The sequence below is a fragment of the Panulirus ornatus genome, chromosome 18 (genome assembly GCF_036320965.1).
Source record: "Panulirus ornatus isolate Po-2019 chromosome 18, ASM3632096v1, whole genome shotgun sequence".
Taxonomy (NCBI): Eukaryota; Metazoa; Arthropoda; class Malacostraca; order Decapoda; family Palinuridae; genus Panulirus; species Panulirus ornatus.
In genome coordinates this window covers 58,108,802-58,252,980 of record NC_092241.1, presented here as the reverse complement: position 1 = coordinate 58,252,980, position 144,179 = coordinate 58,108,802, and the positions used below count along the sequence as shown (strand labels likewise).

The window sequence follows — 144,179 nt, the reverse complement described above, 5'->3', positions numbered from 1 at the left end:
CCTCTTGCTTTGCTTTTAATGTGTGTCATGTAATATTTCTAAATATACTTATGTTATTTCTTTTACAGAGTGACCAACATGGCATAGGCAAAACGTCCCAATTAAGGCCATCTCAGTTGGAAAAAAAAAATGAAAGTAGAAACTGCAGGTGTCTGTAAACCTGACTCTTAAAGAAATAAAGATTACATGAAGAGGGAAAAACAAGACTTCCACTGCTTATACGCTTGAGGGAAGAACGAGGTATAATAACAGCCCCTCAAGTGCCTAAACTACACAGAAACTGGGAGGTAGCAGTCAAACCTTGGGAATGGGGAGCAGCCAAACCCTGGGAGTGAGGATACATGCACACAACTCACAAGAACAGTGGCCAAAACATTATCTACAGAATAGTGGGAGAGAAAGCAGCCATACAGCTGCAACTGGAGGGATGTCTGATCATTATCTTGTGGAGGCGAAGGTGAAGATTTGTAGAGGATTTCAGAAAACAAGAGAGAATGTTGGGGTGAAGAGAGTGGTGAGAGTAAGTGAGCTTGGGAAGGAGACTTGTGTGAGGAAGTACCATGTATTTAGGGAAGCAGTGATGGCTTGCGCAAAAGATGCTTGTGGCATGAGAAGCGTGGGAGGTGGGCAGATTAGAAGGGGTAGTGAGTGATGGGATGAAGAAGTAAGATTATTAATGAAAGAGAAGAGAGAGGCATTTGGACAATTCTTGCAGGGAAATAATGCAAATGAAAGGGAGATGTATAATAGAAAAAAAAGAGGCAGAAGGTCAAGAGAAAGGTGCAAGAGGTGAAAAAGAGGGCAAATGAGAGTTGGGGTGAAAGAGTATCATTAAATTTTGGGGAGAATGAAAAGATGTTTTGGAAGGAGGTAAATAAAGTGTGTAAGACAAGTGAGCAAATGGGAATATCAGTGAAGGGGGCTAATGGGGAGGTGATAACGAGTAGTGGTGTTGTGAGAAGGAGATGGAGTGAGTATTTTGAAGGTTTGTTGAATGTGTCTGACGATAGAGTGGCAGATATAGGGTGTTTTGGTCGAGGTGGTGTGCAAAGTGAGAGGGTTAGGGAGAATGATTTGGTAAACAGAGAAGAGGTAGTAAAAGCTTTGCGGAAGATGAAAGCCGGCAAGGCAGTGGGTTTGGATGATGTTGCAGTGGAATTTATTAAAAAAGGGGGTGACTGTATTGTTGACTGGTTGGTAAGGTTATTTAATGTATGTATGACTCATGGTGAGGTGCCTGAGGATTGGCGGAATGATTGCATAGTGCCATTGTACAAAGGCAAAGGGGATAAAAGTGAGTGCTCAAATTACAGAGGTATAAGTTTGTTGAGTATTCCTGGGAAATTATATGGGAGGGTATTGATTGAGAGGATGAAGGCATGTACAGAGCATCAGATTGGGGAAGAGCAGTGTAGTTTCAGAAGTGGTAGAGGATGTGTGTTTGCTTTGAAGAATGTATGTGAGAAATAATTAGAAAAGCAAATGGATTTGTATGTAGCATTTATGGATCTGGAGAAGGCACATGACTGAGTTGATAGAGATGCTCTGTGGAAGGTATTAAGAATATATGATGTGGGAGGCAAGTTGTTAGAAGCAGTGAAAAGTTTTTATCGAGGATGTAAGCATGTGTACGTGTAGGAAGAGAGGAAAGTGATTGGTTCTCAGTGAATGTCGGTTTGCAGCAGGGGTGTGTGATGTCTCCATGGTTGTTTAATTTGTTTATGGATGGGGTGGTTAGTGGGGTGAATGCAAGAGTTTTGGAAAGAGGGGCGAGTATGCAATCTGTTGTGGATGAGAGAACTTGGGAAGTGAGTCAGTTGTTGTTCGCTGATGATACAGCATTGGTGGCTGATTCGGGTGAGAAACTGCAGAAGTTGGTGACTGAGTTTGGTAAAGTGTGTGAAAGAAGAAAGCTGAGAGTAAATGTGAATAAGAGCAAGATTATTAGGTACAGTAGGGTTGAGGGACAAGTCAAATGGGAGTTAGGTTTTAATGGAGAAAAACTGGAGGAAGTAAAGTGTTTTAGATATCTGGGAGTGGATTTGGCAGCGGATGGAACCATGGAAGCAGAAGTGAATCATAGGGTGGGGGAGTGGGCGAAAGTTCTGGGAGTGCTGAAGAATGTGTGGAAGTCGAGAACATTATCTTGGAAAGCAAAAATGGGTATGTTTGAAGGAATAGTGGTTCCAACAATGTTACATGGTTGCGAGAGTTGTGCGGAGGAGGGTGGATGTGCTGGAAATGAGAAGTCTGAGGGCAATATGCGGTGTCAGGTGGTTTGATCGCATAAGTAATGAAAGGGTAAGAGAGATGTGTGGTAATAAAAAGAATGTGGTTGAGAGAGCAGAAGAGGGTATTTTGAAATGGTTTGGTCACATGGAGTGAATGAGTGAGGAAAGATTGACAAACAGGATATATATGTCAGAGGTGGAGGGAACGAGGAGAAGTGGGAGACCTAATTGGAGGTGGAAAGATGGAGTTAAAAAGATTTTCAGTGATCGGGGCCTGAACATGCTGGAGGGTGAAAGGCGTGCAAGGAATAGAGTGAAGTGGAACGATGTGGTATACCGGGGTCGACGTTCTGTCAATGGATTGAACCAGGGCATGTGAAGCGCCTGGGGTAAACCATGGAAAGTTCTGTGGGGCCTGGCTGTGGAAAGGGAGCTGTGCTTTCGGTGCAATTGAGGGGGGAGGGGGTTGTTATTCCATGTGTGGCAGGGTGGCGATGGGAACGAATAAAGGCAGACAGTATGAATTATGTACATGTGTATATATGTATATGCCTGTGTGTGTATATATATGTATACATTGAGATGTATAGGTATGTATATTTGCGTGTGTGGACGTGTATGTATATACATGTGTATGTGGGTGGGTTGGGCCATTCTTTCGTGTGTTTCCTTGCGCTACCTTGCTAACGTGGGAGACAGCGACAAAGCAAAATAAAATAAATACAAAAAAAGAGTTATGCTGAAAAGAGGTGATCCCAGGAGAATAAATGAGATGGGAGGTTTTTGATTTTACTCTAATTAACAAAGAGGTGGGGGATGAACCAACCCAGATGTGTGAGTAGTATCTACCCCCAATGCTGTGCCTGTAAATTAAGAGTAAAGTGTGACATACATGTATGTATGCAAGGAGGGTATGTAGGACAGGAATTTGTGGAGAGACTTTTGCCATGGCCATCCCCTTGATGGCAGAAACGGGCATCAGAAATATAGATAGAAATAATACAGGGTAACACTAAGCACAAAATAAAGTAAAAACTCTTTATATCCTTCCCATACATGCAAAAAAATAAAAACTATATATCCTTCCTATATGTGCCAGCAACTCTCATTACTTCATTTAGAGTATGTGCAATGTAATATATCTATGTGTTCATATTATCTAGAAACTAATGCTGCGCCTGTGTATGAAATAAAAATAGAGCGTGAAATCAAAGAACCAACATCACATCCTTCTCCATCCCTCACTCGATGATGAATCAGAGCAACACAAAGGGAGCAATATTCCTTTTTAAATACAGTATTCTTTTTCTTACTTTTGAATGCTAATCCATTATTTCATTAAACATTTTTTTTCTAGTAACTGCAGTTAAACAAGGAAAGGAATAAAGAAGATCCCTTACTTACAAATTGGTTACATTCCTAGTAACAGTGCAAAAGTAGAAATTTCATCGTCAAAAACCATACAATTTTACCTAAAATCCAATCACCGGAATAGTAGAACCTCCCTTCCCCAGTTAAAAATTGGTTTCCTTTGATATTGCACTGCACAGGCTTCTGTTTTCTATTGCTATTGTATGCCACATGCTGTACTACACTTGACCATAATCACAACACCCCAAACTCCAGAATGCAACATCAGCACACTTAAACATCACACTGAAATATGGGAAAGAAATCATTGCCTTTAATATACTAAACCATTCATGACTGGCCACAAATTCATACTCTCTTTTAATGCTTTCACTTGTATCACCATGAGACTTCGCAGCACATGACGTTGAATTTTATCTCCAAACCACAAAGTTAGTAATTTCTCTAACTTATAGATAGCACCAGCTTACTTCTTGACTATGACAGCTGATTTTAAACATGCCAAAACTTTAACGAGTCCTTCACAAATGAGTTCACTGTTGAGGTAGCCAGCCCAGACACATGTGAGATGGAAGAGGGTGTTTGCATGCCTTTGTGATTTTTTATATCTTCCATTTTCATCTCTAAATCAGGCATTTTACTTTTCATCTCTAAATCAATCATTTTACATTTGTGAGGAGATTCTCCACTTTCATTATACCTTGGTCATTTTTCCAGTCATCATGAGTTAGAAATAAGGGTGATATTTACAGTAAATATCACTGACATTTCCATAGAAATGTGGCAGAAATGCTCAGAGAACCACTGCAGTAGCGTCACTATTTACGTAAAATAATCACTTTGGGGAAGAAGCTGTCAGCCTAATGCATTCCCTCCACCATATTCCTCCATGCATTCTCCTTGATATTTCTGTTACTAATGTAAGTATTTGCCTCAAATAAATATTGAATTTGAGTAATGGGAGAATTTGCGTACAGTTGGATTTCTACAAGTCGAATCTCCTGTAAATCAGGGAGCATCTGTACTGCTGTTTAAGGGCTTCCCTTATATGATGGTGTTGGCTGTAGTGCCATCTTCATTTGCACACATAGACAAAAAAATCCTTCATCAAATGAAAGACTGGAATACAAAACAAAGCATACTCAGAAATTATAACAAATACATTTGTGTTGGTCTAGTCCACTGTTGAGTGAAGTGCAGAAGTAGTATGGTTGACACATCTGATAACTTCCGATAAAAACTCAACATGTTTCTGTTTTACTTTTCATTATGAATAAATGCCAAGTGAAGGTGGTGACGACACTTCCCATGCTGGCTTGCTTCTTTCTGTAACATCACTATAATTATTCTCAAAATCATGTACTTTTTCACAAGACTCATGCTATTTTTCTTCACATTCTTCAGTGAATGAGCATATGAAAAGTGTTCCTCCTCATCATTTAGGCCATCTAACAATCTTTCTACATTCTACAAGGTTATGGTGTATATACAACCTGCAGGCTGATAAGTGAGCACCTACAATGGTTGTTAGCAGTTGTGAGAGCAAAATATTTTCCTTGAGCCTTCCTCTTGCATGTTGGATTATTTCAATGTGTGTGTTTCGTCAATGTCATTATGAGGGAGAGAGATGCGAAAGCATAGGCTGCAACTGCATATGACTACATATGCTTCTGGTAACCTCAACTAAAATACCTCTGTTCCTACACAATTCTCTCCCTGAATATGTCTAACTGTTTCACAGCCTACTTCTTCCTGTATTTTCAACCACAGTACCAAATATTTTCTCAACCAAACTTTCATCCTCTGCCAAATATTTTCCTAAAACCAATCATCTGCCTCATCTTATGATATCAACAGACATTGTGGTACCATTTACTCTTTCCTATCTTTTCGTTATCTCTTACATTTAACTTGGGTATCTGTATCCCTGGGGATAGGGGATTAAGAATACTTCCCACGTATTCCCTGCGTGTCGTAGAAGGCGACTAAAAGGGGAGGGAGCGGGGGGCTGGAAATCCTCCCCTCTCGTTTTTTTTTTTAATTTTCCAAAAGAAGGAACAGAGGGGGCCAGGTGAGGATATTCCAAAAAAGGCCCAGTCCTCTGTTCTTAACGCTACCTCGCTAACGCGGGAAATGGCGAATAGTTTAAAAGAAAGAAAAGATATGTACAGCAATTAGTAGTCAAGCTCACCTTGATTCTTTTCTAATAAAACAAACCTCCTCATAATACAAACAGATGAATTCTATCCATACGCAATGCACAATGCTTAGTTTAATGTCAATAAAACAACTAAGTTGTTTTTACTGAGTTGATGATAAACTTTCAGGATCCTTAACAGATGAAAAGATCTTCAGGATGGTACAAGTAAGCAATCCTGTTGTACAAGCAAGATATGGTTGCTACAGACACTAAGTGAGACAATATGTACCCATCCAATGCAATATATTGTATCATTTTTCTTGTTTATGCCATCTTATCTTAAACACACTACTATGAAAAACTAGCTTTAAGGTAACATGAGGTTTGTTTCAATATGATCTGAAAAGAAATATCCACAGCAGTGAAAATTCAATCCTATGCTGAGAGGCCTTAAACAAGATTTTCTTGAAACCAACAAATGTCATACACTAGTAGTTATATAGGAAGTCTGGTATTTGTCTCTACAAAATTCTAAATATCTGACATACCAACACCTCAAGCATACAGCATAAAAAACTAATAAAACAGAGCATTTGGTTTCCAGCTTAAAAATCACCATAGTACCTCCAAAAACCAAGAAACACTGAATTTGGAAAGACTAATTTATCATCAAACGTTTGAGGAATGATTGTGTTGAACAGCAAAAATTCTTCCATGTTCTCCAAAGAGAAAACCTAAAGGAAATACCACAACCAGAATATTGCACAGAGTTACCACATAAACCTACATCATTCAACCTATATGAAAGTAAATATGAAAAAGGTTTATGTTAATTTCAAAACTTTAACTATATATGACTGAATACTAACTGCATAAATACAGGAATAATCAGTACACTGACTTTAGTATACCACACACTAATCAAAAAGCAACAAACACCACTTGCCCATGAGATGAAACATAACGTTTGAAGAACAAACAGCACTTGCCTATGAGTTGAAACCAAATCTTTGAAAACAATATCTTTCAAAAAAAAAAAAAAAAAAAAAAAAAATACATATATTATTTATGTTTATCTATTATACTTTATCGCTGTTTCCCGCATAAGCGAGGTAGCGCCAGGAAACAGACGAAGAATGGCCCATCCACTTATATACACACATATATACACAAATGCTCATACATGCACATATACATACATATACATAACATACATATATATATACATACACATACACAGACATAGACATAAATACACATGTACATATTCATACTTGCTTGCCTTCATCCATTCCTGGCGCTACCCTGCCTCACAGGAAACACCATCACTACCCCGCTTCAGTGAGGCAGCGCCAGGAAGACAGACTTGAAGGTCAAGTACTTGAGTTAGTGAAATCTAATCCTTTTCCTTCAATTTCAATTCAAGGAACAATGTACAGTGTCAGCAAATGCCTTGTCCGCCCTTTCCATACATTTTCAAATGCGCTACATGGCTGAGATTTATTGTGGTTACAAGCATATGATGCTCTCAGTGTGCCTCGTGCTATCTTTTGAGAACTTTTTTCCCAGGCTGCCACTTTTGGGAATTTTGCCTCTGGGTGCTGTCTTTCTTCAACTTGTTCTTACCTTTCAAAGAAGGAGAAAGCCCAAGTCTTGACTGAAAGCAAGAAAATATGGGTACACATGATTTCTAAGTGCATTGGGCACTTAAAATGCACAGCCATGAGACTACTTCCTGTAACACCTCACCTCATTCAGGAGATTAAGACCCTTATAGAACCAAAACGGATCTAAAATACTTCAGGAATCTTGCCAGTTCCATGCCCATATGTCTGTAGACGGTAATCAAAGCCAAAGGAGAGATGACGATGAATAACACGTAACAATGCCTTTAAAAATGTATGAAGACGCGGAAAAGATTTTTTGCGGACACTGCGATTTAATTTTTTCTATAACTTTAACACCTAAAGTTTCTATCAACCAACTATTTCAAACTAGTCATAAACAACCTGTTTACATCTCCTCACCCATGTGTTCTATTCTACTATGGCAATGTTGACAGATAAAAGAATGCACATGATGAAAAACTGCTTAAACATAACAAATGTCTAAAAATACTTTAGTTTCACACATTCTACAACAATAACCTGCACATAATAATGGCACAATGTTCTGCCTGGAGGAATTCCAACTCTTAAGCAGAATATCCTCCTGCTAAGGACCCTTGTGACTTATGGCTTATGCCTTTTATAATAAAATCAAAATATGTGCTATATACATCTTCAACCACTGTAAGTGTAAACAATCCCAATACTGTAACTTAAACATAAACATAAGAATAACAATAAGTTTATTCAAGTATAATACTACAACTAATATCTATTTTGATTATTGTTTTGCACAAAGACATTCTTTATTTCACTCTTTTGAAATATATGTGAACTTTACAACTCCAATTCAAACTCTGAACTCAGAAGACCAGATTAAGCAAAGTCAATAAAAAGATCCACAATTTCAGTAATCTGACTTCCTGCTCTTGTCTGGGCTTTCTAAAAAACACTGATTTATAGCATCCATGTACATTTTCTGTTCTAAAGATCGATCTATACATCATATGCTCAAACCATTAAACACTGAGCCATAATGTGCTGTGCATTTCATAAGGCTATCAATGCATTTACCAAACTATTCATGTCTTTTTTTTCATGATATCTACATAAGTATATCTGAATGACAACACTGTTCTAATACTAAGTACTGTATATGAAGGACAAACACTAGGTGCTTTCCTTACAGGATTCCTCCAAAAACTTTGGTAACTATTGAAATAAACTGTACATAGTGATTATAAGGCATGCACAATTATCATTACCATCATCACTTTTTATTATTTTTGTTTTTTAATACTTGATTGCTGTTTCTTGCATTACTGAGGCAGCACAAAGAACAGACAAAGAAAGGCCACATTCTTTCTCATCCATTCTCTAGTTGTCATGTTCATGCACTGACACTACTACTCTCATTCCACAACCAGGCCCCAATGACCTTTCCATGGTTTCCCCCAGCCACATGCCCTGGTTCAGTTCACTGAGAGCACACCAATCCCTGTGAACATCATTCCAATTCAGTCTGTCCCCTGCACACCTTTCACCTTCCTGCATGTTCAAGCCCCAGTCACTCATATCTTGTTCACAACATCCTTCCATCTCCAATTTGGTCTCCTGTTCACCTTGTTCCCTTCATTCTAACACATATACCCTCTTTTTCAACCACAAGTCCAAACAATTTCAGTAAATCCTCTTCAGCTCTCTCAACAACACTCTTTATTACCACACCTCTCTCTATCTCTCACCCTTTTATAACTAATTCTATTAAACCACCTCACATCACATATGTTCTTAAACATTTCATTTCCAACACCTCCACCCATCCTCATCCAATGCTTCACATCCATGCAACATTTTTGGGACTACTATAGCTTCAAACAAACCATTTTTGCCCTCCCAGATAATGACCTCTCCACACATTCTTCAATTATCATTTATCATTATTACCTCGCTAATGCGGGAAATGGTGAATATGTATGAAAATAATAACCATTATTACTACTATCATTATTACTATTTATGTATTCATTATACTTAATTGCCGTTTCCCGCATCAGCGAGGTAGCAGCAGGAAACAGATAAAGAATGGCCCATCTACCCATATACACACATACATACATAAACACATATATACATACATATATATATATCAACATATACATACATATCAACATACACACACATATATACATATTCATACTTGTTTTCCTTCATCCCTTCCTGTTGCTACCCCATCCCTCAAGAAACAGCATCGCTACCCCCTGCTTCAGTGAGGCAGTGCCAGGAAAACAGACAAAACAGGCCACATTCAGTCATACTCAGTCTCTAGCTGTCATGTGTAATGCACCGAAACCACAGCTCCCTATCCACATCCAGGCCCTGCAGACCTTACCATGGTTTACCCCAGATGTTTATTATTATCATCATTATTATCCCCCACAACAGGGGACAAAGAATACTTCCTACATATTCCCTGTATAGCGTAAAAGGTGACTAAAAGGGAAGGGAGCAGGGGGGTTGGCAATCCTCCCCTCCAGTTTTTACTTCTACAAAAGGAAAAGAAGAGGGCCAAATGAGGATTTTCCCTCTTAGGCTCAGTCCTGTTATCAATACTACCTCACTAATGCAGGAAATGGCGAATATGTATGAGAGAGAGATTATTATATTATTACTATCATTATTCAAAATGTTTTGCAACTTTATTGGGGGGGTACTAGTTATGATGGTCTCAAATTTATTTTCATCAATTTCCTTTTTTCACTGCAATTCTGGTAATAAATCAATTGATTTCTTTTCTCATCTTAAAGGGTGCATTTGTCCTCCATTTTCATTCTCTAATACTAGAACAGAAACTCAAACAACATACTAATACTGACCTCTGCAACACCAAACACAGTACAATGGACTTGACAGTATGGGAAGCATCAGTTAGTTTAAACATAATCTTTTCAACTGCAGCCAATACAATACCATACAGCTTACAGTAGTCATCCCTTTTTGAACGAAAAGACGACAAAGTTATAATTCCTTCTCACTCTTATGAATATCCAGCTGAGAATTCACTCAGTATACATTGATATATGAGCTTTCCTATTCACAATATATCATTTTTGCATTCTGTGTACTACTGAAAAAGGTATCTTAAGTACCTATTACACTGGCTGTGATACACTGAAGACTGCGATGTGTTATTATGTTCATCAGGACAAGCTAAATGTAAGTATATTCTACTGGTGTTATATGGATCTGAAAGCTGTACAAATACATCTGATAATTTTGTACCATTGGTTAGAGCCATCTTTAACACACCTAAAAAGTTTGGTGGGAGATATGTCCATCTTGTATCAATAATTATATTTCCATGGGATGACTTATATAACATGCTAGAAATCATATAAAATTTGAAGGAAAACCAGCCAACAGTCCTGTTGTGTACATACTGTTTCATTTAAAGAATGCCTCAAGGAATGAAATATAAAACAAGGAGTCTCGTAATGGCTAATACCCAATAACACAAAAATGAATTTAAGAAAATTCTGCATCAACTTGCATGTCCATGATTCCAACTTAATCTTTACAATTACCCAAAATAATTTCTAAATCTTTGTAAAATATATAATTAAAATATCAAGAGAATAAGTGGAATCAACCACCGGCTAATATGATTACTACTTAATATTCTTATAAATTTCACTGATAAAATTCCTAGGAGAGGTTCAGGTTGAACGTAAATAATGAAGGCACATTCAAAAGAAAGCTACAACTTTAAAAGTTATGGGAACTGTTTTATGTAAATGAGATAAGTCATAATGAAGAAACATACAAAGGAGTTATATGTTCCAGTGAAAATATCACTTGGTGAAGATGTCTAAGAAGATGTGTCCATGAAACTGATAATGAGTGGCTTATCAAAATACAACATTAAAAAATAAATATTATGTTGTTTAGTCTACTAACACAAGGCAATAGCCCACTTCAAGCCCTACTTGCCCAGACAACACAAGAATGCATCTATTTGGTTGTAGAAAAAACTAGCAAGGTGGGATAGCAAGCATATCCCTTTTGCAAGACTCAAAATCAACCTTCTATGCCTGAGAGTGAGCCAAGTATACTGGTACCTTAATGACACAGTAAACACTCTGTCAGCAGTAGAGGTGTTTCATCTGTCTGCAAGTAAGCTCACTGTTTCTGTAATCAACCAAACATGAGCTGGACCAATGCCCCTTATGAACAAGAGCTATAGCATAAACATGATTTTCATGGTCCTAATGGTAACACTCACTTGAGAAGAGAAAAACCATGAGCTCTATGTATCACATTTGGTCTTGAAACCCATAAATTGCACTGTCTAGTCCAACAAACTGCCCTGAGCTGGTAGTACATGATGCTTCTGACGAGAACTGGTATGATGACATCTTACATTTCAGATTAGGATATAGTGGCAATGATGACCTATATTAAAGCTGTGATCGTCTAAGGCTACTGGATTCCAAATTATGGATGGGATTTAGTTAAAAGCCTGCAAACAGACCATTATCAATACCTTACAAAAATCTTAGGATGAATGTATGGCCCACATGATTTTGCTGGGAAAAAAATATCTACTCTTTACAATAAAAATTGCAATATACAATATACAAATATGATGGCATGTCAAGTCTCAAACTTCTCCAAATATGGTGCACTGTCATCATCATTATTATACAGTTCAACACAATGACCCCTTTCAGAAAGAGGCCTTGGGGATATAACCTCAGGACCCCTCATCCAGGGGCTTTTGCAGCTTCAACGCTGCACTATAATTAACAGGGTCAAAACGGACTCCCTTGAAGTGAAAAGTTCATTGATGAAATCATACTCTCATCAACTGACGATGCTAGAGCCTTCCAAGGGTAACACTTCACTTTTGGTGTAAGCTTAAATAGGCAGAATCTAATAACACCAAAATGTACATCATAACTGTATCAGCTTAGCAACAGGCACAATAGCTCTTGGGTCTATGCTGTCTTTGTATTCAATATTCTGTCCTGAGGGGAACTTTTACTTAACCTATGGCAGAATTTTTTTTTGCTTCATTTATAATTACTTTAGATGCATATCTGTAATAAAGTCCTGATTTACATAAGACCTTTCTAAAAGCTCCTGCAGTCCATGGCTGCACTATTTCTAGTACTATGGATATGCAGACTCCTCTGGAGTAAGAAACTGTACTCCAATGACATAGCCCCACCAAACATATCAGTTTAGATACATGCCCAGAGCTGCCTTACAATTTGATAGTAACCTCTATGCTTTTTTTACTTACAAGTTCAAAACAGGAATGCAGGAAACTTACACACAATAATGACTGGAATGTAAGTTCCTTGACTCTGTGATCTCAATAAAATACCAGAATCTAATCTTTAGTATCTCAAAACTTTGAATTAGTGCAAACAAATCAATTGACATTCATAAATATGATCATAATAGCACTAACTGAAAATTCAATGAACATAACTTCTGGAAATAAAAAAAAAGTATATCAAAATGAAAAATTTACTTGAAGGTGACAAAAAGACAAAAAACTAGAAATGATCTAATGAAAACCATCTAGATAGTCATTTCATGCGACAAAAAGCTGAAGAATGGATTCAGCAACACACAGTTATCAAAACTCTTTGTTTAATCAATGGAATAACATGCAACAGAAACTGATGACATCATTAAGAGCCCTGCTATGACTTCTACAAAAATTTTAGGGTTGCACAAAATATTTTTTCTACATGTGATGCTTCTACTGATACATCTAATACCTGGACCTCATGTAAATTAATGGTACATGAACACATCCAATATTCAATTTTGGAAAATATGCTATGAGTAAGCTGCAACAATTGAAGATGCCAAGAATGTAAGTTTCAAAAAAGTAAATGTTATTTAAAAATGGACATGTTTATTTGGTTTAACAAAGAATGTGGTACACTGTCTACTGGCAGTCATGTTTAAGTATTTCCTCAACTGTGTGGCTGAAAATAGAGGCTAGCAGCAGCATACAGACTGATGGATGGCTCATTTTTTTGCAAAATAAACTTTGAGCCGCCAAAGGGGTAGGTCATGACATGCTCCAGTGGATGGCTTCATGACACAATGTCAAGTGCTGAGGAACAGATGAACACAGTATCACTGCAATCCCTTAGCTGGATCAAAAGTTATGAAGTGGAAATGAAGAAACAACTTGACTCTGCTGCAACATTCACCCTAAAGGAACAAATATTCCCTTTCCCACCCCTGGCATAATGTCTGATGGTGGGTAATACTACTTGTACAGAGCATCATCCCACTCTGCACTGGTTCAAAAGTTATAATGACATGAAAAATAACGACTTTTGCTGTGGCCTTTACTATGAATGTAAAGATCTGACATATTGTCTGATAATGGGTAACATTTGCAGACACTATCATTCCAATAACTGCAATGGTTCGGAAGTTATGAGAAAGACAAAAAATAAAATGATCTGCTGTGACCTTGACCTTGATGACATAGCCCTGGGGATGGGTCATGGCATTCCATCTAATTACTGGTATTTAAGTATTATAAAATGTATGAACACAGCTTCTCCCCTGGTGCCAAAGTCATGCAGCAGAAATGAGAAATACCATGACCCCAACAATGAACATTATGATCCCAATCATGATCTTGACCTTAAAGATAAGGGTCAAGACACATTCAGTAAAGAATACCCAAGCTATATTCCAGGGAATGATAAATGAGGTGACAACTGGCCTGGACTGGGTGTGAGCCTCCATGGATAACATGACTGTCTTCAAAGTCATATGACAGAACCCTCTTTTGCTGCCTGGATGATGTTGGGTTTACTATCAATCAGGTGAAAGTCAGTTTAGGCATCTGTTGGTCACATTCCCTGGACATGTGGTTGGACAAGGCCATGCCATGTCCATTGCCACCAAGGTGGAGGCCATCTGGAACTACCTCGTGCCCACCCATCAGAAAGAGCTAATGAGGTTTCCAGGCATGGAGGCTACTATAAGAGGTTCTACCCTAATTTTGTTCAGGCAACCACAGTCCTTACTGATCAAGTCAGCCCTAAAATGCCATTCGAGTGGACTAAGAACCACCAGAAGGAACTGACAAGATTTTCTACCCATCTATTGCAGGCCATAGGCTTTGGGTGCCTCTTCTGACCGCATGCAGACACTTGCAATGTGGGAGAAAGGGCTATCCTGCTGCAGTCCAGGCTAGAAGACTTTTTACATCCAGTATGTTATATGCTCATCAAGTTCACTTCCTACAAGAAGGACTATGCTACTACAGCAAAACTTCACACCCTCCTGATAGCCATAGGTAAATTTGAAGTGTACATCTCTTGGTGCCCATATCCAGGGAATCTGATTTAAAGCACAATCCCCCAATATGTGCAACACGTGAGGGATCACAATGGAGAAGTGAAGATTCTATCTCAAATCATCTTTAACAAACTGAGGGCTTATTTTCTGAGTATATCTCTCTCTTAACTCTTCAACTGGGCCACCAACATGAACTGGAGGTGAAGCTCTAGTGCCCTTTATGGATAGCAAGTCACTGAGATAGTTATGTCACAACACAAACTGCTGGGGAGGCCACTTGATAGGCTGACTATGTCTGGGTTTCAGCTTGCCACCACAGACATATCTTGATATGAATATCAGAGGTTAACCATATCTTTCTATATCTCTGATGCCTGTTCCCTTTGGGAACTCCCTCAAGGTAGTGGCCATGCCAAAAGTCTCCATAACTATTGAACTCCAGTGCTGCTTCTTAGCCTCTACTGCCTCATCCTTAACATGCCACTAGCAAAAGGCAACTATAATGCAGTGTTTTCTGATACTAGAATGAAAGGAATCATATGTATATTACTGATGACATCAAATTCCTTATTTATTTGCCATTTCAGTTATATTATTACTGTCATCATAATATTAATAATGTTGTGCTAGTTGAAATAAGTAAATAACATGGTACATACATAAAAATGTAATAATATCTAAAATGGTCTCTAAAACCAGAGATAATCACAATATCATCATGTGATGATTACTTTGGTGGTGTTTGTAATGAGTCTTATACTGGTATTACCCTTTGGAATGTTATATACACCATTGAATCTATTCAAGTAGCTTTCAAAGGTTTACTTTGTGAGCCATTACATAATACCACCCTATAATGCTCTTTGTGAACATACACCAATAGCAGACCATGTCTGTTGCACAACTGATGATAATATCCAGATGATGCAGCATTATAACAAACTAAAGTTATTCATTATTATGACTATATGTCATTAACCATATAATCCTGCCCTCCCTGTGTCTGCCAGCTACAAAACTGTCTCTGTGAGCGTGTATCACAACATATTCTGTTTCAGTTACAGTACACACACACACACACACACACACACAAAATTAGTAACAGCAAAGTCTGGTATAATTTAGGGACCAGTGAACAGCTCTGGCAAATTTGTATAGTAGAGGGTGACTTGGGTGAAGGCGGGCAGAGGGTTGGCATTAGTGGAACCGAGAGAGATTGGCAAGACTGAAAGGATGTGATAGATTGGAAGAATAGGGGTAGGGAATAGAAAGGAAGGAGAGATTAGGTAAGTGGTAGGAAAGAATACACTATTGTAGGAAGGGAAAACTTGCACAGTGATCTGGGCTGCAGGTAAGGGAAATCATTATGGGCATCTGTTTTATATTACACCAACAATCATATTCATTCAGTGCCTGAAAGACTAAGGGTTAGTTTCCATGCAATTTTATTATTTGATGTTGATGTCCATTGGTTTGCATAGAGTAACTGAACAGATCAGTCAGTGTAACAGTATTACACATTAGTATAAGGCAGTTTTTGCGACAAACTGGCAGCCCTTACTGACCTCAAGGTTTAAGGAATAGTAAGTGGCATTTACTGTGTGCATGTGTGTGCATACATACATTGGAGCAAACACATGGTACGTATATACAAGGTTAAGGGACGGGGTAATGTGAGTGTAGAACTCTCTCCATGTAACATACAAATAGCAATCTAACATCATCTACTGTAGTATTTCAACTATAATAATCTAACATCATCTACTGTAGTATTTCAACTATTCATCACTTAACAACATTCAATCTTCTTTATCTCTGATATCCATTCCCTCTGGAAACTCCATAAAGAGGGGTGGCCAAGGCAAAAGAATCTCTATAACTGGTGTCTCACCCTGAACAGGTCAGTGGCAAAGGGCAACTCTAGTGCTGTGTTTTCCGAGGCTCCTACCTGATGTTTCTACTTAATGATCAACCAAGTGCATAGTGAATAAACCACACTATTTCCTCTGTGCAAATCCTTGTACATCTGCTCCCCTATCTACCTATTTGTATCTCACCTATGTGCTTCCAAAGGGTGAAAATAACCAACTAATCCTCATCTTAAGCTCTTACTTGGTTAGTTAAGCAGTAACCACCATGACCTACCAGTTTTGTAACGGCTGCCTATATCCCATAAAACATTATTTATCTATTTACATAAACACACTATCTATCTATATCTCTGATGCCTGTTCCATAAACACGCTGTCTATCTATATCTCTGATGCCTGTTCCAACTGAAACTCCCTCAAGGGGGTGGCCATGGCAAGAGTCTCCATAACTTGTGAACTCTACTGCTGCTTCTTAGCCTTTGGTGCCTCACCTTTAAAAGGCCACTGGCTGAGGGTAACAAACACAAAAAAAGTCAATACAGCCTTTTTAGTGCAGCCTATCCATATATCTGCCCCTGATAATTAAATTTTTTCATATAAAGTTTCCAAAAAGGCAAACACAAGATGTCCAAAACCTGGGGATCTTCTGTACTAACCTTCACACTAATCAGAATAACTTTAAAACCTAAGTTCCCATTCATACTCTGCCTTTCTGTTATTGGTCTGGGGGACACAAATGGTTCAGCAATAATATAACCTGAATTAACAAATGGTTCTGTCTACCAACACTGACAGGGAGAGATGAAGAATGGCCTCATTCACTTGCATCCACTCTCTAGCTATTACTATAATGCACCAAAATCATCCATCTGGTAATCCCTCATACACTTGCTTATTACTTTCTTCATTCCATCTAGTCATACCAAATGCTCCTCTCAAAAAACTCACTTTCTCAGGTAACTCACCATAAGCCATACATAAGCTGAAAATCCTAACTACCCAGGCAACGACAGTCACAACCTTTCTTATGAAATTCAATTGCAGATGCACTCACTCCAGCTGCTCTGCCACAATTTAGCTTACACAAGGCTTTCATCACCTCTCTTCTTTTCATCAAAAACTTGCCATAACTCTTTCACTTCACATACCACTATCATCCAAACACTTCATATCTGCCATCATATTACCAAACATGTTAAACAGTCCCTCAAATATTTACTCCATCTCCTCGACCCCTTCCTTCTCTTACCATTCTCTGTCTGCTCCTTTCACTGATGCTCTAATTTGTTCTCTTGTTCTACTTACATTATTCACCCCTTTCAGAAACATTTTCTTATCCTCCCTGAAGTTTGCCAATATCCTCTCTCCTCAACTCTCACCTGCCCTCTTTTTCAGTCTCTGCAACTCCCTCTCTACCTTCTGCTCCATCTTCTTATACATATCCCAATAACTCATTTGAAACTAAAATCTCAAATTTGTATCTCCATCTTCACAAAAAACTGATAATCTCTGATATGGTGAATTTTTTTTATACTTTGTCGCTGTCTCCCGCGTTTGCGAGGTAGCGCAAGGAAACAGACGAAAGAAATGGCCCAACCCCCCCCCCATACCCATGTATATACATACGTCCACACATGCAAATATACATACCTACACAGCTTTCCATGGTTTACCCCAGACGCTTCACATGCCTTGATTCAATCCACTGACAGCACGTCAACCCCGGTATACCACATCGCTCCAATTCACTCTATTCCTTGCCCTCCTTTCACCCTCCTGCATGTTCAGGCCCCGATCACACAAAATCTTTTTCACTCCATCTTTCCACCTCCAATTTGGTCTCCCTCTTCTCCTCGTTCCCTCCACCTCCGACACATATATCCTCTTGGTCAATCTTTCCTCACTCATTCTCTCCATGTGCCCAAACCACTTCAAAACACCCTCTTCTGCTCTCTCAACCACGCTCTTTTTATTTCCACACATCTCTCTTACCCTTACGTTACTCACTCGATCAAACCACCTCACACCACACATTGTCCTCAAACATCTCATTTCCAGCACATCCATCTTCCTGCGCACAACTCTATCCATAGCCCACGCCTCGCAACCATACAACATTGTTGGAACCACTATTCCTTCAAACATACCCATTTTTGCTTTCCGAGATAATGTTCTCGACTTCCACACATTCTTCAAGGCCCCCAGAATTTTCGCCCCCTCCCCCACCCTATGATCCACTTCCGCTTCCATGGTTCCATCCGCTGCCAGATCCACTCCCAGATATCTAAAACACTTCACTTCCTCCAGTTTTTCTCCATTCAAACTCACCTCCCAATTGACTTGACCCTCAACCCTACTGTACCTAATAACCTTGCTCTTATTCACATTTACTCTTAACTTTCTTCTTCCACACACTTTACCAAACTCAGTCACCAGCTTCTGCAGTTTCTCACATGAATCAGCCACCAGCGCTGTATCATCAGCGAACAACAACTGACTCACTTCCCAAGCTCTCACATCCCCAACAGACTTCATACTTGCCCCTCTTTCCAAAACTCTTGCATTTACCTCCCTAACAACCCCATCCATAAACAAATTAAACAACCATGGAGACATCACACACCCCTGCCGCAAACCTACATTCACTGAGAACCAATAAATTTTGTAATTTCTAAGAAAAACTGAACATCTATAGCACAACTGCATCCCTAAGGGAGCTGATATACACAGCTAATCAAATTGTCCATTGGTTGTTGTGCCACAGTGGCTACAAGCAGGCAATAAAGACAATACCTTGGCTAATATGGCTCTATAATTTTGATAATTTTGAGAAATACAAAAGGCAAAACCTAAAAATGGCACATCTTGACCTTACAGGAGATTGAATACAAAACTACTGACATCTTTTCAGTTTATAAGGGGGAGGAAATTGTAATATAATGAAGATAATGAAGATAAACAAAAGACAGCATTAAAGGAATATCTAATCTAAGTGTTTATTGTACTTATGACCCAAAAATGGCTAATAACACTACATCATGCTTCTGGCATGAGAAGCATGGGAGGTGGGTTGATTAGAAAGGGTAGTGAGTGATGGGATGAAGAAGTAAGATTATTAGTGAAAGAGAAGAGAGAGGCATTTGGACGATTTTTGCAGGGAAAAAAGGCAAATGACAGGGAGATGTATAAAAAAAAGAGACAGGAGGTCAAGAGAAAGGTGCAAGAGGTGAAAAAGGGGGCAAATGAGAGTTGGGGTGAGAGAGTATCATTGAATTTTAGGGAGAATAAAAAGATGTTCTGGAAAGAGGTAAATAAAGAGCGTAAGACAAGGAAGCAAATGGGAACTTCAGTGAAGGGCGCAAATGGGGAGGTGATAACAAGTAGTTGTGATGTGAGAAGGAGATGGAGTGAGTATTTTGAAGGTTTGTTGAATGCGTTTGATGATAGAGTGGCAGATATAAGGTGTTTTGGTCAAGGTGGTGTGCAAAGTGAGAGGGTTACGGAAAATGATTTGGTAAACAGAGAAGAGGTAGTAAAAGCTTTGCGGAAGATGAAAGCCAGCAAGGCAGCAGGTTTGGATGGTATTGCAGTGGAATTTATATAAAAAAAAAAGGGGGTGACTGTATTGTTGACTGGTTGGTAAGGTTATTTAATGTATGCAGAAGCTGGTGACTGAGTTTGGTGAAGTGTGTGAAAGAAGAAAGTTAAGAGTAAATGTGAATAAGAGCAAGGTTATTAGGTACAGTAGGGTTGAGGGTCAATTCAATTGGGAGGTGAGTTTGAATGGAGAAAAACTGGAGGAAGTGAAGTGTTTTAGATATCTGGGAGTGGATCTGGCAGCGGATGGAACCATGGAAGCGGAAGTGGATCATAGGGTGGGGGAGGGGGCGAAAATTCTGGGAGCCTTGAAGAATGTGTGGAAGTCGAGAACATTATCTCGGAAAGCAAAAATGGGTATGTTTGAAGGAATAGTGGTTCCAACAATGTTGTATGGTTGCGAGGCGTGGACTATGGATAGAGTTGTGCGCAGGAGGATGGATGTGCTGGAAATGAGATGTTTGAGGACAATGTGTGGTGTGAGGTGGTTTGATCGAGTAAGTAACGTAAGGGTAAGAGAGATGTGTGGAAATAAAAAGAGCGTGGTTGAGAGAGCAGAAGAGGGTGTTTTGAAATGGTTTGGTCACATGGAGAGAATGAGTGAGGAAAGATTGACCAAGAGGATATATGTGTCGGAGGTGGAGGGAACGAGGAGAAGAGGGAGACCAAATTGGAGGTGGAAAGATGGAGTGAAAAAGATTTTGTGTGATTGGGGCCTGAACATGCAGGAGGGTGAAAGGAGGGCAAAGAATAGAGTGAATTGGAGCGATGTGGTATACCAGGGTTGACGTGCTGTCAGTGGATTGAATCAAGGCATGTGTATGGGGGTGGGTTGGGCCATTTCTTTCGTCTGTTTCCTTGCGCTACCTCGCAAACGCGGGAGAAAAAAAAAAAAAAAAAAAAGAAAAAAAAGATTCATGGTGAGGTGCCAGAGGATTGGCGGAATGCGTACATAGTGCCATTGTATAAAGGCAAAGGGGATAAGAGTGAGTGCTCAAATTACAGAGGTATAAGTTTGTTGAGTATTCTTGGTAAATTATATGGGAGGGTATTGATTGAGAGGGTGAAAGCATGTACAGAGCATCAGATTGGGGAAGAGCAGTATGGTTTCATTAGTGGTAGAGGATGTGTGGATCAGGTGTTTGCTTTGAAGAATGTATGTGAGAAATACTTAGAAAAGCAAATGGATTTGTATGTAGCATTTATGGATCTGGAGAAGGCATATGATAGAGTTGATAGAGATGCTCTGTGGAAGGTACTAAGAATATATGGTGTGGGAGGCAAGTTGTTAGAAGCAGTGAAAAGTTTTTATCGAGGATGTAAGGCATGTGTACGTGTAGGAAGAGAGGAAAGTGATTGGTTCTCAGTGAATGTGAATGTAGGTTTGCGGCAGGGATGTGTGATGTCTCCATGGTTGTTTAATATGTTTATGGATGGGGTTGTTAGGGAGGTGAATGAGTGTGAAAGAAGAAGTTAAGAGTAAATGTGAATAAGAGCAAGGTTATTAGGTACAGTAGGGTTGAGGGTCCAATTCAATTGGGAGGTGAGTTTGAATGGAGAAAAACTGGAGGAAGTGAAGTGTTTTAGATATCTGGGAGTGGATCTGGCAGCGGATGGAACCATGGAAGCGGAAGTGGATCATAGGGTGGGGGAGGGGGCGAAAATTCTGGGAGCCTTGAAGAATGTGTGGAAGTCGAGAACATTATCTCGGAAAGCAAAAAATGGGTATGTTTGAAGGAATAGTGGTTCCAACAATGTTGTATGGTTGCGAGGCGTGGACTATGGATAGAGTTGTGCGCAGGAGGATGGATGTGCTGGAAATGAGATGTTTGAGGACAATGTGTGGTGTGAGGTGGTTTGATCGAGTAAGTAACGTAAGGGTAAGAGAGATGTGTGGAAATAAAAAGAGCGTGGTTGAGAGAGCAGAAGAGGGTGTTTTGAAATGGTTTGGTCACATGGAGAGAATGAGTGAGGAAAGATTGACCAAGAGGATATATGTGTCGGAGGTGGAGGGAACGAGGAGAAGAGGGAGACCAAATTGGAGGTGGAAAGATGGAGTGAAAAAGATTTTGTGTGATTGGGGCCTGAACATGCAGGAGGGTGAAAGGAGGGCAAAGAATAGAGTGAATTGGAGCGATGTGGTATACCAGGGTTGACGTGCTGTCAGTGGATTGAATCAAGGCATGTGTATGGGGGTGGGTTGGGCCATTTCTTTCGTCTGTTTCCTTGCGCTACCTCGCAAACGCGGGAGAAAAAAAAAAAAAAAAAAAAGAAAAAAAAGATTCATGGTGAGGTGCCAGAGGATTGGCGGAATGCGTACATAGTGCCATTGTATAAAGGCAAAGGGGATAAGAGTGAGTGCTCAAATTACAGAGGTATAAGTTTGTTGAGTATTCTTGGTAAATTATATGGGAGGGTATTGATTGAGAGGGTGAAAGCATGTACAGAGCATCAGATTGGGGAAGAGCAGTATGGTTTCATTAGTGGTAGAGGATGTGTGGATCAGGTGTTTGCTTTGAAGAATGTATGTGAGAAATACTTAGAAAAGCAAATGGATTTGTATGTAGCATTTATGGATCTGGAGAAGGCATATGATAGAGTTGATAGAGATGCTCTGTGGAAGGTACTAAGAATATATGGTGTGGGAGGCAAGTTGTTAGAAGCAGTGAAAAGTTTTTATCGAGGATGTAAGGCATGTGTACGTGTAGGAAGAGAGGAAAGTGATTGGTTCTCAGTGAATGTGAATGTAGGTTTGCGGCAGGGATGTGTGATGTCTCCATGGTTGTTTAATATGTTTATGGATGGGGTTGTTAGGGAGGTGAATGCAAGAGTTTTGGAAAGAGGGGCAAGTATGCAGTCTGTTGGGGATGAGAGAGCTTGGGAAGTGAGTCAGTTGTTGTTCGCTGATGATACAGCGCTGGTGGCTGATTCATGTGAGAAACTGCAGAAGCTGGTGACTGAGTTTGGTAAAGTGTGTGAAAGAAGAAAGTTAAGAGTAAATGTGAATAAGAGCAAGGTTATTAGTTACAGTAGGGTTGAGGGTCAAGTCAATTGGGAGGTAAGTTTGAATGGAGAAAAATTGGAGGAAGTAAAGTGTTTTAGATATCTGGGAGTGGATCTGGCAGCGGATGGAACCATGGAAGCGGAAGTGAATCATAGGGTGGGGGAGGGGGCGAAAATCCTGGGAGCCTTGAAGAATGTGTGGAAGTCGAGAACATTATCTCGGAAAGCAAAAATGGGTATGTTTGAAGGAATAGTGGTTCCAACAATGTTGTATGGTTGCGAGGCGTGGGCTATGGATAGAGTAGTGTGCAGGAGGGTGGATGTGCTGGAAATGAGATGTTTGAGGACAATATGTGGTGTGAGGTGGTTTGATCGAGTAAGTAATGTAAGGGTAAGAGAGATGTGTGGAAATAAGAAGAGCATGGTTGAGAGAGCAGAAGAGGGTGTTTTGAAATGGTTTGGGCACATGGAGAGAATGAGTGAGGAAAGATTGACCAAGAGGATATATGTGTCGGAGGTGGAGGGAACGAGGAGAAGTGGGAGACCAAATTGGAGGTGGAAAGATGGAGTGAAAAAGATTTTGAGTGATCGGGGCCTGAACATGCAGGAGTGTGAAATGCGGGCAAGGAATAGAGTGAATTGGATCGATGTGGTATACCGGGGTCGACGTGCTGTCAGTGGATTGAATCAGGGCATGTGAAGTGTCTGGGGTAAACCATGGGAAGTTCTGTGGGGCCTGGATGTGGAAAGGGAGCTGTGGTTTCGGGCATTATTGCATGACAGCTAGAGACTGTCTGAATGAATGGGGCCTTTGTTGTCTTTTCCTAGCGCTACCTTGCACACATGAGGGGGGAGGGGGATGTTATTCCATGTGTGGTGAGGTGGCAATGGGAATGAATAAAGGCAGACAGTGTGAATTGTGTGCATGTGTATATATGTATATGTCTGTGTGTGTATATATATGTGTACATTGAGATGTATGGGTATGTATATTTGCGTGTGGGGACATGTATGTATATACGTGTGTATGGGGGTGGGTTGGGCCATTTCTTTCGTCTGTTTCCTTGCGCTACCTCGCAAACGCGGGAGACAGCGACAAAGCAAAATAATAATAATAAAATCATTTAAAAGAACACAGGCACAGATATACAGATGGATGGGTTGACAAGCAATGTGATGTTAAAATTGCCCTAAACTGTTAAAAAGGTTTTCAAAACCAGAACAGTTTCATGAATCATATCTAAATAGGGTAAACTGTCTTAAATGATGGCACAATATGAACAAAACTGCCACTTGCAACAAGAAAAATAGGAGTAAAAATGGAAAACACAGACACTGAATAATGGATAGGTTGAATACGAAGAAGCAAATTTATTCAACATTAATTATGGATCTGACACTGTCCTCTAATTTCGGTAAAAAATCACTGGTTCGTGTAACCTACACAGCAGCAGATTTACTAAAAGTGAAATTAAAATGAATGAAGATACAGCTACGAAAATATCAAAATCATTTGTAGTACCAAACCTCAACAGCCAAATGTGGAATTTTCTTCAAGCTGTGAGCCAGCTGAGGTTCCTGATTAAACCTTTTTATAAGGAGTATAACTCATGCTGTATCTAAGTTAGAGTTATGAGATTTATGCTATTCAAATCTACAGATGCTGGGAAACAACTGCGAAAAAATAATACAGTTAGATATAAAGTTATGAGCTAGGTTAAGTTCCACATTAATCCTTATTATTAGGAGCATATTTCATCCACAATCCAAACAAGTGCTGTGGGTCTTATGCCCTTCAATCCTATAAATGCCAAGGAAACAATTGCATTTAATATACAGTTTGGATACATGTAACCAGACCTAATTCTGAAGATGCTGAGAAACAACTGTACAAAGTATGCAAGTTGATGTGTATGACATGACCCATACGAGTCACATCAAATGCATCTCCACTAAACACATCTACACCAAGCCATTGTGTCACTCCCTGCAACATCCAAATGGATGACATACAGATGGATGAATGATAACGACAAACAAAGCAATCCCTGACCGTCCATTGTGCAACACAGATGATACAAAAATGAATCTAAACTTCACATTATCAAAATCACTATCAACATGGTGCTAAAACAGCCAATTATACCTATCCTGATAAGTTTCTGTGACTCATCACAAAAATATTCAGTTATACAGAGTACTATAATATGCTAAGTTTGGATCAGTATAAAAATAGAATTTTGGAAAAGTACAAGCCATAAAAGGGTAACATTTACTATAATCTTAAAGGCTTGAAAATATCACTGGAAAACAAAAATATCTACAATCATCCTAAGCTTACTATTATGATCAAACAATATGCCTAAAGATCAGATACTTGAAAGCCCTTTATTACAATTTATCTATATCATTATCAAACACTATCGCTGTTTCCTGCGTCAGTGAGGTAGCACCAGGATACAGACAAAGAATGGCCCATCCACTCATACACACATATATATACATAAATGCCCATATACATATCAACATATCCATACATATACATACACAAACATATACATGTATACACATGTACATATTCATACTTGCTTGCCTTCATCCATTCCTCTTGCTACGCTGCCCCACAGGAAACAGCATCGCTGCCCCAAGCTTCAACGAGGTAGTGTCAAGAAAATGGACAAAAATGGCCACATTCGTTCACACTCAGTCTCTAGCTCTCACGTGTAATGCACCAAAACCACAGCTCCCTTTATATACTTACTAAAATGGCAAGCTCAGGATAATCCAAAAGGTTAATAAAAAATCTCTGAGGATCCAACAGGTTCAAAATAAGCTTGGCATTTATGAAATAAATGCCCCTTCATGGTAAATGTTCATGTTCTAATGATCACAAACGATGTGTGAAGGCCACAGGCAGGTTGGGTCAAGGCCCTACATGTACAACAGAGTTACGAACAATGTTCGACAGAGAACCTCTTAACCTCTTACTGTAACCAACAAGACACAAATCATGTGTTTAAAGAGGCATGTTATGCATGGAGACGCTTCTAAGTGTTATAATTCAAACCAGTTTAAGCATACGGGTAATAATGATGTAAATACCTGGTAACAGCAGAAATGCAAATAAAGACAATGTAATGGAGACTACAGATTAAATGTTATAAAAAGAATAATGAAAACTGTTATAAAAAAAAGACTAACTGCATTGATGAGATGTAAACGAACATTAATTGCACCATGTCCATCAAAGCTGGTTGACAGTAAGTGTCTGTAAACAGAAGTAAGTGAGGGTATGTCAGGGTACGATGCATATCATTACACGTACTAACCCCTATTAAAACCAAAAGGACTGCAAGATGTTATTATGGATACATCCAAGACTAAATGTTATAGGGGATATATCTGAGATGACCAAATTTCAAAAGTTATCTTTTAAAAGAAGAATATTTGGTTTAAGGTTCAATTTACCCTCCAGATTTCAGAGTTGGGCTTGAGGGTAATTAAGCTCTGCATCTACGTGATGATAAAAGATATGGAAATATGACGTTCAGATATCAATAACCTGATTTTCAGTGAACTATACGGCATTGTGAACTGAAGCTGCAAACTGATTTACTTGGTTCAGTCCTCCTTAACCTAAATGTAAAAAAGAAAAAAAAAGTACGCAGAATTTTAATTCTTTATCCAAAAGAGTTCCATTGTGAAATTACAGGTATTACCATATATCTAAATTTATACTCTAACAGGAAATTAGAAGGTATTTGCAATCCTCTCATAAAAATATATTCATAAATGCATATTTCAATGTATATGCCACACTCATTTCATGAATACAAGCACCAACACGGGTTCCATCCCTAGGGACTGGAAGAGTTGAATGGCAAGTTTATTAAATTCAATTTCAATATCTTAAGGTATTCCCAAAAGACTGTTCTGACCCAGTGTTCCTCAACTTAGCTGACTGTAGGAGTGGAATTTCCAATATATCCAGGACATAGGTTCTACCTTATGAAGTTCTGTGCTGCCTCTTACAAGTGAAGCTGCTCATCCAACTTGTCAATCTGTCACCTTAAAGTGGACCCTACAACTAGCAAACCTTCACACCTGAAATAAGATATGGCATATATCTCTATTTACAATATAAAGCTTTACTAAGGGATAGGTAGGTTAACAATACATCTACAGATGGTTCACCTAACTAATGTTGTCAGACTTTGAATTTCAACAAGTGTTGGAAATGAATAAAATTTCTGATAGACAAGTGTACAAAACATACACATATATACATATCTATATTAACTAAACATCAGAACAATATTCTAACTAGCATGAGCAAACTTGATATTACTGTATATTCTTCTTATTCCATGTACTCTTATCCTCTCCTGTGTACATACTTCAATACCTAGAGTTTCCACTTATCTCTTGGTTTCTATGATTCCTTAACCCAATTGTATTACTCTGGGACAACATTTAAGCTGTTCCTGATATATCAATTTTCACCATGTTCCTACAAAAATCTTAATACTCAATAATATACCTCAATCCCACACTCTATAAAATTACCTATTTGTACTGCAACCGAAACATGGATTTGGAAAGACACAAAGGGCACGACCCCAAGCTGTGGAAATAAGTTATTTGAGAGAAGTATGTAGTATGACTAGATGGAATGAAGAAAGTAATTGGATGTATGAGAGATCTGATATGGAAGGAATGCAAAGGGGATGAATCTTGGAGTGGTACAGTGGGTGAAACATAATAAACTGAGGTGGTTTGGGCATGAGAAAGAATGTAAGATGGAGAGTTTACAAGGAGAGTGTATGATAGTATAATTACAGATGTTGGTGTGAGAGGAGGACTGCCAATAACATGAAGAAATAGAGAAGAAGAATACTAGAGGGAGAGAAATGGTGTAAGAATATGTGAAACTATATATGAGGGAGGCATGTAAGGACAGGACTAAGTGGAGACTCTTTTGCTGTGGCCATACCTTTGATGGGAGTTACCGAAGGGAACAGGCATCAAAGATAGAGATAGATAGATAGGCAAATATGGAGGGAGTTTATGCTCATGGGGCCCCATTTTGAACACTCTCTACCATCATACAACCTTGTAAACTTATGTGTGCTCTCTGCACTGTCCCTTTTCACTTTATTCCATTCATCCACCACTTACATACGATAAAAGTACTACTTCAAATCCTTTTTTTTTCAGTTTCTTGCTTAATTTCATATCATATCCTCTGGTTACTCTTCTTGACCCACTCCTGTTGTGGTGCATTATACATTGCAATTAGAGAATGAATGTGAAGAGCTGTGGCTGTGTTTACCTTCTCCAGGCACTACTTTGCTTCAAAAAAATACAGGTCTAATCTCAACTGTTTTGAATAGCATTGTTTCATAGTTATGGTGTTGACAAATGATATCTACTCCTTGATTTACATTGTTTTCATCTAAGATGTGGCACCATATCACTCTCTATTTTGGCTGACAAGAAAGAATAGTACCTCTGAAATTCCTGGATCAAAACACAAATGAAAAGAATAAATTTGTTTATTTTTTTCTTTTTATACTTATGTCTTAAATAAGACAAAATTACACATTCTGTACCTGACAAATGTCACCCCTGCTACAGTATACTTGAGTCCAACAATACTGGTTAGTAATGTTGTTAAAGATTCTGTCTTGATCAAAAATTTTCAGAAACTGCAGCTGCTTCTCCTGCTATTCAAATCATTAGAAAAAGGAGTGGATTTATGACTAATATGGGTTGGTTTGAAAGTAAATTATCAGGCTGAAGGATCAGCACCAATATCAGAAGTCTATGAATACAGGTATGTACTTAACCCTTTATGGCTCTATATGGATATCAATATGAGGTGAGCAACTCCTCTAGACTTGATTTATGCATTATCTTTGGTGCCTTTATCTCAAAGGTGTCTTCTGAACTTGGCTGGTTGACAAAGTGGCAGTGTACGATAATTTCTCCCTAAGGATAGTCATCCTATAGCCATACCTATGACAGCACATTTTTGTGCTAGGGAGCAAAAAGAGTGACTTTTACCTAAATTTTGAGGACCAGGCAGATGATCCTGAATTACTTCATGATTTTTCTTTACATCATGAAGAGAAAGATCTTATGGCCTAATTAAGATGAGATAGAACAAGGTGTTTGTAACATAAGTGGAAGCACTGTGCCAGTGCCAGCCTGACCATGACAATACTATATCTGAATGGTACAGCTAATAATTTTGCTGTAATGAAGAAATTACTAAGGAATTACAAAGATTTTAACAAGAAAGATTTATCGTATGTTGAAAAAATAGTCAGCAATCAATTTTTTGGTGTTGGTAGAATAAATGATAAAACATGCCGTGATAAGTCACTCAATACTCAGGCCTTACTTTCCCCTCCTCATAGTGTGTTGTGCTAAACAACTGTACAACTTATACACATTATCAGAGAGACAGAAAGTGGAGATGACATATTTAAGTGATTTTTTCATTCAAATGTAAATATCTTCAACTATGTAATGTAAACTACACTTTCTAAACAACTTGAAAAACTGAGATTCATAGGGATGGAAAGGAAACCGGATTAATCATGGAGAATGCAAGAGATTCCCTACGAGTCTGGAGAGAGTCTGGAGATTGTTCAAGAATGAAGTCTTTTACTTACGTTTGTTTTACTGTTGTGATGTGTTAATAGTGTTTTTCTAATCATCTGAATAGGTTTTCCACTATAATTGTCCACAAAATATTTTTCTGATTTGTCAAGACAATGCAACCATAATTTCTACGATGTTGCATCTATGGGAAAATCTACTTTGAATATCACAATTTTGATGCAAGAAAGGTATTCAAGAAACATGTCTGTGACATTCATGAAGGGCTTCCTATTCATTATTCTTCTGATAAACACTGAACTGTCAGGAATACCACATTAATTCACTTTTTCTCATTCTCATACTCAGATATTCTCTCTTACCTGTTTACTCTATTTCTCTCTCTCTGCCTACTCAACTATCTATGACCAAACACACTCACACACCTTTCATGTGGCAGGCAAGTTCTAAAAAGAAATCTTCACCAAACATTTTCACACATCTAAAGGTAAAAAAATTCATATGTAATGTTCAACATGTTAAATTCTGCATGATCATCCAATTCCATATATAATGCAGTTATCACAGGCCACTGCTATAAATTACAAAAGTTTACAGATGGGGGACTGCCCCAGAAAGTCTGTTAAGGGAAAGGAAAAAACAAAAAATGGGGAAAGGGACGAAAGAAAAGGCATAACAAGATCCAGTTCAATAAATGGGAAGTGTCAACCTCTGACTTAAATGTAATGTGTGAGCAGCCATAAAAGACATCCAAGGTAAAACAACAGCCAAATGAAAAAATCACACTTATTACAGTCCAAATAATCCTTTAAATCTACAATATTCAACTAATTCTATGATTATGTAAAACTCTGCAAAGCATTTTTTTCATTCTTGTTCACTGTGTTTGACATAGCAAGATAGTTCCTGATAAATGCAACAGAATGGCCTCATTTGCTCAAGTGAGAAAAAAAAAATTAAGCCCTACTAATATTTTTGTAGCTTTTCAAGGTCATTTTCTTTTTCCCTATATGAATACAGATGTAAAGAGGTGTTACTAGACTCTGCTTCCCAGTGGTTATACCACAGCTGATAAGTCACCTTTGACAAGCATCGTCATCAATGAATCAAATAGAGTAAATAGTCTCAAAGAGGAACTCTTACTCTATAGAAGTCCATCATTTCCCTGCTACTGGATACAGTGCTGCCTTGAAGCTTCAAGAACCCTATAGAGGGGGTTTTGAGTTTACATGATTAAGTAACATGTATGGAAATGTATATATGCCCATGTATTCATATATGATTTTGTATATGTGAATATATAGGTGTGTAAATTCCTATCAAAATCTGATCAAAAACCATATGTAATCAACCTATATGTGTTTAACACACTGTTATATAATGTATGTACAGCAAAGTGGACCGAGGAGATATGGGATTCTGAATATCCACAGTCCACTTAAAATATAAATGATCTGGGCAGTCAATATTCAGCAAGATCACAGATTTAACCAAAATATATGAAAAGATATCAACAGTAACTTAACCAAAAGAGAGAGAAAAAAATCAACAGTACCATTTCTTAGGTCTAAATTAAAAGATCTGTTATGTATCATACTCAACACATTAAATTAATAAAAAAGCTATATATATAACTTTAGGCTACTGGTACCACTGCTGAATTTGTAAATATTTCACACATCAAATAACTGGGAAATGCCATAAAGTTTGTGAGGCACTCAACCTCGGGTATCAAATGGAAGCTTCTCATCCTCTCTATGGTAATTCCTTATTATGCATGAAAACCACATACATATATACATAAACAAACACACACACACATAAAATATAATCTGATCAATATAATTTAATTCTTTTTCACATAACTTATCACAACCAAATTTTACAAAAGAAACAGCACAGTTTCTGTGAATATGATATTCAAACATATATTCATCCCATAAAGTGCAGTATGATAAAATATGAATGAAGGTATTGCAATCATTATAAATTCATATGTATACAAAATCTTAGCTATAAACTTAATGAGCTTCATGGCAGTAACAATTTCAATGCATAATGTACAATGAACACTCACATGGCAATACATCATAAACACATCTGTTTACAGAACGTGAGAATGACAACTCTTGGTGTGGCCGTTCACACAACAGGAAGCGGTGGGAAGAAGTTGGAGTCCACTGTGACAGTGGATTTCCAGACAGTCAACTGGAGTTACCTACTCCATACTCTGCATTTAATCGTTTCAAGTCTCTGAAAAGTAAAGAAATAGGTTTGGATGAGAACCCTGTTTTTTCTCGTTAGGGAAAAAATTTCTTCATTCACAAGCAAGCTATTCAGTAAATTTTGAAAGGCATGAAAAATTAAAAACAGTACGAAGAACAAATCAATGTTCCCTTTTCATAAACTAACATAGCAAGTGAATGGCCATTACATGTACAAAAATTCAGAGGAAATTATGAAGAAACGATTTCATTGTTCAGCAAGAGTTCACTGGTTTAATAAGTTTTATGATGGAATGTGGAATGTTTTCTAAATCAAAGTAACAGACAGGCATTCCTTTCATTTGGGCTTATCTTGCTAGTCTTGATTGTAACTAACATGGGACAGAAAAGGCAATTTTCATATGTTCTCTTCCCCTACAGAATTTTAGGGAATATGTTGAAATCCGAGGTAGCGCAAGGAAACAGACGAAAGAAATGGCCCAATCCACCCCCATACACATGCATATACATACACGTCCACACACGCAAATATACATACCTATACATCTCAATGTACACATATATATACACACACAGACACATACATATATACCCATGCACACAATTCACACTGTCTGCCTTTATTCATTCCCATCGCCACAAATGGAATACCATCCCCCTCCCCCCTCATGTGTGCGAGGTAGCGCTCGGAAAAAACAACAAAGGCCACATTCGTTCACACTCAGTCTCTAGCTGTCATGCAATAATGCCCGAAACCACAGCTCCCTTTCCACATCCAGGCCCCACACAACTTTCCATGGTTTACCCCAGACGCTTCACATGCCCTGATTCAATCCACTGACAGCACGTCAACCCCGGTATACCACATCGATCCAATTCACTCTATTCCTTGCCTGCCTTTAACCCTCCTGCATGTTCAGGCCCCGATCACTCAAAATCTTTTTCACTCCATCTTTCCACCTCCAATTTGGTCTCCCACTTCTCCTCGTTCCCTCCACCTCTAACACATATATCCTCTTGGTCAATCTTTCCTCACTCATTCTCTCCATGTGCCCAAACCATTTCAAAACACCCTCTTCTACTCTCTCAACCATGCTCTTTTTATTTCCACACATCTCTCTTACCCTTACATTACTTACTCGATCAAACCACCTCACACCACACATTGTCCTCAAACATCTCATTTCCAGCACATCCACCCTCCTGCGCACAACTCTATCCATAGCCCACGCCTCGCAACCATACAACATTGTTGGAACCACTACTCCTTCAAACATACCCATATTTGCTTTCCGAGATAATGTTCTCGACTTCCACACATTCTTCAAGGCTCCCAGGATTTTCGCCCCCTCCCCCACCCTATGATTCATTTCCGCTTCCATGGTTCCATCCGCTGCCAGATCCACTCCCAGATACCTAAAACACTTTACTTCCTCCAGTTTTTCTCCATTCAAACTTACCTCCCAATTGACTTGACCCTCAACCCTACTGTACCTAATAACCTTGCTCTTATTCACATTTACTCTTAACTTTCTTCTTTCACACACTTTACCAAACTCAGTCACCAGCTTCTGCAGTTTCTCACATGAATCAGCCACCAGCGCTGTATCATCAGCGAACAACAACTGACTCACTTCACAAGCGCTACCTCGCAAACGCAGGAGACAGCGACAAAGCAAAATAAACAAATAAATAAAAAATGTTGAAATCCAACCAGTGGGGATGGAAAAGATTACTAAACCTGAATTCCCTGTATGTCACAGAAGGCAACAAAATGGGACAGGAACATGGAGTTGGAAAACCTTCCATTCATGTCTTTCAGTTTCTAAAACATGGAACAGAAGAGAGAGCTAAGCAAGGAGTGACAATCCTCCACAAAAGCTCAAGATGAGGTTCAAAATTTACATGGATGTAACCAGGATAAGAAGGGACAGAGGGGTACACTGATGTCATAATAATTTGTGCATTCTAAGTTTAATTTTCCTAATATGCTCTTACCTTCATATTACCTTTTTTAAGATTACATGCAAAACTCTTCACTTTGCATAGCCAGCCAAGCATGTGCCCTTCATGACTGACAGTGTCAAGCAAAAGTTACATTCATTTCTCCTATTTCATTTCATGTTATTCAGATTATGTCAATTAATATGAAATTATCAATCTGGAAGACTATGAAATTAGGCATCTGGGAAACCTACAGAAATGTCTAGAAAAATATATGAAAAATACAATTTGACATAATATACGAAAAGTACAATTTAACATATCATTTTATCAATTATATGTTGTATGTTTTGAACTTGCGATGCTCAGGCTCAGTAAGACTTCCATTTGTTTCATCTGTTTTCTCCTACATTTTTCTGAATAAGTAGATGATTATAAATTCATTCATAGGGCAAGAAGCTACTGAAGAGAACTTTGTAGAATTTTTGTCATGAAGCAGCTTGGCTTGGACTGATGCAGCATGGGCTAGATGCCTTGACAATAACAATAAAACAACAACAGTAACAAGAGTCAACCAAAGCCACTGCCAACCTAAGGTCGTTTATTACATTAACTAATCATCACAAAGATGCGACAAAGTTTGCGGATGAATTTCCACAGTTAGCATAAGAGGAAAACTTCGCCCTAAAACAAGTGTATAATGCTAATGAATTTGCCCTGTATTTGGAGTTGTATGCCATGAAAAACCCTTGTCAAGATACTGAGGAGTCTCCATCTGGGGATACTTCTGATGTAAACTGATGTACCAATAAAAACCTTGTTTGAAAGATATAATGGATGTATTATTTCCTATTTCTAGCTTTGGTCTACCTTTGATAATACAGCAATATGCAAGCAGAATGAGCTGGCAAGACTAGGGATCAGGAATATGTTTATATAAGGGTTCCCTTAGGGGCAAATTTCTGTTTTCCAGCATTTTCTGTGGTCCAGCAATGACCAGGTCCCAAGGTTGCCGGATTAAAGACATTCAACCTGTATTTGTTCACTGCTTCCCATAGCAAAATAGCTGTCATGTGGAATGCACTGCAACTCCAGCCCCTATCCACAACCAGGTCCCCAAAGACCTTTTTGTGGCTTCTCCTGGACATTTCATATGCCCCATCTCAGTTAACTTGAAAAGACAAGTTACACTATGAATTATGTTGAACTGCAAAAGGTAAATGAGGAAAAAGACTTAGGTATGATAATCTCTGGTGACCTAAAAGCAAGTAGCAATGCACAGAAGCCGTGAAAAGAGAAAACAAAATTATTGGCTTCATGGGCAGAGCCTTATAATTTAAGTCCAGGGATTTCATCAATACTCTCCACAAATCACAGCTTTGTTCACATCTTGAATTTTGTGTTCAGTATTGTTCATCCCCAAAAAACACAGACAAAATGGAGCAAGTACAGTGTCGAGCTTCCAAGATTCCTGGACTGAAAAACAAATCCTGTGAGATGATATCAAATGACTAGAATCCATTTAGCTAAGAAAAGAGAAGGTTAAGAGGAATCTAATACAAATATTCAAAATGATCAAAGGCTTTGATAATCTTGATCTATTAAGTTACCTAAGACTTGATTAATCTGATTTTACTCACAGTAATGGATACAAACTCATGTGCAAATGATTTACCTTGAATGAGGTAAAGAATTTTTTCTTCAACAGGATTGTCAACACATGGAACAATCTGCTATGTAGAGTGGATGAAAGTAGTACTATAGATACATTTAAGATATGACATGATAAATGCTTGGCTTCAAGTCCACAGCTTTCCTTGTTGGTGCCTCCATAGTCAAAACGACAAGTTCCAGGTTATATCCAGTTGCACTCCTCTGACCAGGTAGCTGTCTTTTCTGCCACACTAACATGAAGACTATGGCATTCTGTCCACAACATACAATATCTCCTTGTCATATGTAACACTTGACAACACTTGGCTCAAACAGAACATTCTTCATTATACTGGATTTTCCTGAGGTGAGCACTATTTGCCAGCCTGCCTTTTTGGCAAAATGGTAGGAGCAGTAGACAGAAGTAGTAGGTAAGAACATTTAGGCAGGAACATTAAGTAGTAACAATACGAAGAAGAACTAGGTATGAGCATTAGATAGTAGAAGTCATTAGGAACATTAGGTAGGAGCCTCTGCAAACACTGCATTTGACTTGACCTCTGTCAGTGGCCTGTTACGGGTGAAGCACTAAAGGCTAAAAAAGCAGAGCTTGAATTCTTTAGTTATGGAGACTGTTGCCATGACTACCCCACTGAGGGAGTTCTAATAGGAACAGGCATCAGAGATATAGATAGATAGGCAGATATATTTCCTCTGAGTTATCTGTATACCTTCAAACTTATACCACACTATTCTGTGAGCTGCTGATATCTTCCAGTATCAAAAACCTCAAAAGGACCCAATGGTCTGTTGCAGTTTGAATTCCTTTGTATGCTACATAAAACCAACTGTAGAATACAATTCTCTAGTTTAGTCACTGACCTAAAGATGTACAAAGATCTAATATGGAAGGTCTAGATAATGACATCAAAGATGGCAAAGAATCAAGAGGGCTGAGTTAAAGGCAGGCAAGAGGACTTAAACTTCCCCATCTCAGAAATGGAAAAGTGAGGGGTGACCTGATCACAACCTTTAAGTTTTTAAAACTGACATAATATATAGAGACCAGTTTTTTGTGAGACATAGGCAGAAAACAACCAGAGGGTATAACATGAAATTAAGCAGGAAACATGTTAAAAAAGGATTTTGAAAAGTACATTTATAGTATAAGAGTGGTGGAGGAATGGAAAAAATGAATTAAGATATGGTAAATTCATACAGCATATAGAAATGTGAAAAATTGCATAACAGTAAACAATCAGTGTGAAACTCCCTCCAAGAAAGGGCAAAGTTCATGACTTTCATAAGCAAAAGAAGAATAACATATTACTACATCATATATAAGGCTATCACACAATATAATTTTCCTAATACCCTGTTCATTAAAATACAACTACTCTGGGAGAGGATTCCTGGAAAAGTTAGAAAGTATTCTTAGATGCCAAAGTAAGAAGTATGTCTGCAAATATATGACTACAGAAAGTGCTTACTTACCTCTTATCAACACAATCCATGAGGTGCTTAGCATTCAGAGAGAAAAGGCAAATTCTCAGCGTGGTCCAGATGTTATCAGACACAGCTCGGGATGATTCCTTCCCACCATGCCCTCGTCCTGCTGCCTGCATATTCAGGGCCTCTAAGAAGTGCTCCATTGCTTCCCTACATTACAAAAATTATATAAAAACTTTGAGAACACAGAATGGACACCACAAAATTCATTAATCAGAAAACGTGCTTAGTTTCAAGAATTCTTTTCTCTCTTTAAGTGAATGGTCATTTCCAAAGATGTTCCAAGACTACTTACAGAACCAGCCTTAGTGTTTTTTCTCAGTCAAGCCATAAAATGGTTTAGGTGAGCCAAAGGCAGGAGAGTTGATGCATTAAACTTGTCTCCTAAAATGTGTCACATAGCTAAGCTGGCACCCAATACATGAGGAATCCAGCACTTTGAGAAAGGTCATTAGACTCACCTGAAGAGTGGAGTACCCATCTATGAGTACCTATGGTGAGATTTGCTAAAGTGGCAGGATTAAAGAGTGAAGGAGGAATACATTCCTTTAAAACAACTATTCAGTATCAAAAACAAGAATACTGAAGTATGTTTGAGCAAGATCATGTGAGCTACAAAGACTGAAGTTCTACAATATCACCCATGGAGCAGGAACTTCAACTGAAGACACCAAAACTGATGCTTTAAGCCTATAAACACATAAAGATCACCCAAGTGGGCCTCTAACCATCAATAAACAGCAATCTACTTCAGAAAATGCCCACATGCTAACAGTACTAAGAACTTATATCATCAGATTAAACATCAAAGGTGCTCTCTAATGCTTCTTGAGTTAAATGAGATTACAGTACCTACATGAGGAAATAATGGAAGATTTTGCTAATGGCAGGACTAGTATGTGGCACTAACTACATAATGAAATTAACTAATTTTACTTTTACCCATTTGCAAAGTCCAAGAAGGGAGTGTCACACTTGTGGGAGTACTTCTATCAAACCTTCTCTATCAAAATCACTTTCTTTAACCTCTGTATGCTGCCTCCATTCACTACTTTATCACTTGCCTTGTTCTAGTCATCCACTAGCCTGCTACAAAACAATACTACCCTAAATCCTTTCTATTAAGGGCTTCTTTCTTAGCTTTCTTGTGGCTCTCTATCTCTACATCTCACAGAAAGCTGACTGCTGTCAAAAACATCAATGTATTTAAAAATCAAAGACTGTGATCAGGTCAACCCTTACTCTTCTATCCCCAAAGGTGGGTAACTCATGAGTCTAAATCCATTCAACATAGTTCAGCTTACTTAATCTTTTTGGCTATCCTCTGGACCCTTTCATTTAGATTTCTATGCTTAAGTGCAGTGACCAGACTTGGGATCCAGATTCTAGTTTTGGTCTGCCACACATTAATAAAGGACAGCTTGCTGAACATTTTCTTCTCCTTGTACGTAAACACACTTCTACGATTTACTAGTAGACAGTCTGACTCAACAATCCTGGAGCACTAAAGCTAAGCATTTCAATAGACATGGCTACGTTTCCTACTACTTTACTTCAAATTTTCTAAATGTTAGATTCCTTGATCAATCTTCCTGTTTTACCTAGTCTCAACTTTGTGTGTAGCATGAAAATGCAAGAGATAAATCATAAGAGCATTAGTTTATGATTCTTTCATCACACTGGGCTTTGGGTGCAAAACAAAAACAAGCTGCTGGGAATGTGAGAGGTGAGTAATGCCAGAGAGGCTGTGTGTATCAGGTCCAGCATATCAAATAGGGAATGTAGTGATGTTTCTGTGGCACATCTTATAAAATGCCTTAGCATATTAAAAAAAACAGTATTCATTCTCCTTCCTTTCATTTTTGTTTTATAAATATCACTATTGGTGTAGTTGTCATGACTGAGTACTTCATATCAATAATTGCTACTAATCAACCAAGTTTTCAAACCTGTGCTTCTTTATCATTCTTTTAAATACTTCAATTATGTGTGATATCAAGCTAACTGGTGCAAATAGTTCTGGTTAAAGCTTCTATCTGTTTCTACATATATATCTTCGGAAACCCCCATCAACAGGTTGGCCATGGCAAAATAGTCTCCACTTATCCCTGTCATTACATGCCTCCCTCACATAAACCAATCCACACATTCTTCCACCATTTCTCTCCCACACTATTTCCCCATGTCACAGGTGGTCTTCTTCTCACGAGAACCCCTTTAATCGTACAGTCATACACACTCCTTTCCATCTCAAAGTATTGTGTTTCACCCACTCTACCACTCCACAATTTATTCTCTTTGCATTCCATGCCATACCAAATCTCTCATTCACCTTTTTTTTATTCTCATTCAGTCTAGTCATACCACATGCTCCTCTCAAATAGATCATTTCCACAGCTTGGATTCTTGACCTCTATGACCAAGTTTTGGTTGCATAGGTCAAGGTCAAGAGGTGGTTTGGGCATGTGGAAAGGATGCAAGATGGAGGTTACAAGAAAAGTGTATGATAGCATGATAAAAGGGGTTGGTGTTGGGGAAGATCACCTATGACATTGGGATAGAATGGAAGAATACTGGAGGGAGAGAAATGGTGGAAAAGGGTGTGGAATAGTGCATGCAAGGGAGGCCTCTATGGATTGGGATTAATGGTGACTATTTTGCCATGGCCACCCCACTGACGGGAGTTCCCATGGGGAACAGGCATCAGAGATATAGATGGATGGATGTCTAACAGAACTGACCTAATGCTGGTGCTTCCAAAAATTTCAACAAAATTATAAGGAAAATATGTATATACCAATGCTACAATGGTTTACTTAAATGTAATGAAATGCATAATCAGAATCTTGAGCCAAAATTGGATCAGTATTTACACTGCACTTATGTGGGTTCTTCAGATAATTCAGGTTAAAAACTTAAGAATATTAAACACTTCATCTTTATGGTGGGTTGGAACAAAAACTTGATAAGAAGTGTCCCGCTGATGCTGATCTGGATCCTGTTACCTAAAGGATAGCTTGACTTCCACTATTAGAAAGTGCTTCAGTTAACTTAAAAGCCACATGAGCTTTAAAAAGGGAGGAGGCACTTAAACCCTTCAAAAATTCTACATTTTACTTAACATAGAGGGCAAATCTTATGATTATGACAAAACTCTAAAAACTCTATGGTTCTCATATCTGCAAGGGGAACATATCTTGTACAAACACTGTTCTGGTCAAATGTTCCTAACTTTTAACCTGAATTCCACATAACCTGATATGCAAATCATATAGTATGGAAAAAGTTGGTGCTGACCCTCAAATTAAGGGAGACTGGACATGTACTTTAAAGACACAGTCCTTGTGAAATATTTGAGTGTTTTCATGAGGAGCTGAGCATGTCTACAACACTTTAAATGGCCTACTACTGGTTTGTGTATTATCACTATCAAGGGTTAATGGTATGCAGGAAAGAGGAAATGAAGGTTACCTACATTGTGAGCTCCTAGTTGTTCCTCTTAATCTTACAGGAGGAAGCACTCAGACTTCAGGGTTTCCTTGGAACTCCTGGAAATGACTAGACACTATACAGGCAAATATTCAACTCTAAGGTACTTGTAAAAGAATATAAAATACTTTTCTTTCTCATTAATGATTTCTTTATGTTAGTTCATTTAGAGATTATATAATTTTTCAATTATCATAAAGATCTACAAGGAAATTAAATTCAGTAAGGAAGGAGGAGGGTTTGTCACATAAATGAGTTAGACCTCAAGTGATTTTACGGATATTACTGTATGAAAATTAATTAAGATCAGTGATCAAATATCTTGTGCAGAAAAGCCTCAAACAACTGTCGTGTCATTTCAATGCTTAAACAAACAAACTTCTAACTAGCTACAATTCTAAACAACTGAATGCTGTGACATAATGGGAGTGAACACTTCTGTACCTGCTGTTATAGGTAATATCGTACTTTGCAAACCTTTTTTTTGTAACAGACTGTACCTGTATCATGGCACCTTTTAAAAAGCAAAATCCTTGAAGGTGTATCTTTACCCTGCTACACATGCCTCAAAAAATGCAAACATTGTACTGCACATGAAGAATACTGGGGTGAATTCCTGACACTTACCAAAATTCCCCCTTTCCACTATGGGCATGGAAAAAATTACTTACTAATTTTGAAGGGACAGTTTACATAGGAAGCCTTTATACAGATTATAGTTTAACTTTAAGGCAACTACACCTGATTTTGATCTTCCACTGTATCACCAACATTTTTCTATTTCCAGTCAGATAATGTCCCACTTTTGTAAGCATGATTAAGCCACGAATTTTAGGAAGAGGCAAACTCACTGTTTAGCCCAGGCACCAAACTATATCACCCTCCAAAAATTGTCACCTACATGAAATTTCATTGATGGTGTTGACTACATAACAAATTCACAACAAAATAATCTTGGCTAGACATTTCAACTCAGAGGCTTTAATTTTGTTGCTGCCACTTTCCTAGAAAGAATACATTATGAGATGCATACATGGTAACTCATGATCTATTTCCTGTCCACAGATCATTCATATTTATCAATTAAACTTGATCGCTGTTTCCCACGTCAGTGAGGTAGTGCCAGGAAACAGACAAAAATTGACCAATCCACTCATATATACACACACACACATATATATATATATATATTCTTTCTTTCTTTTCTTTCATACTATTCGCCATTTCCCGCGTTAGCGAGGTAGAGTTAAGAACAGAGGACTGGGCCTTTGAGGGAATATCCTCATCTGGCCCCCTTCTCTGTTCCTTCTTTGGGAAAAACAAAAAACAAAAAAAACAAAAAAAAACAAGAGGGGAGGATTCCCAGCCCCCGCTCCCTTCCCTTTTAGTCGCCTTCTACGACACGCAGGGAATACGTGGGAAGTATTCTTTCTCCCCTATCCCCGGGGATATATATATATATTCTTATTTATTTATCATACTCTGTAGCTGTCTCCCGTGTTAATGAGGTAGCGCAAGGAAACAGACGAAAGAATGGCCTAACCCTCCCACATACACATGTATATACATACACATCCACACACGCACATATATGTACCTATTCCTATGAGTCCACGGGGAAAATGAAACACGAAAAGTTCCCAAGTGCACTTTCGTGTAATAATTACAAGAATGTGCACTTGGGAACATTTCGTGTTTCATTTTCCCCGTGGACTCATAGGAATATCTTGATCACGCGCAAAATTGTGATCCTTTCCAATATATACCTATACATTTTAACGTATACATGTATATACACAAAAAGACATACACACGAACATAATTCATACTGTCTGCCCTTATTCATTCACATCGCCACCTCGCCACACGTGAAATGACAACCTCCTCCCCCCTCATGTGCACGAGGTAGCGCTAGGTAAAGACAACAAAGGCCACATTCGTTCACACTCAGTCTCTTGCTGTCATGTATAATGCACTGAAACCACAGCTCCCTTTCCACATCCAGGCCCCACAAAACTTTCCATGGTTTACCCCTGACACTTCACATGCCCTGATTCAATCCATTGACAGCACATCAACTCCGGTATACCACATCATTCCAATTCACTCTATTCCTTGCATGCCTTTCACCCTCCTACATGTTCAGGCCCTAATCACTCAAAATCTTTTTCACTCCATCTTTCCACCTCCAATTTGGTCTCCCACTTCTCCTCGTTCCCTCCACCTCTGACACATATATCCTCTTGGTCAATCTTTCCTCACTCATTCTCTCCATGTGACCAAACAATTTCAAAACACCCTCTTCTGCTCTCTCAACCACATTCTTTTTATTACCACACAGTGATTGGTTCTCAGTGAATGTAGGTTTGCGGCAGGGGTGTGTGATGTCTCCATGGTTGTTTAATTTGTTTATGGATGGGGTTGTTAGGGAGGTAAATGCAAGAGTTTTGGAAAGAGGGGCAAGTATGAAGTCTGTTGGGGATGAGAGAGCTTGGGAAGTGAGTCAGTTGTTGTTTGCTGATGATACAGCGCTGGTGGCTGATTCATGTGAGAAACTGCAGAAGCTGGTGACTGAGTTTGGTAAAGTGTGTGAAAGAAGAAAGTTAAGAGTAAATGTGAATAAGAGCAAGGTTATTAGGTACAGTAGGGTTGAGGGTCAAGTCAATTGGGAGGCGAGTTTGAATGGAGAAAAACTGGAGGAAGTGAAGTGTTTTAGATATCTGGGAGTGGATCTGGCAGCGGATGGAACCATGGAAGCAGAAGTGGATCATAGGGTGGGGGAGGGGGCGAAAATTCTGGGGGCCTTGAAGAATGTGTGGAAGTCGAGAACATTATCTCGGAAAGCAAAAATGGGTATGTTTGAAGGAATAGTGGTTCCAACAATGTTGTATGGTTGCGAGGCGTGGGCTATGGATAGAGTTGTGCGAAGGAGGATGGATGTGCTGGAAATGAGATGTTTGAGGACAATGTGTGGTGTGAGGTGGTTTGATCGAGTGAGTAACGTAAGGGTAAGAGAGATGTGTGGAAATAAAAAGAGCGTGGTTGAGAGAGCAGAAGAGGGTGTTTTGAAGTGGTTTGGGCACATGGAGAGAATGAGTGAGGAAAGATTGACCAAGAGGATATATGTGTCGGAGGTGGAGGGAACGAGGAGAAGAGGGAGACCAAATTGGAGGTGGAAAGATGGAGTGAAAAAGATTTTATGTGATCGGGGCCTGAACATGCAGGAGGGTGAAAGGAGGGCAAGGAATAGAGTGAATTGGAGCGATGTGGTATATCGGGGTTGATGTGCTGTCAGTGGATTTAATCAGGGCATGTGAAGCGTCTGGGGTAAACCATGGAAAGCTGTGTAGGTATGTATATTTGCGTGTGTGGACGTATGTATATACATGTGTATGGGGGGGGGGGGTTGGGCCATTTCTTTCGTCTGTTTCCTTGTGCTACCTCACAAACGCGGGAGACAGCGACAAAGTATAATAAATAAATATAAATAAATCTCTCTTACCCTTTCATTACTTACTCGATCAAACCATCTCACACCACATACTGTCCTTGAACATCTCATTTCCAGCACATCCACCCTCTCCTCTTCCACACAACTCTGTCTATAGCCAATGCCTCGCAACCATATAACATTGTTGGAACCACTATTCCTTCAAACATTTTTGCTTTCCAAGATAATGATCTCGACTTCCATATATTTTTCAACGCTGCCAGAACTTTCGCCCCCTCCCCCACCCTATGATTCATTTCCGCTTCCATGGTTCCATCCGCTGCCAAATACACTCCCAGATATCTAAAACACTTTACTTCCCCCAGTTTTTCTCCATTCAAACTTACCTCCCAACTGACTTGTCCCTCAACCCTACTGTACCTAATAACCTTGTTCTTATTCACATTTACTCTCAGCTTTCTTCTTTCACACACTTTACCAAACTCAGTCACCAGCTTCTGCAGTTTCTCACACGAATCAGCCACCAGTGCTGTATCATCAGCAAACAACTGACTCACTTCCCAAGCTCTCTTATCCAGAACAGACTGCATACTTGCCCCTCTTTCCAAAACTCTTGCATTCACCTCCTTAACAACCCCATCCATAAACAAATTAAACAACCATGGAAACATTATGCAACCCTGCTGCAAACTGACATTCACTGAGAACCAATCACTTTCCTCTCTTCTTACTCGTAAATATGCCTTACATCCTCGATAGAAACTTTTCACTGCTTCTAACAACTTGCCTCCCACACCATATATTCTTAATACCATCCACAGACCATCTCTCTCAACTCTATCATATACCTTCTCCATAAATGCTACATACAAATCCATTTGCTTTTCTAAGCATTTCTCACATACATTCTTCAAAGCAAACACCTGATCCACACATCCTCTACCACTTCTGAAACCACATTGCTCTTCCCCAACCTGATGCTCTCTACATGCCTTCACCCTCTCAATCAATATCCTCCCATGTAATTTACCAGGAATACTCAACAAACTTATACCTCTGTAATTTGGGCACTCACCTTTATCCCCTTTGCCTTTGTACAATGGCACTATGCAAGCATTCCACCAATCCTCAGGCAACTCACCATGAGTCATACATACATTAAATAACCTTACCAACCAGTCAACAATACAGTCACCCCCTTTTTTAATAAATTCCACTGCAATACCATCCAAACCCACTGCCTTGCCAGCTTTCATCTTCTGCAAAGTTTTTACTACCTCTTCTCCCTAACCCTCTCACTTTGCACACCACCTCGACCAAAACACCCTATATCTGCCACTCTATCATCAAACACATTCAACAAACCTTCAAAATACTCACTCCATCTCCTTCTCACATCACCACTACTTGTTATCACTTCCCCATCAGCCCCCTTCACTGATGTTCGGATTTGTTCCCTTGTCTTACGCGCTTTACTTACCTCCTTCCAAAACATCTTTTTATTCTCCCTAAAAGTTAATGGTACTCTCTCACCCAAACTCTCATTTGCCCTCTTTTTCACCTCTTGCACCTTTCTCTTGACCTCCTGCCTCTTTCTTTTATACATCTCCCACTCATTTGCATTATTTCCCTGCAAAAATCATCCAAATGCCTCTCTCTTCTCTTTCACTTATAATCTTACTTCTTCATCTCACCACTCACTACCCTTTCTAATCTGCCCACCTCCTACGCTTCTCATGCCACAAGCATCTTTTGCGCAAGCCATCACTGCTTCTCTAAATACATCCCATTCCTCCCCCACTCCCCTTACGTCCTTTGTTCTCACCTTTTTCCATTCTGTAGTCAGTCTCTCCTGGTACTTCCTCACACAAGTCTCCTTCCCAAGCTCACTTACTCTCACCACTCTTTTCACCCCAACATTCTCTCTTCTTTTCTGAAAACCTCTACAAATCTTCACCTTCGCCTCCACAAGATAATGATCAGACATCCCTCCAGTTGCACCTCTCAGCACATTAAAAAGTCTCTCTTTCGCGCGCCTATCAATTAACACGTAATCCAATAATGCTCTCTGGCCATTTCTCCTACTTACATACGTATACTTATGTGTATCTCTCTTTTTAAACCAACAAACAGGGATTTAAAGGTTTATAGCTTACTGTCATTTTCTGTTTGGCAAGAGGTGAGAAGAAGTGCAAATGGTGGTAGCAATACACAGTGATTCATATGACAACTTCCAATAAATAAACTGACAAATAAAGATTATATTATACCTATGAGCTCCAAGGCTGATACAAGAAATGCCGAGATTATACCGACATCTTATAAATCCTGGAGCGATCTCTAAGGCATTGCGGTATGCATCAATGGCCTCCTCAGAACGTTCACTGTTTGCTAATGTGGCACCCAGCTTGTTCCATAATTTGGCATCCTGGGAAATAAAAGATAGTAAAACACAAAAATCACTTCACCTTTCAATAATATGTGTCTAAAGTACAACTTAGTTTAATAGGTAACACACTGGAGTTTACTGTAGCTTATCAAAGTCCTCACTCTAGATGCAGCTGATGATAAATTCCTTAACTATTATGAATGAAGCTGAGTAAAGTTCTCTATAGATGATGTTAGACAATCTCATTTTGCCTTCATGATTTGTGAAAGCATTTGCTTCTCCCGTTATTAATAATCTAACTTAGTTCTGCACAATATAAGGAATAGCACACCCTTCACTTGAGTCCAGAACTACTAACTTAATTGTTCTATTATAACTGTACAATGCTACCCTTCAAACTTCAGCATATGCAGAGTGAAAATCAAGATGATATTTCATGAAGATAAAAGAATATGAATGTGAACTATTGGAAAAGTATTTATATTTTATTTATTTTGCTTTGTCGCTGTCTCCCGTGTTTGCGAGGTAGCGCAAGGAAACAGACGAAAGAAATGGCCCAACCCACCCCCATACACATGTACATACATACATGTCCACACACGCAAATATACATACCTATACATCTCAATGTACAGATATATATACACACACAGACACATACATATATACCCATGCACACAAATCACACTGTCTGCCTTTATTCATTCCCATCGCCACCTCGCCACACATGGAATACCATCCCTCTCCCCCCTCATGTGTTCAAGGTAGCGTTAGGAAAAGACAACAAAGGCCCCATTTGTTCACACTCAGTCTCTAGCTGTCATGCAATAATGCCTGAAACCACAGCTCCCTTTCCACATCCAGGCCCCACACAACTTTCCATGGTTTACCCCAGACGCTTCACATGCCCTGATTCAATCCACTGACAGCACGTCAACCCCGGTATACCACATCGATCCAATTCACTCTATTCCTTGCCCGCCTTTAACCCTCCTGCATGTTCAGGCCCCGATCACTCAAAATCTTTTTCACTCCATCTTTCCACCTCCAATTTGGTCTCCCACTTCTCCTCGTTCCCTCCACCTCTGACACATATATCCTCTTGGTCAATCTTTCCTCACTCATTCTCTCCATGCGCCCAAACCATTTCAAAACACCCTTTTCTGCTCTCTCAACCACGCTCTTTTTATTTCCACACATCTCTCTTACCCTTACATTACTTACTCGATCAAACCACCTCACACCACACATTGTCCTCAAACATCTCATTTCCAGCACATCCACCCTCCTGCGCACAACTCTATCCATAGCCCACACCTCGCAACCATACAACATTGTTGGAACCACTATTCCTTCAAACATACCCATTTTTGCTTTCTGAGATAATGTTCTCGACTTCCACACATTCTTCAAGGATCCCAGGATTTTCGCCCCCTCCCCCACCCTATGATTCACTTCCACTTCCATGGTTCCATCCGCTGCCAGATCCACTCCCAGATATCTAAAACACTTTACTTCCTCCAGTTTTTCTCCATTCAAACTTACCTCCCGATTGACTTGACCCGCAACCCTACTGTACCTAATAACCTTGCTCTTATTCACATTTACTCTTAACTTTCTTCTTTCACACACTTTACCAAACTCAGTCACCAGCTTCTGCAGTTTCTCACATGAATCAGCCACCAGCGCTGTATCATCAGCAAACAACAACTGACTCACTTCCCAAGCTCTCTCATCCACAACAGACTTCATACTTGCCCCTCTTTCCAAAACTCTTGCATTCACCTCCCTAACAACCCCATCCATAAACAAATTAAACAACCATGGAGACATCACACACCCCTGCCGCAAACCTACATTCACATTCACTGATAACCAATCATTTTCCTCTCCTCCTACACGTACACATGTCTTACATCCTCGATAAAAACTTTTCACTGCTTTTAACAACTTGCCTCCCACACCATATATTCTTAATACCTTCCACAGAGCATCTCTATCAACTCTATCATATGCCTTCTCCAGATTCATAAATGCTACATACAAATCCATTAGTGTTGGAAAAGTAATGTTGCAAAAAATAAATGAAAGCATCAGCACAGTAAATTTGTGAGTGATAACGTTTCACTTGTCTCAATATATTCCTTAAGAGACAATATGAATATTTCTTCCTTCTTTAAGATGGATGAAGGAAGTCATTCTGCACTCATAAATGGTCAGATGTGGAGACATTCACTCTTCTTTTAAGAAGCAGAATAACTTTATCTAGAAACAATATCAATCTATCCCTGTCTACAATCGTCATTATTATTCTCTTTCAAACTCAATTTCCTCGCATTCTTAACTTACTACTGCATGATCAGAGCACACAAAATCTTAGTTTTCAGTACCCTGAGGTATGATGGGGGTGGGATTATGTGAGCCACTAATAACATCCAAGTTACATGGACCCCGTTCAGTACCTAATTACAGATATGTAAATTTGGATGCATCTTTTAAAGTAGGAATGGGCAAAACTTGAAACCAACAAAAATAAACTGAGTGGCAAAGCATTTAAAAGACACAGCCACAATGTCATCACAAATGGAAACTGTGTACCCAATCAAAATCCTCATCTCATCTCCAAGAGTTTATCTCCTGAACTAGGGAAGAATTGAATATATTCTTATTGTCAGCATGAAAATGCCTTTTGTTTCTGAGAAATATCTATCCATGGGAGTAAGATCCAGGCTGTTATAATCTTTCTTAACCTTCTTGCTCATCTTAAGTTTCATTTGGCTGATGATTTCCTGCAAAACCAATCCCTGTAATTTTACCTCACTTATGTCATATTGTCCTACCTTAATGTTCAGTTATTCCATGGTTATGAAGAGGGGAAGTGCATTAAAACACTTAAGGTATGCTGGAAGAGAAGACGTAATAAACAACAAAGTGGACAGTTCTTTCAAAGATGTAAGGATAAAGAAACCTCAAGATATAGCATGAAATCAAGAAATTTGTAAATAAGGATAAAAAGAAATACTATCATACTATAAGAGTTGTGGAAGGTCTTAAGAATAAACAATGGGGGAGAAAAGCTGCTAGAAGCAGTGAGAATTTTTCATCAAGGGTGTAAGGCTCATGTACAAGTAGGAAGAGAGGACACTGAATGGGTCTATATGAAGCTAGTCTGTAGCAGGGGTGTGTGATGTCACCATGGTTGTTCAATCTGTTTATGGATGGGGCAGTGAGAGAGGTATACCAAATACAAGTCTTGGAAAGAGGGGCAAGAATGCAGACTGTGGGGAATACGATGGCCTGGAAGTGATTTAGTAATTTGCTGTTTGCTGATGATACAGCACTGATTGCAGATTTGAGTGAGAAACTACAGAAGTTGGTGACTGAGCTTGAAAGTGTGTGAAAAGAGAAAGTTAAGAGTGAACATGAAAAAAAGCAAGGTTATAAGGTTCAACAGGGTTAAGGGACAGATTAGTTTGGGGTGTTGGTATGAATGGAGAAAAACTGGAGAAGTGTTCTAGATATCTGGGAGTGGACATGGTAGTGAATGGAACAAGTGGAAGTGAGTCATATGACAAGGGGGGGGATGAGGTTTTGGGAGTACTGAAGAATCAGTGGAAAGAGAAAATATGATCTGGAAGGGCTTAAATAGGTATGTCTGAAGGAATAGAAGTCTCAACAATACTATAACAATGCAAGGTATGGGGTACAGATAATGCTGTGCAGAGGAAGGTGGATGTGTTGGAAATGACATGCTGGAGGAAAATATACGAAGTGAGGTGGTTTGATTAAGTAATGAAAAGGTAAGAGTGATGTGTGGAAATACAATGAGTGTGGTTGAGAGATCAGAAAGGAGTATGCTGAAATGGTTTAGCCATAAGGAATGAATGAGTGAGGAAAGGTTGACAAAGAGGATACATGTGTCAGGAAAAAGCAGGACACAGACACCAAACTGGAGATGGAAGGATGGAGAGAAAAAGATTTTGAGAAATCAGGGCCTGAACATGCAGGAGGGTGAAAGACATGCACAGAATAGAGTGAACTGGAATGATGTGGTATACTGGGGTTGACATGCATGTAGTCGATGGTAGGCAGCCAATGATCAAGGAGGTATATTACCAGTACTACCTGCCTTGGTATCAGAAGGGTTAGTGACATCTGCTTAGTGGGCCAGCATTTTAGTGGTCATCAAGCTGCAACTCTCTGACCCAGGTAGCTCTTTTTTTTCTGCCTCACTAACATGTGGATTACTGGCGTTCTGTCCACAAAAAAAGCAGTGGGTGCCAGGCCAAGGGGAGACAGCTGCCTGATCTGTGTCATTGAAATAGCTCATTGCGACCATATGAGGAGATGGTGAGAAATGGCACACAGTCCGTGGAGTTAGTCTGTCACACTTGACAACACTCAACTCACTCAGCTCTTTCTTTGTAACTCTAAATTTTCCTTTCTTTGTAACTCTAAATTTTCCTGTGGTTAGCACTGCTAACCCTGCCTTTTGGCAAAATGGTAAGAACAGTAGATAGAAGTAGTAGGTAGGAACATTCAGGCAGGATTATTAGGTAAAAACATTAGGTAAAAGTAGTAGGTAGGAGCATCAGACAGAAGTATTAATTAGGAACATTAGGTACGAGTCTTTACAACCAATGCGCTAGACTTGCCCTTTGCCAGTGACCTGTTAAGGGTGAGGCACTAAAGGATAAGAAGTGGTAGTGGGGTTCTTTAGTTATGGTGACTCTATTGCCATAGCCACTCTGAGGGAGTTCCCATTGGAACGGGTTATCAGGGATATAGACGGATATATGAGGTATGTGAAGCAACAGGGGTGAACAATGGAAAGGTCTGTGGGGCCTGGTTGTGGATAGGGAGCTGTAATTTTGGTGTTTCACACAAGACAGCACAATCATGGATCAATAGATTTCAGGGATTCTCTCTAAAAGTTGACAGTACTCCATTAAACAATTTTTGTTTTAGTCTGATCTTTTCATTACTTTTCCAAGATGATATTACTATAAAATTTTCATATCTGGTATTACAATATACAGATTAAATTTTCAGTGAGAATATGCAAAACATCTCTCTATGTGTTCTTTAATGTGATAGCTAAACTGGAAAAAATAAAGTAATATGAAGCCAAATGTACTCCTAAATCATGGAATAGCATAATATATACAAAAATGGCACCATGGAGGCTGAAGTGAGTCACAGGATGGAAGAAGGGGCTTAAGGTCCTGGATGCATCAAGCATCAACCCTTAACCCACTGACTGTTGATGTGCCATACAAAGTATGTCACCCCTCAAAGCAGCTGACTCTGTAAATGTGCCATACACAGTCTAGGGCCTCTAACTCAAAGCACACAATGGGAGTTATGAGTTAGAAAACAATTACTGACAACTCAGACAATGTTTCTGCAACCTTTGCTAATACTTTTCAATTTGGCTGATCAGTATCCAGCAAATGTTGAAGAGGATAGTACATAAAGTATACAATGACAAAACATTAAAGGAAAATGAATATACAGTACATTAATATATATAGTAATGCAATTAAATGTGTACACCATGGATGTGGAAGTGAGTCATAAAGACAGTGATTAAGAGTAATAAAGAAAATAATAGCAAGCGGTGGTGTCCTGCTCTTTGTTACACCTCACTATTTAATCCTGCAGTGAAATATGTTGTAGCTGTTGAGAATGTAAACTTTTGTTGAAATTAAAGTCAAGCTTCATAAGAACAGCAGAACAAGCTGAAAGGAATACTGCACAAAAATTAGAGGCAAATGAAAGATCCTATTATCCGTTAGAAAAATTTGTAATGAACAAGAGTCTATTTCAGTAGGAATTTTTAAACATACTGGTATCAGAAGCTCTAGGTATGGACTGTACCAGAATTTACTTGAAAATACCCTGATCCTATAAGTAGACAGACCTGTTCATTATGAGAATATATTAGATTTAGTTAAAACTACAAATGAGGCTCTCATTAATAATGAATAAGTTGGAGAAAAGTTTGATGCAAATGATCAATGAAAAATCGCTTCTGAGTTGTAGCAGTACAGAAAGTTAACTTCATTTGCGTGGAAATCAAAGATAAGCTTTGTAAAAACAGCAGGACTTGTCAATGGGCATCCAGCACAAAAATCAGAGGTAGACAAAAGATCTGATAATCAGTTAGCAGAAACTTGTTATGAACAAGACTCTATCAAAGTAGGATTCTTAAACATACTGGTATCTAAACAGGGCATTCCCTTTCCAAAAGCTTTGGACATGGACTCTACCTAAACTTGCTTGATATGGTAGGGCCCTAATCTAATTAATAAACAAACCAATTCATGATGAGATTATACTAAATTTAGTTCTAACTACAAATGAGGATCTCAATAATAATGATTAAGTTGGAGAAGAGTCTGATGCAATGACAAATTACTTTTAAGGTCACTTTCAACACTAAGTAATGCTGGCCACTATGACATTCATAAAACAATGCCTGCTTTGAAACTGGCAATTTTTTTTTGATGGGCAAATCTGGATTGTTATGTCAATGACATGAAAGTAGCTAGGAAAACTTCTGAAAAACTTTTTAAGCAGTAGAAGGCAAAAATGCGCCAATGCGTTGCAGACGATCTTTGCCTAAATGAAGCCAAGGTGAAGGAATGGTGAAATAAAGAAATGCTTGTTGTCAAAGAAAGAAGCTCATGAGAAACTCAGTGACATCAATAACCAATAACTTACACAACAAGGTAAATGCTAATATGAAGCATTTATTGCCTATAATAGCAAAAGAAACCCTAAGGGTCTTAAAGTTATGTCAGAAGCAAGAGTGTTAATATCCAATCAATTAGTCCATTAGTTTTGGAAAATGGTGGCTTGGTTGACATCAAAACAATGACAAAAACTTTTTAATGACTTTTTGCAAATGTAGGGTCAAAGGCACAACATGCACCCCAAATCCAGTTTCACAGATAAGAGAAGAGAATGTTCTTCAATGGTATGTAGTAGTTGGTAAGCAGCCAATGACCAGGGAAGTACATTACTAGTACTACCTGCCTGGGTATCAGAAGACTTAATGATGGCTATGTAGAGCCAGCACTTTAGTGATTGTCAAGGTGCACCGGTATGACTCAAAAAGCTGTCTTTTCTTTCTGCTTCACTCACACTTGGACTAGTGGCATTCTGTCCACAAGCATACAATCTCTCCTTGTCATACATAACACTTGAAAACTCTTAACTTACACATCTCATTATTTGTAACTAGATTTTCCAGCAAGGAGCACTATGAGCTAGCCATGCCTTTTGGGAAAATGGTAGGAACAAAAGATAGTAGTTGGTAGGAACATCTAGGCAGAAACAAAGATAGAAGTAGTAGGTAGGAACATCAGGCATGAGTACTATGTAGATACAGTCAGTGGGAACATTCAGTAGGAGCCTCTGTAAACACTGTTTCGGAGTTGCCCTCTGCCAGAGACCTGTCAAGGGTAAAGCATTAAAGGCTACGAAACGGCACTAGAGTTCACTAGTTATGGAGACTCTACTGCTGCGGCTACCCCCTTGGGGGAGTTCCAGCTGAGAACAGGCATCAGAGACACAGATAGATACATAAATATATGTACTGCAACAAACTGACATAAAAGCTGAAGAAATATGCTATCAGCAATAAATGAAATGAAATTAAATAAAAGTACACGCCCTGTTAATTTCATCGAGGGAAAATGAAGAATGTAAAAAACGTGATAGGTAAGCCTTGGAATGCTCTTTTCAATAAGTCTCTTGCTATGGAAAAATTCCAGATGAAAGGAAGTTTGTCAATGTAAAAGCAATATTCAGGAAAGGTAATAAGTCACTACCCAGAAATTATTGTCCAATTACCTTAACATCAGTGGTTTGAAAACTTAAGGAACCCATCATTTGAGACAGAACTGTACACCATACAAAAGACTATTACTTAATAAATGTTACTAAACATTGGTTTCGATGAAATCCCTCAAGTCTGACTAAAACTGCCTGACTTCTTTAATGATATAATCAATATGTACAATAAAAGTGCAACAGTTGATGCCATCTATCTACATTTTGAAAAAGCATTCAATAAGGTTCCAAATCATTGGTTACTAGCAAAAACAGTGACATGGTGTTGATAGGGTTGTACATCAGTAGACAGGAAATTGTTTGACAGGCTGTAAACAAAAACAGAGTCGTTAATACTGGTCAAGCCTCAGAATGGTTAGACATAACAAGTGGTGTGCTACAAGGATCAGTTTTGGGACTAGTTCACTTTCTCATATATATCAATGGTACTGATAATGAGCTGCACTCTTCAGATATCAAAATCTGAAGTCGATACTATATATCTATCTATCTATATCTCTGATGCCTAATCCTTCTGGGTACTCCCTCAAGGGGGTGGCCATGGCAAAAGAGGCTCCATAACTTAAATTCCAGTGAAGATGATACTATACTGGGACATAATCCTGCAAATGAACTTGAACATCTGCAGCTTCAAACTGACTCAGACAAACTGATGGACTGGGCTCATAAATGGCAAATGAATTCTAATACTAACAAGGGCAAAGTTTTGCATATCAGTAGCAGAAACAAAAAGATAATCTACAACATGAATTCTGTTGAACTGTAAAAGGTGAGCAAGGAAAAAGACTTTTGCATAATAATCTCTGGTGACCTACAACCAAGTAAGCAGTGCTTATCAGCAGTGAAAAGAGTAAACAAGATTCTTGGATTCATTGATTTTTTTTTTTTTTTTTTTTATACTTTGTCGCTGTCTCCCGCGTTTGTGAGGTAGCGCAAGGAAACAGACGAAAGAAATGGCCCAACCCCCCCCATACACATGTATATACATACGTCCACACACGCAAATATACATACCTACACAGCTTTCCATGGTTTACCCCAGACGCTTCACATGCCTTGATTCAATCCACTGACAGCACGTCAACCCCGGTATACCACATCGCTCCAATTCACTCTATTCCTTGCCCTCCTTTCACCCTCCTGCATGTTCAGGCCCCGATCACACAAAATCTTTTTCACTCCATCTTTCCACCTCCAATTTGGTCTCCCTCTTCTCCTTGCTCCCTCCACCTCCGACACATATATCCTCTTGGTCAATCTTTCCTCACTCATCCTCTCCATGTGCCCAAACCACTTCAAAACACCCTCTTCTGCTCTCTCAACCACGCTCTTTTTATTTCCACACATCTCTCTTACCCTTACATTACTCACTCGATCAAACCACCTCACACCACACATTGTCCTCAAACATCTCATTTCCAGCACATCCATCCTCCTGCGCACAACTCTATCCATAGCCCACGCCTCGCAACCATACAACATTGTTGGAACCACTATTCCTTCAAACATACCCATTTTTGCTTTCCGAGATAATGTTCTCGACTTCCACACATTCTTCAAGGCTCCCAGAATTTTCGCCCCCTCCCCCACCCTATGATCCACTTCCGCTTCCATGGTTCCATCCGCTGCCAGATCCACTCCCAGATATCTAAAACACTTCACTTCCTCCAGTTTTTCTCCATTCAAACTCACCTCCCAATTGACTTGACCCTCAACCCTACTGTACCTAATAACCTTGCTCTTATTCACATTTACTCTTAACTTTCTTCTTCCACACACTTTACCAAACTCAGTCACCAGCTTCTGCAGTTTCTCACATGAATCAGCCACCAACGCTGTATCATCAGCGAACAACAACTGACTCACTTCCCAAGCTCTCTCATCCCCAACAGACTTCATACTTGCCCCTCTTTCCAAAACTCTTGCATTTACCTCCCTAACAACCCCATCCATAAACAAATTAAACAACCATGGAGACATCACACACCCCTGCCGCAAACCTACATTCACTGAGAACCAATCACTTTCCTCTCTTCCTACACGTACACATGCCTTACATCCTCGATAAAAACTTTTCACTGCTTCTATCAACTTTCCTCCCACACCATATATTCTTAATACCTTCCACAGAGCATCTCTATCAACTCTATCATATGCCTTTCACATGCCTATCATATGCCATTGATATGGCTTTAAAATTGAGTCAAGGGAAACCTCCATCTTAAATATCGTGTTTAGTTTTGGTCAACCTACTTGGAAAAAATAGACAGAATGGAAAGAGTACAGAGCTGAGCTACCAAGACAATTCCCAGACTGAGAAATACATCCTATGAGAGCTGATGAAATAACCTGAAACTATTCAGCTTAGAAAAGAGAAGGTTAAGAGGTGATCTAGTACAAGCATTCAAAATAACCATATCTCTTTTTCTCTATGCATACCTCCCTGACCCAAACACACTATATCTGCCATCCTATCATCAAACACATTCAACAATCCTTCAAATTACTCACTCCATCTCTTCACCTTATTACTGCCTGTTACCACTTCCTAATTTGTTCCATTCACCAATGTTCTTGCTTGCTTTCATTTTTCTCAAACTATAAACTTCCTTCCAGAAGATCTTATTCTCCCTGAAATTTGCTGACATTCACTCACCAACACTCTCTTGACCTCCAAATGCTTTCTCTTGTACATTTCCCAATCATTCATACTCCTTCCCTGTAAGTATCAACCATGCAACTCTGTTTTCTCTTTCACTGGAAACTTTACTTCATCATCCTACCACACACTTCCGTTTTCCTCCTGCCCACCTCCCAGCTTCAGCATGCCAAACACTTCTCTTGCACAGCAATGCTTTCCTAAATATATGCTGTTGCTTATCCAGTCCACTAGTTTTGTTTACTCTCATCTTTGCCATTCTACACTCAGTATCTCCGAGTATTTCTTCTCATGTCTCCTTTCCAAACTAACTTACTTTTACCAACCTCTTCTCATTCATGTCATTTCCTCTTTTCTGAAAACCTATACAAATATTCTCTCCAACTCCAGCACGAAATGATCAGAAATCCCAGTAGCTGTTTCTCTCAGCAAATTTACATCCAAAAGAGTCTCTCTTCAGCACATCCATCAATTAGTATGTAGTCCAATAATCCCCACTGACCATCTTTCCTGCTCACCCACATAAACTTATGTAGGTCCCACTCTTTAATAAGGTAAATCCAATCACCAGCCCTTTGTCAACACACAATTCCACAAGCTCTTCACCATTTCCATTCACTTTACTGAATACCCCACACCCTCAACTATGATATTACTCACTTCTACATTTAAATTGTCCTTCACTAATACTTGCCTCTCTTCATCTTTCTTCTCATAGATAGGCGCATGAGCACAAATAATCACCCTTTTCTTGTAATCCACTTTCATTTTTACCCACATCAGTCTGGAGCTCACCTTCTTACTTTCTTTCAAACATTCCCACAACTTCCTGCTTCAGCAATAATGCTACCCCTTCCTTAGCTCTCATCCTCACAATAACCCCTAACTCTACCCCTTACACTTCCCAAATCATTTCTACTCCTACCTTTGAGCTTTGTTTCACTAAGAGACAGAATAGTTACCAATGTGTTACATAAATTTTTTCTTTACGACACAAGACTCTGGTCAAGGACATATGTCTTTTTTACCAATGGTACTTAAAAATACCTATCAAGAGGTTCTGCCAAGGTAGGGCTAACACATAACTCTCACCAAACACCTTGTTTAAACAAGATGAATAACACCAGAATTTTTTCTTTCTGCCATCAAACACATTACATGACAGGCAATCCAAGGCTCAACCATACATCTAGTTCTCTTTCACATGCTTCAGCAGTTCTCTGAGGGAAGAGCCCTTTGGGTTTAACAGTTACTGTGGGAGAACAACAGACATTAAGAAAATAATGGAGATGAGAAAATAAGAGGAGGAAAGAAGTATGATGCTTGCAAGAAAATATAAAATCAAGTGTGCCCCAGAGGGCAAGTTTCAATGATATACACACTAAAACCATGGAAGATGTTGGTCAATTTGAACCAACATTTCAAAAATCTCAAGTCAGAAAGGTAGCCATTCACCGGCTGTTTGCTGTCTACATCCTATTTTTGTTGTTTAACGTCACATACCTGTACTAATAAGTATAGGCACATATGGTTTAAGTTACCAACAAGCCATCTAATGCTGCTTGGAATTTGTTAAGTGGAAGGAACCTACAATGGTAAGCATAGTGTACCATTTGAGAGCTAAAAGTAAAAACAACAGATTCTATAATGCTTAAACCAAGAAATATGGGCTATCCTCAGTGCTTTCTCTAATGTTATTCTGAAATGCATCATGGAGGATTTTGCTTTACTGGAGGAAGCCTGGTCAACCATATTCAATGGTTATTCATCATCCTCATTAATGTAATTTAAAATCTTTACATAATATCCTAAAACTCAGAGAAATTTAAAAGTGTTCTTTGATAACTTGGACATGCAAATCTGTTGCATTCTGGAAGTTTCTCAAAAATCTTTTTCTAAATAATTTCCTTTAAACACAGAATACACAGAACAAGCAGATCCATACTCCCAATGGCATTACTAAGAACTTTCCACAATCAGCCAACCGATCATTGAAATTCTCTGTTAAGATCTAGAACTGTAGAGCTGATGATCACAAGTTTTTATTTGTGACACAAACACACTGAATACGGTTGCTGATTAAAGATAGCTTAGTAAGACACAGACTAAAATAAAGGGAGCAGGGTGTAACTGCTTCCCTGCAGTGACCTTGCCTGCTAAGTCATTACCTTTAATCAAAAATGAATGGTAAGGGATAAAGCTTGTAACTGGCTTAATTAAGATGCCAATCCCCTTGGGAAGGCAAAATCACTCATATTAAGCACTCTGGTTTCCTATATATGTTGTTCTACAATCACCTTATAAACATATCTATGTCAAGAACAATCACCTTATAAACATATCTAAGTCAAGAACAATCACCTTATAAACATGTCTAAGTTAAAGTGAATGTCTCTTGCATGTAATGTAAAGTGCATCTGTATGTAAAGTACAGACATAAAGGATCAAACATGATATGGTACCTAAAATGTTGGGTAAAGTTCAGGCAGGCTGGTCATGTGAGATTGGGCTGACAGAGGCAGTTCTACAGACTATTCCCGTCACCTTGGACTCACACATACTTCTCTGTATGTTGAGATAATTACAGGAAGACCAAGCGAGTAGACTCTTACCTTTGGTCGAACACTTAATGCTGCATGGAAGCAATCAACAGCCTTTTCATACTCTCCTGTAAGGTTGAACAGCACACCAAGTCCACACTGGACATCTGCATCTATATTTTCAGCAGGTCGTTGGTTAGCTGCCGCAATATACAAATCCTGTACTTCTTGTATCAACTCCCTGTAAACAGATGGCTGACCTATGTCAGTTGTACATTTTTCAACAGAACTGGTTTGATATTTTCATTATATTTTTTCCATATCACACTGTCACACCTGCATTATGAAAATCATATAAAAATCAATATTTGGTGACAATGGAAGGTGAAACAGGCAGATGACAAGCTTGATCACACGACAAATACGGTCCAATTTTGATTATCAGAGGTTTTATTAAATTATCAAATTTCCTTCTTAATCATTCATTTTCAAAATAACCAATAAAAAATCCAACAGCAAGTTTCTTCACTTCAACAAAACTCAAGATTTATTTTAGTCAAGCTAAAACATTGTCATACATTTCTTTTATCTATCCATCTATCTGTATCTCTGATGCCTGTTCCCAACTGCAACTCCCTCAAAAGGGTGGCTACATCAACAGAGTCTCCATAGCTACTGAACTTCAGTGCTGCTTCTTAGCCTTAATGTCTCACCCTTAACAGGCCACTGGATGAGCACAACTCTAATGCAGAGTTTGTAGAGGCTCCTACCTAATGTTCCTACTGACTACTTCTACGTAATGCTCCTTCTTAACATTCCAGCATAATACTGCTACCCAATGTTTCTCCTTAATGCTCCTGCCTAAATGTACCTACTTACTACAACTATCTACTGCTCATACAATTTTGCCAAAAGGCAGGGTTAGCACATAGTGTGCACCACAGGAATTCCTAACGTTATGAAGAATGAGCTGTTGTCAAGTGTCATGTATGACAAGGAGAGATTGTATGTATAATGACAGAATGCCAATAGTCCATGTGATGGTGAAGCAAAAAGAGAAGACAGCTACCTGGGTCAGAGGAGTAGAATTTGACAACCACTGAAGTGCTGGCTCACTACACAGTTGTCACTAACCTTCCCAATACTCAGGTGGGCAGTATTGGTAACATACCCACCTGGTTGATGGCTGCCTACCAACTAATACCTACCATATGAGGAACTGTTACTCTGACAATTTCATAGAGATGTCAAGAGAAACAGGATAAGCTAGATCACAAGGCACTTCAAGTTAAAGTAAAGAATCTGCTAACAGCAGGTCTACATTCTGTTATTGACATAATACTCAGCTGGGTTCACCATTTTACTGCATTGTACACAAAAAATGTGTAACACATTTCCGGAAGTACAAAGTATACACATTTCAGGAAGTACAAAGTATACAGTCATATCAAGAAACAGTGAGCAGGAATCTGAAGTGGTCCCAGGATATTACAAGGACAAATGTAAATTCTATAACTCATCAGCCATTTGCATCCACTAACATGAAGAACAAGCTCATTTACCTGAGTCACAGACAAATGGTTTACAGATACTTTATATAAGTGATAGCTGACAGTCCTAATCTTGCAGGGCTTTTAGCAATTTTTGTATATAAAAGATAATGTTCATTATCACTATTACAACTACTCTGAGATCTCAGTAAATATCAGTGGTAAGAAAATTTCAGTAATCTGAGAGCCTTAGCAAGGTAAAATGGTGCTTTCATAACCCCATTTTAAAATCTACATTAGTAGGGGCCTGATATGTGGGTGGATCCACTGTAAAAGCAACAGAAAATTATTCTTTTGTCAGTAGCACTTTATGGGCAATACTCATCTGCCCAACAACCATGACATCAGTGATGCGACTCATATGCCTGCCTGGTTCAGTTGGGACGATAATTCTGTGTAATTCGACATTTGTACAATATTATCAAATAAAATCCATTTAACTTTCAGTTGTTTACATGTTTACCTTTTCCTGTCATAGCACATCAATGCAAAGAATGGATGACTAAACCTTCGACATAAAATCACTCTTTACTGTTCTCCCCTTTCAAACAGTTTAATAAAGTGAAGGATTTCAATTCTTTACTCCAGCCTCTTTTAGTCACCTCCTCTGACATGGGCAGTATGGAAAGCATTCTCCCCTATACCTGGAGATAGGACAACCATTTTATTTCATGTGTTTCCCACTTCCTATCTTTACAAGGTAGTGTTAGGAACAGATGAATCATCCTCTCTGTAAGTCAAACCTATATCAGCATAACCTCTTTATACATATTCATCTAACTACCGCATTTCTCTCTTATCCTATCAATTTACCTATATCACCGATGCCTATTCCCTTCAGGAACTCCCTCCATGGGGTGGCCCAGGCAAAAGAGTTTTCAGTGTCGTTTTTTAGCCTTGTTCCTCAACCTTAACAGGCCCCTGGGAGAGGGCAACTCTACTGCAGTGATTTCAGAGAATCCTACCAAATGTTCCTTCTAACTACTTCTTCCAAATGTGTTTTCCTAATGTTCCAACCTATTATTTCTATCTAATGTTCCCACCTAATGTTCCTACCCACTATTTCTACCTAATGCTCCTGTCTAATGTTCCTACCTACTACTTTTATCTATACCTCCAAGCATTTTGCAAAAAGGCAGGGCGAGCATAAAATGCTCACCAAAGGATTTCTTTTTCTTTATATGTTGGAGACTCCAGTCATGGACTAAAGTCTGCATCAAGGCCAGGCCTTAAATGAAATATAAAAAGGCTTATGAATGGGTAAGAAAGGGAGAAAGAAGAGACAAGGGAAAGCTATCTATCTACCTAAATCTCTGATGCCTGTTCCCTTCTGGAACTCCCTCCATAACTAGTGAACTCCAGTGCCACTTCTTAGCCTTCAGTGCCTTAGCCTTAACAAGCCACAGGCTGAGGGGATATTACAGTAGTGTTTGCAAAGGCTCCTACCTAATAATGTTCCTCCTGACCACATCCACCTAATGCTCCTGCCAAATGTTCCTACCTCCTACTTCTAATGTTTCTCCTTAATGCTCCTACCTAAATGTTCCTACCTACTACTCCTATCTATTACACCAACCATTTTGCCAAAAGGCAGGGCTAGCACATAACGCTTTATCACAGGCAACTCTAGAGCTACGAAGAATGAGCCATGTGGGGTAAGTGAAGTCATGTGCATGACAAGGACAGATTGTTTGTTTGTGAAAGAATGCCAGTAGTCCATATGTGGGTGAGGTAGAAAGAAAAGAAAGCTACCTGGGTCATAGGAGTACAATTTGACAACCACTGAAGTGCTGGCTCACTATGCAGCTGTCACTAACCCTGCTAATACCCAGGTGGGTAGTACTGGTAATACAACTTCCTGGTTGTTGGCTGCCTACCAACTACTACCTAAGGGAAAGCATTAATGAATTTTAGTGTTATGAAGAACCAGTTGTGTGTTAAGTGTTGTCATGTGGTCTGTGTGACAAGGAGTGATTGTGTGTTTGTGGACATAATGCCAGCAGTCCATATGTGGCTGAAGAAGAGAGGAAAGACGGCTAACCAGATCAGAGAAGTGCAACTTGACAACCATTGAAGTGCTGGCTCACTATGAAGCCATCACTAATCCTTCCAATACCTAGGAAGGTAGTACCAATAATACATATATATTCTGCCATGAAATGTATTGATCTTTACCAAATTTTCCATGCCGTATACTTTGAGTAATGGAATACAATGAAGTATAACGTAAAATTTCCACTTTGAATGCCCGCAGAATCAGGATACTTTGACTTAAATGGAATTACAAACACTGAAAATTTATGACCATAACTAGGGGGATACTCTCAAGCATATATTCCTTCTTGTGTGACTCTGCTACCAGCAAGAGAGAAGGCTCAGGTAGTAGAGTAATGACACCAACAAATTTAAGGTATACTCCTCTGACTACACTTACTTGTGTGACTCTACTACAAGTGAGTGAATGGGCTCAGGTGGCATTGTATTGGCACCTCCCAATACCTCAGCTAATGCAAGGAATATTCCAACCACTTCCCTTGAAGCAATCCATTAGGTAGTAGGCTACCGACAGCAGCCGCCTAGGGTGGCACCTCTGTCCTGGCTGAGGAGCATGAAAGTGGTGCCTGGAACCATCGTACACTCTCCATGTTAGAGATGCTGTTCTTTCTTTGTCTTATCAAAACAGGACTACCAGGCTAGACCTCTCATCTTCTTCTTACATGGACCATACACATACTCAAACCTTGATTATTTCCTTCATATAAGTACTCTTGCCACCGCCTCCCTGCTCAAACATCTTTACGCATAATCATGACAGAGTCCAACAAATCTTTGGCCCCTAATCTCCAGCATCATTGGGTGCTAGAAATCTCTAGGTGTCTACCTGACTCTACTGCCAATGAGAAGGAGTAGTACCAGCCCCTCACATGACTTTTCCCTTTCTGTCAGACCTTTCTCTTTTTCTATTCACTATACCAATGTTCATGGTCTCTAGTAAACTCTCTTCTGCTGATCATCATCTGTCCAGTTCCTCCCCAATATCTTACTCCTTTCCAAGACACAGCTTTCAAATTAAATTTTCATTAGCTCCTTTTTCATATCTAAATATAATCTCCAATCAAGATTCCAATTCAAAGGTTGTGTTTGTGTATATTCCAACATCAGTACACCTGTTGTACACTTTAAGGGCCATGAGCCCCAAAACTTTGATGTAATGTGGCTCAAGGTCTGTCTCATACCTAACAATTTTCCTCTGGTTTCACCTATTGCTCTCCTAATTCTACGAAGTTTATATCTCTCTTCAACAATCTAAACTCCTGCAATGAGACCATGGCATGCTAACACAAGCAAGCCAAGATCATCTACTCAGGGGATTTCAATGTTCACCATAGGGAACAGTTGCATTCCTCCCATACCGATATTGGAGGGATTGAAGCCCTTACATGCTCCATTCTCAATTATTCAGTTCACTGTGACCACTCTCCTAGTTGTCTGGATATGATTTTCACCTCTAGTCCATCCCAATGTAACTTACACAATCTCGCTCCCGTTTGGTTCATCTGATCACACTCTTAAATGTATCTATCTTAAAGGCACCTCCTCCACCGCCAGTCTCTTTGAAGTTTAAATACTGGCACCTCGACAAAGTTGATTGGTATGACTTAGGTAAAATTCTTTTCCCACTTTCCTTGGGTTAATTTCTGTCTCCTCTGTGGTGATGCATCTGTCTTCACCAAAAGCATAGCATTTAACCCCTCTTCCTTCAAGACAACCCCTTTTCCAATCCATGGCTCAACCATTCCTGTTCTGAAGCCATTCAGGCAAGGGATACGGCATATCAGGCTTGTAAAAATTCTCCTTCCTCTGACTCCAATTCAGCTTTTATCGCTACCTATAATCATTGCAAGTACATTTTCCATTAAGCATAGTATTCCAATATTCAAAGAGAGTGTGAAAATCTCTCCTCTATCTACTGAGAGGTCTTTCTGGTTTGTAGCTAAGGGCATTGTTAACTTCTGTCACTCTACCTTTCCTTCACTTCTCTGTTCTGATGGTACTATAGTTTTCTCTCCCATGGACAAAGCCACTCTCTTTGGTTCCTGGTTCTCCTTGAACTCCATCTTCGATGATTCTAACATTCCCTAACCCCCTGATACTTCTTTTACTAATCCTATGACTCTCCCTGTATTCTCATTTTGGACTGTCCAAAAAGCGCTTCTCTCTCTCTGGACACAAGCAAGGCTTAAAGTCCTGATGACATCCATCCTGTGTACTGAAAGAGTGTGCCTCTAAATTTGCACCTGTTCTTGCTCATCTGTTTTGTTTCTGTTCAACCAAAACTTTTCCTTCTTCTTGGAAGCATCCATTACATTGATACATTCCATCCCTAGGAAGGGTGACCATTCTGACCCCTCTAACTATCATCCAATTGCTTTGACATCTACCATTCCAAAGCGTTTGAATCCCTCCTCGACTCCCATATCCTTAGACGACTTGAATCTCAGTTTTGTCTCTGATCACCAGTATGGCTTCAATAAGGCACGATCCACTGATGATATTCTTTCCTATCTTACTAATGTATGGTCACCATCCCTGCAAGACTTTAGGGATTCTTAAGTAGTTAACTTTGATATATCCAAAGCTTTTCACAGGTAATGGCATTGAAATCTCATCTCTAAGCTCCCCTCTTTTGGCTTCCCTCCCTCACTTTTCACCCTCTTATCTAGCTTTCTCTCCAGCTGACCTATTTCCATGGTTGACTGATTGATCAGCCTTCCCCACTTCTCCATCAACAGTGGTGTCCCTCAAGGTTCTGTCCAGTCCCCTACACTTTTTCTTCATTTTTTTTCAAGGATTTCCTCTCTTCTACAAATAACCAAGTGCACTAAGATGCTAAAGACTCAACACTGCATTCATCCACATCCTTCAACTCTGCTTCTTCTCTCATTCAACCTGCATCTTGTCTCGACACAACTTCCTCAATAAACTAAGACTTGGACAGGATATCTCAGTGACATACACAGAATCTAGTTAAGTTTAATGCCTCCAAGACCCAGTTTTTTCCCCTCCCTCTGTCGAAAACTCCTCACACCTCTCATCACTCCTTTGACAGTTCTGCAATTCCACTTCTTGACTCAATGAACATACTTGGTATTACTGTAACATCCACTCTTTCTTGGAAACCCCTCATTACAGAAATAGCTAAGTCTGCCACTAAGAAACTGGGAGTCCTGTATAGATGTCAAAATTTCTTTTCCTCTGAACTGTTGCTATGCTTATACATAGGACTGATTCGTCCTTGTATGGAGTACTGCTCTTACATTTTGGATGGTTCTAGCATTGTCTCCTTGCTTGACAGAGCTGAGTCGAAAGCAATCCGGCCTATAAACTCTCTCAAGCTAACTTCAAAACTTGACCCACTGTTCTATGCTGCAATGTTGGTTCATTTTCCCTCTTCTATAAATTAGGTAGGAGCCTCTGCAAACACTCCACTAGAGTCACCCTCTGCCAGCAGCCTGTAAAGAGTGAGGAACTAAAGGCTAAGAAGTGGCAATGGAGTTAGTCTACTAGTTATGGAGCCTAAATTGCTGTGGCAAACCCCTTGAGGGAGTTCCAGTAGGGGACAGGCATCAGAGATGCTAAAAGAAATGATTGGTAAATAGGAGAAAAAATGTAGGAGACTGGACAGAACCTTGAGAGACACCACTGTTGATGGAAAAAAGGGGAAAGGCTAGGTATGAGGCAGCAAAGTGAGGGAGAGAAGCCAATAGCTGGGAGCTTATAGATGACACCCCATTGCCATAACTTGTCAAACACTTTGGATACATTAAGGGCAAATATACATGATTCCTCAAAATCTTTCAGGGATGATGACCAGATATTAGTATGATATGAAAGAATGTAACCAGTGGATCTCGCCATACAGATACCATACTGATGATCAAAGAAAAGACTGTGAGATGCAAAATGTCTGAAGGTATGGGTATGGGACTTGAGGAGGGATTCTAAGACTTTGGAAATGCTAGATGTCAAAGCAACAAGAAATGGTTAGAGGGGTTAGAACAGTCACCCTTCTTAGGGATGAAATGTACCAACGTATGCTTCTAAGAAAAAGGGAGAGTTCTGCATTTTAAACAGATACGGACAGACGTGCAAGCACAGGTGCAAGTTCAGTGGCACACTATTGCAGTACACAGGTGGATGTCATCTGGACCATAAGCCTCGTTTGTGTCCAGAGAGAGAAGTGCTTTTCCTACAGTTTGTAAAGAGATTACAGGGAGGAGCATAGGATTAGTAAGAGGAGCATCATGAGGGTGAAGGAGTGTTAGTCATCCATGGTACACATAGAGGAGAAATGAGAGCTAAAGAGAATTACTTTGTTTATGGGAGAGGCAGTTATAGTACCATCATGGAGAGTGAAAGAAAGGTAGGGCAACTTTTGGCAAAATGGTAGGAGCAATAGATAGAAGTAAAGGGTAAGAACATTTACACAAGAGAATCAGGTATAAACATTAGGTAGAAGTAGCAGGTAGGAACATTAGGCAAGAGCATGATGTAGTAGCAGCTAGTAGGAATATTAGGATGGGGCCTCTGTAAACACTCTGCTAGAGATGCCCTCTGCCAGTGGCCTGTTACAGGTAGAGCATTATAGGCTATGAAGTAGCAATGGAATTCACTTGCTAAAGAGAGACTACTGCAGTGGCCACTCCCTTGAGGGAGTCCAAGAGGAAACAGGTATCACTGACATTGATAGATAGATAGAATAGTATGCTATATTACTATATTTTGTTAAGTCTGCTTATCACACCATTTTTATCTTACTCATCAATGGCAGGTAAAGTAAAAAATTCCATCATATTAGGTGAAAAATTAATGAAATGATATATTAGCAAGCAAAAGTAACAAAAAACACACAGTTACATATCTGATCTTTATAACAGCCTGGTCCACTGGTTGGTGAGGGCTAAAAGACGGTGGGGATGACACGTTTAATACCTCATATTAAGAGATGTGGACATGATGTTTCTTTGTACTGAATGTTTTTCATACCATACACAGGAACAAAGTTGGTGGTACAATGCGTATATTCAGAAATATTAATGAGGACAGCACGTAGCTGCCTTGTGTGGGAAGCACATCGGAGGTTCTGTTTCTTTCTCTATCTTAAACTTGTTTCTCACCTTGCTCTTGCTTTGTACACAGGAACAGCAACAGACATGAATAACACGAATATAATCAAAAATATTATATCATTCACCCTACAAATAAATATAACAACAGGAAGTGTATGACAAGGGTGGGAAGGATACTAGAGGTCTTTATTCTTTGCAAATATTCCAGCCTTTTACTCATTATCTGCTTAGTCTTCCATCAACCCATGATTTCATATGGAGAAAATCCAGTGCAGGTGTTATGTAATCTCTTTCACAAGTGTAGTGCTAGCAGAAATACCTTCAATTTAGGCCCCTCCTTCTTACACAATTTTAGTAAAATCACTCTCTCAGTCACATATTTTTCCGTTTCCCATGTATTTTCCTTCACCCTTTTTCATGTTCCTCATGGTTTTTTTTTCTTCACTCTTTTCACAAACTGATACCACTTAGGTTATATAACAATCTGTGTTTCCCAGAGGGTCACTAAGTATGCATGGCCTACAGATCAATGGCTAAGCACTTATAATGGTTGTTGTGAGGGTACTGTCAAGAGCAGAATCTTTTCACACACTTTCCAAGAGAAAGAAGAGACTTATATACACTATTAATGCTATAGTAGGTCAGCTGGATATTCAGACTATGGGAGAAAAAGTTAAAACATCAATTGATGCCAGAAGCTGCTTCCTATGAGGACATCTACTGATGTCAACAGCTTTCTAAGGATCAACTGAAATACCATGATCTTCCTACCCTAAAGCCATGTTTGTCTTAGATTATGAAGATTGTTTGATTCTATGATGACACTGTATTACATTTTAGGACTTTCTTAAATATTTTCATGAGTGAAATCACTGATACTGGTTGGTAATTATGCTAAATTGTTTTACTTCCCCCTTTTTGGAGTGCACATATATATGTCAGTTTCAAATTTTCTGGGACAACCAGTATGCGTCTCCTGAGAATGCTTTGTGCTTCTACTCGCTCTTTTACAATTCTTTAAAAAGACATTGCTCCAAGATGAGCATGGTATCTGAAAAGTAAAGTCTACTTATATGAACATTAATATATATCTCCTCTTATTCTACTACCTGGGTGCTAAAGTAGTTGCCATGAGCTTTGGTTTTCTTGGTACTTCTTCACTGTGTGCTAAATGACTGTATTCAGGATTAGTTCGGATCCATTCCTGTAAAAAAGGAAAAACTTATTATAAAGGTACAGTACAATAAAAAGACAAGAAAACAAAAGAAAAGAAATACTTCAGCTTTATGATTCTTTTTTTTTTTTTTGTAATTGGTCGCTGTTTCCCACGGTAGCAAGGTAGTATATGGAACAGATGAAGAAAGGCTGCATTCGCTCCCATTCATTCTCTAGCTGTATTAGTAATGAAACAAAACCATAGCCCCTTATCCAAAACTAAGCCAACAACTTTCCATGGTTTCCCCTGTCTGCTTCAAACTCCCTTGTTCAGTCCACTGCCAGCAGAGATCACCAACTGTATACCAGGTCATTCTAATTCACTCTATCCTTGGCAAGCCTTTCACCCTCCTGCCCGTTCAGGTTCTAAACACTCAAACTTCCTAGTAAACCTTTCACCCTCCTGCATGTTCAGGTCTCAATCATTCAAACTTTTTTTTAGTTCATCCTTCCATCTCTAATTTGGTCTCCCCTTTTCCTTGTCACCCCCACTTCTAATATGTATATCCTCTTATCAACCTCTACTTACTCATTCTCTCTATGAAAATATTCTTTCATACTTGATCGCCATTTCCTACATCAGCAAGGTGGTGCCAGGAACAGACAAAGGAAGGTCACATTTGTGCACATCCATTCTCTAGCTGTCATGTGAAATGCACTGAAACCAAAGCTCCTTAACCACAAGCATGACAGACCTTTCCATGGTTTACCTCAGCAGCTTCAAATGCCGTGGTTCAATCCACTGACAGCATGTTAACCCCTGCATACCATATCATTCCAATTCATTCTTACCCCTACACACCTTCCACCTACATGCATGTTCGGGCCCCATTAACTCAAAATCTTTTTCATATATTCTTCCATCTCTATTGCAGCCTCCCCCTTCCACTTGTTCCTTCAACTTCAGACACATATGTCCTATTTGTTAACCTTTCCTCACTCACTTCCTCCACATGTACAAATTATTTCAGCACACCCCATTCAGCTATCTATATTACACTCTTTACCACACCTCTCTGTTACCCATTATTACTTAATCAAACCACCTCAGACCACATACTGTCCTCATTTTACTTCCAAAAAATCCATCCTCCTCCACACATCCTCATCTATTGCCTATGCCTTGCATTCATATTCTTCAGTGCTCCCAGAACCTTTGTCCCATCACTCACCCCATTCCAATGAGTCACTTCCATGCTTCCATTAGCTACCACGTCCACTCCCAGATACAAAAACAGTTCATTTGCTCCAAAGTTTCTCTGTTCAAACTCACATCCCAACTCAACCATCTCTTTACTAAGCTAAAGCTAATAACTTTGCTTTTATCCATATTTACTACCAACTTTTGCCCTTCAAGTTCTTCCAAACTTAGAAATCAACTTCACAGTATCTCCCTTGAATCTACCATCAGTACCATATCAATTAGTAAACAAGAACTGATTCACTTCCTAGGCCTACAATACCCCATACAAACTGCATACCTGCCCTTTTCTCCAAGACCCTTACATTTATCTCCCTAACTACCCCATCTATAAAGAAAAGGCCAAAGTGTCATTACCCAACCTTGCCACAGACACACCTTCACTTGATATCACTCACCCTCCTCTCTACCTCCTTGCACACATGCCCTTCTCTCGATATAAACTCCTTACCACCTCTGATAGCTTTCCTCCCACACCATGTACTCCTGAAACCTTTCACAAAGCATCACTATAAACCCTATCATATGCTTTCTAAAGATCCATGAATGCCACATACACATCCTTCAAATGAAGAGACTGGGATAATTAAAGAGCCAAATTCATACATCGAATTCCTATTACCAGTTATCTGGTAAACAGGCTTATACGATTATCAATCTCCTATCAAAAACATCTTTTTTATAAAAACTTTTAACTTTTCCCAGCAGGATAACCTAAAGCACTGTATGAAGTTAGAGAAATGCCTATCTTTTAAGGAAAAAACTCAATACTTTCATTAATTTCAATTACATCATGACCACCTCACCTTCAATGAGTTGCAGGCAAGAGTCTGGTAAGTCTCATTGGTATAAGATGTTGCAAGAGCCATCCATGCAACACTATTATTGTTATCAAGTTCAACACATCTGTAAAAATGAAACTGTTTTACCAAACACGTCAAAAGTGGAAAGAACAGTAATCATCGTCATTTCTCATTTTTGAGACAAACAGATCTTCCAAACTACATGCATTATATTTTATCAACACTTTAGAATTATTTTGACAAGGATACGCTTTGTCTGGTTTTACAGGGTTCAATGACAATACAGGAAGGAAAAGTTAAACATACTACATATATTTAGCTTCAGTATATTCCTCCAGTAAACAAGTATGTATTCTCAGGAAAGAAGTCTCAAGTTAATACTGGTATCACAAAGTAATAATTACCAAATTATAATGTACAAATAGAGGCCCCATCTCTTGAACATTTTCTACCATCATACAGCTTATTAAATCTATATGTGCTGTCTGTATTAAATATGTCCTCAGTCATCTTATTCCATTCATTCATCACTATCACAAAATATAAGTAATTCTCTACATCTCTTCTAACAAGTTTCTTGCTCAATTTCATGTCATGCCCTCTAGTTGCTCTAACACTACATCTCTTGAAGAACTATTCGCTGTCAATGTCATTGGTCTGTCTCAGTAACAAAAAAGTTGTGATCAGGTCATTCGTCACTCTTCTCTCTTCAAAGGTGAGCAAATCTGAGACTTCAAGTCTTTCCTTGTATTTTAGCTCTCCCAAGTCTGGCACCATCTTTGCTTTCTTCCTCTGGATCTTCTCTATTAGCCTTTTGTGCCTCTTTATGTACAGTGACCAAGCTTGAGAAGCACATTCTAGTTTTAACCTTATATAGGACATAAACAGACTACTATATATTTTCATGTCCACACATTCAAAAGCCATTCTAACATTTGCCAGGAGACAGTTTGTTTCCTTAACTATTCTCCTACTGTATGACTAATGATAAGTTTACATTGTTGACTTCCCCCAAGTTCTTTTCTTCTCCACACACAATCCTAAAGTGTATTTCCTGCTAGATAATAATCACAATGAGGATTTCTTTCACTTTTTCCCATCTTCTTCACTTTACATTTGCTCTGATTGAATTTCATCAACCGTGTATCAGGCCAACTTTAGAGTCTATTCAGGTTCCCTTGTACACTGCTGCAATCTTCCTTGCTGTTTACTTCCTTAATGACCTTTATATCATCTGTAAACATTCAGGCATGTTATTTACATGGATAGTCTGAAGGTCCTACAACAGAATCCACTGGTACTCCACTAAACATTTATAGAAGAACCCATTTATAGAAGGCTCCTCTGACATATGTACTTTGTTCCCTTCCATTGAGACAGTCTTCTATCCACTGAAGGTATTACCTACCTACTCCTGCCAAGAGATCAAGCTTCTTAATCAGACTCTCATGCATAACAGTATTAAATGCTTTCTAGCAGTCCAGATATGAGTAATCAACCCAGCCTTCCCTTTTATCTATGAAAGAACTCTCCCTCTCATAGAAATCTAAGACCTTAGGTTTGTTACACAAAACATCCTTTCCCCAAAAACATCTGGTCCCCACTTAGGTAACTGCTCCTCTGTAGAAAGTAACCTACTTGTTTTCTAATCATCTTTTCTAGAACCTTTAAGACCACACTCAACTGTGTGACAGGTCTGTAGTTCAGTGCCTGCTCCGGTCTCATTTCTTAAAGACTGGTATGACGATCATCCTTTTCACTTCCCTTGGCACTCTGCCTCTCTCATGGGAGTATTTCAATACTGTGAAATCTCATCATAACCATGTACTTTGGATGGATCAAAACCTTTCAGTATTCGGATTCTGTCCACTTGAGTTTTGTTTGCAGTGACCTGTGAAAACCATTGGATAAAGATCAGTTATCAATTTCTTTTCCCATGTCAGACTTTTCTTATCACTGCTGCTATGAGGAAACAGTGGACCATGTTGCCCAGAACTTTGCCACATAACTTGTATCCCTAAGGGAACACAATTTTTTACACTTTGTATAAATCATAAATGTCATACATGGAGGGCAACATGCAATCTTTGGGCTGAACCAAGAACATCAATCAAGGTAACCCACACAATAGTCTGTGGATCATAATAGTGGATGACAGGCCCTGGTTGCAGAACATTATACCTGGCATCTAGTGAGTGGATGTGTACAAACAAGGCCATCGTTTATTTGTTCCTGATGCCAACACGCTAAAGTGGTAGAGGCAACTGGTAAAAATGGAAATCATACAACCCCAAAACCTTTTACGGGGCTCTTACAGCTTTGGGCCTATGCTTCATGCAGGAGCTGAATAAGATGGGCTCCTTTGAAACAGGAGGGTCCTAAAAACATTGTATATTTTTTGTATACCACTGAAGGTACACTTCTGATGAAGTTGATTTCTTGCTCTGTGTTACCGCTTGTAGGCAGAGTTAAGGAATACCCATTTTTGTGCTCATATTCATATATCAATAATAATAATACAGACACATGAGAAAAACTTACTTTCTAAGGGCAGAAATTGCTGAGGGATCCTGTTCATTTTCTGCATGAGTGACTCCAAGTAGCAACCACACTTCTGGATTCTGAGGAGTCTGTTGTGCTGCAGCCTCAAATAACAACACTGCTGAGGGAAGGTCACCAGCCTCTAAGCACCGTTTCCCTTCAGTAAATGGATCGGGGTGGTCTTTCAATGGATTATCTTCCTCAAATTGGTAATCCTGTTGAGAAATATTACAAATGTTTGAGTTTATTCAATAAAGAGTGACAAAAAGTCATATAAAGTTTTATAACAAACTTGTAACACCATTCAAATTAAAATAACAGCAGAGCACATCTATATGTAAACATGGTATGAATGACTGCCTGAAATAAATAAGAGAATGCAACAGAATACATCTTTTGTCAAATAAAACCATGTTCTTAAGTCACACTCTTAACCTGCCTCTCACCTTCATGTGGTTCACTCAAGAGACATCAAATTAACTCAAGAAAGGGTAAACATGCAGTCACAATGAATGCATGAAAAAAAGTTAATGAGTTTTGAAGAGGAGTAGAGGAGTTGACAAATCTAATTAAAAAAAAAAAAGGCAGTAATTACCCACAAAGGAAACTTCAAGGAACACTACCTTTGACACCACAATCTGTCTACTAAGCTGAAACTTAGCCAGCTTAAGGCCAAAATGTCACTGGAAGGTGACCTAACCTACAAGAGGAATGGATGGCTAGGTGATAAAGTAATGGCAAGTGAAGAGTCTAACTTAAAAGCATGCTTTTCACTAGCTCAAAGGCAAATTTCTAAGCTAACTCCCTCATATGCCATAGACCTAATGTAGTCTTCCCAAAGGGAAGGGGAGAAGGGTTTATTTACTAAGAAAACTATCTGAGCTTCCAGAATGATTATTCTATTAGATCCAGGTAATAAAAAAGTTTTCATTAAGAAGTATTCCTCAATCTTGCAAGCTACTAAAGTTCCTGGTCAGCAAACTTTAATACTTATAACCAGCCAAAAAATTCTACTTTCTAGCATGTAACATGAGTCAAAACTTTCAAAGTCCTAACAGAAACAGAATATGTCAAGTACTGTCATAATACAAAACATGCATTAAGCATCATAAACTCCCCATAGAAGGCAGAGATATTCCTATTCTAAACATGGAACATGAGCCCAAACTTTCTAAGTCCAAACAGACATAGAATATGTCAGGTGCTGTCATGATACAAAAACTGGAATAAACATCCGAAAATTCTGCAAAGAAGGCTTTCAAGCTTATACTGTGAAAAATTCTCTCTAAAGTATTCTCTAAGTTTAAAAAATTGAACTGGGATAAATTGAAAGAAATGACATCCTCCTCCTAAAATCAAGTAATTCCTATCCTCATAAAATAAAGCAACTCACTGACCTTAATCTTGGTATCAAGGTCTTCAACGTTAAATCTACCAGTAACTCATTAATGCAAAAATTTCTTATTTTCTTTTTCTTTTTTTTATGTTAGCTGAGACGGCACAGGCAGGTGAGGCTGTCCCATTAATGCTACATATTAGCATTATCTATTCCCGGAGATAGGGGAGAAAATATACTTCCCAAGCATTCCCTGCGTGTCATAAAAGGTGACTAAAAGGGGAGGGAGCAGGGGGCTGGATATCCTCCCCTCTCATTACCAACTTTCCAAAAGATGGAACAGAGAAGGGAGCCAGGTGAGGACATTCCCTCAAAGGCTCAGTCATCTGTTTTTGGCGCTACCTCGCTGATGCGGGAAATGGCGAGGTAGCGCAAGGAAACAGACGAAAGAAATGACCCAACCCACCCCCATACACATGTATATACATACGTCCACACACGCAAATATACATACCTACACAGCTTTCCATGGTTTACCCCAGATGCTTCACATGCCCTGATTCAATCCACTGACAGCGCGTCAACCCCAGTATACCACATCGATCCAATTCACTCTATTCCTTGCCCTCCTTTCACCCTCCTGCATGTTCAGGCCCCGATCACACAAAATCTTTTTCACTCCATCTTTCCACCTAAAATTTGGTCTCCCACTTCTCCTCGTTCCCTCCACCTCCGACACATATATCCTCTTGGTCAATCTTTCCTCACTCATTCTCTCCATGTGCCCAAACCATTTCAAAACACCCTCTTCTGCTCTCTCAACCACGCTCTTTTTATTTCCACACATCTCTCTTACCCTTACGTTACTTACTCGATCAAACCACCTCACACCACACATTGTCCTCAAACATCTCATTTCCAGCACATCCATCCTCCTGCGCACACCTCTATCCATAGCCCACGCCTCGCAACCATACAACATTGTTGGAACCACTATTCCTTCAAACATACCCATTTTTGCTTTCCGAGATAATGTTCTTGACTTCCACACATTCTTCAAGGCTCCCAGGATTTTCACCCCCTACCCCACCCTATGATCCACTTCCGCTTCCATGGTTCCATCCGCTGCCAGATCCACTCCCAGATATCTAAAACACTTTACTTCCTCCAGTTTTTCTCCATTCAAACTTACCTCCCAACTGACTTGACCCTCAACCCTACTGTACCTGATAACCTATGTTATGGGGAGTTTATGTACATGTGTGTGCATATATATATATAGCACTACTCCTGAAACAGGAGTGGTGGGAGTATGTGATAGAGTGTAAGAGTGTAAACTTTAGATTGATATGGGTAAAAACTGAAAGTGGATGGAGAGAGATGGGTGATTATTGGTGCATATGCACCTGGGCATGAGAAGAAAGATCATGAGGCAAGTGTTTTGGGAGCAGCTGAATGAGTGTGTTAGTAGTTTTGATGCATGAGACCAGGCTATAGTGATGGATGATTTGAATGCAAAGGTGAGTAATGTGGCAGTTGAGGGAATAATTGGTGTACATGGGATGTTCAGTGTTGTAAATGGAAATGGTGAAGAGCTTGTAGATTTATGTGCTGAAAAAGGACTGGTGATTGGGAATACCTGGTTTAAAAAGCGAGATATACATAAGTATACGTATGTAAGTAGGAGAGATGGCCAGAGAGCGTTATTGGATTACGTGTTAATTGATAGGCGCAGGAAAGAGAGACTTTTGGATGTTAATGTGCTGAGAGGTGCAACTGGAGGGATGTCTGATCATTATCCTGTGGAGGAGAAGATGAAGATTTGTAGAGGTTTTCAGAAAAGAAGAGAGAATGTTGGGGTGAAGAGAGTGGTGAGAGTAAGTGAGCTTGGGAAGGAGACTTGTGTGAGGAAGTACCAGGAGAGACTGAGTACAGAATGAAAAAGGTGAGAACAAAGGACGTAAGGGAAGTGGGGGAGGAATGGGATGTATTTAGGGAAGCAGTAATGGATTGCGCAAAAGATGCTTGTGGCATGAGAAGCGTGGGAGGTGGGCAGATTAGAAAGGGTAGTGAGTGGTGGGATGAAGAACTACCAAGATTATTAGTGAAAGAGAAGAGAGAGGCATTTGGACGATTTTTGCAGGGAAAAAATGCAAATGAGTGGGAGATGTATAAAAGAAAGAGGCAGGAGGTCAAGAGAAAGGTGCAAGAGGTGAAAAAGAGGGCAAATGAGAGTTGGGGTGAGAGAGTATCATTAAATTTTAGGGAGAATAAAAAGATGTTCTGGAAGGAGGTAAATAAATTGCGTAAGACAAGGGAACAAATGGGAACTTCAGTAAAGGGGGCAAGTGGGGAGGTGATAACAAGTAGTGGTGATGTGAGAAGGAGATGGAGTGAGTATTTTGAAGATTTGTTGAATGTGTTTGATGATAGAGTGGCAGATATAGGGTGTTTTGGTCGAGGTGGTGTGCAAAGTGAGAGGGTTAGGGAAAATGATTTGGTAAACAGAGAAGAGGTAGTAAAAGCGTTGCGGAAGATGAAAGCCGGCAAGGCAGCGGGTTTGGATGTTATTTCAGTGGAATTTGTTAAAAAAGGGGGTGACTGTATTGTTGTCTGGTTGGTAAGGTTATTTAATGTATGTATGATTCATGGTGAGGTGCCTGAGGATTGGCAGAATGCTTGCATAGTGCCATTGTACAAAGGCAAAGGGGATAAGAGTGAGTGCTCAAATTACAGAGGTGTAAGTTTGTTGAGTATTCCTGGGAAATTATATGGGAGGGTATTGATTGAGAGGGTGAAGGCATGTACAGAGCATCAGATTGGGGAAGAGCAGTGTGGTTTCAGAAGTGGTAGAGGATGTGTGGATCAGGTGTTTGCTTTGAAGAATGTATGTGAGAAATACTTAGAAAAGCAAATGGATTTGTATGTAGCATCTATGGATCTAGAGAAGGCATATGACAGAGTTGATAGAGATGCTCTGTGGAAGGTATTAAGAGTATATGGAGTGGGAGGCAAGTTGTTAGTAGCAGTGAAAAGTTTCTATCGAGGATGTAAGGCATGTGTACATGTAGGAAGAGAGGAAAGTGATTGGTTCCCAGTGAATGTAGGTTTGCGGCAGGGGTGTGTGATGTCTCCATGGTTGTTTAATTTGTTTATGGATGGGGTTGTTAGTGGGGTAAATGCAAGAGTTTTGGAAAGAGGGGCAAGTATGCAGTCTGTTCTGGATGAGAGAGCTTGGGAAGTGAGTCAGTCGTTGTTCGCTGATGATACAGCGCTGGTGGCTGATTTATGTGAGATACTGCAGAAGCTGGTGACTGAGTTTGGTAATGTGTGTGAAAAAAGAAAGCTGAGAGTAAATGTGAATAAGAGCAAGGTTATTACGTACAGTAGGGTTGAGGGACAAGTCTACTGGGAGGTAAGTTTGAATGGAGAAAAACTGGAGGAAGTGAAGTGTTTTAGATTTCTGGGAGTGGATATGGCAGCGGATGGAAACATGGAAGCGGAAGTGAATCATAGGGTGGGGGAGGGGGCAAAGGTTCTAGGAGCGTTGAAGAATGCGTGGAAGTCAAGAACATTATCTTGGATAGCAAAAATGGGTATGTTTGAAAGAATAGTGGTTCCAACAATGTTATATGGTTGCGAGGTGTGGGCTATGGATAGACTTGTGCAGAGGAAGGTGGATGTGCTGAAAATGAGATGTTTGAGGACAATATGTGGTGTGAGGTGGTTTGATCGAGTAATAATAGGGTAAGAGAGATGTGTGGTAATAAAAAGAGTGTGGTTGAGAGAGCAGAAGAGGGTGTTTTAAATGGTTTGGTCACATAGAGAGAATGAGTGAGGAAAGATTGACAAACAGGATATATGTGTCAGAGGTAAAGGGAACAAAAAGTGGAAGACCAAACTGGAGGTGGAAAGATGGAGTGAAAAAGATTTTGAGTGATCGGGGCCTGAACATTCAGGAGGGTGAAAGGCGTGCAAGGCATAGAGTAAATTGGAACGAAGTGGTATACCGGGTTCGACGTGCTGTCAATGGATTGAACCAGGGCATGTGAAGCATCTGGGGTAAACCATGGAAAGTTTTGTGGGGCCTGGATGTGGAAAGGGAGCTGTGGTTTCAGAGCATTATACATGACAGCTAGAGACTGAGTGTGAACGATTGTGGTCTTTGGTGTCTTTTCCTAGCACTACCTTGCGCACATGTGGGGGGAGGGGGGTTGTCATTTCAGGTGTGGCTGGGTGGCGACGGGAATGAATAAGGGCAGAAAGCATGAATTATGTACATGTGTATGTATGTATGTGTCTCTGTGTGTATATATATGTATACATTGAGATGTATAGGTATGTATATGTGCGTGTGTGGACATGTATGTATATACATGTGTATGTGGGTGGGTTGGGCCATTCTTTCGTCTGTTTCCTTGCGCTACCACACTAACATGGGAGACAGTGACAAAGTATAAATATAAATATTATTATTATTATTTTGCTTTGTCGCTGTCTCCCGCGTTTGCGAGGTAGCGCGAGGAAAAAGACGAAAGAAATGGCCTAACCCACTTCCATACACAATCTATATACATACACGTCCACACACGCAAATATACATACCTATACATCTCAATGTACACATATATATACACACACAGACACATACATATATACCCATGCACACAATTCACACTGTCTGCCTTTATTCATTCCCATCGCCACCTCGCCACACATGGAATACCATCCCCCTCCCCCCTCATGTGTGCGAGGTAGCACTAGGAAAAGACAACAAAGGCCCCATTCGTTCACACTCAGTCTCTAGCTGTCATGCAATAATGCCCGAAACCACAGCTCCCTTTTCTCATCCAGGACCCACACAACTTTCCATGGTTTACCCCAGACGCTTCACATGCCCTGATTCAATCCACTGACAGCACGTCAACCCCGGTATACCACATCGATCCAATTCACTCTATTCCTTGCCCTCCTTCACCCTCCTGCATGTTCAGGCCCCGATCACTCAAAATCTTTTTCACTCCATCTTTCCACCTCCAATTTGGTCTCCCACTTCTCCTCGTTCCCTCCACCTCCGATACATATATCCTCTTGGTCAATCTTTCCTCACTCATTCTCTCCATGTGCCCAAACCATTTCAAAACACCCTCTTCTGCTCTCTCAACCATGCTCTTTTTATTTCCACACATCTCTTTTACCCTTACATTACTTACTCGATCAAACCACCTCACACCACATATTGTCCTCAAACATCTCATTTCCAGCACATCCACCCTCCTGCGCACAACTCTATCCACAGCCCACACCTCGCAACCATACAACATTGTTGGAACCACTATTCCTTCAAACATACCCATTTTTGCTTTCAGAGATAATGTTCTCGACTTCCACACATTCTTCAAGGCTCCCAGGATTTTCGCCCCCTCCCCCACCCTATGATTCACTTCCGCTTCCATGGTTCCATCCGCTGCTAGATCCACTCCCAGATATCTAAAACACTTTACTTCCTCCAGTTTTTCTCCATTCAAACTTACCTCCCAATTGACTTGACCCTCAACCCTACTGTACCTAATAACCTTGCTCTTATTCACATTTACTCTTAACTTTCTTCTTTCACACACTTTACCAAACTCAGTCACCAGCTTCTGCAGTTTCTCACATGAATCAGCCACCAGCGCTGTATCATCAGCGAACAACAACTGACTCACTTCCCAAGCTCTCTCATCCACAACAGACTTCATACTTGCCCCTCTTTCCAAAACTCTTGCATTCACCTCCCTAACAACCCCATAAATATAAATAAATACATGTATATACATGTGTATGTGGGCGGGTTGGGCCATTCTTTCGTCCATTTCCTTGCGCTACCTCATTAACGCGGGAGACAGCGACAAAGTGTAATAATAAATATGTTATATATATCTTATTATACTTTTTCACTGTCTCCCACGTTAGCAAGGTAGCGCAAGGAAACAGACAAAAGAATGGCCCAACCCACCCACATACACATGTATATACATACACGTACACACACGCACATATACATACCTATACAATTTTAAAGTATAAACATATATACATACACAGACATACACACATATACACATGTACATAATTCATACTTGCTGCCTTTATTCACTTCCGTCACCACCCTACCACACATGAAACAGCATCTCCCCCATCCCTGGCGAGGTAGCGCTAGGAAAGGACAAATGGCCACATTCGTTCACACTCAATCTCTAGCTGTCATGTGTAATGCACCAAAACCATAGCTCCCTTCCCACATCCACACCCCACAAAACTTTCTATGGTTTACCCAGACGCTTCACATGCCCTGGTTCAATTCACTGACAAAATGTCAACCCCGGTATACTACATCGTTCCAATTCACTCTATTCCTTGCGCACCTTTCACCCTCCTGTATGTTCAGGCCCCAATTACTCAAAATTTTTCACTCCATCCTTCCACCTTCAATTTGGTCTCCCACTTCTCATTCCCTCCAATTCTCACACATATCTCGTCTTTGTCACTCTTTCCTCACTCATTCTCTCCATGTGACCAAACCATTTCAAAACACCCTCTTCTGCTCTCTCAACCACACTCTTTTTACCACCACACATCTCTCTCACCCTTTCATTACTTACTCGATCAAACCACCTCACACCACATATTCTCCTCAAACATCTCATTTCCAACACATCCACCCTCCTCCGTACAACTCTATCTATAGCCTATGCCTCACAACCATATAACATTGTTGGAACCACTATTCTTTCAAACATACCCATTTTTGCTCTCAAAATAATGTTCTCGCCTTCCACACATTCTTCAACATTCCCATAACCTTCGCCCCTTCCCCACCCTGTGACTCACTTCCGCTTCCATGGTTCCATCCGCTGCCAAATCCACTCCCAGATATCTACAACATTTCACTTCCTACAATTTTTCTCCATTTAAACTCACCTCCCAATTTACTTGTCCCTCAACCCTACTGAACCTAATAACCTTGCTCTTATTCACATTTACTATCAGCTTCCTTCTTTCACACACTTTACCAAAACTCAGTCACCAGCTTCTGCAGTTTCTCACCCGAATCAGCCATCAGCAATGTATCATCAGTGAACAACAACTGACTCACTTCCCAAGCCCTCTCATCCACAACAGATTGCATACATGGCCCTCTCTCCAAAACACTTGCATTCACCTCCCTAACAGCCCTGTCCATAAACAAATTAAACAACCATGGAGACATCACGCACCCCTGCTGCAAACTGACATTCACTGAAAACCAATCACTTTCCGCTCTTCCTACTTGTACACATGCCTTACATCCTCGATAAAAACTTTTCACTGCTTCCAGCAATTTACCTCCCACACCATATACTCTTAATACCTTCCACAGAGCATCTCTATCAACTCTATCATATGCCTTCTCCAGATCCATAAATGCTACTTACAAATCCATTTGTTTTTCTAAGTATTTCTCACATACATTTTTCAAATGTGGAGGCTAAGGTGAAGATTAGTATGGGTTTTCAGAAAAGAGGAGTGAATGTTGGGGTGAAGAAGGTGGTGAGAGTAAGTGAGCTTGGGAAGGAGACCTGTGTGGGGAAGTACCAGGAGAGACTGTGTACAGAATGGAAAAAGGTGAGAACAATGGAAGTAAGGGGAGTCGGGGAGGAATGGGATGTATTTAGGGAATCAGTGATGGATTGCGCAAAAGATGCTTGTGGCATGAGAAGAGTGGGAGGTGGGCTGTTTAGAAAGGGTAGTGAGTGGTGGGATGAAGAAGTAAGAGTATTAGTGAAAGAGAAGAGAGAGGCATTTGGACGATTTTTGCAGGGAAAAAATGCAATTGAGTGGGAGAAGTATAAAAGAAAGAGACAGGAGGTCAAGAGAAAGGTGCAAGAGGTGAAAAAAAGGGCAAATGAGAGTTGGGGTGAGAGACTATCAGTAAATTTTAGGGAGAATAAAAAGATGTTCTGGAAGGAGGTAAATAGGGTGCGTAAGACAAGGGAGCAAATGGGAACTTCAGTGAAGGGCGTAAATGGGGAGGTGATAACAAGTAGCGGTGATGTGAGAAGGAGATGGAATGAGTATTTTGAAGGTTTGTTGAATGTGTCTGATGACAGAGTGGCAGATATAGGGTGTTTTGGTCGAGGTGGTGTGCAAAGTGAGAGGGTTAGGGAAAATGATTTGGTAAACAGAGAAGAGGTAGTAAAAGCTTTGCGGAAGATGAAAGCCGGCAAGGCAGCAGGTTTGGATGGTATTGCAGTGGAATTTATTAAGAAAGGGGGTGACTGTATTGTTGACTGGTTGGTAAGGTTATTTAATGTATGTATGACTCATGGTGAGGTGCCTAAGGATTGGCGGAATGCGTGCATAGTGCCATTGTACAAAGGCAAAGGGGATAAGAGTGAGTGCTCAAATTACAGAGGTATAAGTTTGTTGAGTATTCCTGGTAAATTATATGGGAGGGTATTGATTGAGAGGGTGAAGGCATGTACAGAGCATCAGATTGGGGAAGAGCAGTGCGGTTTCAGAAGTGGTAGAGGATGTGTGGATCAGGTGTTTGCTTTGAAGAATGTATGTGAGAAATACTTAGAAAAGCAAATGGATTTGTATGTAGCATTTATGGATCTGGAGAAGGCATATGATAGAGTTGATAGAGATGCTCTGTGGAAGGTATTAAGAATATATGGTGTGGGAGGCAAGTTGTTAGAAGCAGTGAAAAGTTTTTATCGAGGATGTAAGGCATGTGTACGTGTAGGAAGAGAGGAAAGTGATTGGTTCTCAGTGAATGTAGGTTTGCGGCAGGGGTGTGTGATGTCTCCATGGTTGTTTAATTTGTTTATGGATGGGGTTGTAAAGGAGGTAAATGCAAGAGTCCTGGAAAGAGGGGCAAGTATGAAGTCTGTTGGGGATGAGAGAGCTTGGGAAGTGAGTCAATTGTTGTTCGCTGATGATACAGCGCTGGTGGCTGATTCATGTGAGAAACTGCAGAAGCTGGTGACTGAGTTTGGTAAAGTGTGTGGAAGAAGAAAGTTGAGAGTAAATGTGAATAAGAGCAAGGTTATTAGGTACAGTAGGGGTGAGGGTCAAGTCAATTGGGAGGTGAGTTTGAATGGAGAAAAACTGGAGGAAGTGAAGTGTTTTAGATATCTGGGAGTGGATCTGTCAGCGGATGGAACCATGGAAGCGGAAGTGGATCATAGGGTGGGGGAGGGGGCGAAAATTTTGGGAGCCTTGAAAAATGTGTGGAAGTCGAGAACATTATCTCGGAAAGCAAAAATGGGTATGTTTGAGGGAATAGTGGTTCCAACAATGCTGTATGGTTGCGAGGCGTGGGCTATGGATAGAGATGTGCGCAGGAGGATGGATGTGCTGGAAATGAGATGTTTGAGGACAATATGTGGTGTGAGGTGGTTTGATCGAGTAAGTAACGTAAGGGTAAGAGAGATGTGTGGAAATAAAAAGAGCGTGGTCGAGAGAGCAGAAGAGGGTGTTTTGAAATGGTTTGGGCACATGGAGAGAATGAGTGAGGAGAGATTGTCCAAGAGGATATATGTGTCGGAGGTGGAGGGAACGAGGAGAAGAGGGAGACCAAATTGGAGGTGGAAAGATGGAGTGAAAAAGATTTTGTGTGATCGGGGCCTGAACATGCAGGAGGGTGAAAGGAGGGCAAGAAATAGAGTGAATTGGAGTCATGTGGTATACAGGGGTTGACGTGCTGTCAGTGGATTGAAGCAAGGCATGTGAAGCGTCTGGGGTAAACCATGGAAAGCTGTGTAGGTATGTATATTTGCGTGTCTGGACGTGTGTATGTACATGTGTATGGGGGGGGGGGGGGTTGGGCCATTTCTTTCGTCTGTTTCCTTGCGCTACCTCGCAAACGCGGGAGACAGCGACAAAGTATAAAAAAAAAAAAAAAAAAAAAAAAAAAAAAAAAAAAAAAAATTCAAAGCAAACACCTGATCCACACATCCTCTACCATTTCTGAAAACACACTGCTCTTCCCCAACCTGATGCTCTGTACATGCCTTCACCCTCTCAATCAATACCCTCCCATATAATTTCCCAGGAATACTCAACAAATTTACACCTCTGTAATTTGAACACTCACCTTTATCCCCTTTGCCTTTGTACAATGGCACTATGCATGCATTCTGCCAATCCTCAGGCACTTCACCATGAGCCATACATACACTGAATATCCTCACCAACCAGTCAACAATACAGTCACCCCCCTTTTTTAATAAATTCCACTGCAATACCACCCAAACCCGCCATCTGGCCGGCTTTCATCTTCCGCAAACAAATGAGACACACGTATCAGTAAAGTGCCACTCTTGCGAGTGGTTAACTCAATAGTTGAATAAATGTTCAAGTTGTACCTCTACCATGCATACAGTGTACCCATCTTTGAGGCTTAATATATACACATCTTAATATGCATTTGTTTCAATTCTCAAATTTTCAGTGGCATATGTTCTAATATATACACAGTATATATCTATAAAGCAAAAATGGGTATGTTTGAAGGAATAGTGGTTCCAACAATGTTGTATGGTTGCGAGGCGTGGGCTATGGATAGAGTTGTGCGCAGGAGGATGGATGTGCTGGAAATGAGATGTTTGAGGACAATGTGTGGTGTGAGGTGGTTTGATCGAGTAAGTAACGTAAGGGTAAGAGAGATGTGTGGAAATAAAAAGAGCGTGGTTGAGAGAGCAGAGCAGGGTGTTTTGAAATGGTTTGGGCACATGGAGAGAATGAGTGAGGAAAGATTGACCAAGAGGATATATGTGTCGGAGGTGGAGGGAACGAGAAGTGGGAGACCAAATTTTAGGTGGAAAGATGGAGTGAAAAAGATTTTGTGTGATCGGGGCCTGAACATGCAGGAGGGTGAAAGGAGGGCAAGGAATAGAGTGAACTGGATCGATGTGGTATACCGGGGTTGACGTGCTGTCAGTGGATTGAATCAGGGCATGTGAAGCGTCTGGGGTAAACCAGGGAAAGCTGTGTAGGTATATATATTTGCATGTGTGGACGTATGTATATACATGTGTATGGGGGTGGGTTGAGCCATTTCTTTCGTCTGTTTCCTTGCGCTACCTCGCAAACGCGGGAGACAGCAAAAAAAAAAAAAAATATCTATATACACGCACTGGACATGTGAAGTAGCGAGGGAATCATGGAAAGGTCACTGGAATTTGGTTATGGATTGGAGGCTCTGGATTTGTTATACTGCACAAAAGAGCTAAAGAATGAATGTGTACAAAAGCGGCCTTTCCTTATCTGTTCCCGGATGCCTCACTAACACATGAAACAGTGAAGCAAATAAAAATCTATGTACATCATTCACAAGGAATATTCACCACTGCCTTGACAGCGTAAAAATGCTGTGCAATTCTCCTTGGTATTTTCATGGTTACTGACCACCTCAGCAGAAAAATCAACAGAGGATGTGGAAACATTATCTCAGCTGTCAGTAATTCTTTCCTGATTTACAGTTCCACTATTTTCAAAAGCTCCAATATATGAAGAAAACACTCACAGTTAACTGCCATTTGTGTCGTGTCCCTTACAAAAGAATTAGCAGTGAAAGACTTCATGTTTCTAATTTTAAAATAACACTATCTACTGAGTTACAGGGAAGTAGACAAAATTTTCCATGGTCTTGGTATAAAATAGAATTGAAATAAAGAAATACCACTGGATCTGTGGAAATATAAGATTCTGTTTAGGAGAACTGATAAACGAGAAAATAATAAAGCAGTGTAAATAAAAAGATACATAAACAAGCAATGTAGAATACACAGAATGAATAAAGCAATGGAGCAATTAATGGGATAAAGCTACATATTGGGGATAAAACTTCTTTTAGTCACCATACACTTCCATGATGCTGCTGTCTCCATATGAGACTTGAGCATTTTCCCTCACTACAAAAAGAGATTGTTTCACAGACCTTATATGGATCAAGGCTAGCAGATTTAAACTCTGATAGCCATGGATGTTCCTCCAACTCATCTTCACGGGCCATCTTTTCCCACTCATCCTGCAAACTTTGCCAAAAATCTTCCTTTTCTTTTGAGCTCATGGATTCACTATTAATTGTCACATTATCCAATGATCCTGTGAAATGAAGCGAGAGAAACCACATTTCAAAAGACTATGACAGAGTTTAATATTTTTGTAAACCAAATCAATAAATTGCCAAAAATTTTCTTGGTGTAATCTATAAGTATGTGGGTGATAATCCATAAAATAAATGCTGTTTGAGTGTTGAATATGATATTCCTTAAAAATATGGTAAGTATTTGCCAGTAGGCTACCAACGACCAGAGAGGTATATTACCAGTACACCAGTACTTCCCACCTTTGTATCGGGAGGGTTAGTGATGCCTATGTAGTGAACCAGCCCTTCAGTGGCTGTCAAGCTACACTCCTCTGACCCAGGTAGCTGTCTTTTCTTTCTTCCTAATCCACATGTGGACTACTGGCATTGTCATACATATCACTTGATAACACTAGACTCACACAGCTCATTCTTCATAACTCTTAGATTTTTGTGGTGAGCACTAAGCACTAGCCTTGCCTTTTGGTAAAATGGTGTGGCTGTAGACAAAAGTAGCGGGTAAAAACATTTAGGCAAAAGCATTATGTAAAAGTAGCATGTGGGAATCCTGGGCAGGGGCATTGGGTAGTTAGTAGGAAAATTAAGCAGGAACCTCTGTAAATGCTAGAGTTGCCCTCTTCCACTGACCTGTTTAAGAGTGAGACACTAAAGGCTAAGAAGTGGCACTGGAGTTCACTATTTATGGAAACTCCACTGCCATAGCCACCCCTTGAGGGAGTTGCTGCAAACAAGCATGAGAGATATAGATGGATAGACAGATATGCTACACTCTATGTAGTGTTGATTTTCCAAAGAATGGGTGCCGGATCTCATCTTGAAAAAGCAAAGGGAACCATGTCTGAGAGGGAAGATGTCCTGTCTTGGGTACTACCCTTTATAATAATGATATCAGACACTGAGAGCAAAGAACAGATAAATGCAGCAGGGAGCTTTAATGATGACACCAAAGTAAGCAAAATAATTGGAAGGACAGATAAGGGAGAGAACAGGACAGGGTAGAAGATGTGCCAATCCTCAGGCACTTCACCATGATCCATACATACATCGAATGCCTTTACCAACTTGTCACTACCACACCCCACAGGAAACAGCATCGCTACCCAGCTTCAGCAAGGTAGCACTAGAAAAACAGACAAAAAGGGTCACATTCATTCACACTCAGTATCTAGCTGTCACAAGTAATGCACAGAAACCACAGCTCCCTATCCACATCCAGGACCCATAGACCTTTCCACATGTATATATTCATGCTTACTCACCTTCATCCATTCCCAACGCCACCCTGCCCCACAGGAAACAGCATAAATGCATGAAGTAAAAGAAAGAAAATAACATATATATTTGCTTCTACTCCCCTACATCTGATCAATGCCCACTGCATCCATGAGGTAGCACCAGGAAATAGACGAAAAAGGCCACATCTGCTCACATCCATACATGAGCTGCCATGTGTAATATACTGAAACCACAGCTCCATATCTTCATCTAGGTCCCAGAGACCTTTCCAAGGTTTTCCACGGACATTTCACATGCCCTGGTTTAGTTCATTATTGGTATGTTAACCCCACTATACCACATTGTTCAATTCACTCTATTCCATGTATACCTTTCACACTCCAGCATGCTCAGTAACTAATCACTCAACATCTTTTTCACTCCATCCTTCTATCTCAAATCTGGTTTCCCAGTTCTCCTTGTTCCCCACACTTTTGACATATTCTCTCTGTCATCCTTTGCTCACTCACTCTCTCCAAAACTTATCTATCTAAATTTTCTATCAATAAATTCTGCATGATTCTCCTCTTTATTACTTACTCTTCTATCATCTGCAAAAACAACTGATCATACTGTCTCTTGTATCTTTGTCTATGTCTAACACAGTACCATAATTACAAAGAGTACTGCAGATAATATTCTTCCCTGCAATATATCCAAAAGATCATCTAAATTAGACATGATTCCATTTGTCACTTCCCATTATTTTCGGTTGGTGAAAAATTCTTTCATCCACTTTTCTGGTTTTCATTTGATGCCTTGTCTCACCAGTTTTTCAACCAAAAATCCATAATTCATTTCCCTGAATAATTTTGCACAAACTACAAAAATGGCATTGATTCTCTTCATCTGTATTAAAGTTTCAGAAGTGTCACTATAGCGCATTAATAATTGTGGTTTCCTTTTGATGTTTTGTATCACCAGTTTTTCAAACAACACTCCATATTTCATTCTCCTGAATAATTTTGCACAAACTACAAAAATGGTGTTGATTCTCTTCACCTGTGTTAAAGTTTCAGAAGTGTCACTATAGCGCATCAATAATTGTGTCCGTGTACTTTTTCCTGATAAAAATCTAAGCTGACCTTAATTAACCCTTTCACTGTGCATTAATTCTAATATGACATTCTTATGTGCGAATTCATTCCGAAATGATGCAACCACTGAACACAAACACACACATATGATGCAAAAGTCATGAGAGAAGTGAAAAGCAAAGTAGTTTGAATTAGCTTACAAGGGTATCGAAACTGACTCATAAGTTGGTGTGATACATGACTGACAATATTCTAACCCAGCAAATGTAAAGTAACATGGATGGGACAAGGTGAAAGGAAGCCTCAGTATGATTATCTGCAAGGAAACAGATTTCAAGATTCTATGTATGAGACAGCCCTGGGTGTCAGCATCATCCCTGATCTATCGCCTGAGTCCCACATTTGAAAAATAGTTATGGAGACAAACATTCTTTTAGCAAATATCAGAAAAGCTTACAAGTATATAGATGAGATAATATTTGGCAAGCTGTTCATATCCTACATAAGGCCAAAGCTTGAATATGATTTTCAAGTCTGGCTGCCTAACATAAAGTGGAAATTATACACAGGGGTGGGTTAGGGGGTAAAGGTTCTAAGGGCACTGAAGAATGTAGGAAAGAGAAAGCATTATCTGTGAGGATAAAAATGAGTATGTATGAAGGTAAGGTAGTTCCAACAATACTTTATGGATGTGAGGCACAGTTTATAGATGAGGATGTACAGAAGAGGGTGGATGTGCTGGAAATGGAACATTTGAGGAAAATATGGTATGTTGGAAATGAAAAATTTGTGGACAATTTGTGGTATGAGGTAGTTTGATCACAAATAAGTAATGAAAAACTAAGAAACAGGTGTGGTAATAAAAAGTGTGTGGCTGAGAGAGCTAAATAGGGTGTGCTGAAATGGGTTGGACATGTGGAGACAATGAGCGAGGAAAGGATGACAAAGAGGATATATGTCAGAGGTGGAGGAAACAATGAGAACAGGTAGATCAAATTGGAAAGGGAAAGATGGAGTGAAAAATGTTTTGAGCAACTGGGGCCTGAAAATGCAGAAGGGTGAGAGGTATGCATAGGATAAAGTGAACTGAAATGATATGGTATACTTGGGTTGACGTACTGTTAACGGATTAAGCCAAGGCATGTGAAGCACCCAGGGTAAATCATGGAAAGATCTGCGGGGCCTGGTTGTGAATAAAGAGCTATGGTTTTGGCGCATTGCACATGACAGATACAAAATGGATGCAAGTGGATGTGGCCTTTCTTCCTCTGTTCCTGACTCTAACTCACTAACACTGGAAATATGAGTAAATAGGGCAAATATTTCTTTTCTTTTTTCATACATATTCGCCATTTCCCACATTAGCGAGGTAGTGATAAAAACAGAGGACTGAACCTTACAGGAAATATCCTCACTTGGCACCCTTCTCTGCTCCTTCTTTTCAAAAATCAAAAATGGGAGGGGAGGATTTTCAGCCCCCCTACTACCTCCCCTTTTAGTCACCTTCTACAACATGCAGGGATAAATGGAAAGCATTCTTTCTCCCCTATCCCCAGGGATATGTATATATTCGAAATGTCTTCAATCAATCTATAAAACAAAAACAACAAAATGAATCCTTTCTATGGTTCTTACTGGTGACAGAACTGGCATTCCCATGAAAGCATATCCATAGGCACCACGTTATAGTGAACCATTTTACTGGATTTTTTCTTAACAGACATTCCTCAAGAGTGGATCTCGTGCATAATAAGGAGTCTATTTATCTGTCCCCTAATAAACAATTACAGGCCTAATAGTCTCCATATGAAAACTCTATTGCCATGGTAAACCCCTTGAAGAAGTTCCAGCTCGGAACAGGCATCAAAGATAGATAGGTAGGCAGACCTAATAGTTTGTAAGAAGCTGTTAAAATGCCTATCTGTAAGTGTTTACACTCTTTGTTTTTGTATTTCTACATTCACAGTCCATATGTACAATGTTTGGACTTGGATTCTTAATAGCATAAGTTACAGATGCTGTCCTTTAATATTCATAAGTGTTTATATCCTGTCACTGGCATACATAAGCTAAAGGTTTTGGAGGTAGTAAATGGTGCAGTGTATAGCATTTGTTTACATTTGATCAGCTGACAGATTACAATGAGAGTGAGCAGCCATTTATCTTGGGTCACTTAACTCTTTTGTGTTCTGATTAAGACATCACACATCTAATAATGGTCATGAATGACAAAATCCTAGATTTCTACCATAGCACTCATGAATAACAAGAAAAAAGAGTTACAACTGATGTCAACATTCAAGCCGTTTTGACAGTATCTGAGAGTGGGACCGAGTTTCAAGATATGCACTGAAAATGAAGTTGCAGAGGTGTAACTGGGTGATTGGCAAGACAGAAACCAGCACAACTAGAACAGATGCAGTATACAAACAACATAGATTAAGTATGTCTAATGCCAAAACCTCCACATTCAGACTACAATTGACAAATGTATTTAGCTTCATTTTTTTTTTTTTTTTTTTCCAATTTTCCAAAAGAAGGAACAGAGAATTGGGCCAGGTGAGGGTATTCCCTCAAAGGCCCAGTCCTCTGTTCTTAACGCTACCTCGCTAATGCGGGAAATGGCGAATAGTTTGAAAGAAAAAGAAAGAAAGAATTTAGCTTCATGTATCAGCTTTTAGATTTAGCATTTTAGCCATTTTTTCCAGTAAAATTATATGCAAATAATTTACAATGTGCATCATACCGTACTATGTACTGCTATCATCAGTACACAGAAGCATTAGTTAAAAAAAAAACTATGGCAAAATGACAACTTTTATTTTTCACGATTTTGTCACTTTTCCTAGATACTTCACTTCTGGATTGTATATCATAATCATTATATAAAGAATACAATGATTTTGACTGTTTGCTGAGTTTGCTGAATGAATTTATGTACCATCTGTAGGAGAATAATTTTTCACATATTTTTGCACATTTTGATATCAAAATCTTTTTTCTGTGTTAATTTCAATGAATTTTAGTGCCAGTTCTAAGATATCTCCCTTTGATGCAACAGAAAATGTCAAATTAAAGAATCCATTCTCTGGTGGCTTATCAACACTTCTGATGGCACTCCCTTGAAAAATGAGTTATTTCAAAGCAAAAGGGTTAAGAGTTAAACTAAGTAATTACAACAACTGGTGTTAAATGTGGAGATGATGGTCTAAGTGTATGGTATGAGGATGATCAGCCTTGTTCTTATCCCTAGGGGATATCTTACTCACCGCTGTTTTTGAAAATTATTACCTGAGGTTATCTTATTTACTGCTGTTTTTGAAAATTATTACCTGAGGTAACAGCATCACGGGACATTAGGAAATATTAAGATACCTAGTCTCACTAAATTCTGACTGCACCTGGTATCATGCTAATATCAGTTAATATTAGTCTAAAGGGTGATGATCTTAATTAGCGTCTCACAAAATAGTGAATTCCTTAATTAAAGTCACACTACAGATTGTTGACTTTAGCATCATATCATGGTACAAAGACTTTTATCTAATGCAAAAGCATGAAAATGACTTCTGATCATTTCGTACAAAATTATTACTCTTTTAAACTTGATAAAATCAGCTACATCATGTGTGGGAACAATGGTATCTGTGTCATGTCAGGCTAAGGTACGTCATATGAGCAACTGCCATACATGAAAATGAGGACTTCAGTCAACTATACAATAGTTTTTCATATCAAACTTTAGTATGAACACCCTGACTACTGACACACCAAAAGGTAATGATCGTAGCTATTACCATGCTTACCATGCTAAGCACTGACTGAATTCAATGTAATTCTTAGGGATTATGATCTTAATCAGTAATATGCAATTTGTAAATATGTAAAGAATAATATGTAGTAAGTCAACACGTAAAAGAATAATAACTACAGCAGGAGTTATACTCTGGATGAAGACCTGCTTCAATCATGTTAAATGATCACTCAATATCACTATTATACCAAAAAATATCATCTAATTCATCATGTTCAAGATGAAGACTGCAAATGTTAATAGTGCTAATGTCTAAGAATGGCCTTACCTAGTTGTTTGGTAAATTCTTCCCCCCACTGTTCATGAGGCTGTTGATGTCCTTTCATAAATTCTGTGCTCCAGGACTCTGCAAGGCTACCAGCACCCTTAGCATTTGATGTTAGGAATTCTTCACTCCAGTCTTTGTTGCCATCTGTCTTTGCTCCTTCTCCTAACTTTTTAATAAATTTCATGAACTGTAAAATATGAAAAGGTTGATAGAATAATTGTCTGGAAATTCTAAGGCAATTTCACTGATACATGTAAACCATAGAAAAAAATATGCATGTGTATGCGAGTACTTTGACGAGTAATTACCTACTTGTAATAACCTATTTGCACTGTACAGGGTGGGAGTTTTACATTTGTAAGGCCCCATACCTTAAACATTCTCTGTCATACAAGTTCTTAAATATATATTTACACAGGCCACATTAACTATGTATTCAGTCGTTTCATTTCATTCATCCACAAGTCTTATACTACAAAAGTATTTCCTCATCTTCTGTAACAAATTTCCTGCTTGATTTCATGTTATGTCCTTCATTTATTCTATACTTACATATATATAAAACTGTTAACTGTCTATGTCACTGACCTTTCTGAAAACTTAATGGTTTTGATCAGGTCACCCATCATTCTTCTCTCTTCCATGGGGGGAAACTTAAGCCTCTACCTTTTCCCTAAAACTCAGCTGTCTTAATTCTGGTGCCATCCTTATTCCTCTCCTCTGAACCTTCTCTCATAGCTCTTTATGCTTCTTCAGGTGCAGTGATCAAACATACGAAGCATATTCTAGTTTTGGTCTTATATATGATGTGAATAGCTTGCTAAATATTTCCTTATCTATGAACTTGACAGCAATGCTAATAATTGCTAGCTGACAGTTGGTCTCCTCACCTACAGTCACCTAAGATGGGACTCTGGCAACAGGTGAAGAGACAATTTCACCTTCCAAGTCTTTCTCACACACGTATTGCTACATCTTGTTTCCTGCTAGATGATAATCATACTGCAGCATTCTCTCTCTGTGACCCATCCTTTACTTTTCTTTCACTCATGTTGAGCTTCTTCACCAATTTATGAAATCAACTTTGAAGTTGTCATGCTCTCCATGTTAGTTGATGCGATCCTCCACACTTTTCATTTCCCTTATAAACTTTGCATCGTCTGCAAACACATTCAGCTTGATGTCCACAATGTCTAGTATGACATTTTCATAGATGTATGTTATCATCATTATTATTACAATACTTCAAGGCCATTTCCTGTGTCGGTGAGGTAGCGCTAAGAAACAAAAGAAGAAAGACCCATTCACTTATATACACACACATGTATGTACACACAAGCACATACATGAACATATACTAACATATATTAATACATATCAACATATGCCCTGGTTCAGTCCACTGACAGCACTGACGTCAACCCAGGTATACCACATCATCCCAATTCACTCTATTCCTTGCACGCCTTTAACCCTCTTGCATGTTCAGGCCCTGATTGCTCAAAACATGCAGGAGGATAGGGGAGGCATTCTGTCCACAACATACAATCTCTCCTTGTCATATGTAACACTTGACAAAACTTGACTCATGCAGCTCATTCTGCATTACTCTAGATTTTCCTGTGGTGAGCAAATTGGTAGGAGCAGTAGGTAGAAGTAGCAGGTAGGAACATTTAATCAGGATCATTACGAAGAAACATTAGGTAGTAGTAGTAGGTAGGAGCATTAGATAAAAGTAGTAATTAGGAACATTAGGTAGGAGCCTCTGCAAACACTGCTACACTTATCCCTGCCAGTGGCTTGCTAAGGGTGAGGCACTAAAGGCTAGTAAGCAGCACTGTAGTTCTTCTGCCAGTGGCCTGCAAAGAGGGAGGCACTAAAGACTATGAAGTGGCACCAGAGTTCTTTAGTTATGAAGACTCTGCTGCAGTGGCCACCCCTTTGAGGGAGTTCCAATTGGAACAGGCATCAGAGATACAGATAGATGGAGAGGATTGGGGAGACAGAATACATCCCACATATTCCCTACATGTAGTAGAAGGCGTCTAAATGGGATGGGAGTGGGGGCTCAAAATCCTTTCCTACAGTTTTTACTTTTCTAAATAAAAAGTATCAGAAAAGGGGAAGTGAGGATTTTTCCTCCAAGGCTCAGTCCTCAGTTATTGATGCTACTTCGCTAATGCAGGAAATGGTGAATATGTATGGGAAAAAAAAATGGTTTGGACATATGGAGAGAATGAGTGAGGAAAGGTTGACTAAGAGGACATATGTGGCAAAGGTGGAGAGAACAAGGAGAAGCAGGAGACCAAAGTGGAGGTGGTAGGATGGAGTGAAAAAGATTCTAAGTGTTCCAGGCCTAAACATATGTGAGGGTGAGAGCCATGCAAGGAATAGAGTGAATTGGAACGATATGGTATACCTGGGTCGAAGTGCTGTCAATGGACTGAAACAGGCCATGTGAAACTTCTGGGGTAAACCATGGAAAGGTCTGTGGGGTCTGGATGTGGATAGGAAGCTATGGTTTCGGTGCATTGCACATGACAGCTTGAGACTGAGTGTGAATGAATGTGGCCTTTTTGTCTGTTTTCCTGGTGCAATCTTGCTGTAGTAGGGGTTAGCAATGATGTTTCCTTTGGGGCGGGGCAGCAGTAGGAATGGATGAAGGCAAGCAAGTATGAATATGTACATGTGTATACATGTATATGTCTGTGTATATGTTGATATGTATATGTATGTATATGTGTGTGTATGTATATACATGTGTATGTGTGTGGGTTGGGCCATTCTTTCGTCTGTTTCCTTGCGCTACCTCACTAACGCGGGAGACAGCAACAAAGTATAATGAAATGAAAATAAATGTGCGTGTATGGCATTTGTGTGTATACATGTGTATATGAGTGGATGGGCTGTTCTTCATTTGTTTCCTGGCGCTACCTCACTGACACGGGAAACGGCAATCAAATACAATAACAATTATTATAATGAAAGGATAAGACAGATGTGTGGAAATAAAAAGAGTGTGCCTGAGAGAGTAGAAGAGGGTATGTTGAAATGGTTTGGACATATGGAGAGAATGAGTAAGGAAAGATTGACAGAGGATACATGTGTAAGAGGTGGAGGGAACAAAGAGAAGCAAGATACTAAATTGGAGTGGAAGGATGGAGTTAAAAACATTTTGAGCGATCGGGGCCTAAACATACAGGAGGGTGAGAGGTGTGCAAGGAATAGCGAATTGGAACGATGTGGTATATCGGGGTCAACATGCTGTCAATGGACTCAATCAGGGAATATGAAATGTCTGGGTAAACCATGGAAAGGTCTGCTGGGCATGGATATGGATAGGGAAATGCAGATTTGGTGCATTACACCAAATCCGTATTTCCCTATCCATATCCATGACAGATAGAGACTGAGTATGAACGAATGTGGCCTTTTTGCCTGTTTTCCTGGCGCTACCTCGCAGAAGCTGGGGTAGCAATGCTATTTCCTGTGGGGCAGGGTAGTACCAGGAATGGACGAAGGCAAGCAAGTATGAATATATACATGTGTATATATGTATACGTCTGTGTTTGTGTATTTATCAGTATGTATATGTGTATCTGTTGATATGTATATGTTTATTTTCCTTATACTTAATCTTTGTTTCTCGCGTCAGCTAGGTACAGCCTGGAAACAGACGACGAATGGCCCATCTACTCATATACAATATATACATAAATGCCCATAAACCCATATATACATACAATTTTTTATTATCATTTTTTTTTTTTTTTTTACTTTGTCGCTGTCTCCTGCATTTGCGAGGTAGCGCAAGGAAACAGACGAAAGAAATGGCCCAACCCCCCCCCATACACAGGTATATACATACGTCCACACATGGAAATATACATACCTACACAGCTTTCCATGCTTTACCCCAGACGCTTCACATGCCCTGATTCAATCCACTGACAGCACGTCAACCCCGGTATACCACATCGATCCAATTCACTCTATTCCTTGCCCTCCTTTCACCCTCCTGCATGTTCAGGCCCCGATCACACAAAATCTTTTTCACTCCATCTTTCCACCTCCAATTTGGTCTCCCTCTTCTCCTTGCTCCCTCCACCTCCGACACATATATCCTCTTGGTCAATCTTTCCTCACTCATCCTCTCCATGTGCCCAAACCACTTCAAAACACCCTCTTCTGCTCTCTCAACCACGCTCTTTTTATTTCCACACATCTCTCTTACCCTTACGTTACTCACTCGATCAAACCACCTCACACCACACATTATCCTCAAACATCTCATTTCCAGCACATCCATCCTCCTGCGCACAACTCTATCCATAGCCCACGCCTCGCAACCATACAACATTGTTGGAACCACTATTCCTTCAAACATACCCATTTTTGCTTTCCGAGATAATGTTCTCGACTTCCACACATTCTTCAAGGCCTCCAGAATTTTCGCCCCCTCCCCCACCCTATGATCCACTTCCGCTTCCATGGTTCCATCCGCTGCCAGATCCACTCCCAGATATCTAAAACACTTCACTTCCTCCAGTTTTTCTCCATTCAAACTCACCTCCCAATTGACTTGACCCTCAACCCTACTGTACCTAATAACCTTGCTCTTATTCACATTTACTCTTAACTTTCTTCTTCCACACACTTTACCAAACTCAGTCACCAACTTCTGCAGTTTCTCACATGAATCAGCCACCAGCGCTGTATCATCAGCGAACAACAACTGACTCACTTCCCAAGCTCTCTCATCCCCAACAGACTTCATACTTGCCCCTCTTTCCAAAACTCTTGCATTTACCTCCCTAACAACCCCATCCATAAACAAATTAAACAACCATGGAGACATCACACACCCCTGCCGCAAACCTACATTCACTGAGAACCAATCACTTTCCTCTCTTCCTACACGTACACATGCCTTACATACTCGATAAAAACTTTTCACTGCTTCTAACAACTTTCCTCCCACACCATATATTCTTAATACCTTCCACAGAGCATCTCTATCAACTCTATCATATGCCTTCTCCAGATCCATAAATGCTACATACAAATCCATTTGCTTTTCTAAGTATTTCTCACATACATTCTTCAAAGCAAACACCTGATCCACACATCCTCTACCACTTCTGAAACCACACTGCTCTTCCCCAATCTGATGCTCTGTACATGCCTTCACCCTCTCAATCAATACCCTCCCATATAATTTACCAGGAATACTCAACAAACTTATACCTCTGTAATTTGAGCACTCACTCTTATCCCCTTTGCCTTTGTACAATGGCACTATGCACGCATTCCGCCAATCCTCAGGCACCTCACCATGAGTCATACATACATTAAATAACCTTACCAACCAGTCAACAATACAGATATAAAGATATCATTAGATTTTTAAATATTTGTGGTGAAAAAGCATCTGTTAATCGCGAAGCAGTGGAGATATTCATTAGCAAGTTTGCCAAGATCATCGCTCATGAAACTCTGACATCATAACATGTTTATGATGCAGATGATAGGCAAAAGTTTGAGTACTCACTGTTTTAAAGGAGTGAATTTCTTACCAGTCCATTATCATGCAAACAAAATAGCAATGATCACTAAGGACATCTTTTCCGACTGGTTACACAAACATTTTATACCAGTAGCTTGTGCTCACTGCAAGGAAACTGGACTGGATGTGACTGGAGGTGAAAAAAAGGGCAAATGAGAGTTGGGGTGAGAGAGTATCATTAAATTTTAGGGAGAATAAAAAGATGTTCTGGAAGGAGGTAAATAAAGTGCGTAAGACAAGGGAGCAAATGGGAACTTCAGTGAAGGGCGCTAATGGGGAGGTGATAAGTAGTGGTGATGTGAGAAGGATATGGAGTGAGTATTTTGAAGGTTTGTTGAATGTGTTTGATGATAGAGTGGCAGATATAGGGTGTTTTGGTTGAGGTGGTGTGCAAAGTGAGAGGGTTAGGGAAAATGATTTGGTAAACAGAGAAGAGGTAGTAAAAGCTTTGCGAAAGATGAAAGCCGGCAAGGCAGCAGGTTTGGATGGTATTGCAGTGGAATCTATTAAAAAAGGGGGTGACTGTATTGTTGACTGGTTGGTATGGTTATCTAATGTATGTATGACTCATGGTGAGGTGCCTGAGGATTGGTGGAATGCGTGCATAGTGCCATTGTACAAAGGCAAAGGGGATAAGAGTGAGTGCTCAAATTACAGAGGTATAAGTTTGTTGATTATTCCTGGTAAATTATATGGGAGGGTATTGATTGAGAGGGTGAAGGCATGTACAGAGCATCAGATTGGGGAAGAGCAGTGTGGTTTCAGAAGTGGTAGAGGATGTGTGAATCAGGTGTTTGCTTTGAAGAATGTATGTGAGAAATACTTAGAAAAGCAAATGGATTTGTTTCTAGCGTTTATGGATCTGGAGAAGGCATATGATAGAGTTGATAGAGATGCTCTGTGGAAGGTATTAAGAATATATGGTGTGGGAGGAAAGTTGTTAGAAGCAGTGAAAAGTTTTTATCAAGGATGTAAGGCATGTGTACGTGTAGGAAGAGAGGAAAGTGATTGGTTATCAGTGAATGTGAATGTAGGTTTGCGGCAGGGGTGTGTGATGTCTCCATGGTTGTTAGGGAGGTGAATGCAAGAGTTTTGGAAAGAGGGGCAAGTATGCAGTCTGTTGTGGATGAGAGAGCTTGGGAAGTGAGTCAGTTGTTGTTCGCTGATGATACAGCGCTGGTGGCTGATTCATGTGAGAAACTGCAGTAGCTGGTGACTGAGTTTGGTAAAGTGTGTGAAAGAAGAAAGTTAAGAGTAAATGTGAATAAGAGCAAGGTTATTAGGTACAGTAGGGTTGAGGGTCAAGTCAATTGGGAGGTAAGTTTGAATGGAGAAAAACTGGAGGAAGTAAAGTGTTTTAGATATCTGGGAGTGGATCTGGCAGCGGATGGAACCATGGAAGCGGAAGTGAATCATAGGGTGGGGGAGGGGGCGAAAATCCTGGGAGCCTTGAAGAATGTGTGGAAGTTGAGAACATTATCTCGGAGAGCAAAATGGGTATGTTTGAAGGAATAGTGGTTCCAACAATGTTGTATGGTTGCGAGGCGTGGGCTATGGATAGAGTTGTGCGCAGGAGGGTGGATGTGCTGGAAATGAGATGTTTGAGGACAATGTGTGGTGTGAGGTGGTTTGATCGAGTAAGTAATGTAAGGGTAAGAGAGATGTGTGGAAATAAAAAGAGCGTGGTTGAGAGAGCAGAAGAGGGTTTTGAAATGGTTTGGGCACATGGAGAGAATGAGTGAGGAAAGATTGACCAAGAGGATATATGTGTCGGAGGTGGAGGGAACAAGGAGAAGTGGGAGACCAAATTGGAGGTGGAAAGATGGAGTGAAAAAGATTTTGAGTGATCGGGGCCTGAGCATGCAGGAGGGTGAAAGGCAGGCAAGGGGTAGAGTAAATTGGATCGATGTGGTATACCGGGGTTGACGTGCTGTCAGTGGAGTGAATCAGGGCATGTGAAGCGTCTAGGGTAAACCATGGAAAGTTGTGTGGGGCCTGGATGTGGAAAGGGAGCTGTGGTTTCGGGCATTACTGCATGACAGCTAGAGACTGAGTGTGAACGAATGGGGCCTTTGTTGTCTTTTCCTAGCGCTACCTCGCACACATGAGGGGGGAGGGGGATGGGATTCCATGTGTGGCGAGGTGGCGATGGGAATAAATAAAGGCAGACAGTGTGAATTGTGTGCATGGGTATATATGTATGTGTCTGTGTGTGTATATATATGTGTACATTGAGATGTATAGGTATGTATATTTGCGTGTGTGGACATGTATGTATATACATGTGTATGGGGGTGGGTTGGGCCATTTCTTTCGTCTGTTTCCTTGCGCTACCTCACAAACGCGGGAGACAGCGACAAAGCAAAATAAAATAAAATAATAATAACTTTCTTTTGATATTGAAAAAAGTAATAGAAAATGTCAATGAACATCCTCTTGAAAATTGATTATGCAGCAAAAATCTCAAACGTTATACTTAAAGCCTTATCTAATAGTATTCTAAAGGTGTTATATGGCAGGAACCGAAGATTCATGTTCAAGTGAGAGAAATTTATTTATGTTCAGGAAAAAGGATGGATAACACACATCAATAAATTCCAGTTGGAAAATGTAAAAAGGAAGGGAGGAATAAGAGTTGGGAAGGGAAGAGTGTTTAGGATGAGAGAGTTGGAGAAGAATGAGGTCATTAGAAATGGAGTATGATGTTGGAGAAGGAAGAACATCCTAGGAAGAGCAGAGGGTGTTGGAGGCAGAAAATGATTTTGGGAGGAAGATTATTTTGGGGGAAGGTGGAGGGTATTGAAGAATATTACCTATGAGTACCTACTGAGATTTTGCCTGAATAACAGGACTAGCATGTAATGCTCATTATAAAAAGAAGAGAGTTGAGGAGGGAGGAAAGAAGGTTTTGCAGTGCGAGGAGACTGATGGGGAGGAAGAAAGGTGCTTAAGAGGAAGGTGGCTGTTGGGGAAAGAGAAGGATGTGGAGTGGTGATGACAATTTTGAGAAGAGAAGGTGGTGTTAGGAAGAGGGCAAAGAGTTTTCAGTAGGAAGTGTTCAGGAGGGAGATTTTTGGAGCAGGAGTGTCAGAAGGAAAAATAGTCCAGGCTGGGGTCTCAACCAAAAGTGATTTTTTTTTTGTTAATACATCTTAGTTTATTGATTTGGGTTGAGGGTCAAGTCAATTGGGAGGTGAGTTTGAATGGAGAAAAACTGGAGGAAGTGAAGTGTTTTAGATATCTGGGAGTGGATCTGGCAGCGGATGGAACCATGGAAGCGGAAGTGGATCATAGGGTGGGGGAGGGGGTGAAAATCCTGGGGGCCTTGAAGAATGTGTGGAAGTCGAGAACATTATCTCGGAAAGCAAAAATGGGTATGTTTGAAGGAATAGTGGTTCCAACAATGTTGTATGGTTGCGAGGCGTGGGCTATGGATAGAGTTGTGCGCAGGAGGATGGATGTGCTGGAAATGAGATGTTTGAGGACAATGTGTGGTGTGAGGTGGTTTGATCGAGTGAGTAACGTAAGGGTAAGAGAGATGTGTGGAAATAAAAAGAGCGTGGTTGAGAGAGCAGAAGAGGGTGTTTTGAAGTGGTTTGGGCACATGGAGAGGATGAGTGAGGAAAGATTGACCAAGAGGATATATGTGTCGGAGGTGGAGGGAACAAGGAGAAGAGGGAGACCAAATTGGAGGTGGAAAGATGGAGTGAAAAAGATTTTGTGTGACCAGGGCCTGAGCATGCATGAGGGTGAAAGGAGGGCAAGGAATAGAGTGAATTGGAGCGATGTGGTATACCGGGGTTGACGTGCTGTCAGTGGATTGAAGCAGGGCATGTGAAGCGTCTGGGGTAAACCATGGAAAGCTGTGTAGGTATGTATATTTGCGTGTGTGGACGTATGTATATACATGTGTATGGGGGGAGGTTGGGCCATTTCTTTCGTCTGTTTCCTTGCGCTACCTCGCAAATGCGGGAGACAGCGACAAAGTATAATAAATAAAAATAAATTATTGATTTGGATCCTTTTTTCATTCTTGTTTGCCATTCCCACATTACAAAGGCAGCACCAAGAACAGTCAAAGAAAGGCCTCATTTGCTCACATACATTCCCTAGCTGTTATGTGTAATGCATCAAAAACCACAGCTCTTTACAACCAATTTCCCTTTATTACACTGAGATACTTGATATTCAGCTCCACACCAGTTCAAAGAACATATGGTAAAGCACTTAACTGAAAGACCCTCTCTATATAATATTGCCAAGTTTCAGGTACAGTCCATACAAAAGGACTAGATCAGGAAAATTTTTGCCCAAGAATGTATTCTCTTTGATAACTTAGTTTCAATTATACCTATAATAACAGGATGCTACAGCAACAGGTCTTCAGAAAAAGCAGCCTCATTGCTACGAGAGAGAGAACTTGAATATATTGGAGATGGGAATATCATAAGTATACAAGATGAACAGTAAATGCAAGAATATATGAGAAAACAGAAAAGAAAAATGAAGAAACAGGAAAGCAGTAACTTCTACCTGAAAATGTGGAGTCAGTGAACATGAAAAACAAGCTGACCTAGTGACACATATCTTTCGCAGCAACGTTCAGTTCTGGTTGCCTTTTAGTAGAAGAAAATGTATTGATGCAGTGAATGGGTTAAGTGGCTCTCCAACAGGTCTCACCAACCTCTGTGTTAGAAAACTTTGGATCGTCGACAGTTCCCAAGAGCTCGTTAGCTGTTCTAGCCAGCTCTGAGTCCTCTTGAGGATTATACTCTTCAAGCCACTTACTCGCCTCTGCACTGGCAGCTTCATCTCTGAAATAAAACAACCATAAGCATTCCTTTCCAGTATTCAGACTGTATATCCCAGTATCATTATATATAGATATATATAGGACATTTCAGGATAATTTTTGTTCTATTTTCCTGTAACATAATACACAAAAAATATCTTATATCCATGTCTGATATTGAAATATAGCAGGAATGTAAGATGATAGATCTGGAAAGTAAATATATTACAAAACAGGACTAAGCCAATTTTAGAGCAAAAGGAGTATATAAAAGATTCCTTCACACTAAATCTAATTAAGGGTCTTATACACTAAAATATACTGGGACTGAATTAAAAATGGCAGAGATATCAGAAAGTGCTCAATACCTAGCACACCAAATGATCTTAAAGGAATAACTGATTTTGTGGGATACATAAAGCATTTGGTTATTCAGCACTTTTTCACTTACTACAGATATTTCAAAATATGAAACTCTTATGATAGAGTTGATAGAGATGCTCTGTGGAAGGTATTAAGAATATATGGTGTGGGAGGCAAGTTGTTAGAAGCAGTGAAAAGTTTTTATCGAGGATGTAAGGCATGTGTACGTGTAGGAAGAGAGGAAAGTGATTGGTTCTCAGTGAATGTAGGTTTGCGGCAGGGGTGTGTGATGTCTCCATGGTTGTTTAATTTGTTTATGGATGGGGTTGTTAGGGAGGTAAATGCAAGAGTTTTGGAAAGAGGGGCAAGTATGAAGTCTGTTGGGGATGAGAGAGCTTGGGAAGTGAGTCAGTTGTTGTTCGCTGATGATACAGCGTTGGTGGCTGATTCATGTGAGAAACTGCAGAAGGTGGTGACTGAGTTTGGTAAAGTGTGTGAAAGAAGAAAGTTAAGAGTAAATGTGAATAAGAGCAAGGTTATTAGGTACAGTAGGGTTGAGGGTCAAGCCAATTGGGAGGTAAGTTTGAATGGAGAAAAACTGGAGGAAGTAAAGTGTTTTAGATATCTGGGAGTGGATCTGGCAGCGGATGGAACCATGGAAGCGGAAGTGGATCATAGGGTGGGGGAGGGGGCGAAAATCCTGGGAGCCTTGAAGAATGTGTGGAAGTCGAGAACATTATCTTGGAAAGCAAAAAATGGGTATGTTTGAAGGAATAGTGGTTCCAACAATGTTGTATGGTTGCGAGGCATGGGCTATGGATAGAGTTGTGTGCAGAAGGATGGATGTGCTGGAAATGAGATGTTTGAGGACAGTGTGTGGTGTGAGGTGGTTTGATTGAGTAAGTAACGTAAGGGTAAGAGAGATGTGTGGAAATAAAAAGAGCGTGGTTGAGAGAGCAGAAGAGGGTGTTTTGAAATGGTTTGGGCACATGGAGAGAATGAGTGAGGAAAGATTGACCAAGAGGATATATGTGTCGGAGGTGGAGGGAACGAGGAGAAGTGGGAGACCAAATTGGAGGTGGAAAGATGGAGTGAAAAAGATTTTGTGTGATCGGGGCCTGAACATGCAGGAGGGTGAAAGGAGGGCAAGGAATAGAGTGAATTGGATCGATGTGGTATACCGGGGTTGACGTGCTGTCAGTGGATTGAATCAGGGCATGTGAAGCGTCTGGGGTAAACCATGGAAAGCTGTGTAGGTATGTATATTTGCGTGTGTGGACGTATGTATATACATGTGTATGGGAGTGGGTTGGGCCATTTCTTTCGTCTGTTTCCTTGCGCTACCTCGCAAACGCGGGAGACAGCGACAATAAAAAAAAAAACTTATATACAATTATATATTTTAGCTTCCTATACTGGGTGTGGGAGAACCTGCTATATGCAGATGACATGGTACTGGAGGCAGAGTAGAGAGAGAGACTCCAGAAGCTGATGTATGAATTTGAGAAAATGTGTGAAATCTGGATGTTTGGCTGTAAATAGAGGGCTCTGTTTTTGGTCCATTACAGATGGGAGTTAGGGAGTGGATGTGAGCAAATGAAGCCATTTTTTGCCTGTTCTTGATGCTTCCTCACTGAGGCAGAAAACGGCAAACATGAAAAAAGGTTTCTCTTTTCTTTCATACTATTCGCCATTTCCCGCATTAGCAAGGTAGCGTTAAGAACAAAGGACTGGGCCTCTGAGGAATATCCTCACCTGGCCTCATCCTCCCTTCCTTCTTTTGGAAAATTAAAAAAAAACGAGAGGGGAGGATTTCCAGCCCCCCCACTCCCTCCCCTTTTAGCCGCCTTCTACGACACGCAGGGAATACATTAATCTGTTCACTCTGTCTAAAATTTCTCCAATATTTTTGTTTCTTTCACTGTTATCTTAAGATTCATACCTGATTCTGAGACTTGTATGATTTTAAATCTTTATTTTAGTTATGTCCCATGATAATACTGTAGTTGCAGGTGTCACACAACGGAACACATCTTTCCATCAAGTGTCCATGGGTCAACAGTTGAACTAATCCTTCATCAACAGAAAATTGTCCCAAAAAGATTAATTCCCACTGAAAGTGGAGGGCCACACTCTGAAACAGAGTGTAATTGGCATCAATCTTTTTTTTCTCTTTTATTCATAACTGATTGCTGCTTCCCCATAAGTGAGGCAGCACTAAGAACCGAATAAGAAAAATGGCATCCACTTACATCCATTTTCTAACTGTAAAGTGTAATGCATAGACCCAACCCTATCCACAACCAGGCCCCACAGACCTTTCCAAGGTTTATCCAGGACAATTCACATGCCCTAATTTAGTCCACTGAGAGCACATCAACCCCAGTGTACCACATAGTTCCAATTCACTCCTCAATCGATAAATGTAATTTCTTGCCACATGTTGAATTCTACAAACATGGTAAACTGTTTGCTGGCCATAGATGGCAACCCAAACAGACGGTAAGACACTGGAGCTACCTGGAGGTCTCAGTAACCTCCTGGTGACCACAGTGAGCAGATTTACACGGTTTCTTGGGACTCATCATGTTTGTGGTACCCACCACTACCCATAGCATCCACACTAAAGGTACTTAGGATTAGCACATCCGATAAATAAAGTTTTTCCAAAACTACAACTGCTTAACTCTTAATCCACGAGAAGAAACATTGGTTTAGATAGTATTTCTCCACCTAATCATAACTGTAAATAGCTATGAGATGTAAGTGAGTTATATTTATTAACTATACTTTGTCGCTGTCTCCCGGGTTAGCAAGGTAGTGCAAGGAAACAGACAAAAGAAAGGCCCAACCCACCCACATACACATGTATATACATACACGTCCACACATGCACATATATATACCTATACATTTCAACATATACATATATATACAAACACAGAAGGGAAGTAAGGGGAGTGGGGGAGAAATGGGATGTATTTAGGGAATCAGTGATGGATTGCGCAAAAGATGCTTGTGGCATGAGAAGAGTGGGAGGTGGGTGGATTAGAAAGGGTAGTGAGTGGTGGGATGAAGAAGTACGAGTATTAGTGAAAGAGAAGAGAGAGGCATTCGGACGATTTTTGCAGGGAAAAAATGCAACTGAGTGGGAGATGTATAAAAGAAAGAGACAGGAGGTCAAGAGAAAGGTGCAAGAGTTGAAAAAGAGGGCAAATGAGAGTTGGGGTGAGAGAGTATCATTAAATTTTAGGGAGAATAAAAAGATGTTCTGGAAGGAGGTAAATAAAGTGCGTAAGACAAGGGAGCAAATGGGAACTTCAGTGAAGGGCGCAAATGGGGAGGTGACAACAAGTAGTGGTGATGTGAGAAGGAGATGGAGTGAGTATTTTGAAGGTTTGTTGAATGTGTTTGATGATAGAGTGGCAGATATAGGGTGTATTGGTTGAGGTGGTGTGCAAAGTGAGAGGGTTAGGGAAAATGATTTGGTAAACAGAGAAGAGGTAGTAAAAGCTTTGCGGAAGATGAAAGCCGGCAAGGCAGCAGGTTTAGATGGTATTGCAGTGGAATCTATTAAAAAAGGGGGTGACTGTATTGTTGACTGGTTGGTAAGGTTATTTAATGTATGTATGACTCATGGTGAGGTGCCTGAGGATTGGCGAAATGCGTGCATAGTGCCATTGTACAAAGGCAAAGGGGATAAGAGTGAGTGCTCAAATTACAAAGGTATAAGTTTGTTGAGTATTCCTGGTAAATTATATGGGAGAGTATTGATTGAGAGGGTGAAGGCATGTACAGAGCATCAGATTGGGGAAGAGCAGTGTGGTTTCAGAAGTAGTAGAGGATATGTGGATCAGGTGTTTGCTTTGAAGAATGTATGTGAGAAATACTTAGAAAAGCAAATGGATTTGTATGTAGCATTTATGGATCTGGAGATGGCATATGATAGAGTTGATAGAGATGCTCTGTGGAAGGTATTAAGAATATATGGTGTGGGAGGCAAGTTGTTAGAAGCAGTGAAAAGTTTTTATCGAGGATGTAAGGCATGTGTACGTGTAGGAAGAGAGGAAAGTGATTGGTTATCAGTGAATGTAGGTTTGTGGCAGGGGTGTGTGATGTCTCCATGGTTGTTTAATTTGTTTATGGATGGGGTTGTTAGGGAGGTGAATGCAAGAGTTTTGGAAAGAGGGGCAAGTATGAAGTCTGCTGTGGATGAGAGAGCTTGGGAAGTGAGTCAGTTGTTGTTCGCTGATGATACAGCGCTGGTGGCTGATTCATGTGAGAAACTGCAGAAGCTGGTGACTGAGTTTGGTAAAGTGTGTGAAAGAAGAAAGTTAAGAGTAAATATGAATAAGAGCAAGGTCATTAGGTACAGTAGGGTTGAGGGTCAAGTCAATTGGGAGGTAAGTTTGAATGGAGAAAAACTGGAGGAAGTAAAGTGTTTTAGATATCTGGGAGTGGATCTGGCAGCGGATGGAACTAAGGAAGCGGAAGTGAATCATAGGGTGGGGGAGGGGGCGAAAATCCTGGGAGCCTTGAAGAATGTGTGAAAGTCGAGAACATTATCTCGGAAAGCAAAAATGGGTATGTTTGAAGGAATAGTGGTTCCAACAATGTTGTATGGTTGCGAGGTGTGGGCTATGGATAGAGTTGTGCACAGGAGGGTGGATGTGCTGGAAACGAGATGTTTGAGAACAATGTGTGGTGTGGGGTGGTTTGATCGAGTAAGTAATGTAAGGGTAAGAGAGATGTGTGGAAATAAAAAGAGCGTGGTTGAGAGAGCAGAAGAGGGTGTTTTGAAATGGTTTGGGCACATGGAGAGAATGAGTGAGGAAAGATTGACCAAGAGGATATATGTGTCGGAGGTGGAGGGAACGAGGAGAAGTGGGAGACCAAATTGGAGGTGGAAAGATGGAGTGAAAAAGATTTTGTGTGATCGAGGCCTGAACATGCAGGAGGGTGAAAGGAGGGCAAGGAATAGAGTGCATTGGATCGATGTGGTATACCGGGGTTGACGTGCTGTCAGTGGATTGAATCAGGGCATGTGAAGCATCTGGGGTAAACCATGGAAAGTTGTGTGGGGCCTGGATGTGGAAAGGGAGCTGTGGTTTCAGGCATTATTGCGTGGCAGCTAGAGACTGAGTGTGAACGAATGGGGCCTTTGTTGTCTTTTCCTAGTGCTACCTCGCACACATGAGGGGGGAGGGGGAAGATATTTCATGTGTGGCGAGGTGGCGATGGGAGTGAATGGGGGCAGACAGTGTGAATTGTGTGCATGGGTATATATGTATGTGTCTGTGTATGTATATATATGTGTACATTGAGATGTATAGGTATGTATATTTGCGTGTGTGGACGTGTGTGTGTATACATTGTGTATGGGGGTGGGTTGGGCTATTTCTTTCGTCTGTTTCCTTGCGCTACCTCGCAAACGCGGGAGACAGCGACAAAGCAAAATAAATAAATATGAATAAATATACATACACAGACAAATACATATACACACATGTACATAATCCATACTTGCTGCCTTTATTCATTCCTGTCACCACCCTGCCACACATGAAATGACAACCCTCTCCCCATGCTTGCGTGCGAGGTAGCGCTAGGAAAAGACAACAAAGGCCACATTTGTTCACACTCAGTCTCTAGCTGTCATGTATAATGCACCGAAACCACAGCTCCCTTTCCACATCCAGGCCCAACAAAACTTTCCATGGTTTACCCCAGACGCTTCACATGCCTTGGTTCAATCCACTGACAGCACATCGACCCCGATATACCACATCGTTCCAATTCACTCTATTCCTTGCACACCTTTCACCCTCCTGCATGTTCAGGCCCCGATCGCTCAAAACTTTTTTCACTCCATCTTTCCACCTCCAATTTGGTCTCCCACTTCTCGTTCCCTCCACCTCTGACACACATATCCTCCTTGTCAATCTTTTCTCCCTCATTCTCTCCATGTGACCAAACCATTTCAACACACCCTCTTTTGTGTTAATGGGATAGCCTTGATTAGGGCCTCAGTTGCCTGTGCTGTCTCAGCTAAAAAGAAAAAAAGAAAAAAAGGTATAAAAAACTTGTGCAAGACCAAAGAGAACATCAAAAACTGATACATATCATAAATGCTTGCACAACAAAGGTAGCAATTACCTCATTATAGCATCTTTATCACAGTGAAGTTGTCATAAAATCTACTATTTGGAGCACAAAGTATTAAAGAGCAATCACATATGAACAACTTCAGAATAGAAAAGAAAGTTTAGAACCAAAAGCAATGTCACAATTTTACAGATATTGTAACTATAACATGGCTGTAGCAATCACCTTAATATTGTAACTGGACCATGGCTGTAGCAATTACCTTAATATAAGTCTTTTGTGATAGTGAAATTGTTATAAAATTACTGGATGGTGAACACAATATTTCAGAACACTCATATCTGTACAAAAGCACATACTATTCAGTGTACATAGCTATGAGGTGAGGGGGAGATGAAAGAGTATTCTGAAGGATTGTTGAATGTTTGATGACAGGGCAGTAGATGTAGGGTGTTTGGGTCAGGGAAGTTAAAAAAATGAGAAACTCATGGCAAGTAGCATAATAAAGCGAGTTAAGGTTTTGAGCCTTGTATAAGATAAAATGTGGCAAGGCGGATGAGTGGATGGTACAGCTGTTCAATTTCTCTGGAAAGGGGGTGACTTTGTCGTTAATCGGTTAGTTAGGATTTCAATGTATGTATGAACGATAGTGCCTAAAGAGGGGCAGAGTGCATGTATAGTGCCACTGTATGTAGACAAGGGGGTCAAAGGAGAGTGTTTGAACTACAAAGGTATAATTCTGTTGAGTGTACCTGGTAAGCTGTATGGGCCAATGGTGACTGGGTGGGTGGAGGCATGCATTGAAGATCAGAGTGGGGAGGAACAATGTGGTGTCAGGAGTGGTAGAGGATATGTGGATCTGGTCTATGCATTGACGAATGTTTGTTAGAAATACTTATGGAAACAAAAGGATTGACATGTGGCATTATGGATCTGAAGAAAGCATATGGTAGGGTTGACAAAGATACCTTAGGGAAGGTCTTATGAATATATGGTGTAAAAAGAAAGCTATCAGAAGCAGTGAGTTTAAATCAAAACAGTAAGTGTATGAGAAGGTAAAGGGGATGGTAAATGGTTCTACATGAAGGTGGGTCTGCAGTACAGTGATATCACTATAGCTGCTTAATTTGTGTATGGATAGGGTGGTGAGAGAGAAAAATGCAAGGGTCTTAGAGAAAGGCAGGTAAGCAGTCTGCAGGGATAGAAGGGCCTGGCAAGTTAGTTGTTGTTTGCTGATGACAAGGCACAAGTGGCAGATATGAGTGAGAAACTGCAGAATATGGTGTCTGAAATTGGGAGAGGGTATGAAAGGAGGAAGTTTAGAATAAATGTGAATAAATGCAAAGTTATAAGCAGTGCAGAGACTGATTAGCTGGAGTGTAATTCTGAATGGAGAAAACTTGAAAGAAATGGGGTGTTCCAGAAAGCTGTGAGAGGACATGGCAGCAAATGAAAATGTGGATGTGGAGTTCAGTCACTGGGTGGATGAGGAAGCAAAGGTTGTGGGGGCATTGAAGAGTGTGTGGAAAGCGAGCTTGCTATCTGGAGGGGAAAAATGGGTGAGTTTAAAGGTATTGCAGTACCAAGAATGCTGTATGGATGTAAGGCACAGGCTACTGATAAAAATGTACAGAGGAGGGTGCATGTGTTGGAAATTAAATGTCTGAAGACAATAACTGGCATAAGGAGAGTTGAATAGTAACTAATGATAGGGTATGGTGTGATAATAATAAGACTGGTTGAAAAAGCTGTGGGGGTTTGACAAAATGGTCTAAACATATGGAGAGAATGAGTGATATATGTGTCAGTAGAGGGAACAATGTGAATAGAAAGACTAGAGATGGAAAAATGAAGTAAAAAAAGATTTTGAGTGCTTGGGGCCTGAACATGCACAATGGTGAAAGGCATGAACAAAGAGAATGAACAGGAAATATGTAATATGCAGGGGACAACATGCTGTCAGTGGACTGCAGCAGACCACATGAAGCAGCTCAAGAAATCTGCAGGTCTGTGGGGCCTAGTTGTGGATATGGGTCAGTGGTTTTGGTGTATTACACAGGACAGGTAGAGAATGGATGTTAGCAAATGAAGCCTTCTGTTTGTTTGTTGCTGGCACTACCTTGTTACTGAAGGAAAAAGCCTGAAAGTATGAAATACCAAGTATGAAAAAAAATTAGAGAAAATTCACTGAATACTTGTGCAGCTCATTAGTGTAATGAATATTACATTAAAACCGAAAAGATATCAAGTACAGTCACTAAAATAATACCTCATAATCATCCACCTTCATGTGGCCAACAAATCAGCATGACTATGGTTTAATAGCAATCCAGTGCACTACAAGAACAGTGAATTTTGTTTTAAATTTTACCAGTTGATTAATATTACTATTATTGAATTAATCCAACCAGCATAAACCACCAGTGCGATTCTGCCAAGTCAACTTGTCAACAGAATGTCTTTAGAACATTTTTTTTACGAGAATCTTTAGTAGGGAATACTTAGCAAAGTTTTTGTGTACAGAAAAGAACTACCCAGAAAAAGATTTGCAGGTGTGAAACAGTGTAAGTTTTCTAAAGTAAGCAAATGAAATGGAGATTCTGAATGCAGTTGGCTAATACAAAGCAAAGTAAGATGAATCTATTGAGAGTGATATCGGATTCACTTAAATGGATTTGGAACATAGGAAGGTGAGGTTGACAAAAATATGAGTATAGTGACTTGGTGTAGACATAAGGAAAGAATTAACACAAAAACTATCTTATGAAAATCAAAGTGAGTTATGTGACTACAAACATAGTGGATGACCTAAGTAAAGCCAGTTTAAGGATGTATGCTGGCAAGAGGGAACAATAAAGAAGAAAGTGTGAACAAAGTGTGACCTAAGGGGCTTCGAGGAGGATTCCAGCATGACCTGCTTTGTTTTAAAGCAACTCTTCAAACAGTTTAACATCATCAGAAAAAAGAAAAGTCAAATCTTACAGAATGCCACTGCAGAAACTTACAGCAGATTATCATTAAGGTATTCGTGGGCCCATCGCGTGTCATTGTCTGGAATAATATCAGGAGATGTAAGACCATGTTGCTGTTCTAGAAACTCCTTTGTCCAATCACCACCTGGACCAATCTCCTGGTTATAGAAAAAAAAATACAACAGTAAGATTAATCAAAATACAAATGTATTCCTTAAATAACTTTGCAAATTGAAGACATTCTTGTAAGAAAGAGGGACAGATCACCTATCTGAAAGTAACTTCTGGGAGATTTTGCTACAATAGCAGGGTTACGATGCAGCACTCACTGCATGTATTGCTTAATGAATAAAAGTGTTCCTCTCTGCTGCCACATACATAACAAGATTACTTATTCTGGTTTAATCTGGGAGTGATCTCAACATGTCAAATTTTCTCTGAAAAGTTTCTGTACTTCTTCTATGTGTTTCATACTATTCCTATTCAAGCTTCCTCACAAGGTTCACATATTTTTTTGTCTGATTTATATTTGGTATATTCCATGGGATTTTTGCTGAGGCTTCCATGTTCAATAGATTTTCCTCTATACCATCAATTTTTGCCACACACAAATTATCATAAATCTTTCTCATCTTCTTTCTAAGTTATACAGCACCAGTTCTCTCTGCCTTTCAATGTAAATAATATATTCTATCCCTTCATTTTGTGAAGTGCTTTTGAATTTTACTTTCTTTTGTTTCATTAGCAACCATTTGACACATCAATATTCAATTTTGCATCCTATATAAATATCAAACATTATCATCAATAGTATTTTATCCCTTGTAGTGAAAGTTCTCAAAATCATACTGCCCATTGCTTAACTCTATATGATCCGTGAAATCTAGTATCTCACTAATGATACAACCTAAATCTTTTACATCTGTTCCACTTCCTTTTGCTTTCTATGCAGAGCCTTTATACAATGTCACCAATGCATTCTTACTTATTCCATAACTTATTTGCTCTAACTTATCTTCATTAAAATCCCAGCAGGTTCACTTTTGCCTCCTTGTACACCATGTATAAACCTTTTCGCATCTGCATTTAAATAGCTTTTGACACAATCAGTCTGCTTACTCTGATATCATCAGCAAAGCACCTTGGAAAGCTTTCTCTAGTCTCTGTTGATATATGATTTTGCTATTATAAAGAGAATCGAAGATAACCCCATAACTTGTGGTACCTTGGAAAGGATGTCTTCATCAAGCATGGTTCCATCTGCAACTACTTTGAACTTTGTGTTACTTAAAACTCTTTAATGCACCTCCCTATATTTTAATAAATTCCACTGCAATACCATCCAAACCTGCTGCCTTGCCGGCTTTCATCTTCCGCAAAGCTTTTACTACCTCTTCTCTGTTTACCAAATCATTTTCCCTAACCCTCTCACTTTGCACACCACCTCGACCAAAACACCCTATATCTGCCACTCTATCATCAAACACATTCAACAAACCTTCAAAATACTCACTCCATCTCCTTCTCACATCACCACTACTTGTTATCACCTCCTTGTTATCATCACCTTGTTATTAAAAAAGGGGGTGACTGTATTGTTGACTGCTTGGTAAGGTTATCTAATGTATGTATGACTCATGGTGAGGTGCCTGAGGATTGGCGGAATGCGTGCATAGTGCCATTGTACAAAGGCAAAGGGGATAAGAGTGAGTGCTCAAATTACAGAGGTATAAATTTGTTGAGTATTCCTGGTAAATTATATGGGAGGATATTGATTGAGAGGGTGAAGGCATGTACAGAGCATCAGATTGGGGAAGAGCAGCGTGGTTTCAGAAGTGGTAGAGGATGTGTGGATCAGGTGTTTGCTTTGAAGAATGCATGTGAGAAATACTTAGAAAAGCAAATGGATTTGTATGTAGCATTTATGGATCTGGAGAAGGCATATGATAGAGTTGATAGAGATGCTCTGTGGAAGGTATTAAGAATATATGGTGTGGGAGGCAAGTTGCTAGAAGCAGTGAAAAGTTTCTATCGAGGATGTAAGGCATGTGTACGTGTAGGAAGAGAGGAAAGTGATTGGTTATCAGTGAATGTAGGTTTGCAGTAGGGGTGTGTGATGTCTCCATGGTTGTTTAATTTGTTTATGGATGGAGTTGTTAGGGAGGTGAAAGCAAGAGTTTTGGAAAGAGGGGCAAGTATGAAGTCTGTTGGGGATGAGAGAGCTTGGGAAGTGAGGCAGTTGTTGTTCGCTGATGATACAGCGCTGGTGGCTGATTCATGTGAGAAACTGCAGAAGCTGGTGACTGAGTTTGGTAAAGTGTGTGAAAGAAGAAAGTTAAGAGTAAATGTGAATAAGAGCAAGGTTATTAGGTACAGTAGGGCTGAGGGTCAAGTCAATTGGGAGGTGAGTTTGAATGGAGAAAAACTGGAGGAAGTGAAGTGTTTTAGATATATGGGAGTGGATCTGGCAGTGGATGGAACCATGGAAGCGGAAGTGGATCATAGGGTGGGGGAGGGGGCGAAAATTTTGGGAGCCTTGAAGAATGTGTGGAAGTCGAGAACATTATCTCGGAAAGCAAAAATGGGTATGTTTGAAGGAATAGTGGTTCCAACAATGTTGTATGGTTGCGAGGCGTGGGCTATGGATAGAGTTGTGCGCAGGAGGGTGGATGTGCTGGAAATGAGATGTTTGAGGACAATGTGTGGTGTGAGGTGGTTTGATCGAGTAAGTAACGTAAGGGTAAGAGAGATGTGTGGAAATAAAAAGAGCGTGGTTGAGAGAGCAGAAGAGGGTGTTTTGAAATGGTTCGGGCACATGGAGAGAATGAGTGAGGAAAGATTGACCAAGAGAATATATGTGTCGGAGGTGGAGGGAACAAGGAGAAGAGGGAGACCAAATTGGAGGTGGAAAGATGGAGTGAAAAAGATTTTGTGTGATCGGGGCCTGAACATGCAGGAGGGTGAAAGGAGGGCAAGGAATAGAGTGAATTGGAGCGATGTGGTATACCGGGGTTGACGTGCTGTCAGTGGATTGAATCAAGGCATGTGAAGCATCTGGGGTAAACCATGGAAAGCTGTGTAGGTATGTATATTTGCGTGTGTGGACGTATGTATATACATGTGTATGGGGGTGGGTTGGGCCATTTGTTTCGTCTGTTTCCTTGCGCTACCTCGCAAACGCGGGAGACCGGCAAAAAAAAAAAAAAAAAAAAAAAAAAAAAAAAACTTCCTATATTACCTTTAACATTCAAATGTCTCACCTAGTTTTCCTTTACAACCCTCAAAATTCAAAACTTTCAAATTGTCTATAAAGTGCATTTAACTTTATAATTTGAAACATATTAAAACAAAGTAAAAAAAAGCAGTTAAGTATACTTCATCAACTACTCTCATTTGAATAGTATGCAAAGTTATGCAAACATTTCATCACATGCTACAAAAAGTTAAGAGTCAGTGAATTACCCAAGAGCATGTTTTATTGTTTCCTTTACTTGCACCAAAATACTTATTAATTTTGTTTTACCTTGTAAAATAATTTTCCTCTAGGTAAAAGCAATGTGATTCACAGATAACTTTTCACTCCAGCAAAACTATAAAGTCAGCCACAATATTGTCAAAGTTAATGCCTCAATTTTTTGCTAAAAAGCCTTCTGCCTCATCTTGTTCAATTCTCTACTTGATCTGAAGACAAAACTTTTCTTTTTCTTTTAAACTATTCGCCATTTCCCGCGTTAGCGAGGTAGCATTAAGAACAGAGGACTGGGCCTTTTTAGGAATATCCTCACCTGGCCCCCCTCTGTTCCTTCTTTTGGAAAAAAAAAAAAAAAGAAAAAAAGAAGAAGACAAAACATCATTGACAAATCATTACAGATTATCTGCACAGTCCTCTGAATCTGGCAAATAGCCAGTCAATTTCCTTCTTGGAAAACCCACAAAAATGTGCTCACATTGATATGGCTGAAGGATAACAGACAGCTGAGAGAAATGATCAAGTACTACCACCTCAGCAACTATTCAGGCTCTGTGGATACCCTTGAAATTCAGGCGTGAAACTCAATGCATAAAATAACAGTCTGGTAGCATTGCCAGGCTGGCATAAATATCAATCAGATGATGTTAAGGGATAAATAGGCTTACATGAATATCTGTCTGATGATGTTAAGGGTTAGGCTTACATAAATATCTGTCTGATGATGTTAAGAGTTAGGCTTACATAAATATCTGTCTGATGATGTTAAGAGTTAGTTGGGCTTGCATATATATCTCTTTTGCCAAGGCCACATTCTTAATGGGAGTTCCCAGAGGGAACAGGTGTGATAGACATAGATATAAAGATAGAACCATCAACTTGCAAACTTATGAGAGTCCTTGTAACATCTGAATATCCCATAATTTCGCCTTTTTCTGCTGAAATCCATTCCAAAAGACATCTATCAGCAACTTCAACCAGCAAACAGACACAAGTCCCACTCATATATTTGTACTCTGAATACTACCAAATTTACAAATGCCTCACAAAGAATCTTAAGTATCTATATCTACTTCAAGCAATACCAAGAGAAATTAGAAACATGCATGGAACAACCACAGCATTCAAAAGAAGACCAAACTCATGGCTGATGGCTTTTGTTGACGAGCTTAGCATAGATAATCCTTCAAGGGGCATCATGGCAGTCAGGGCCGGTGTAATTCAACAAACAAGATGTGGGAAGCACTATCTACAAGCCCTGCTTTTCAGGAAAAATACTAAAGCAAATCCTACTCTAGATATCTCCTCAACAATACAAACAACAGTTCAGCATGTCACAGGATCCCTCATGCCCAGATGCAAATCTTGACACCGATAACACCAAACTCCTGCTCCTTAACTGCCTTTCACCTACCCTGCTCAGACAAATATCCAAGATAGCCACACTTCACAACCAATAGTACAGGCCAATATACGTGGTTGACTATGAAGAAAGAGTTATGTGAGTTAATTGTTGTCAAGTGTTATGTATAACAAGGAGACACTGAGTGTTTGTGGTCAAAATGTCAATTGTCCACATGCGGGTGAGGCAGAAAGAAAAAAACAGCTAAGTGGGTTTGAGGTGTGCACCTTGACAACCAGTAAAGTGCTGGCTCACTACACAGCCATCACTAACCCTCCCAATACCCAGGTAGGTAGTACTGGTAATATACCTTGCTGGTCGTTAGCTGCCTACCAACTACTACCTACCTGCCATTTAGCCTTCAAGATTATTCTGTAATCAAAACATCAAAGCAAGAATTTGTACCTATTAAATATTCATCTCTCTTCTTCTTCTTCTTCTTCTTCTTCTTCTTCTTCTTCTTCTTCTTCTTCTATCTATCTATCTACCTATCTATAACTCCGACATCTGTTCCAAATGGAACTCCCACAAAGGGGTGCCCAAGGCAACAGAGTCTAGTGCAGGGTTTGTAGAGGCTCCTACTTAATGTTCCTAATGACTACTTACATCTAATGCCCCCACCTACAACTTCTACGTAATGTTTCTACCTAATAATCCTACCCAAATGTTCCTTCCTACTTCTACCTACTGCTCCTACCATTTTGCCAAAAGGTTGGGCTGGCACACAGTGCTTACCACAAGAAAAATCTTCATTAGCATTACTCAAGATGCTGAATATAGCTGATTAATTTAACAAACTTAATCATCAATTCTATAAAACATCAGCAACTCACCCACTGAGATTAATCTTCTCTACAATAAGTTACCTCTAACATCTGATTCCAAATGAAACTAAAGTAGTGCCATTTGCTGATCCAGAATTGCTAGAGAAGCTATCTTGAAACTAAGAGAAGTCTGATGATTCTTCTCATTTTCTGAGAAACACGTTAATGCCAAACTTCCCAAATCAACAGTAATAACAAATGTGAAAATGGCACCATCTCAAGGAAATAGGATCGTTCATTATATTATTTATTCTTTTTTTTATTATACTTTGTCGCTGTCTCCCGCGTTTGCGAGGTAGCGTAAGGAAACAGACGAAAGAAATGGCCCAACCCCCCCCATACACATGTATATACATACGTCCACACACGCAAATATACATACCTACACAGCTTTCCATGGTTTACCCCAGACGCTTCACATGCCTTGATTCAATCCACTGACAGCACGTCAACCCCGGTATACCACATCGCTCCAATTCACTCTATTCCTTGCCCTCCTTTCACCCTCCTGCATGTTCAGGCCCCGATCACACAAAATCTTTTTCACTCCATCCTTCCACCTCCAATTTGGTCTCCCTCTTCTCCTTGTTCCCTCCACCTCTGACACATATATCCTCTTGATCAATCTTTCCTCACTCATCCTCTCCATGTGCCCAAACCACTTCAAAACACCCTCTTCTGCTCTCTCAACCACGCTCTTTTTATTTCCACACATCTCTCTTACCCTTACGTTACTCACTCGATCAAACCACCTCACACCACACATTGTCCTCAAACATCTCATTTCCAGCACATCCATCCTCCTGCGCACAACTCTATCCATAGCCCACGCCTCGCAACCATACAACATTGTTGGAACCACTATTCCTTCAAACATACCCATTTTTGCTTTCCGAGATAATGTTCTCGACTTCCACACATTCTTCAAGGCCCCCAGAATTTTCGCCCCCTCCCCCACCCTATGATCCACTTCCGCTTCCATGGTTCCATCCGCTGCCAGATCCACTCCCAGATATCTAAAACACTTCACTTCCTCCAGTTTTTCTCCATTCAAACTCACCTCCCAACTGACTTGACCCTCAACCCTACTGTACCTAATAACCTTGCTCTTATTCACATTTACTCTTAACTTTCTTCTTCCACACACTTTACCATACTCAGTCACCAGCTTCTGCAGTTTCTCACCTGAATCAGCCACCAGCGCTGTATCATCAGCGAACAACAACTGACTCACTTCCCAAGCTCTCTCATCCCCAACAGACTTCATACTTGCCCCTCTTTCCAAAACTCTTGCATTTACCTCCCTAACAACCCCATCCATAAACAAATTAAACAACCATGGAGACATCACACACCTTTCATTATATATATAAAAAAAAAGTGAACTCGTTAAGCCAGTCTAAATCTAACAGTAAACAGCTTTCTGATAACTTAATAAGTAATTGGCTATCGTTTCATTTCCTTCCTATCATGATCCTAAGAATACCTAACACGATATCAATGTATGTCCTTTGCTTTACTTAACCAAGTAAGACCTTTGGTGAGACTCATTGAAAGCAATACTGCTTAGTTCAAACATCACCACAGGCCCAGGTTATCAGGGTGAGCTCAATGGAAAAAGAGGAATTATGAGAAACACACCAATGGAAAATCAAGAATAACATCTACTATTCACATGTACAAGCAACTGAAAATGTTTACTACTTTTTCATTTTTTGTCATTTATTACCAAGTTTCAACCTCAACAAAAAATATTAAATGTTGATGGAATCAAATGTTTATCCATCAAATAGTGAAAATAACAGCCCACAAAACCTATTACTTTCCTTACACAACTACAGAAAGTAGGTTCCAGTTATTTACCCTAATCAGCATCCTTTGTGCTTAGCAAAGCTACCCACAATCACAAATTTTTTAAACAAGAATGTAAAAACCTTGGAAAAATGGCCTTGTGAAAGTTTTCCACGTCAGTAAGGGGGCAATCCCTCATTTCTACATTAAGGGTACACATATCTATTTCTTCATCAAAACACTAGAAAGAATCTTATACTTAACCAACCTGAACATGAGTTTCAGAGGCTAGATATTCTTCTGCCCAGTTACTGGCCTCTGAAGCTAAATCTGCAATGCCAGGGCCTCTCATGGGACCTGAACGTGCTCGCATACTTTCTATTTCTCGCATCTCCTAAAAGAGCATCATCCAAAATTAAACACCATCCCGTTGAAAACAGAGTAACAAAACACATATTTTCAAAACATGCTTAATAAATAAAAAACTGAAATACTGTATCTCATACATATTCCTATCAAAAAATTATGAGGGTACACAGTGTCATGACTGCAATTATATTTCTTAATCTTTTACAAAAGGAGCTGGATTCTGAGTACAGTTTCTTCAATACTATTCACCCATCTGTAAGCCTTAAATTGGTACTTTCTTTAACTGTTTACATCTTTATTTGCTAAATTAGACATTATCCTCCCAAAATGCTGGATCTCCATGAGAACTAAGCAAGGCTGAATAATCTATAAATGAGAAGGAAATCAAAGAATTAAAAGAAATTTGCTCTGAAAGACTGTCTTTTGTTAAGTCACACCTGAAACTGAAGAATGAAAATACTATAACTGTTAATGGTTAACAGCATTACAGACAAATCTAATAATAGCCACATCTTCCAAATGGTATCTCTGGATTTACTTATCAATATTTCATGTCACTATTTTTCAAACTCCTACAAACGAAAAACCATTTTTCAAATGTTAGCAGAATCTTGTAAGCATCTGAGAGAACATTTAATCAGAGGGGATGCTGAAATATTTTACTCAATTGAGGTGTACTCATGAGGAATAAAATCCCATGGCTATCAATAAATCTTATAAGGCACATATCCACTCTCTAGCTGTTATGTATAATTTAGCGAATACACCACAGACAAAATTTCAGCAGAGATTATTTGAGCAAAGCTCTGAATTTGTTGTGTGATGTGCAAGACCAGGATAAACCTCAATTATCAGTATTTCATTGCAGTGTCTGATAAATTTGTGAAAAAAGAACTCCTGTATATCAAAATTCCTATAGGAATATAGATGGTGAAGCAATTTTGTACTTTTCACCATACATGTTACCTGAAAACATACAAAAAGCTACAGCAGCGACATCAAGACAGACCTGTAAAAGAGAATCCATTCTGAAGGCCTGGGGTGCTGTGGTAGCTGCCTGTTGTGTTTCGCTCATAAACTCTTCAACGAGCTGGTCTCCTGCTACCGTTGGTCCATACTGTGCCTTATATGCTCCTTCTATAAGCATGGTAAGAAAAAATGGGGAAGTTTAAATCAATAAGCACTGCATTTGGTCAGGATGGTGGGATGAAGAATATCAATATTCATTTTTTTTCTTTTTTCTTTTGCTTTGTCACTGTCTCCCGCGTTTGCGAGGTAGCGCAAGGAAACAGACGAAAGAAATGGCCCAACCCACCCCCATACACATGTATATACATACGTCCACACACGCAAATATACATACCTACACAGCTTTCCATGGTTTACCCCAAACGCTTCACATGCCTTGATTCAATCCACTGACAGCACGTCAACCCCGGTATACTACATCGCTCCAATTCACTCTATTCCTTGCCCTCCTTTCACCCTCATGCATGTTCAGGCCCCGATCACACAAAATCTTTTTCACTCCATCTTTCCACCTAAAATTTGGTCTCCCTCTTCTCATTCCCTCCACCTCCGACACATATATCCTCTTGGTCAATCTTTCCTCACTCATTCTCTCCATGTGCCCAAACCATTTCAAAACACCCTCTTCTGCTCTCTCAACCACGCTCTTTTTATTTCCACACATCTCTCTTACCCTTACGTTACTTACTCGATCAAACCACCTCACACCACACATTGTCCTCAAACATCTCATTTCCAGCACATCCATCCTCCTGCGCACAACTCTATCCATAGCCCACGCCTCGCAACCATACAACATTGTTGGAACCACTATTCCTTCAAACATACCCATTTTTGCTTTCCGAGATAATGTTCTCGACTTCCACACATTCTTCAAGGCTCCCAGAATTTTCGCCCCCTCCCCCACCCTATGATCCACTTCCGCTTCCATGGTTCCATCCGCTGCCAGATCCACTCCCAGATATCTAAAACACTTCACTTCCTCCAGTTTTTCTCCATTCAAACTCACCTCCCAATTGACCTGACCCTCAACCCTACTGTACCTAATAACCTTGCTCTTATTCACATTTACTCTTAACTTTCTTCTTTCACACACTTTACCAAACTCAGTCACCAGCTTCTGCAGTTTCTCACATGAATCAGCCACCAGCGCTGTATCATCAGCGAACAACAACTGACTCACTTCCCAAGCTCTCTCATCCCCAACAGACTTCATACTTGCCCCTCTTTCCAAAACTCTTGCATTCACCTCCCTAACAACCCCATCCATAAACAAATTAAACAACCATGGAGACATCACACACCCCTGCCGCAAACCTACATTCACTGAGAACCAATCACTTTCCTCTCTTCCTACACGTACACATGCCTTACATCCTCGATAAAAACTTTTCACTGCTTCTAACAACTTGCCTCCCACACCATATATTCTTAATATTCATATAAAAGTAATTTGTAGAAAAAAAACTACCAGAAACAAGATTTCAAACAAAACTGCAGCAAGAGTTAAAAAGGAGTTAGGGAATACTATGAATAAAAAGTGTCAAGAAAATATAGGCTTTGAAGTGTGAAAGATCTCTTTTTATCAGAAGCAAAAACTTCCAAATAATAGAGAAAGTTACTCAAAGTATATCCATTTAGATTTCATTCTCTTTGGATACCATAATAATTATGAAGATGACTATGAAAAAAAAATATTTGAAGGAATAGTGGTTCCAACAATGTTGTATGGTTGCGAGGCGTTGGCTATGGATAGAGTTGTGCACAGGAGGATGGATGTGCTGGAAATGAGACATTTGAGGACAATGTGTGGTGTGAGGTGGTTTGATCGAGTAAGTAATGTAAGGGTAAGAGAGATGTGTGGAAATAAAAAGAGCGTGGTTGAGAGAGCAGAAGAGGGTGTTTTGAAATGGTTTGGGCACATGGAGAGAATGAGTGAGGAAAGATTGACCAAGAGGATATATGTGTCAGAGGTGGAGGGAACGAGAAGTGGGAGACCAAATTGGAGGTGGAAAGATGGAGTGAAAAAGATTTTGTGTGATCGGGACCTGAACATGCAGGAGGGTGAAAGGAGGGCAAGGAATAGAGTGAATTGGATCGATGTGGTATACCGGGGTTGACGTGCTGTCAGTGGATTGAAATCAGGGCATGTGAAGCGTCTGGGGTAAACCATGGAAAGCTGTGTAGGTATGTATATTTGCGTGTGTGGACGTGTATGTATATACATGTGTATGGGGGTGGGTTGGGCCATTTCTTTCGTCTGTTTCCTTGCGTTACCTCGCAAACGCGGGAGACAGCGGGAAAAAAAAAAAAAGAATATGAAACCCAATAACCATGCAGCAACTTGTCCTGGCTCAAGACATCAGCAACACAGTGCAAGTGGTACCTCCTGGCTACCAACCCTTATCACTCACTAGTCACTTGAATCTTTTACCCGTGACCTATTACAGCAAGGATTCAAGAAATGCATTTTCAACAAGGATCAAAGGGGATAGATGGAATAAGAATAGAAATGGATGTCCATATGGTCATGCTTCTAGCAAAGAAATTGTTTATCACACTTCAAAATCCATACATCTTTCCTCTGTGTAGATCCCAGACCTGGAGCAACTTGTAAATGAATCTAAGAAAAGATCAAATTTAAGAAATGGCTTTCTGCACAGCATACAAACAAAGCTCCACTGAAACTCTGTAAGGAACATTCCCAGTAAGGACTGCAAAGATTCACCTTGAAAAGCCACCTTCCTATTTGTTTCCCCTAGGGCAGCAGTATGCACTACATGGCCCGTTTGGGTTTAGGTCTTTGAGGTTTTTCTTGTCTTCATTTTGCAGTAGCTCTGGGGAAATAGTTCTGTTTGAATAACCTTAGGATCTGGAAAGGAGTTGACTAGTCATGGAGACTCTATTGCAGTGGCAACCTCCTTAAAGGAAGCCCCTCTTGGGGACAGGTGTCGAAGATACTGACAGCTACCATACAAGCATACATACTCAACTCTTACCCATTTGTTTTACAAAGTTCCACTTGGGAACAGGTGTCGGAGATACTGAGAGCTACCATACAAGCATACATACTCAATTCTTAGCCATTTGCTTTACATTCTGCTTTTCAATCTCCCAGATTTCTCTTCTATGCCTTTTTGTTTACTTCTTTGATATCCTGGTACCATTTTTAAAATACATTTTGGTAAATTGCACTCCTGGAATTTTTGTTACTTTTTCTTTCATTGTATCGATATTTTCTGATATGCCTACATGTATTCCTTCACTATCTACCTTAACTATACAACATCTTTTAACACAATCAACAGCTGATGCTTTAGCACAAAAATGAATACAACCACAGATTGAAGTATTCAAAATTTAAGCTCAATCATCTTTTCACCTGAATAAAATATATAGCAGGGAATGCTAAGGGAATGAACTGTGGAGTGGTAGAGTGGTTCTGAAGCATAATACTTGAGGTGGTTTAGGCATGTGGAAAGAATGCAAGATGGGGAGTTCACAAGGAAAGTGTACCACAGTATAATTAAAGCAGTTGATGTACGAGGAAGACCACCTGTGATATGGGAAATAGGGTGGAGGAATACTGGAGGGATGGAAATGGTGGAAGAATGCATGGAATAGTGTATGCAAGGAAGGCATGTAAGAAAAGGTGTAAGTGAAGACTCTTTAGCTGTGGCCACCCCCTTGATGGGAAGTCCCAGAGGGAATGGGCATCCGAGACACAGACAATATATTTCAAAAATTTCAACATTTCTCTCAAAATTGCTGAAATAAAAAGACCTGGGTTCTTTTTCCTCAGCTTCATTTCCCAAATCAGAGTCCTTCGCAGTTACTCCAAAAAGGTTCAAGTCCAATTTCCACCCTAGGAACATCAAGGGTTAATTTTGGATTGTTTCTGGGATAGAGTATAACAGGACTGTCTTCAATCACTATTCCTCTTCTCCCCTTTTTTTCTATCTGTCTATCTATATCTCTCAGGCCTGTTCCCTTTGGGAACTCCCTCAATGGGGTGGCCACAGCAAAAGTCTCCATAACTTTATGTTCTAATGCTGCTTCTTAGTCTTTAGTGCCGCACTTTTAACAGGCCACTAGCAAAGGGCAACTCTAGTGCACTGTCTTTAGAGGCCCCTACCTAAAGTTCAAAACATCAAATTCGATTCAATGTTCCTCCATAATATTGCAACCTACAACTTTTACCTAATAATCTCAGGTAGGAAGTTCCTAACTACTACTAGATACCTCATATTTTTATCTAATGCTCCTGTTTCCATTCTTGAAAAAAAAGAAATTCATTAAAGATCTAAAATAGATAACGTATATTCTTGACATCATCTCATCTTTCCCATTAACATGACAAGCAAAACAAACTCTCGAGAGAATCTCCTTGTACCCTACCCTCTGCAAACACACGGATAGCTCTCAAGAATTAAAAGGGCAAGGTTTGACAACCACCTGTTTAGACGAGAGCAATAATGAGTGAAAACATCTTTTAGCTAAATATGGTTGAGAGCAAACTGGAGAGAAAGCCAGGAGCTGTATACCTTTGGCTGTCACTCCTGGATTCTAGGGTAAACTTCAGTACCCCCATCATGAAAATGATCCAATTCTCCTTCAGTGGTGTTAAAAATAACAAATGCCCCACATCAACATGAATGAAATTAGATATCTAGCTAATGATTTCCTTTCTCCACACTTAGAATTTTGGCAAATAAGGAAATATTCTCACCATTTACATTGAAATGCTTGATTTTTCATTCATACTATACAACACTAACAACAATTTGTTACTAATGCACAAACCATGAAATCCCCCTTCCCTCCATCTCCATGAAAAGATAAAGACAAAACATAAAAATAATGGTTATCTCTTACAAGAGGATGGTGGGATGGACCCTGTGGACCTTCAAGAAAAGGGGAGAAAAATCAAAGATGATATTACTCAAGGCACATTTTACTCCATGAACAAAATGTGGCATTCTAACATCGCCCTACAGGGCAGGCAAAAGTGCAGGTCTAGAAAAAGTCTAGAGATTTCTCAAAGCACATATTAATGTGGTAAAGTAACTAAAACACAGGGAAATGACTGAAAGTTCTTAGGATATACTCCCAAGAATGCAGATGGAAAAGGTGTATCATCCTCTATACTTGGAAAATCCTAAAAGACATGGTTCCCAAGTAACATTCAGATAAAATTCTACTGGCACAAAATCCAAAGGTGCAATAGGCACAAAGAGAGAGAACACCTTATACATCCAGGACCCAAGACTCTTCAACACCTTGCCATCTATCAGAAACAGCATGGGATGCACAGTGAAGTTCAAGAGTGCATTGGACAAGAACCAACAAAGTGTGCCAGACCAGCCTGGCTGTGGGGGCTACATGTGCCTGAGGGCTGAGGCTTCCACCTTGGTCGACCAACAACCCATTCCAGCAATCTAGGCCCAGTTTGGGTTGCGGGGGTAAAGAGCCCCAAAGACTTCACAGGGTATTCACAAGGAAGTGGAAAATTACTTAATACAGTGAACATGATAATGTTGGAGGCAAGATATGATTTAACCTTATACAATTTTCAGACAACCCAGTCATGGTCCAATCAGGCCTCCTGTTGTCTGTCTTTCTCATGTAATCATATGTGATTAGGGGGAGAGAAGTATAAATGAAAAAGGTCTCATCTAAAAAGAGAAGAAAAACACTAAGGAGACAACTATGAGAAAAGATGAAGGTCAGAACGAGGAAACATGACCCAACTTCAACTCAAGGCATACACAAAAACTTGTTTCAAATTTGGAGTCTAAATGAACAGTATGGGTTACAATTCTAAATTCACATAATAAGAAATCATTAAATGCAAAGACTACCTTAAAAGCTTTCTATTCTATGGTAAAAGCTTTCTGTATTTCACGAATGCATATCTTAAGACAAAATCCAATTGCAATGTTCTCTCTTTTCTCCTCTTCTTGCTAGCCCCATTGATTTTCTGAAGTCTGTATAGCAAGAACCTAATTATTTTTCAGTGCTACTTTTACGAAATGCAAAGTTCACAGGAACACTCAAAAAACTTTTGTTTCCTCTCCCTTAATCCTTCATAGGAATATTCTTTCATATATAGTACCATACGGCTTTCACAATGTTTTGAATGAAAAAGCAAAATCAAATCTGAAAGAGGTTTAGGGTTCATACTGAAGACACCATTCTTCCAAGAGAATCTGCAAACAATATCTAAAATTCTAGTTCGAACTGGTGTATTCAAATTAAATTTCTGAATGAAAAAAATAATCTAATCAAATATATGCAACTGGTTTAATCTTTTAACACAAAGAAAACAATTGAAGACTTACCTTGCGTTGGGGGTCGACCCTGAGGCCATCGCAGGCCCTCATCTGCCATTGCCTTGTCTCGTGTGACATGATGAGTGAGGCGGATAAGAGCATTTCCCTCACCACACTGGGCATCAACCAAGTTACGTAAGGCCATGATGTAATTTGAGACTGACAGCTAAAAACAGTTCCCTGCAATACCATGAGATAACTATATCTGTCTATGATTATGAAATTAGGTACCATACTAATACATGCCAGCAATGGCAATAAGGCAAATGTATCTATTTTAATACACGTGAAAAATAGATTGACAACAAAATCTTGCAAGGATAACCATAAAATATACTATGCAACATACTTCAGTTTAAAAACACAGCACAGTACATAGATTTGCTAACATTTGCATACCTTACTTAAAATTAGAGCAGGAAGCCACCTTACAGAGACAGCACAGCAGCTTAATGGAAGCATGGACAGTAAAGCTCACTTGATAACTACTAAGGAGTTTCAGAGACTTTCTGTCAGCACTACTTCAAATCAATGTTACACTCATCTATTTCTGCCCTAGCTCCATAAATGACAAATATGAACAATAAAAACTGTTTACCTTCCCAAATTTCAAATCTGATTTTTATCAAACCCCAAGTTGATGTTCACAATGACTGGCATCCAGAGTAGCCATTAAAAACTCAAAAGATTTATGTTCTAAAAACTGGCATACTAAAAAATATATCTATCAAAGTTTATCACCTAGTGGCATTTTAGAAATAATCTACCAATGAATATATGATGATGCCAGATTTCAACAGCAACTGGTCATTGGAGTGACTTTTGAATGAAAAATTTTCCTAAATGTAATGAAAAGGTGAGCAAACAACACAGGCTGGCTGTACTTTTAAAATATACACATAAATGTACCAAGTCCAATAAAGACACATAAATAATGACAAACATCTCATTCAATTTTCCTTTCTGACCCACAAAATTCACATTTTTCAAGTTTTAAAAACATACATATCCTTACAATCTAAAAGATATTCATGTAACAATGAAAAAAATCACTTCAGACATATAATTCGTACACTACTTTCACTCTAATAATGTGAAAAAGGTTTGTATAAGTTTCAGCAAAATGAACTAGAAAGTGCTGAAGAGTTGTGAGTTGCCACCTTATGTTTTATCATTTGTCTTACCATCAAAAAATTTATTACTTATCATTTATTGTAATTATTTTCCACCTTATAAGATGAATATTTTCCTCGTATAATAAATGTGTACCATTAAATGAGTACCATTAAATTTTTGGGAGAATAAAAAGATATTTTGGGAGGTAAATAAAGTGCATAAGACAAGAGAACAAATGGGAACATCGGTGATGGGGGCAAATGGTAGGTAATAAGAAGTAGCGGTGAAGTGAGAGGGAGATGGAGTGAGTATTTTGAAGGTTTGTTGAAAGTGTTTGATGATAGAGTGGCAGATATAGGGTGTTTTGGTCGAGGTGGTGTACGAAGTGAAAGGCGTCAGGGGGAATAATTTGGTAAACAGAGAAGAGGTAGTCAAAGCTTTGCGGAAGATGAAAGCCAGCAAGGCAGTGGATTTGGATGGTATTGCAGTGGAATTTATTAAAAAAGGGGGTGACTGTGTTGTTGACTGTTTGGTGAGGATATTCAATGTATGTATGGAACATGGTAAAGTGCGTGAGGATTGGCAGAATGCATGCATTATGCCATTGTACAAAGGCAAAGGGGATAAAGGTGTTCAAATTACAAAGGTTTAAGTTTATTGAGTATTCCTGGGAAATTATATGGGAGGGTATTGACTCAGTGAGAGAGTCAAGGCATGTACAGAGCATCAGATTGGGATAGAGCAGTGTGGTTTCAGAAGTGGTAGAGGATGTGTCGATCAGGTGTTTGCTTTGAAGATTGTATGAGAGAAACACTTAGAAAAACAGATGGATTTGTATGTAGCATTTATGGATCTGGAGAAGGCATATGACAGCATTGATAAAGATGCTCTGTGGAAGGTATTAAGAATATATGATGTGGGAGGCAAGTTGTTAGAAGCAGTGAAAAGTTTTTATCAAGGACGTAAGGCATGTGTATGAGTAGAAAGAGAGGAAAGTGATTGGTTCTCAGTGAATGTCGTTTTGTGGCAGGGGTGCGTGATGTCTCCATGTTTGTTCAATTTGTCTATGGACGGGGTTGTTAGGGAGGTGAATGCAAGAGTTTTGGAGAGAGGTGCAAGTATGCAGTCTGTTGTGGATCAGAGGGCTTGGGAAGTGAGTCAGTTGTTGTTTGCTGATGATACAGAGCTGGTGGCTGATTCAGGTGAGAAACTGCAGAAGTTGGTGATTGAGTTTGGTAAAGTGTGTGAAAGAAGAAAGCTGAGAGTAAATGTGAAAAAGAACAAGGTTATCAGGTTCAGTAGGGTTGAGGGACAAGTAAATTGGGAGGTGAGTTTGAATGGAGAAAAACTGGAGGAAGTAAAGTGTTTTAGATATCTGGGAGTGTATTTGGCAGCGGATGGAACCATGGAAGCAGAAGTGGATCATAGAGTGGGGGAGGGGGCGAAAATTCTGGGAGCCTTGAAGAATGTGTGGAAGTTGAGAACATTATCTCGGAAAGCAAAAATGGGTATGTTTGAAGGAATAGTGGTTCCAACAATGTTGTATGGTTGCGAGGCGTGGGCTATGGATAGAATTGTGCGCAGGAGGGTGGATGTGCTGGAAATGAGATGTTTGAGGACAATGTGTGGTGTGAGGTGGTTTGATCGAGTAAGTAACGTAAGGGTAAGAGAGATGTGTGGAAATAAAAAGAGCGTGGTTGAGAGAGCAGAAGAGGGTGTTTTGAAATGGTTTGGGCACATGGAGAGAATGAGTGAGGAAAGATTGACCAAGTGGATATATGTGTCGGAGGTGGAGGGAACGAGGAGAAGAGGGAGACCAAATTGGAGGTGGAAAGATGGAGTGAAAAAGATTTTGTGTGATCGGGGCCTGAACATGCAGGAGGGTGAAAGGAGGGCAAGGAATAGAGTGAATTGGAGCAATGTGGTATACCGGGGTTGACGTGCTGTCAGTGGATTGAATCAAGGCATGTGAAGCGTCTGGGGTAAACCATGGAAAGCTGTGTAGGTATGTATATTTGCGTGTGTGGACGTATGTATATACATGTGTATGGGGGCGGGTTGGGCCATTTCTTTCGTCTGTTTCCTTGCGCTACCTCGCAAACGCGGGAGACAGCGGCAAAAAAAAAAAAAAAAAGTTTGAATGGAGAAAAACTGGAGGAAGGAAGTGTTTTAGATATCTGGGAGTGAATCTTGCAGCAGATGGAGCCATGGAAGCGGTAGTGAGTCACAGGGTGGGGGAGGGGGCAAAGATTCTGGGAGCATTGAAGAATGTGTGGAAGGTGAGAACCTTGTCTCGGAGAACGAAAATGGGTATGTTTGAAAGAATAGTGGTTCCAACAATGTTATATAGTTGTGGGGCATGGTCTATAGATAGGGTTGTGCGGAGGAGGTTGGATGTGTTGGAAATGAGATGTCTGAGGACAATATGTGGTGTGAGGTTGTATAATCAAGTAAGTAATGAAAGGGTGAGAGATGTGTTGTAATAAAAAGAGTATGGTTGAGAGAGCAGAAAAGGATGTATTGACATGGTTTGGTCACATGGAGAGAATGAATGAAGAAAGATTGACAAAGAGATTACATGTGTCAAAGGTGGAGGGAACAAGAAGTGGGAGACCAAATTGGAGGTGGAAGGATGGAGTGAAAACAGTTTTGAGAGATCAGGGCTTGAACATACAGGAGGGTGAAAGGCGTGCAAGGAATAGAGTGAATTGGAACGATGTGGTATACCGGGGTCGACGTGCTGTCAATGGATTGAACCAGGGCAAGTGAAGCATTTGGGGTAACCCATGGAAAGTTTTGTGGGGCCTGGATGAGGAAAGGGAGCTAGAATGTGGCTTTTGTTGTCTTTTTCCTAGCATTACCTCGCATGCACGCGGTGGGAGGGGGTGCCATTTCATGTGTGGCAGGGTGGCGGCCGAATGGATGAAAGCAGCATGTATGAATATGTACATGTGTATGTACGTTTATGTCTGTGTATGTATATATTTGTACACGTTGAAATGTATAAGTATGTATATGTGCGTGTGTGGGCATTTATGTATATACATGTGTATATGGGTGGGTTGGGCCATTCTTTCGCCTGTTTCCTTGCGCTACCTCCCTAACGCAGGAGACAGCGACATAAGTATGATATTTTTTTTTTTTTTTGCTTTGTCGGTCTCCCGCGTTTGCAAGGTAGCGCAAGGAAACAGACGAAAGAAACGGCCCAACCCACCCCCATACACATGTATATACATACACGTCCACACACGCAAATATACATACCTATACATCTCTACGTATACATATATATACACACAGACATATACATATATACACATGTACATAATTCATACTGTCTGCCTTTATTTATTCCCATCACCACCTTGCAACACATGGAATAACATCCCCCTCCCCCCTCATGTGTGTGTGAGGTAGCGCTAGGAAAAGACAACAAAGGCCCCATTCGTTCACACTCAGTCTCTAGCTGTCATGTAATAATGCCCGGAACCACAGCTCCCTTTCCACATCCAGGCCCCACACAACTTTCCATGGTTTACCCCAGATGCTTCACATGTCCTGATTCAATCCACTGACAGCACGTCGACCCCAGTATACCACATTGATCCAATTCACTCTATTCCTTGCCCGCCTTTCACCCTCCTGCATGTTCAGGCCCCAATCACTCAAAATCTTTTTCACTCCATCTTTCCACCTCCAATTTGGTCTCCCACTTCTCCATGTTCCCTCCACCTCTGACACATATATCCTCTTAGTCAATCTTTCCTCACTCATTCTCTCCATGTGCGCAAACCATTTCAAAACACCCTCTTCTGCTCTCTCAACCACGCTCTTTTTATTTCCACACATCTCTCTTACCCTTACGTTACTTACTCGATCAAACCACCTCACACCACATATTGTCCTCAAACGTCTCATTTCCAGCACATCCACCCTCCTGCGCACAACTCTATCCATAGCCCATACCTCGCAACCATACAACATTGTTGGAACCACTATTCCTTCAAACATACCCATTTTTGCTTTCCGAGATAATGTTCTCGACTTACAAACATTCTTCAAGGCTCCCAGGATTTTCGCCCCCTACCCAACCTTATGATTCACTTCCACTTCCATGGTTCCATCCGCTGCCAGATCCACTCCCAGATATCTAAAACACTTTACTTCCTCCAGTTTTTCTCCATTCAAACTTACCTCCCAACTGACTTGACCCTCAACCCTACTGTACCTAATAACCTTGCTCTTATTCACATTTACTCTTAACTTTCTTCTTTCACACACTTTACCAAACTCAGTCACCAACTTCTGCAGTTTCTCACATGAATCAGCCACCAGCGCTGTATCATCAGCGAACAACAACTGACTCACTTCCCAAGCTCTCTCATCCACAACAGACTTCATACTTGCCCCTCTTTCCAAAACTCTTGCATTCACCTCCCTAACAACCCCATCCATAAACAAATTAAACAACCATGGAGACCTCACACACCCCTGCCGCAAACCTACATTCACATTCACTGAGAACCAATCACTTTCCTCTCTTCCTACACGTACGCATAAATTACATCCTCGACAAAAACTTTTCACTGCTTCTAACAACTTGCCTCCCACATCATATATTCTTAATACCTTCCACAGACCATCTCTATCAGCTCTATCATATGCCTTCTCCAGATCCATAAATGCTACATACAAATCCATTTGCTTTTCTAAGTATTTCTCACATACATTCTTCAAAGCAAACATCTGATCCACACATCCTCTACCACTTCTGAAACCACACTGCTCTTCCCCAATCTGATGCTCTGTACATGCCTTCACCCTCTCAATCAATACCCTCCCATATAATTTACCAAGAATACTCAACAAACTTATACCTCTGTAATTTGAGCACTCACTTTTATCCCCTTTGCCTTTGTACAATGGCACTATGCACGCATTCCGCCAATCCTCAGGCACCTCACCATGAGTCATGAATACATTAAATAACCTTACCAACCAGTCAACAATACAGTCACCCCCCTTTTTTAATAGATTCCATTGCAATACCATCCAAACCTGCTGCCTTGCCGGCTTTCATCTTCCGCAAAGCTTTTACTACCTCTCCTTTGTTTACCAAATCATTTTCCCTAACCCTCTCACTTTGCACACCACCTCAACCAAAACACCCTATATCTGCCACTCTATCATCAAACACATTCAACAAACCTTCAATATACTCACTCCATCTCCTTCTCACATCACCACTACTTGTTATCACCTCCCCATTAGCCCCTTCACTGAAGTTCCCATTTGCTCCCTTGTCTTATGCACTTTATTTACCTCCTTCCAGAACATCTTTTTATTCTCCCCAAAATCTAATGATACTCTCTCACCCCAACTCTCATTTGCCCTCTTTTTCACCTCTTGCACCTTTCTCTTGACCTCCTGCCTCTTTCTTTTATACATCTCCCACTCATTTACATTTTTTCCCTGCAAAAATCGTCCAAATGCCTCTCTCTTCTCTTTCACTAATAATCTTACTTCTTCATCCCACCACTCACTACCCTTTCTAATCAACCCACCTCCCACGCTTCTCATGCCACAAGCATCTTTTGCGCAAGCCATGATAAACATTTTTTTTTTTTTTTGCCGCTGTCCCGCGTTTGCGAGGTAGCGCAAGGAAACAGACGAAAGAAATGGCCTAACCCACCCCCATACCCATGTATATACATACGTCCACACACGCAAATATACATACCTACACAGCTTTCCATGGTTTACCCCAGACGCTTCACATGCCCTGATTCAATCCACTGACAGCACGTCAACCCCGGTATACCACATCGCTCCAATTCACTCTATTCCTTGCCCTCCTTTCACCCTCCTGCATGTTCAGGCCCCGATCACACAAAATCTTTTTCACTCCATCTTTCCACCTCCAATTTGGTCTCCCACTTCTCCTCGTTCCCTCCACCTCCGACACATATATCCTCTTGGTCAATCTTTCCTCACTAATTCTCTCCATGTGCTCAAACCATTTCAAAACACCCTCTTCTGCTCTCTCAACCACGCTCTTTTTATTTCCACACATCTCTCTTACCCTTACATTACTTACTCGATCAAACCACCTCACACCACACATTGTCCTCAAACATCTCATTTCCAGCACATCCATCCTCCTGCGCACAACTCTATCCATAGCCCACGCCTTGCAACCATACAACATTGTTGGAACCACTATTCCTTCAAACATACCCATTTTTGCTTTCCAAGATAATGTTCTCGACTTCCACACATTCTTCAAGGCTCCCAGGATTTTCGCCCCCTCCCCCACCCTATGATCCACTTCCGCTTCCATGGTTCCATCCGCTGCCAGATCCACTCCCAGATATCTAAAACACTTTACTTCCTCCAGTTTTGCTCCATTCAAACTTACCTCCCAATTGACTTGACCCTCAACCCTACTGTACCCAATAACCTTGCTCTTATTCACATTTACTCTTAACTTTCTTCTTTCACACACTTTACCAAACTCAGTCACCACCTTCTGCAGTTTCTCACATGAATCAGCCACCAGTACTGTATCATCAGCGAACAACAACTGACTCACTTCCCAAGCTCTCTCATCCACAACAGACTTCATACTTGCCCCTCTTTCCAAAACTCTTGCATTTACCTCCCTAACAACCCCATCCATAAACAAATTAAACAACCATGGAGACATCACACACCCCTGCCGCAAACCTACATTCACTGAGAACCAATCACTTTCCTCTCTTCCTACACGTACACATGCCTTACATCCTTGATAAAAACTTTTCACTGCTTCTAACAACTTGCCTCCCACACCATATATTCTTAATACCTTCCACAGAGCATCTCTATCAACTCTATCATATGCCTTCTCCAGATCCATAAATGCTACATACAAATCCATTTGCTTTTCTAAGTATTTCTCACATACATTCTTCAAAGCAAACACCTGATCCACACATCCTCTACCACTTCTGAAACCACACTGCTCTTCCCCAATCTGATGCTCAGTACATGCCTTCACCCTCTCAATCAATACCCTCCCATATAATTTACCAGGAATATTCAACAAACTTATACCTCTGTAATTTGCGCACTCACTCTTATAAACATATAAACAAATAATAAATGTGATTCACTGATTATATTTTCATTGAAGCAAAACAATAAAAGTTTGTAAGATCACTTGCTGTTTGCATTAACCATGTCCTCAGTCTTTCTGTTTCACACATCCACCACTCTTAAACTATAAAAGTATTTCTTTACATCCTTTTTACAAGTTTCTTGATTAATTTCATGGTATGTCCTCAGGCTGCTCTATCCCTACATCTCTCAATGAACTGTTCACTGTCCATGTGGAAAAACAACAGGAGAGTGTGGTGCTGCAATTGAGTTTCTCAAGAAAGGGGATGACACTGCTGTCAGGCTGTTAAATATTTGTAAGGTGCCTGAGGGCTGGGGGTATATGTACATATCCTGTACCCTTGTGTACATAAATTTTAAGAATTATATATAACGATTTGTAACTATTACTATCAGGCTCATCATAAACAAGATAAACAGACCTGGTCTTACTACTCAAATCTCTATTATAAAACTGTTAAGACCAACATGACTAACGTGGAGGAGATACTACTTAATCTCCATTCCAATATTCCTGTACACAAAATCAAAAAGGTAATTTTACACAAATAATAAGTATTCCCAGTGTATTTGTGGCAAAGAAAGAGATCTACAATCATCTTATATAATGACCACCATCTCCAGCACGAAAATGAAAGGCCTCCCTAATGATCTCACATACGCAACCAATCATTTCTTTCTGTGGATAAAGATCTCAGCTATTGCATCTCCGTCATATATCTCAGAAAAACTGTCAACATTCCCAGAGCAGAGAAAGAGTAGCAGGAGCTGGCCCACTGACCTGCCTGAGCCACACCAACTTCCATAACAAGAAAAACAGTGTGAGGATATGACAAGTGTATTTCCCGTAGGCATAGCAACAATGGAAGTCTGAGTTGTGGTCGGGTGGTGGGAGAACATCAGTTTCGCCATCAGTTTATAACAAATAAACACGTTAATGTCATGGGACAGAAGATGTGTGGAGGCTGGACACGCACCCTCGGTAGCCCTCAGACACCTCAGCTCTCTGCCCGTCTACACTTTGTCACACTTAATGCTCATAAAATACATCTTGATTTGGCACTTTCTTCTCTTACCTATTCCCACGATGACGTGCGGAAGTAGATGATCGTGTGCGTTTCTCCCAGAGCAATTAATAATTCACCAATCCCGGCAATATTCTAAGGCAGAGGTAGTAATTTCGTGCATTCCATCAAATACCTGACGCGTTCGGGCACATCAAGTTTTATTTACACTCTTTTTATGGGATTTGATTTCTATTTTGATAATGAAAAATGTACTTTAACGCACAAATCTTAATATGAATCACGATTTTTGTCTCTTTTATGATGATCTATCCCTAAAAATAGCCTTAGATAACCAACGAAAATCTTTTATAAGCCTCCAATACTTCTAAGAGTTAAGGGTTTCCAGACGTTCCAATAATGTATACTGGGCCGCCGTGTATGCTCGCCCTCGGGTATAACCAGTGTCCAATTTCACGTACTTGATTAGATGTACCATTCGCTTTTGTTCAATTTACAGAGGCCGTAACTTATTTCAGAAACAACTGATTGGAAGAAACACGGTAACACAAAGTGTTTAATAATTCTGATGAATTCATCGTGGAAAAGTCTTCAGGCAAAGTGGCTCACGTCAAACTTTTCGTTCAAAGTTGTTGAAACAGTAGTTCTGTCCATTAACAAGACGAATTATGGTGGGAAAATATCGCTAGATATGTAGAGCGTCATGATGCAGATGACCTGGCATTGTGGGATTGCGTGCAAGGCCGCTGGACGGACGACGCTCTACACATAATCTGCGACTCCCATTTTTTTTCCGAAAGAAAAGTACTTGTCACATTATTCATCAGTTTCGTTCATTTTAAATACTACTAAATCTGTTGTAAGGCCCGGTAGCAAATGAACTGATACATCATGATTTATTCAGTATTGATAATGACTGGAAAATGTATATATATTTTTCCCGTCAAGTGACTATGTATGACATAGTTGGATAGGTCTCCAAACGTACGCATGTGAAAATGAATGAAATTATATGTAAGAATTGAAGGTCATTACTGGTCTGTAAACATTATGACCACGTCAACCTCCACAGCTGCTCTCTATCCCGTATCACCTCATATTTCCATAAATGACCAAAGGTGACATGAGGAGGTGACGTATCTGATTAATGGTGTCGTAGCCATAATCACAATAGACCCAGACATTTACTCATAGTCAGTACTTTCCAGAATAAGACAATGGTTGTAGCTACTTGACGACTCTGTCTTCGTAAAATGTAAGACAAGGGTTTACTCCGTCACACTATATAGTAGTAGCAGACTACAGACCACTAGCATATTTTCATGCTCAGAATATTCTCTTTATATATATATATATATATATATATATATATATATATATATATATATATATTTTTTTTTTTTTTTTTTTTTTTCATACTATTTGCCATTTCCCGCGTTAGCGAGGTAGCGTTAAGAACATAGAACTGGGCCTTAGAGGGAATATCCTCACCTGACCCCCTTCTCTGTTCCTTCTTTTGGAAAATTAAAAAAAAAAACAAGAAAGGGGAGGATTTCCAGCCACCCGCTCCCTCCCCTTTTAGTCGCCTTCTACGACACGCAGGGAATACGTGGGAAGTATTCTTTCTCCCCTATCCCCAGGGATAATATATTATTTTTTTTTATTTTGCTTTGTCGCTGTCTCCCGCGTTTGCGAGGAAGCGCAAGGAAACAGACGAAAGAAATGGCCCAACCCACCCCCATACACATGTATATACATACACGTCTACACACGCAAATATACATACCTATACATCTCAATGTACACATATATATACACACACAGACACATACATATATACCCATGCACACAATTCACACTGTCTGCCTTTATTAATTCCCATCGCCACCTCGCCACACATGGAATACCATCCCCTTCCCCCCTCATGTGTGCGAGGTAGCGCTAGGAAAAGACAACAAAGGCCCCATTCGTTCACACTCAGCCTCTAGCTGTCATGCAATAATGCCCGAAACCACAGCTCCCTTTCCACATCCAGGCCCCACACAACTTTCCATGGTTTACCCCAGACGCTTCACATGCCCTGATTCAATCCACTGACAGCACGTCAACCCCGGTATACCACATCGATCCAATTCACTCTATTCCTTTCCCGCATTTCACCCTCCTGCATGTTCAGGCCCCGATCACTCAAAATCTTTTTCACTCCATCTTTCCACCTCCAATTTGGTCTCCCACTTCTCCTCGTTCCCTCCACCTCCGACACATATATCCTCTTGGTCAATCTTTCCTCGCTCATTCTCTCCATGTGCCCAAACCATTTCAAAACACCCTCTTCTGCTCTCTCAACCACGCTCTTTTTATTTCCATACATCTCTTTTACCCTTACATTACTTACTCGATCAAACCACCTCACACCACACATTGTCCTCAACCATCTTATTTCCAGCACATCCACCCTCCTGCGCACAACTCTATCCATAGCCCACACCTCGCAACCATACAACATTGTTGGAACCACTATTCCTTCAAACATACCCATTTTTGCTTTCCGAGATAATGTTCTCGACTTCCACACATTCTTCAAGGCTCCCAGGATTTTCGCCCCCTCCCCCACCCTATGATTCACTTCCGCTTCCATGGTTCCATCCGCTGCCAGATCCACTCCCAGATATCTAAAACACTTTACTTCCTCCAGTTTTTCTCCATTCAAACTTATATATAAACACCCATACACACACATATACATCCATATACATACACAGACATGTATACACATACACAAGCACACATTGACACCCGCTTGCCTTCATCCATTCCTGGTGGTACCCTGCCCCACAGGAAACAGTATCGCTATATATATATATATATATATATATATATATATATATATATATATATATATATATATATATATATATATATATATATAGAGAGAGAGAGAGAGAGAGAGAGAGAGAGAGAGAGAGTAGATGGGCCATTCTTCGTGTCTCCTGGCGCTACCTCGCTGATGCGGGAAACAGTGATTATTTATCATAATGATGATAAGGGTAATAATGATAAATATATTTGTTTATTTATCAAGTATACTTGATCGCCGTTTCCCACGCCAGCGAGGTAGCGCCAGAAAACACGAAGAATGGCCCATCCATGTGATTATCACACGATAGTGCACTTGGAAACTTGTTTCATTACTCCGTGGACTCATAGGAATATTTATATACACACGCCTATACACGCACATATACAAACATATACATATCAACATATACATACACATACACAGACATTACATATATACACGTAAATATTCATACTTAAAAGCCGGCAAGGCAGCAGGTTTGGATGGTATTGCAATGGAATCTATTAAAAAAGGGGATGACTGTATTGTTGACTGGTTGGTAAGGTTATTTAATGTATTCATGACTCATGGTGAGGTGCCTGAGGATTGGCGGAATGCGTGCATAGTGCCATTGTACAAAGGCAAAGGGGATAAGAGTGAGTGCTCAAATTACAGAGGTATAAGTTTGTTGAGTATTCTTGGTAAATTATATGGGAGGGTATTGATTGAGACGGTGAAAGCATGTACAGAACATCAGACTGGGGAAGAGCAGTGTGGTTTCAGAAGTGGTAGAGGATGTGTGGATCAGGTGTTTGCTTTGAAGAATGTATGTGAGAAATACTTAGAAAAGCAAATGGATTTGTATGTAGCATTTATGGATCTGGAGAAGGCATATGATAGAGCTTGATAGAGATGCTCTGTGGAAGGTATTAAGAATATATGGTGTGGGAGGCAAGTTGTTAGAAGCAGTGAAAAGTTTTTATCGAGGATGTAAGGCATGTGTACGTGTAGGAAGAGAAGGAAAGTGATTGGTTCTCAGTGAATGTAGGTTTGTGGCAGGGGTGCGTGATGTCTCCATGTTTGTTCAATTTGTCTATGGACGGGGTTGTTAGGGAGGTGAATGCAAGAGTTTTGGAGAGAGGTGCAAGTATGCAGTCTGTTGTGGATCAGAGGGCTTGGGAAGTGAGTCAGTTGTTGTTTGCTGATGATACAGAGCTGGTGGCTGATTCAGGTGAGAAACTGCAGAAGTTGGTGATTGAGTTTGGTAAAGTGTGTGAAAGAAGAAAGCTGAGAGTAAATGTGAAAAAGAACAAGGTTATCAGGTTCAGTAGGGTTGAGGGACAAGTAAATTGGGAGGTGAGTTTGAATGGAGAAAAACTGGAGGAAGTAAAGTGTTTTAGATATCTGGGAGTGTATTTGGCAGCGGATGGAACCATGGAAGCAGAAGTGGATCATAGAGTGGGGGAGGGGGCGAAAATTCTGGGAGCCTTGAAGTATGTGTGGAAGTTGAGAACATTATCTCGGAAAGCAAAAATGGGTATGTTTGAAGGAATAGTGGTTCCAACGATGTTGTATGGTTGCGAGGCGTGGGCTATGGATAGAGTTGTGCGCAGGAGGGTGGATGTGCTGGAATGAGATGTTTGAGGACAATGTGTGGTGTGAGGTGGTTTGATCGAGTAAGTAACGTAAGGGTAAGAGAGATGTGTGGAAATAAAAAGAGCGTGGTTGAGAGAGCAGAAGAGGGTGTTTTGAAATGGTTTGGGCACATGGAGAGAATGAGTGAGGAAAGATTGACCAAGTGGATATATGTGTCGGAAGGTGGAGGGAACGAGGAGAAGTGGGAGACCAAATTGGAGGTGGAAAGATGGAGTGAAAAAGATTTTGTGTGATCGGGGCCTGAACATGCAGGAGGGTGAAAGGAGGGCAAGGAATAGAGTGAATTGGAGCAATGTGGTATACCGGGGTTGACGTGCTGTCAGTGGATTGAATCAAGGCATGTGAAGCGTCTGGGGTAAACCATGGAAAGCTGTGTAGGTATGTATATTTGCGTGTGTGGACGTATGTATATACATGTGTATGGGGGCGGGTTGGGCCATTTCTTTCGTCTGTTTCCTTGCGCTACCTCGCAAACGCGGGAGACAGCGGCAAAAAAAAAAAAAAAAGTTTGAATGGAGAAAAACTGGAGGAAGGAAGTGTTTTAGATATCTGGGAGTGAATCTTGCAGCAGATGGAGCCATGGAAGCGGTAGTGAGTCACAGGGTGGGGGAGGGGGCAAAGATTCTGGGAGCATTGAAGAATGTGTGGAAGGTGAGAACCTTGTCTCGGAGAACGAAAATGGGTATGTTTGAAAGAATAGTGGTTCCAACAATGTTATATAGTTGTGGGGCATGGTCTATAGATAGGGTTGTGCGGAGGAGGTTGGATGTGTTGGAAATGAGATGTCTGAGGACAATATGTGGTGTGAGGTTGTATAATCAAGTAAGTAATGAAAGGGTGAGAGATGTGTTGTAATAAAAAGAGTATGGTTGAGAGAGCAGAAAAGGATGTATTGACATGGTTTGGTCACATGGAGAGAATGAATGAAGAAAGATTGACAAAGAGATTACATGTGTCAAAGGTGGAGGGAACAAGAAGTGGGAGACCAAATTGGAGGTGGAAGGATGGAGTGAAAACAGTTTTGAGAGATCAGGGCTTGAACATACAGGAGGGTGAAAGGCGTGCAAGGAATAGAGTGAATTGGAACGATGTGGTATACCGGGGTCGACGTGCTGTCAATGGATTGAACCAGGGCAAGTGAAGCATTTGGGGTAACCCATGGAAAGTTTTGTGGGGCCTGGATGAGGAAAGGGAGCTAGAATGTGGCTTTTGTTGTCTTTTTCCTAGCATTACCTCGCATGCACGCGGTGGGAGGGGGTGCCATTTCATGTGTGGCAGGGTGGCGGCCGAATGGATGAAAGCAGCATGTATGAATATGTACATGTGTATGTACGTTTATGTCTGTGTATGTATATATTTGTACACGTTGAAATGTATAAGTATGTATATGTGCGTGTGTGGGCATTTATGTATATACATGTGTATATGGGTGGGTTGGGCCATTCTTTCGCCTGTTTCCTTGCGCTACCTCCCTAACGCAGGAGACAGCGACATAAGTATGATATTTTTTTTTTTTTTTTGCTTTGTCGGTCTCCCGCGTTTGCAAGGTAGC

At 40.0% G+C, this 144,179-nt stretch overlaps 1 protein-coding gene across 1 annotated transcript; it reads right to left on the bottom strand.

Annotated features, from left to right (window-relative positions):
* Window positions 1-26,831: 26,831 nt before the first annotated feature.
* On the bottom strand, window positions 26,832-138,322 carry LOC139755158 (peroxisomal targeting signal 1 receptor-like). Its single transcript, XM_071673316.1, has 16 exons — window positions 138,184-138,322; window positions 128,843-129,013; window positions 122,482-122,609; window positions 121,372-121,497; window positions 113,651-113,775; window positions 104,070-104,199; window positions 93,820-94,006; window positions 87,255-87,421; window positions 73,951-74,165; window positions 71,413-71,512; window positions 69,300-69,394; window positions 59,583-59,751; window positions 46,333-46,490; window positions 37,108-37,272; window positions 31,869-32,044; window positions 26,832-27,268 (listed from the first exon to the last, which is right to left on the bottom strand). Exons 2-15 carry the CDS (start codon window positions 128,976-128,978, stop codon window positions 31,996-31,998), a joined length of 1,950 nt encoding a protein of 649 aa, XP_071529417.1. The 5' UTR covers window positions 128,979-129,013; window positions 138,184-138,322; the 3' UTR covers window positions 26,832-27,268; window positions 31,869-31,995.
* Window positions 138,323-144,179: the final 5,857 nt, after the last annotated feature.

What these genes read in the sequence shown, in the direction of transcription:
- LOC139755158 (XM_071673316.1), bottom strand. Translation starts at nt 128,978, where the DNA reads ATGGCCTTACGTAACTTGGTTGATGCCCAGTGTGGTGAGGGAAATGCT. An exon ending in CCTCTGAAACTCATGTTCAG is followed by an intron (nt 113,776 to 121,371) that starts GTTGGTTAAGTA and finishes TTCTATAACCAG; the next exon opens with GAGATTGGTCCAGGTGGTGA. An exon ending in AGAATTTACCAAACAACTAG is followed by an intron (nt 87,422 to 93,819) that starts GTAAGGCCATTC and finishes TTCATTTCACAG; the next exon opens with GATCATTGGATAATGTGACA.